We start from the raw sequence: 144,179 nt of genomic DNA, 5'->3' as shown, positions 1-144,179 counted from the left end.
ATTTCAGTATCAAAGGGCAGTTGTTAAGGATAAATAAGCCATTTTCTATTTACAATGTCTTTCCCTAAATTAACAAAACCATTATCAGAATGGTCAAAATGTATAATAATTACTCTCAGATAGGTCTTACTCATTACAGATAATGAGACTGTAAATGAAAAAACCTCAAATGCTTATCTTATTAAGCATTGTTAGAGAGGAGGTGCCACAGGGAATTGTCTGTTATCCACACAAGAGAACAAAAGTTTATTTCAGCTCATTTTCCAGTAAATATTTTTAGAGCTGGCAGATCTCTTTGAAGTTATTTTTAATTGTGTTACTCTGGTGGGGTAATGAGTCAAAGTCATAATTATGAAATGATCTGGGCTCAAAGTTTAGCGGTATAAAACTTTTGGAGTTTTTTTCAGTAAAAAAATATTAAAATAATTATTTTTACACCCCTTTATTGAGAGGACTTATTTTTTCCCAAAACGCCTGACAAAACTGAGCCCCATTTCAAACTGAAGCTGTTTCTAAACCCTTTGGAGTACAAAGAAATGGTTGTTTGTGAAGCTGACACTCAGGAAAATCAGGTTTCAAATCCCGCCTAGTTTTTTGGAGGTAAAGTAAAGCTTCTCTCTTGCTAAATGGTTTGGGCATTTGTTGGGAAGAAAAAAATCTGTGAATTTTAGGCTTATTTTTTATTTGTGGGTTTCGAGTCAATTCTGAATGGTTGATTTGAATGAAAATAAGTGAGCTATATCTTCCTTTTTATGTGTTAAATGTCCAGGAGCCTGTTAGTTCCCTTTTATCAGATGGTGGACAAAAAACTATGAATGAATTAAATGTCTGAGGGCCCCTGCATAAAGATAATCAAGATGTTATTTGGAAAAGGTTATCAATTTTAACGCATTTGCAAATTACATGTGAGGCCATGGAGAGTACACAAAAAGGAAGGATGTGTAGACAAATTACAGTGGTTGTTGTTTGGCTAGAAATCAATACACTTTCAGAAAATACAATGAATAATGTTTGAATGTATGGCCAACAAATGCAGGGAAAAATATGGGTTGGACTAAGCATTAACCAAATTGGAGTGTCTACATTGGCCTGGTTCAGACAGTGCAGTGTGATAATGAAATGCCAGTCAGTGTCATGGCTGCACGGCAAAGTTGTGCAAACTCCTGCCACAATCAAGACGGATCTTTAGTATGACCACAGATCTCATTTCCTTCTCGACCTCTGAAGCGAGATACCCATTCAACATCAAACACTCCTCCTGGGCCTGGCCACAAGTCGATAAAGAGCAGCAAAACAACAGCACGCGGGAGAAAACAGCTGTGTTCCACTAGAAAGACCACTTCTCATTAACCATGGCAAATTATATAGCCTGTGGCGTGGACTGAAATCGACTGCTAAATAGTCTTCTGCAAAAATACTTTACACATTTACATTCACAGTTTGTGTCTATAAACAAGGCACAGGTGCAGAGTAACCTTTTCTAGCTTCATATGTTGTTGGAGGGCAGGAGATTATCAAATCCTATGGGAGAGATGTGTTTTTTTGAAAGAAATATTTGATCCACAAACATCAAACCTCACTATCTTTAAATATTGGCTTTTCTTCTCAGCTGATAACAATCTCCTCTTTGGCATTACATAAGAGCACCACTTTTTAAAGCTTCCGTGAAAAAGATATGGTAGATTCTGTTGATCTACACTGACAGACAATTGAACTTTATGCCTGTTTTTGTTTCATGTGGCTAGGCCCAGTAATGACAGAGATATGAACAATAAACCAGGTCAACAAATGTTATGCAGCACTTTTTTCTATAATTTTTTGTTTCCATCTAAGTGAGTTCCCTCTTGACCGGATGTGGCATTACACCGGAACCAAATTTGTGGTTTTGTGGTCCTACGTTGAGAAGTATATGTTCCCATTCTTCATCTGTTGAAGTAAAATTACCTTCTTTTTCCCATTCTATTTGTTTTTGCATCAGAAGTTCAGACATTCCGAATCAATCTAGCCATTATACCTGGTTTCAAATCATTAATAAACATAAGTTACCATTGGTTTACTTTATTACAGATAAACTTTTCTTGAAATAGGTGTGTGCGCACGTGTGTGTTTTACGAGCGGGAAAAGCGGGCAAGTGGGCGTAGATCAAGTAAAAGGTCCAATCAACTGTATGGAGATGGAGGGCACAATCAGCCTGATAGATAATAATGGTTCTGTGTTGATTGGAGAGGTTAAGTGTGAACTACAAGAACACATACAACTGATGAGATACTGCTCATATTAAAGCCATTAGTCTGTTCAAGGCCACAACACATCACAACAACATGTTTTCATTCTTTCTTTTTGACAAACTAGATCTTTCATATATATATTTGGGTCAGAAGGGGATTTTAAAATGGTCATCAAGCATCATCCTGAAATCAGATTTGTTTGGTATCTCCAACTAGTGGTAAAATATTAGTAGCGGTTGTGTAAAGCAATATAAGAACACCAAACTGTTCCAAGGCTCAAAAGTATGGTTGGCCTATTCCAGGTTGCTGAATCTCAGTGTGTTCAAGAGTTTCTTTGAATTCTGCTCCTTATGTAGAATAAGATTGACAGGAGGATCAATGCTGCTTATTTGTATTAATGCCAGTTGGTGAATCGGTATGTTGGGTGGGTAATTTACAGACCTCTGCTCCAGTCAATGTTTCTCTTCCACAACAAAATAATCAAAGACTGTTTCTCAAGAGGCCAAGAATCATTTCTATTGTCTGTGAGTCGTACTATTAAATTCCATTGGGTTAATTTAATAGCATCTGTTTCATTGTAAGCTAAAAAAAACATCATACATCGTAGGCATTAGGGATGTCAAGATTTTTGGGTTCATTGATAATCGTGATTATTCAGGTAACAGTATGATCTATGAACTAAAACTTAATAATCATAATGACAATTGTAGTTAAATTAAGTGTATTTACTCCAATCTATTGTCCAAAAATACATGTCAATGGAAATAACTTTTTGTCACAATATTTTTTCATTCAGAAAGTTCAATTTAATAAAGCTGGTAACAAACTTGAGCAAAAATAATGTGTTAGACAAAAATACGACATGTATTCTAAAAGCATTCACTAGTACGTTCATGTTTGCCTGATGCATTCAAGGACAAATTTAATGTAAAATAAAACAAAAAAAAATTGAGCTTTCATCCATGCTCTAACATTGTTCCTTCATAATAAACCCTACCTGGAGATGCATATAGCTTCTTTTATGGTAGATGAATCCTGGTCAGAAAATCTTCTCCCCTTCTGACGGTCAAAAACTCTCGTTCTGAATCTCCCTTGCCGTTTTTAAGTTCATATATCATAACCACACTCATTTTGTGAATTTCTCTCGTCTTATCATAATCCGTTAAACTTCATGCGTCCTTGCATTTCCATTATGTTACCTGTCATTTTTATGAGCCTGTTGTAATTCCCTCTGCAGCCAGCATGTGGTGCCAAAACTCAGTTAGTCACATTGGAAACAGCAGAGCTCAAAATGTAATTTTGTTTTTTAAAATGGAAATAAAAAATGTTTTTAAAACATGATATGCCACACTAAATGCACTCAAGAGCATGTTTAAAGGTTAATGACAACACAAGTGATGCATAATATTTGTCCTTTAAACACATTAATCCCAGGTATGTGTTTTGTTATCCCTCTGTGATGTTTAAGCTAAAACCTCTCCAATATGAGAGCTGTTTAAGCATTAGTCAGCTCTTGCATGCCTTTTCTTTTATCTAAAGGGCAATTTAATGGGAGAGGAAAGGAAACCACTTTTATCCAATCCCCATGTCTGTGCCTGTGTCTGCAGCGTTAAAACACGAAGGGCCTTTGTTCTCTTAGTACTTTGCACACACAGGAAAGTTCCATGAAGTTACTTTGACAGACCCTCCTGATGTGACATTAAATTAATAAAACAAATGTGCTGCAGAGAGATAGAGCGCTTTAAAGGACTGAAGTGAAATCCGCTTCCTTTACCCCCATTTCTTGGCGGGTGCTCTTTCTTCTCCCCTTCTTTTGAGGCTGTTTAATGCTGCTGCAGTGTGAGTGCGTGCACACTCCTTCACACATTTTAATTCCAGTAAATCCCCTGTCCCTGAGTTGGACGGTGGCCTGCCTGGATACTGCTGCCTCTGCTTTGGTTCTGGAATGATTGAGCCGAGCCGCCGTCACATGCTGCTGCAGTTTGTGGAGCTCTTCCAAAGCCTGGACACGTGTGGAGATGGCTGGCTATTGTTTGTTTTGCAACACAGTCAGGACGGTTGTGCTTTTCTAGAATAATTGAAAGATTTTAATATTTACAACTAATATAGAAGAGAGCGGTAAAGTGTATAACGTAATTGGATAGATACATACACAGCACATGCATAAGTACTGTATATGTAAGTAAGTAAGTAAGTTTGTTGTTGTGAACAATAAAGATAAGATTTGATTTGAACTGTTTTGTTGATACACTACATAAAATACAAATAAAAAATGTCTTGTTGTCTCAGGCATCTTACTGTCTGGACTTTTTACTTACATGTATTGATTTTATTTTGCAAATGTAAAATCGAATTGTCACTTTAATGTGGTTCTGCTTTGTTCCAGGGTAAAACAATCTATAACTCCACCAACAGTTTTTTGCTCTAGCCTGTGGACTATTTAGGAGTCTCGGCTGTGCATTTGCACCCACAATTAAGTGACGAAACACATATAGTAAACTACAATGACCTTTTCCTCCTCATTAAAACACTCTATCATCCCGTACACTTCGACCTCCCGCTGATCAGGGTGGCAGGACCTTCAGCCTAACCTCTCCTTAGGGGGTAGACACTGAAGCAATCAACCCCCCGCCCGCAATACATCAATCATACCTGACCAGCATGAGGAAAGCAACACACACATCAAGCAGCAGCGCACAGCATGGCGCAAGCTGGGTCGCCATCTTCCTCCACTCATGTCCATCTACGTCTAGTATGTGTCAGAAGCAGTTTCAGATTAGGTCACATAGCAGGGCAGCAGTTTGACCGGGGAATAAAGGATAGTTGGTCCAAAGGCAGATGGAAGTTACCATCTTGAACCTTGTGTAGAGCAGTTGAATCATCCCACATGCCAACAACGCTATAAGATACATTTATTTTTCCAGAATCCATGAAAAATATGTCAATAAAATACATGAAATACTCATTGAACTTCCTTTTGTCTATCCATAAATCATATTTTTGTTTATGGCAATTGACCATGGTGATATAACCATGGTGATAAAAAATGTAAATATATGTTGACTTTATGTAAATATATCATGTAATATCTTATCAAACAATGTGCATATTTTTACTTTGCATGAAACATTGACGTTGAAAAAGAGGACTTATAAAACATTAATTTGAATTTAAGTTATTTGAGGGAAATAAATAATCCAAAAGTCTACTTCAGTCATTGTACTGCCACGTGCCTTGGTGTCCTTTTTGACAACGGTTTTAAAGTTGACAAACGGGGCGCGTGTAGTGAGAAGCGTTTTTTTTTATTTTTATCAATGACTTCTTTTATCAAAAGTAAAGCCTTTTTTAAATTGCACCAACCGTGAAAGGACTATTTATTCTTTTGTCAGCTCAAGAATAGACTATTGCAAAGTACTTTATGTAGGAGTCTCCTCCAACTAGTACTAGATGCTGCTGCTCATGTTTTAACCAACACACCCAAATGTCAGCACATCCCCCAGCCTTTTTCACACTCCATTGACTTACAGTTTCTTTTAGAATAGATTTACATTTTTAACTTTTTGTTTTTAATGGCCTTACCCCTAATGTGCCTTAATGGTCTTACCCCTTCTTATCTGACCAAGCTCCTCTCTGCTCGAAACCCAAGCCAAGTCTTAAAGTCAACAAATCAGCTTCAAGTATTGTATTGTAAAGGGCTCTATACAAAAAAAGGTGGACTGATTGATGTTGGTTACCATTATGCTATGTTTAAGTGTATACAAATACATAAAAAAAAACAAGATGTGTTTAATATTTCTAAACAGTTTTCTGCTTCCATCCGGTGTTCTTGGCAGTGTGTTGTATGTGACCCCCGCTCATCTACCTCTCCTGTAAGTCATATTGTGGCCCTTAGAGCCAAGGGTCGTACTGTACATCTTCAGATATCCTTTGGAGAATTGTACTATTATGCATTATTGAACATTATGTAAAGGAGATGTCCAGATTTCCACCATGCTAAATTAGCATATAAAGAATGTGTTGTTTTGTCCATCTTACAGCCTGTCACAGTCCATCTCCATTGACCTTGGAGGCTATCGTCCATAGTTTTTGTGTGTTTTTGTTCTGAAAGTTTTATTCTGTCTGTCTCCACTTCACATTGATTAGTTAGCCATGCCACTTAGGTGTAAGCCCAAATCAATGGCATTGTGGAGCAACAAACAAGGCACAATAGATACATTATTAATTATGAAAAAGTTACAAACCTGGCTTCACCAAGCAGAGAGTTTTGAAAGACAAATTACTGGACTCTATCAGTATCAATATTTCTAGACAGTTTCATCAATACGGGTGCACGGTGGCAAAGGCGGTTAGCGCTCTTGCCTCCCAAGAAGGAGATCATGGGTTCGATTCCCGGACCAGACCAACATCACATGATCTCTCTGGGTGGAGTCTGCATGTTCTCCCCGTGTTACCGTGGGTTCTCTCCGGGTTCTCCGGCTTCCTCCCACCGTCCAAAGACATGCATGTGTTAGGTAAGATTGGTGACTCTAAATTGGCCCTAGTGAATGAATGTGAGCGTGAACTGTCTGTAATGTCTATGTCTCTGTGTTGGCCCTGTGACGAGTTGGCCACTGTCCAGGATGTACCCCGCCTAAGGCCCGAAGTCACTGGGATAGGCTCCAGTCACCCGCGACCCCGAAAGGGAACAAGCGGTAGAAAATGGATGGATGGATGGAGTTTCATCAATACACAGATATATTTTACGTAAGGGAGAATATTGTTATGACTTCTATTATTCCGGCTGAAATTGAATCGAGAAAGCAGAGTGCAGAACTTTTATCAACACTTGCAAAATCAATTCAAAAAGTGGTTCACTCTGAATGAAGAAAGACTATTGCAGGATTTTTTTCCTGCCAGAAAGAAAATTAAGAATTGTCATTGCTGTCATAAACTATGACAGCAATGATAAAATAGCTTAATTGCTTTCAACAATGCTACATTTTGTAGGGACTGGGGAAATATAAAAGCTTATTTGGATCCAGATATGTGCAAAATTCTATTGAATATGTTTAGTTTCATTGAAGGATAGTATCAACATCATTAATGTGATGCCTTTAAAGTATTTGTATTTAAACCTACTCCAGGTTTATATGTAAACAATTAGAATATGTTTATGACTTGATGCTGACAATAGTGAGGGTTTGAAATCCAGTAAAGTACAATATAGATTTATTTATTTAGAAACCCCCTTAGTTATAACTGCAGCAATTACTATTCTTCTTGGGGTAGATCATTCCTGAGGCCTCGCTCTCGATACTATATTCAGGTGAATATATTTCAGAGCCATTGTGCGTAGATCAAAACATTTTTACTCTGGCTTGTCTTATTATGTTTGATGTGACAATACATGACACATGTAAATACAGTTTATAATACAGCCCTTTGATAGTCTCACTCTAAACTCCAAAACTAAAAGTCTCACAGTTTGGACTCTTGTTAGTATAATGCTGACCCTCTTGCACAGCCATAATCATAATACAGTGGTGGAGAACGAAGGCAATCTTGACTGCAGTAATTACATGCTACACATCACTAGCCACCAATTATGGTGCAATATTTTGATTAGTTTGTCACAGGAAATGGATGCACAGGCAGCTTATAAAAGCCTTAACAAGGGCTGAAAATTAATGATAAATGAGCTTAATAAATACATCTAAACCTATAATTTGAATGAAATTCTGGGTTCTGAAGACTAGATAACATTAGTTGTCTAGAAAGGCCAAACAGTTGTGATAAATATTTCACCTCATATATTCAAATCAACAACAATGGATTTTTGAAAAATATAACACTGAATGTGACACTTGGGTTTTGACATTTTTCAGGTCAGACATTGTTTCACATAAACATATAACAGACCACACATATTGCAGAAATGTATTCACTGCGAGATTTTATCACCAGCTGTGATGAATACGAGCCTAATTTCCCCGTGGGGAAATTTGACTCTGTATTTGACCCATCCTTCAATGGTGCTGGGGCATCTCCTCAGGAGGGGGGGACCCATCTCCAGATCTTTGAACTAGGCTTGGTTAGGACTACCATAGCTGGAGGATTTTACCCATTGTGCTCGAGATTGTGTTGCTGGGCGAAATGGGAGCACCCAGAGGAAACCCACCCACTGGGAGAAACATGCAAACTCCACACAGAAAGCAAACTTACAGCCAATCTGCCACCGCGCTGCCGCTAATTTGAGTCCTTTTTATAAAAACACCCCAAAACAGGTACCAATATCTAACATATAATAAAATATAATATTCTGATTCAGTGTCCAACCGAATCCGGATTTCAGACTTCCACTGACTTGATTAATACTATAGTATCGGGAATAGAGATTCTGAGAAAGCAATTGCGCACGTAGTATCTTCTCTCCAAGGCCTGGAAGACATCTCACCCCCCTCTCTACATTATGGAGCTTGTTGTTGTTTACATAGGTTAAGTTAGGTTAGGTTAAACTTTATTGTCCTCAAAAGGAAGGTCCTGAAGGTCACATTCCACATGTCAACAAGACACATACACATTTTCAACACAGAAACATACTGTCATGTTTTGTTGTTTGTGTTGCACAGAATCACCAGGACACGTTCCTATGTCTGTGAATTTTGTTTATCGACAAATGGCAATAAACCCTATTCTGATTCTGATTCTGATGCCATAACATTTCTGCATGACCCCAATAAAGTGCTTGAACAGGTAAAGTGACAACATTGCACCTGCCCGTAAGAACAAATACAAGAATCAAAAATACCTCATTAAAAATATCACATTAGACACTCCCTTTTGTCTGACTGGAGATAAGCATAGTATGTATAGATATTTTACCAGAGGGAGATATGACTAAAGATACTTTAAGGTAGCAGCGAGGAAGCACACTGTATGTATTGTTTTCCAATAAAAGAAAACCTACCCACAAAAAGTGCATTATTACATTTACATTGTAGAGTAACGTAACAACTGTGTCCTTCTTGACCATTTTATGCTTTTTTTTATGTTTTACTTTAAGCTAAGAAGCAGCACATGTGTGGCCCCTACAGGCTACATTGTATAAGTTAGTTTCCTCTGACTTTGGGGCAACCAGAATTGACATCAAGTGGGCTATTAAAAAAAAAAAAAAAAAAAAAAAACATTTCAAATTTCTGCTGCATTAAAATGATCAAAATTCTTCCCTATTTCATGGTAGGAACCCAGCAGCATGGCGTTTGGAACATCCCATGGGGCCAGGTCCAGCAGCGAAACACTCCAATTAACAAAGCTCATTCCAGTGCATTGGTTTCCGAAACCTGCTGATTATGGTTCTGAGATTACATTATAGAATACATATATTTCTTTAATCGATTTGATTTTGTGATTATGCAGATTAATATTAGACAATCTCCGGAGTATGCCTGGAATTGATGTCAGATGGGAGAACGATCTATATTAGATTTTCCATACCTAACAGACTTGTGCAAGATTAAATGCTGGATTGTTGCCATGGGAGTTATTAGGAACATATACCAGCAATTGCGTTTCTCTCAGTCTATTAAAATGTGGTGATACATAGAGCCGGCCTAAATAGATAGCTAACAAGCTTGGTGCATAAGGCTGGCAGGTATGGTAGGGAATGAAGGAAGGGAAAGTGTGGGAGACAGAGTTTATGGTGCAAGGCTGAAACATTAGCCAGAGTTAGCTGGGGAGACACATCGCAACACCTTCATAAAGTTTTATAGGGATGTAAAATCTGCTGATTGTTTACCATGCAAGTCAAAGGCAGAGTGCAATTGGCCAACAAAGTCAGTGATGAGAATTATTAATTGTTTACCCCTGGAGTGTAGTGATTAAGAGGGTTGTTTTCATCAACTCGACACACTCCCAAGGAGGGTTGGAAAGTTATTTCACGTTTGTTTTCGATTTACTGTGAAATTCCATGAGTTTGATTAATTTCTATTTAAATGTTACTGATTTGCTGGGGAAGTTTCACAGTATAGCATTAAAAGTTCATCATGCACCTATTTAACTGCAGGTCTTTTTTTTTGCCTGGGGATGTCATCTGCTAGTCTCCATAACTATATTGAAGAAAATGTTTCAAATGTAGTGATCAGAACAATGTTTTAAAACTCAGAACATCTTGACTTCCATCTGAAAGTAATTTTCAATCTAAGGAACCGGTCTGAGAAACTCAACTTTATACTGCACTAAGCTGAATAAGCCCCGCCCTCAGGGAGGAGTTTCATCTGAAACTGACCTAGCTTTGTCTACCTGTTATGGACCATTAGAGTCCTATTGTGATCTGACTGAAACTCCCTCCCCAAAGTTTCACCTGATAAACATTTGATTGACTTGTATTCTCACTTGACCAAGATGAGAGCAAACGGCTGGTAAAACATTGTTATGTACATTAAACTACTATTCTGTTCTCTTTTTTTTCCAACTTTTTTCACCTTCTTTGCATCTCTTTGAAACAATGTCCTCTCTGCTGTAATTCTGACCCTCACTGTCTTTAAACAAGCGGTTTGTGGTTTTGACGTCGGGTTGCACGATCCATAATTTGAATGCTTTCTGTGTTGACAGTTTTTTGTGCACTGGCTATTTAGTCTCACCTTAACGCTCATTGCGACCCTCTTCACTACAGTGGATTGAATACACAATATTACTATAGAAAGATTCAGGCACTATGGAGAAAAAACAATTGTGTAGCCCTGAAATGGAAGCTGTGGCTTAGTGGTAGAGCATGCACCCATCAATCCTGTTTGCTAACTGCTTTTATTGTGTAAAGTAGTATTTATTTGTGTGTGTAGCTGAAAGAAGACACATCCCCATCTAATTCTGACATTGATGCGTTTGGCTTTCCTCTAAGTTGTTGATTTAATTTCATGAGTTTTGGACAGCCTTTAAATGAATGTGTTTCAAAAGCCTGGTTTGGACCCTTTTATATGGAGGTTATTGATTGATTGTATGGTTATGTCTGGTGAAAATACTGAGAAGAAATACAACAATTGAATGTTTTTTTTTTTTGAATTTTTGTAAAATTCTTCAATCTGAAATTTCAGACTGCTGACTTGTTTGGATGTGTGAAATAATCAAATATTCTGATTAAAATTTTTCACCAAACGCTGACTTGATCTTGTGTTAAGCCGCTGTTTTATCCAGTAATGGTTACTTTTATGTTAAAAGACTTTGTAAAATAAAGCTAGTGCATGTTTCTGCTTATCGCACAGCACTTGTATCTCGTTTTTTTTTTTTAAATTACTGTTTGTATTTATGGCTATGCAAGAATATTCATGGGGTTTTTGGAACTTACGGTTGGAGCTCATCTCACTAATAACTGATGTAATATTTAAAAGAGCTACAATAATGTGCCAATAAGCTTAAACTTGATCTATTTGTAGCCATTATATTTAATTTTCACAATAATCTGCATTATTAAATGGTTGGCATGTTAATTGTTATATTTAACACAGTTTCCTTTCACAGGAATATTTGCAAGTTGAAAGATTAAGAAATATAATCGTGACTCAAACATTTTATATTGTAACATTCCAACTCGCATCAAGACCAAAAATAATATAGTCCCTATCCATCTGACATTATGCATTACAAAAAGAGATTTGTTAAATTAAAAAAAAGCTGACAATAAACCAGTTGCAGTGTCTTAGCTCGTAGCTTTAGCCACGTCTCAGTGCGCCACAAACTTGGAATCACTAAACTTCTACCTCCACAGACAAGCAGGTGTGATGTACAAGCAAAATGTAAAACTAAGTAAGGCGTGTTTGAGTCAAGCTGTTCCACGTTGAAACACTCCAAGAGGATATTTTTTCTGAGGATCTGCATCGGAGTGAGGGGTGAACTGGTGCACAAACACCGAGCGAGTGTACAGCAGTTGCAGTGAAGGTGTCCAGTGGGAGCCGGTGTACTATTAGCAGATCATTTCCCTCTGTTCCAGCCTGCCGTCTTTTATCATACTTGTACTGTCAGCAATGCCCCAGAGGAATACAGAAGGAAAACCTGTAACAGCGTGCGTGTGTGTGTGTGTGTGTGTGTGTGTGTGTGTGTTTGTGTGTGTGCAGGTGTGTGCAGGTGGGGTGAAGGGAGATGGAGGAACACACTATAGAAGGAAATTGAAACATGTATAGCCCCTGTGTGCCCCCAAAACTGTGATTATTACCCAGTAGGCAGTTTTTTCCATCCCTTAGAAGGCATAGTCCTCGAGGGAGCACACACCTTGTAGATGTGAAAATAGGGGCTTCAGGGGTATTACTGGTGTTGTCATAATGTAGCCGTTTACTTCTACACTTTTGGCCTTTATGTTGGACTTTGTGATTTAAAATTGCCTACAACACAGGAGAAGTTGGTTGGTGACTGTATTAGGACATAAATATCACAGATTTTTGGATTTCATTTGTATTTTGGGATGTTTTTTCAACTGTAAAATGAATAGTGGGCCTGACTCAACAACTAATGCAAATAAATAAATACATTTTGGATTCTCAACACTAATTATGAAGCATGGTGATAAAAGTAATGTACTTGTTTCAGAAAACTAAACATGCAATTGTTTATATTATTTTTCTGGATTTGGACCAATTCTGTTTGTCAATCTGCATAATTGCAGTGACGTGCAGTGAGGTTCAGGGCTAGTGAGGCACAAACTCTGCCTGATATAAAATGATAAACAATTATTCTTAAAAAAAAAAAAAAAAAAACATTGTAAAGACTGGGATTATTAGAAACGAGATGAGATTTTTGCAGATCATTTTAAGTTCCATTGAACCTTTAAAAGTATTATCATGTTAATTCATCCTCCCAGGCTCCAGTGAAATTGCACCACAGCACAGCTATCAGACTTTGAAATGTCAGAGAAAAAATACTTTTAATGCATGTCATTTTATTAAATTACCTCCTTCACAGTTTCAGCACGAAATATCATTGTGTATCTTTCTTTGTGAGGTCATTTTGGCCCAACTTTTTTGTCCCATATAATCAGTGGTGGAAAGAGTACTTAAAATGTGTGTTTTCGTAAATTGGTTGGCCAATATAAACTTGTTATAAGTTTAATTAAATAGCTAATCATGTATTCGATTCTAAGTACAAGTAGGGCTATTGCTGCCAACATTTTACTTAAAAGCACAATATGTAACTTTCTAGAGGTGGAAAGACACCTTTATCATTTCTTTGTAATAAAGTTAAAACCAAACTTCAGATCATTCTCTATGCAGATAGACATGCCATTCTGAGGAATATTATAGCTAAAGAAAGAAAATGTCCATGGAAACAAGCAAGAAGAGGCCCCTCCTGGCTGAGTACAAGTCGGGTTTGTGTTTTCTCTTCTTATGCTGCCGTTAGGTAACATTATCAGAAAGCATGGCATTAACTTCCACTGCTATGCAGATGACACTCTGTATTTATCAATGAAACCGACAGACTTAGTGCTTATGTGAAGGAGATAAAAACCTGGATGACACTTAACTACCTGCTTCTTAACCCTGAAAAAACCGAGGTCATTGTGCTGGGCCCTAAACACCTACGAGACACTTTATGTGAGCAGATAGTCACACTGGACAATGTCAGTGTAGCCTTCAGGTCTACTGTAAGAAACCTTGGAGTATTATTTGACCTGGAGTTCTCATTCAAAGCGCATATAAATCAAGCCTGTAAAACAGCATACTTTTATCTGTGTAATCTGGCTAAAATCTGAAAAATCCTGCCTTAAAGCGATGCTGAAAAACTTCTCCATGCATTTGTAACGTCTAGGTTAGACTACTGTAACTCCCTGCTCACGGCGTGTCCTAAAAGCTCCATAAAAAGCTTTCAACTGGTTCAAAATGCAGCAGCAAGATTACTAATAGGAACTAGAAGAAGAGAGCACATTACGCCGGTGCTCGAGTCTCTTCACTGACTCCCTGTCGAGTTTAGAATCAAATTTAAAATCCTCCTCCTGACCTACAAAGCCATACATTACATAGCCCCAATCTACCTTAGAGATGCTATAGTATCATAGTATCCAAACAGAGCTCTTCGCGCTCAAAATGCTGGCCTTCTGGTGGTTCCAAGAGACGTTCCTCTTTGAAATCATTTATGGTCAGGCCAGTTAGGAACAGAAAGATGAACCTACAATTTCCTGCTGCCCTACGAGCAACTCTGGGGAAGTATGGCTGCTTGAGCACTCTTTCCTTTGCATCTGACTACCGTATTTTCCAGACTATAAGTCCCACCTTTTTTCATAGTTTTTTGCGACTTATATGTGTTATTATTAGTCGTTATTTTCACATTGGCAACCACCAGAGGGCGCTCTAGGCTCTAAGCGACACAGAAGAAGAATCAGCACTTCCTCTACCTCCGGAGTTTGCAGAGTTGTTTAAAGTGACACCGAGGAAGAAGAATTCAATGGATTTAGAGATTTGGGGTACTACTGATGCTTTGGTAAACTTGTTAGCATGTTCTTAATGCTATAGTTATCTGAATAATTGTTATTATGTTACGTTAACACACGTTAACATACGTCATGTAGCTGAAGGCAACGTTAGCATACATTCTCATATTCACCATATTCTTTAATCTGTTATTATTTTAAATTGCATTTCAAGATGAAATGTCTGTTCTTGGTCTTGGATTTTGTCAAATAAATGTCCTCAAAAAATGCGACTTATACTCCAGTGCGACTTATATATGTCTTTTTCTTCTCTATTATGCATTTCTTTTGGTTGCTGCGACTTATACTCTGGTGCAACTTATACGGTACTTCTCATATCAACAATATTGAATATTTTAGTTCAGCAATGTCTGTTCATTGTTCACATGTTTTTCTGCCACGGCCTCTGGGAGTGTTACTGTTTCTGACCCAACCCAAGATCGATGCTGACCTGTAGATCCGGAAGATAGAATGCTCTTTATTCTAGATGAATGGCTCTTCATTTACCTGGATGAACTTTCTTGCTAGATGAACCACCCTCTCTCCTCCTGAGTGATTCTGGCTGGAAGCGCTTCAGTCTGTCCGGTCTTGGGAGTAGGCTCTCTCCTTCACTGTGGTTTTGAAGTTTTTCCTTATTGAGAAGAAGGGTCTAGGGACATCTAAGAATGTTTGGACATTTGCTAATTTCCTATGAACATTGTTTAATCTGTTTTTAACTGTCGTCCTTCGAGGCAACTGCTGGCGATAGAAAAATAAATTGAATGAAGATGCAAGCCTCCTCACCATAAGGACATTTTCTTTTAAATAAGTTTTTGCTGCAATAAAACAGCAAAAATAAAACTGTGTAAATCTATAACTTTAGATTTAAATTACAGTATATGAGTAATGGGTTGGAACAGGTTGTGGTCATGTTCTAAAAAATGATAAGTTCATAACCATAACCTCTGATGGGGGAAGAGACAATTTTCCTTATTGATTGCATTGGACTTTGCCATAAAATTTCTCAAAGTTAAGTTCACAAATGCTGACCTTGATGATTTTTCTTAGTGACAAGAACTCATTGTATTAGAACGAATTAGAACAAATCTGCATTTGAAATATATTAATTTTAGCTGCACATACAGTCCATCTGTGTTAAAAATGATTAGAATGTTGTGATGTTGGACGAATGCAACCTATTAGAACTAGAATTACAATTACAAGAACAAGCATGTTTAAAAATCACCCAAAGAATCTACTCACGTTATAGTAACATGACCATTAAGTTTCTTTCCACCCCTGCATATAATGAATTTAACTGCAAAGTGTTCTCAACCACTGGATGCATAGAATATACAAGTGAAGCAAAACTACAGCCTGAGGTGAGCTGAAAAAAAAAATGCTCGACAATCACAAAGGGTAGGTGGCTGACTTGCATCTTTTGTATTGCCCTTGAGCAAGACAACCCATGTTGCCTTCCAGTCAAATGTTGGTGCAAAAAATAAATCTTTTGTATTATCGCTTTCTACGAACTGATTTTAGTTTGTGAGGCTAAAGAAATGCAGGAAGAATAACTCAAATCTTTCACAAGTGGTCATATTGTTATGCATGATGGGTGTATGTACAATAGGCAGCTTTTGACAACCTGAAACATGGGCCTGCAGTTGCGAATGCTGCGACTGGTCAAGCATGGTAATGGTAAACAATATAAATGGATAGAGACATAGCCAAGCAGTGTGCGCAGTGCTTGTGCAGTTTCTGGGGTCAGACAGTGTCATCTGTGCTGCTCTCTGACCCGTTATTCTCTTGAGGGCTTCACTGGCCGGGGGCAAAGAGCTGGCCCTGGCTGGCAACAAGCCTGTCATCAGAGATAAGGACACCCCTCCACAGCTACAGTGCAGAGACAGAGGGAGGAGAGGCTGCAGCCAAGGAAGGTCAAACAGGATAGGAAGAAGAATCCACATAGGGTCAGCGGGGTAACAGCAGGGTAATGAACCTGCAGGGAAGACAGAAAGCATAGTTCAAGTGAAATGCGGGTTTCAGGAATGTACATGTGGATATAGAGGTATCCCACAGGGGGTGGGGGTGGGGGGTGGGGGGGTGTTAGAAGCAGCCAGAGCTAAAAATAAAAAATAACATTCCAGTAAACCCAGGGCATGATTTGTGAGTATACTGAAAAAAGACAGAATTATTATTATCTTGATATTGTTATTATAAGTCCATTATGTTTGATTCACTTAACAGTCAACAAGAACGGCCAAAAATAAGTTGTTTGGGACAAAGCACGTTTTTATTCACGGGATGCTATTCTGGTCCTTCTCATTTGGTGGATTTTCCCCCCAGCTCTTGCTGGTGCCTTAGGCTTAGCTCGAAGCCAGCTGTAACTATGGAAAGACTATTTCGAATGTATGATAGAGGCAGAGGGAACTGCAGTAACAGCGTGTTCATATATTCTCCTTTTGATTTACAAGTGACAAGAAATCAAAGCTCAAAACCTTTTCAGATTTAGTTCAATACTTAACATACTTTGTGACTTCTGTGTGTGAACGGTGCTAATTGACTTACTTACTTATAGCAAGCTTTACATCTCAAGCAAACAAAAAACTTAAAAAATGCTAAATTGGAAAGCAAAGTGTTTTGGACAAGTCCCAATCATGAGCTCAACACGTTTCCCTGTTCATGTGGGTTCCACACAGCCTTGTCAAAGAACCCTTGACACCCAGATTGTCCAGCTATTGAGGTGCTGCAGAAATAAAAACTTTGCCTTGGATCACTGAAGCATCTGACACAGCAGCGCTCTAGCTCCTTGGTCTCTGAGGCACCAGCTGCTGTTCTGTCATTCACTTTGTGCACAAGACTACTCCCTGCATTCAGAAAGCATGCCTATAATGCCACCCCCGCTCAGAAAGTGCCGTAATAATTCACTTAGACAAGACAGAAGCAATGGTAAATGGAGGATATTAGGTGTTGCAGAAATAGATCATGGCTAGATGCTGTAGTAAAAAGCATTAAAGAAAGACAGCTTTGAGAAATAGGATTAACATGACAGAAACAAAGAATGTGATTATAGTCAGCAGTTCTTCCAGTGTACTATGACTCCCAGCCCCCCTTGTTGGCATGTTCCATCTTCCGCTCGCTACATAAAAGCCTCTTCCTCCTCCTTTAATCTTTTCTCCCACTTCTTCACATCCTACTTTACTTTAAGACAGGAATTTCCCCACTATTCTTCCAGGGGCCTGCACTTTACATATGCAAGAGAGTCATTCATCTTCTACCTCGGTTGTCTGCCTTGTTGTTCAATTGTGAAAATATTCTGAACTAGAAATAAAGTAAGAAAATATATAGTTAGGTTGAGGAAATTCATTAATTCAGGGGGAAATTCTCTCTCTCTCTCTCTCTCTCTCTCTCTCTCTCTCTCTCTCTCTCTCTCTCTCTCTCTCTCTCTCTCTCTCTCTCTCTCTCTCTCTCTCTCTCTCTCTCTCTCTCTCTCTCTCTCTCTCTCTCTCTCTCTCTCTCTCTCTCTCTCTCTCTCTCTCTCTCTCTCTCTCTCTCTCTCTCTCTCTCTCTCTCTCTCTCTCTCTCTCTCTCTCTCTCTCTCTCTCTCTCTCTCTCTCTCTCTCTCTCTCTCTCTCTCTCTCTCTCTCTCTCTCTCTCTCTCTCTCTCTCTCTCTCTCTCTCACTCTTGCAAATTCTTGCAAATTCTGTAAAAAGTACAAGTTTTTCAAATGTCAAAAGTAATAGCACACGTACTACTGTGAAAGCGATCATAATGAGGTATAACATGTGGGTTAATCATGGAAAATATAATAATAAAAAATACGTGAAATACAAGAACATATCACGCAGACACTCAAAAAGATATCATTTCAATGTTCTTCCAATCTAAGCTACTATGTCATACTATATGTTATATATAGTGTATAAAACGCATGTTCAGTGTGTAGAACTTAGGCCTGGTTTCCCATAATAAAGATAAATAGGTAAATACAATTTCGGTCAGAGAGGTTCATCTGAAACATGCTCTGCATGTTTGGAAGTCTGCTCATTAACAAGGAACTGACATGGGCCTCAAACATGTGAACTTTTGCATTAGGCGTGTCTTCACTAGCAAGGACCACGCCACAACAATGAAATACAAAAGAATGTTTATTGATAAGTCATGATGGGTCGAAGAGAGATCGATGAGAGAGATCAATGAGAGAGATCGATGAGAGGGCTCGATGAGAGGGCTCGATGAGAGAGATCGATGAGAGAGATCGATGAGGGAGCTCGATGAGGGAGCTCGATGAGGGAGCTCGATGAGAGAGCTCGATGAGAGAGCTCGATGAGATGAGAGAGATCGATGAGATGAGAGAGATCGATGAGATGAGAGAGATCGATGAGATGGTTGGGAAGAGACTCAGGATGGGGGCTCTGTCTCGGGTAATCAGCCCAGCCGATTCAGAACCCCCCCTCCATGGATGGTTATGTGTTAAGGTGACGACGATAGAGACATGGGGTGGGAGGGTGGGGTCGAGAGAGCAGAGACAACAAGAGATGCTGGGATTGGCCTCTGCATATATAGGCCTTCTGGGTAATAAGAGGCGTGGTTAAAGAGTGGAGGTGTGGTTGCTGGGGAAGTAAGAGGTTGAGGCGTGGTCCTGCTCCCGAATCTAAGTTAGCGATTACATCTCCAACTACACTTCACTAGCAAGGACCACGCCACAACAATGAAATACAAAAGAATGTTTATTGATAAGTCATGATGGGTCGATTAGAGATCGATGAGAGATTGATGAGAGATCGATGAGAGAGATCGATGAGAGCGATCGATGAGAGAGATCGATTAGAGGGCTCGATGAGAGGGCTCGATGAGAGAGATCGATGAGAGAGACCGATGAGAGAGATCGATGAGAGAGCTCAATGAGATGAGAGAGATCGATGAGATGAGAGAGATCGATGAGATGGCTGGGAAGATGGCTGGGAAATCGAAAGCAGTCCGTCTGGTGACTTGAGTATGAGCAATGCAGGAGACGGATTGATAGAGGGGAATAGACTGAGTATTATGAGTTGCGCATAGTAAGATATCCCTTATTGATCTACTAGAGAGGTGTTGAATAAGCCTTCCGACTGATCAAACCCCCAAAATGTCCAGAACGATAGTGGCGTATAATTCTGGGATTATGTGAATGCCTGGTAGAGGAGACTAAGCGCCTGAGGACCGTCCAGTGCGCACGGCAGCTGGAATGGGTTGGAAGGGGCCGGAGCGCTCCGAGCGGTCTCCAATGCACCAACCGATGCGGTGGATGAGGTGCACGTTGAGAGATGTTTCTTCTGAAAAGGGGGAGGGAATGTGAGATGGATGAGCATCTCGGTGCCCGGTGACTGTTCTGGAGAGAGACTGCATCCCGGTGCCCGATGAGACCCTGGTGAGGACGCAGAAAAGCTTGAGTGGGATGTGGGATGAATGGGGAAGGGATCGAATGGTTTGGATGAATGGGGAAGGGGGGGGGGATAGAGCGGGATTAAGGGAGGGATGAATGAAGAGTCGACAGATCGAGTGGAGAACGGACTCTGTGCGAGAAGAGGGTCGAAGGAGAGACCTTTGAGAACCAGAGGGGCGTATCCCGGTGGCTCTGTGGTAGACGTCCCTGTGCCCGGTGGCTCAGAGAGAGGCTCTGGGAAATGAATACGTGGATTGGGGCGAGCATGAGGACGCTGACGTGGATTGGGGCGAGCATGAGGACGCTGACGTGGGTCGGGGCGAGCGCGTGGGCGCGGCTGCTGGTGAGATTTGTGCTTGGAGTGAACATGTTGCCGGCGGGGCTCTTAGCGAGCGTGTGGCTGCGGGCGGGGCTCTGAGCGAGCGTGTGGCTGCGGGCGGGGCTCTGAGTGAGCGTGTGGCTGCGGGCGGGGCTCTGAGGATGCGGAAAGCTTGAGTGGGATGTGGGATGAATGGGGAAGGGGTCGAATGGTTTGGATGAATGGGGAAGGGGAGGGGGGGGAATAGAGCGGGATGAGTGATGAAGGAAGGGATGAATGGGCTGCTCTGGGGCAAGCGTGGCTGCTCTGGGGCGAGCGTGGCTGCGCTGCTCTGGGGCGAGCATGGATGCTCTGGGGCGAGTGTGGATGCTCTGGGGCGAGCGTGGATGCTCTGGATGCTCTGGGGCGAGCGTGGATGCTCTGGATGCTCTGGGGCGAGCGTGGATGCTCTGGGGCGAGCGTGGATGCTCTGGATGCTCTGGGGCGAGCGTGGATGCTCTGGATGCTCTGGGGCGAGCGTGGATGCTCTGGATGCTCTGGGGCGAGCGTGGATGCTCTGGATGCTCCGGGGCGAGCTTGAATGCTCTGGTTGCTCTGGGGCGAGCGTGGATGCTCTGGTTGCTTTGGGGCGAGGGTGAATGCTCTGGATGCTCTGGGGCGAGCGTGGATGCTCTGGGGCGAGCGTGGATGCTCGTGCTGCCGGCGGGTTCTGAGTGAGCTGTAGTTGTAGTTGTAGCTGTGAGCTGTAAGTTGTGACATGTGGGTTGGCTGAGGGCTGTAGCTGAGTAGTAGCTCGGAGGTGTAACTGTGAGCTGTGAGCTGTAGCTGTAAGTTGAGCTATTGAGTTGTGAGTTGAGCTATTGAGCTGTGAACTATTGAGCAGTGGGCTGTAGCTGTGAGTTGAGCTATTGAGCTGTGAGTTGAGCTATTGAGCTGTAGCTGTGAGTTGAGCTATTGAGCTGTAGCTATGAGTTGAGCTATGCAGCTGAGTTGAACTATCCAGCTGAGTTGAGCTATGCAGCTGTGAGTTGAGCTATGCAGCTGTGAGTTGAGCTATGCAGCTGTGAGTTGAGCTTTGCAGCTGTGAGTTGAGCAATTGAGCTGTGAGTTGAGCTATTGAGCTGTGAGTTGAGCTATTGAGCTGTAGCTGTGAGTTGAGCTATTGAGCTGTGCGTTAAGCTGAGAGATGCGAGTTGCGTTGAGCTGTGCGTTGAGCTGCGTGTTGAGCTGCGCGTTGAGCTGCGCGTTGAGCTGCGCATTGAACTGCGCGTTGAGCTGCAAGGCAAACATGGTAAGATGAGGTAGCATGAAAGGCAAGAGCTGGGAAAAAAATTTGACTTAAGGTGATATGCGAATGAGAAGATGAGAACCTGCCGGAATGCTAGAAACAGAATCTTTGAAGATACCTATGGCTAACATGTGGCGGCGAAGCCAGACAGCCGAATGTGACGTGAAAGTAATTTAGTGGAAGCATGAATTGTGAGCCTACGAGGTGTGAAGGTTGCATGAGAAAAGAAAAGGAAGCTTGAGAGTTCACGCGCGAAGAGTAGGAACGATGAACAGCATGAACAGAGGGCGAAAGAAAGATTAGCTTAAGCCAGAATGATAGTGGATGGTAAAGAGCCAGCGCGTAGAAGATGGTACGTTGATGGTACATGCAGTAAAATGTAGGTACAGAGGAGGGATAGAGGAAAGCATGTTGAGGGAGTTGAGTGCAGCTGCAGCAAAGGTGATGAGAATTGATGAGAAAGTTTGAGAAAAGAGGGAGCGTTTGAACTCGACATTGTTAAGACAAGCTGGGGCATTGCCGAGTCCCTATGAATGTTGTTTAATCTTGCTTTAAATTGAGTTGTACAACCTGGCTCCTGCCACCAGGGGGAGCTGAGAGGTCGAGCTGCGGCCCGTGGAGCAATGGTGACATCATCGACTGCGCGCCTCCGGACGGACGTGGAACCAGGAAGTGAGGCTGACGAAAACATGGATATTTATTGACGTAGCGTCTGAAAGAAATGTCCACCGGCTTCGGCCCGGTGCGCCCGGTGCGGTACGGTCTCTGGTCTCCACCTGAGTGGAGACGCGCGCCTGGGCGCAGCACACGGAGCGACGCATGGGAGCCGTGCCCCGCTCCGGAAGCTCGGATAACGCCCGGGTAAAATGAGGGGCAGAGAGCGAGAAGGAGAGCGCGTGGGCGCGCTGTGGAGTGGAGGTCGGTGTTCTGTGTGGACGCCCGGAGGTGACATGGAGTGTCCCGGAGGTGGAATCCGTGAGAGACTCAGGTGCGGAGGAGCTGATGGTGTTTGGAGCTGTGGAATCATGCTGGGTGAGTCCTCGGGGAACTGACCGACTGAATGTTTCAGACTGAATTGTTCGGATTGGGAACGGATCAGAATCTGAGGAAATGGTTCATGGTTGGTTTGAAGAACGCGCTGTACTGAGTGTCTCTCTGTCGAGAGAGCAGAGACGACCGTCGAGAGAGCAGAGACAACAAGAGATGCTGGGATTGGCCTCTGCATATTTAGGCCTTCTGGGTAATAAGAGGCGTGGTTAAAGAGTGGAGGTGTGGTTGCTGGGGAAGTAAGAGGTTGAGGCGTGGTCCTGCTCCCGAATCTAAGTTAGCGATTACATCTCCAACTACACTAAATTGCCTCGTATTGTAATAAAACACACATCCTTTTACAGCGTAACATACAGAGAACGTGACTATGGAGGTGAAGGATTGACTTAGGTGCTATGGTTATTTTTAATAGACGTGAAGCAGGTGGAACAAATAGAAAACCATGGTCAGAGAATGCTTAAAACATGCATGAGGCCAAGTGACAGCTGCGTTTGCACCAAAGTTAGCTCTGTTTGTGGTAGCTTATGGTAGGCTACTATGCTTTTAAAATAATATCAACCAAATGTTGTGGTGGTATTTCATTTCAAGATAGTCCTGGTTTAGTCCTTCTTTAGTGCTTTTTGACCTGGTTTCGATTAGTTCTGTGTGGTTTAAGCCTGAATATGAGCATGCCAGACGGATTTGACCAACATTTATCACAGAAATAAATTTGTCACGTGACCCGAGGCGAGGAGAACGTAGTGAGCCGAGTGTCCAATTCCAATTGAGTGGACAGTATAGTCTGCTAAATAGTGAAGGACTATGTCGTGAACGAGGGGTCAGAGGACGAGTGTGGACATTGTCCTACGTCTGCTTTGCACTAGTCAAGTCAAACACTGGGTTTGCATTGCCTGGATTTTAGCGCACTTGTCCTGTTTTTAGTAATTTAACATTGTAATGATATTTTTACCTCTCTGAAGTAAATTAAATTGATTTCTGTTGTTGAATTGAGCCACTGCGGATTGTTTGTGGATCTTTAAGAGATACAACTTTAATGAAAATGGTGGTGCGATTTTATAGTTCGCCCCCGGACTTTAGCCTTAGCACACTGTCTGATTGTCTAATTGTCAAGAGCCTGTCAAGTCCTATTTCATAAAACCTTCCCTTCATGTATAGTCAAGGCTTTAGTTTTTTTGTCTCTCCTTCTTTTAAAATACATTGTTAATTTAATTTTCAAAGTGATTTCCAAGGAAACAGCCATTAGAAGGTGTTCAATAGTAATACGCTACTGCAAATTGTAAAGAATGAATACATGATGGATATTTTTCAACGATCTGAACAGGTAAAGAATAGCATATGACTCATACAGAAATCATTGATGACCAACTAATTAAGTGGATGTTTTCTGTTTAAATAAATTGAAGAAACTTTAGATGAAGGATTGTGGTGAGTTTCCGATGTAAAGAAAAAGTGAATTCCAGAGGGCTATGGCAGCAAGGTTTGGTTCCCCACAGTTGGAGTTTGGTGATTGGAGGTGGTGGGACGGGTGCTGGAGCGGAAGCAGGTCAGTGAGTGATGGACGGGCCTGGTTATGGAGGGTCTTGTTGGTGATAGAGATAGTTGATGCTTTGTGGAAAATGCAATGTGGACTATATATTTTGAGTGGTGAGAAGAAGAGATTTAGGAGTTTTAATGCATTTAAGTTAAGATTTTATTGTAGAGCATACGTTGGTAATTGTGACAGCAGGTCTGATGGATCTGATACACGCTAATTATAAGTGGTAAATAGCTAAACTTAGAGGAATATCATTTGAAACCCCACTCATCCAAAGCTTTTGTACATTATATTGAATGATTGCATAGGGAAGATCTGATAGACACTAGAAATGGTTGGGTTTTGACAATTCCTTCTTCAATTCCTAAGCATATTTAACTAGAAATTAGATTTAGAAGGACTTACATACTTTTACACATAAATAAACGGGTTAAAGGTATTTTTATGTTTTAAATGCAGAAGCTTGATAGTTCCCTTTTATTGGATAGTGGACAAAAAAATATATATGAAGACAAAGTCAGAGCATCTTTGTTGGGGTACATCCTCTCAGATTGGGGTACATCCTGGGGTTCAAATCAATTGGCAGTTATAATGTATTTGGAAAGCAATTTGGAAATGTGTCGGCTTGTGGGTGCTCATGCAACTTTGGGCTTGAGGCTTTACATCCTGGAAAATATTCATAACTGAATTTTGTTAACTTTTAACACTCTCTTTTAATACATTTTTTTAATGGTATGACTTTTTCTGCAGTGATACTTTGCATATCCAAGTTGGATTTGGATTTGGCAAAAAGAAGGGGGCCGAGCGTTGAGGGGTTCTATGGGTGACAAGGATGGTGTTGGATGGTGGAGATATATTGGGATTTAGTGGAATGACCTTGAGTAAACCAGGAGAGAGCGGAGGAGGTGGTATGCCGATGGTGGGCTACAGATGGAGGACGATGGACTGATCAGCCTCGCCTCAAACCAGCCACCAAGCCAAATACATGACTGCATTTTCTTCCAGTCAATCATAGTATTATAGGGCAAATTGTCTAAAGTCTGAAATCTGGCTAGAACACAATTATCCCCAAACTGTTTCTCTCTGAGATTATTACCAGGATTGTTTCATGAAAGGGGGAGCAGGGGAATGATAACTGTCAGCCACACATCGATAAGCCGCGATCACTGAATCTAGAAATCTACAGTTATTGATGAATTATGAGTCTCTCCATGCACTGCCTCACCGGGAGCCCTTTGTATAAGACAGCAACTGAATTTCCTTCCATATGCACCAAAGTAATTGTTTTACATGCTGATATAATAAAGAATATACAAATTAGAGTTACAACACTGATATGTAAAGTTATCAAATGTATGAAGAGAACCAATGCTACACTAACATAAGTCAAACTGATTTCTCAATGGAAAATATGGCAATAAAAAGTAAGTTATGAAATGTGGCCACAAATTGTATTTTTTTCCCTTAATTTCTTTATGACAAGAATCATTTCACACTTTGTTCATTATTGTTGTTCTTCAGATCTCAACGGCAAACCGTAAGGCTTAGATTCACAGTTATTATTATGGTGGGAAGGTGCAACAATAATTACCCTGGATTGGAAGGTCCCTCCCAACCTATAACACTTGACCTCTCTCACCCACAGCACTCTGCACCATCACATGTTGCAGTGGATTAGAATGTGTGGGATGCAGATGTGTAGTTACACTGGCGTTACAACTAACAAGCAAAGGCACTTAGTTCACTCCCAGCCGCAATATAAGGTCACTACAGATTGAGTCAATATTTGTTTAAAAAGACTAAAGAACATACTTTGCCTTCAGATTTCACATAAAAAAAGAAATTCTGTGATTCGATTTTGTTGCATTGCTTTGTGTCGACCAATACAACAACAATCTCAATTAATGTTTTAGCAATAAAAAAGATGTCTAATCGATGCAAAGTAGAAGAGGTTAATGCCATACTGTGGAACACAAACGGCATGTGCAGTATTAAAACACAGAAATCATATAGAACTTTCCTCCAGTGGAACTCCAATTTGTCATTCCTCTCAACATTCTCAACGCTTCCATGAACTCTTGCTCTCAGTATTTGGGGAAATGGCAGCAATGCAACCTTTCTAATGCACTAGATTGGTGTCTAAATGAATCCCTGACCTTCAGCCTGCTCTGCATCACATTCACTTTTAGCTCGGAGCATTGTGATTTCCTCAAGGTTCTTTTTCTTGCACTTCATTTCTGTCCATCATTATATTTAATCAGTATTTAAGTCAGTTAGGCTCTCACTGCCCATGCATTTCAGATCAGTCCTCATTAAAAGCCAGCTCCACATTTTTAACTGGAAAAGAATAAATGCAAGAGGATTTTTTTGTATTCCAAAAGGACACTTTCAAAAGGAATATAAAAACATGAACAAATCAAAAGCTGCAGTACTGACCAAGAGAGGTGGTTTATCCAGACATTGTTTTTATTACATTTTGAATTATCTTGGACAATCACGTCAGACACAGTGGGGAATTACAATTATAAACAATGTGTATGATTAACGCCAAGCTCCTATTTGCCAAACTCTAAGCAAAACTGTTTTTGGTTGAACTATTCATACAAGACACAGTAAACAACAGGAGTATATTGTCAGTTCGTCTAATCTCCTGCCTTCATTTATCAAAATGGCTGCACATAATGGCCTCTCTGATAGACTGTCATCTTCGCTTCAGAGAAATGAAAACAGTGGGCATAATGGAAAGGCCAAAACTGATCAAAAGCCTTGGCCATCTTATCCAACTCACCCTCAATGCCGGTCGCCAAATAAGTGGGATTTCATCTTGAGTCTCATTTTCACTTTGTTGTCATACATTGTGTTGTGTTTTAATGGGATTTAATTAAGGTCTTAAAGAACATTTATCATTGCCACTGTGATAAATGATGTTTTTCAACTCGTGGAAAAAAGAAAATCCTGCTTAGCTATGACCAAGTCCCTTCTCTCGCTCCGTGCAAACTAGGAGTGATTTTGGTATGCAAATAATAGAAGTGAACAAAGACTGGAGCAAGAAAACTGCCTATTATTACAAATGTTCAGAATCACTTATCACCAAGTTACACACAGGTGCAGACCAGCAATTATACACAGTTGCAGAGAGGATTGGGATAATAAGGATTGCTCCATAGACCCTCTTTACTTTCGGGGGACGAAGCAAACACCTGCAAATGCAATTACAGATGATGAGCAACAATGCACAAGATTCAAGAGTGCTCACAGCGCCATTTCTAATTAAACTGAGGGGCACGGGGACTGGGGAGTGAGGCGTGTTGCATTGTGCTGTTGGACAAACAAAACTGGAACAAATTTGGGAGACTGTAGTATAATGTACATAAATATGTCCTATGACTGCCTTTTTCATTCATATTTACACTACTTATTTTTTTTTTACCTGAGCAACAAGTTGTTAGATTATCCATAGACTTTAACCCATTATCAGACGGGCCTATTTTTCCTAAAAAGTCTGACTAAAACGATCCCCAGTTAAAACTGAAACTGTTTTCAAACCCTTTGGTGTACAAACACAAGGTTGGACTCTTTGTGAAGCTGACACTCTGTACTTTCGGCCTCAAATCCAAAATTTATTTAATTAATTATTTTCATCAAATTTCTACAAACAATACCCAAAAATTAAAACGTGAAAGAAGGTTATTTGAATTCTGTGTGCTCAGGGTGGTTGTCTTGTTGGTAGATGAACCTTCACGCCAGTCTGAGGTCCTGTCTGAGGTCCAGTCTGAGGTCCAGTCTGAGGTCCAGTCTGAGGTCCTGTCTGAGGTCCAGTCTGAGGTCCAGTCTGAGGTCCAGTCTGAGGTCCAGTCTGAGGTCCTGTCTCAGGTCCAGTCTGAGGTCCTGTCTGAGATCCGGTCTGAGATCCAGTCTGAGGTCCTGTCTGAGGTCCTGTCTGAGGTCCAGTCTGAGGTCCTGTTTGAGGTCCTGTCTGAGGTCCTGTCTGAGGTCCAGTCTGAGGTCCTGTCTGAGGTCCTGTCTGAGGTCCAGTCTGAGGTCCAGTCTGAGGTCCTGTCTGAGGTCCAGTCTGAGGTCCAGTCTGAGGTCCAGTCTGAGGTCCAGTCTGAGGTCCAGTCTGAGGTCCTGTCTGAGGTCATGTCTGAGATCCAGTCTGAGATCCAGTCTGAGGTCCTGTCTGAGGTCCTGTCTGAGGTCCAGTCTGAGGTCCTGTTTGAGGTCCAGTCTGAGGTCCTGTCTGAGGTCCAGTCTGAGGTCCAGTCTGAGGTCCTGTCTGAGGTCCTGTCTGAGGTCCAGTCTGAGGTCCTGTCTGAGGTCCTGTCTGAGGTCCAGTCTGAGGTCCTGTCTGAGGTCCAGTCTGAGGTCCTGTCTCAGGTCCAGTCTGAGGTCCTGTCTGAGGTCCAGTCTGAGGTCCTGTCTCAGGTCCAGTCTGAGGTCATGTCTGAGGTCCTGTCTGAGGTCCAGTCTGAGGTCCTGTCTGAGGTCCAGTCTGAGGTCCTGTCTCAGGTCCTGTTTGAGGTCCAGTCTGAGGTCCAGTCTCAGGTCCAGTCTCAGGTCCTGTTTGAGGTCCAGTCTGAGGTCCAGTCTGAGGTCATGTCTGAGGTCCAGTCTGAGGTCCTGTCTCAGGTCCTGTTTGAGGTCCAGTCTGAGGTCCAGTCTCAGGTCCTGTCTGAGGTCCAGTCTGAGGTCCAGTCTGAGGTCCTGTCTGAGGTCCAGTCTGAGGTCCTGTCTGAGGTCCAGTCTGAGGTCCAGTCTGAGGTCCTGTCTGAGGTCCTGTCTCAGGTCCTGTCTGAGGTCATGTCCGAGATCCAGTCTGAGATCCAGTCTGAGGTCCTGTCTGAGGTCCTGTCTGAGGTCCAGTCTGAGGTCCTGTTTGAGGTCCAGTCTGAGGTCCAGTCTGAGGTCCTGTCTGAGGTCCAGTCTGAGGTCCAGTCTGAGGTCCTGTCTGAGGTCCTGTCTGAGGTCCAGTCTGAGGTCCTGTCTGAGGTCCTGTCTGAGGTCCAGTCTGAGGTCCTGTCTCAGGTCCAGTCTGAGGTCCTGTCTGAGGTCCAGTCTGAGGTCCTGTCTCAGGTCCAGTCTGAGGTCATGTCTGAGGTCCTGTCTGAGGTCCAGTCTGAGGTCCTGTCTGAGGTCCAGTCTGAGGTCCTGTCTCAGGTCCTGTTTGAGGTCCAGTCTGAGGTCCAGTCTCAGGTCCAGTCTCAGGTCCTGTTTGAGGTCCAGTCTGAGGTCCAGTCTGAGGTCCAGTCTGAGGTCATGTTTGAGGTCCAGTCTGAGGTCCAGTCTGAGGTCCAGTCTGAGGTCATGTCTGAGGTCCTGTCTCAGGTCCTGTTTGAGGTCCAGTCTCAGGTCCTGTCTGAGGTCCAGTCTGAGGTCCTGTTTGAGGTCCAGTCTGAGGTCCTGTCTGAGGTCCAGTCTGAGGTCCTGTCTGAGGTCCTGTCTGAGGTCCTGTCTCAGGTCCTGTCTGAGGTCCTGTCTCAGGTCCTGTCTGAGGTCCAGTCTGAGGTCCTGTCTGAGGTCCTGTCTGAGGTCCAGTTTCAGGTCCTGTCTGAGGTCCTGTCTGAGGTCCTGTCTGAGGTCCAGTCTGAGGTCCTGTCTGAGGTCCAGTCTGAGGTCCAGTCTGAGGTCCTGTCTGAGGTCCTGTCTCAGGTCCTGTCTGAGGTCATGTCCGAGATCCAGTCTGAGGTCCTGTCTGAGGTCCTGTTTGAGGTCCAGTCTGAGGTCCAGTCTGAGGTCCAGTCTGAGGTCCTGTCTGAGGTCCAGTCTGAGGTCCAGTCTGAGGTCCTGTCTGAGGTCCTGTCTGAGGTCCAGTCTGAGGTCCTGTCTGAGGTCCTGTCTGAGGTCCAGTCTGAGGTCCTGTCTCAGGTCCAGTCTGAGGTCCTGTCTGAGGTCCAGTCTGAGGTCCTGTCTGAGGTCCAGTCTGAGGTCCTGTCTGAGGTCCTGTCTGAGGTCCAGTCTCAGGTCCAGTCTCAGGTCCTGTTTGAGGTCCAGTCTGAGGTCCAGTCTGAGGTCATGTCTGAGGTCCAGTCTGAGGTCCTGTCTCAGGTCCTGTTTGAGGTCCAGTCTGAGGTCCAGTCTCAGGTCCTGTCTGAGGTCCAGTCTGAGGTCCTGTCTGAGGTCCAGTCTGAGGTCCAGTCTGAGGTCCTGTCTGAGGTCCAGTCTGAGGTCCTGTCTGAGGTCCTGTCTCAGGTCCTGTCTGAGGTCCTGTCTCAGGTCCTGTCTGAGGTCCAGTCTGAGGTCCTGTCTGAGGTCCTGTCTGAGGTCCAGTTTCAGGTCCTGTCTGAGGTCCTGTCTGAGGTCCAGTCTGAGGTCCTGTCTGAGGTCCAGTCTGAGGTCCAGTCTGAGGTCCAGTCTGAGGTCCTGTCTGAGGTCCTGTTTGAGGTCCAGTCTGAGGTCCTGTCTGAGGTCCAGTCTGAGGTCCAGTCTGAGGTCCAGTCTGAGGTCCTGTCTGAGGTCCAGTCTCAGGTCCAGTCTCAGGTCCTGTTTGAGGTCCTGTCTGAGGTCCTGTCTGTGGTCCTGCCTGAGGTCCTGTCTGAGGTCCAGTCTGAGGTCCTGTCTGAGGTCCAGTCTGAGGTCCTGTCTGAGGTCCTGTCTGAGGTCCTGTCTGAGGTCCAGTCTGAGGTCCTGTCTGAGGTCCTGTCTGAGGTCCAGTCTGAGGTCCTGTCTGAGGTCCTGTCTGAGGTCCAGTCTGAGGTCCTGTCTGAGGTCCTGTTTGAGGTCCAGTCTGAGGTCCTGTCTGAGGTCCAGTCTGAGGTCCTGTCTGAGGTCCTGTCTGAGGTCCAGTCTGAGGTCCTGTCTGAGGTCCTGTTTGAGGTCCAGTCTGAGGTCCTGTCTGAGGTCCTGTCTGAGGTCCTGTCTGAGGTCCAGTCTGAGGTCCTGTCTGAGGTCCTGTTTGAGGTCCAGTCTGAGGTCCTGTCTGAGTGCTCTGGAGCAGGTTTTCATCAAAGATCTGTACACTGCTGCATTCATCTTTCTGTTGGTCCTGAATAGTCTCCCAGTTCCCGAAAAACATTCACACAGCCTGATGCTGCCACCACCATATTTCACTGTAGGGACGGTCCTGGCCGGGCCCAGCTCTAGAAAGAGTCTTGGTGTTTCCAAACTTTTTCCATTTCCGGATGATGAAGGCCACTTTGCTCATAGGAACCTTCAATGCAGTAGAAATGTCTCCGTTCCCTTCCCTAGAACTGTGCTACAATCCTGTCTCGGAGGTCTACAGACAGTTACTTTGACTTCATGTCTTGGTTTGTGCTCTGACATCACTGTTAACTGTAGGACCTCATTAAGACAGTTGAGTGCTTTTCCAAATCTTCAATCAACTCGATTTCAATCGAGTTGTAGAAGCATCTCAAGGATGAATGAAAAAACTGTATGAATACTACTGGTTTTTTTTTGATACATTTGCAAATAACCCAAACAACATTATTTAATGGAGAGTTTTAAGGCAAATAATTAATTTAATTAATTTTGAAATAAGGCTGTAACATATAAAAATGTGAGAACAAATGCACTGTATATATATCAATTGGCAGTTATGATGTATTTGGAAAACCATTTGCAATGTGTCGGGTTGTGGGAGCTCGTGGGTTGCCACAGCAACTTTGGGCTCGATATCCTGGGCACTATTAGTTCATCACAGGGCCAGTTCACTTGCAATGCAGCTGAATGTTGTACACTTTTAACTCATCGTTTTTTCTATGCAAACACTTTGCATATCCAATTTGTGTTTGAGACTAGGCCAGCATCACTCTGTTTAACTACGTTCGTCTCTACTCCATTGTGTGCAACAGCCAGACACTCCAAAAGCAGAACAAGCAGGACATTGGGGGACTGGAATTTATCCATCTGGTGACGAGGTGAAAAGAGAACATAATTTATTTGATTGGAGCGATAAGATACAGTTTAAAAGCCCAAAATCTCTAAACCATCAAAGTCAAGTATATTATATGTAAATTCACAAACTCTTACCTGCCTCCCTCCTTCCCAATACCTATAAAATATCAGAGTATAACACACTTCATCTCGCCGGTGCTTGGGTGCGGACGCCGGGGAAACAGATGTGTTATGCAGCTCTCCAGCCAGTGCAGGCATTCATCAGGCCGCCGCCTCTCCACGTCTATTTGTCATCCAAGCTGTTTGCGGGAGTGGAGTAAGTCAGGCTGTACTTTAACATGATAGGGTGTAATGATCCCAGCTTTCTGCTTTACAGCACAGATACACCGCGCTCATATTTAACATAAGGAAATGTGGGTTGGTTAGCTCTGTGGCAATAAATATTACAGTGGGTTACATCCATTCAAACTATCTGTGGCAGAGTGAGTCAAAAGCTGTCTAAGGAAGGCAGTGTACAGATACTGAGGAGTTGTGTTGATATGTAGTTTTATAACAGCAGAGGGACTAACTTCTCAATAATGAAGTTGAATGATGATTACTTGGAAAACACAATAAGTACTGACAGCACATCTTAGGCTCCTAAAGGAGACGTATTGTGCTTTTTTTAGAACAACATAAGTAAACCGCCATTTTACATGTTGTTTTTCTATAAAATGTCAAGTTGATCTAACTTGACTTGGTGATAGAAGTTTGTTAGACCGCAAACATGGAGATCTGAGATGCCTAAGAAGCCTCTCTATAGTGGTATTTCACCGTAACAAGCAACAAATCATTGTATATGTTATTATTTTTTAACAAATGCTACAAAACTGTATGTATAACTTTGAGTCTCATTTGTTCAAATAATCAAAGCTAAGTGCAGGGATTTGTATAGGGATAGGGGGAAGGTGAAAACAGGAATTTTCTGAGCGCTCAAGCCTCAAATGCAAGATAATACTCGATTACTCAAACAGTTGTGACTCAATCAATAAACAATACAACTCGGAGAAAGATCATGATGTAGTAAAACATAAACATAAAAGTTGATTTTCTATAATACGTCCCCTTAATGCGAGTGCGTGCACCATCTGATGACACGCCCCTTCACTGAGGCAGTACTGTACCAATCCCAGCAGCCTTTGTACTATCACCAAGCAACTAAAACAGCCAAAACAGCCTATCAGAACGTCTGAATTTCAGTTTTCTTATCAGACTTGATTTTGTGCCTTCAAAGGCCGGGGGCACGCCTCACAAACTGTCCGGATTAGAATGGTACATGTTGGCTAAATGCAGGCTGGCAGATCAGCAGCCTGCTGGAACATGCACTGCCAACAAAGCTTACTGCAGCAATACAACACGCTTGGTATCTAATTACATGTCGATGACTGCGCATTAGCTGGGGAGTTGTGCTCCCTAATTGAGGGAGCAATTACCAAGTAACAGTGTGGGCCAAAGTGATAGTAAAGACTCATTTTAATCGCGGAAGAATATGGGGCACGAATAGCTGGATAGATTATTGAAATTTTACAGGCAGTTTATTTAGTGAGAGATAAATGCATTTCATTGCATCTGACCCAGAGAGTTTCAGAGCCGTTTCCTTCAGACTCAGGGAAAGCAATTACTGTACATACTGGTTGACCTTTGTTGAGGTTTGTGGTTTAATCGAATGAACGATTATATGCATTATGTTTTTGATTGGTTGACTTCTCTTAACACATAGACATCGGCCACATCTGTTTTTGGAGATCAGGAACTTCAACTAAGAGAATTTAAATACTTTGGTGTGTTGTTAGATTCCATACTCTCTTTCAAAAAACATGCAAAAATTTTATTTCCTTTTTATTATATTGTGTAACATTTAATTTTACTATCAACCTGTCCAGGGACAACAGATGGAAGCTAGCTTGTGGCTAAAATCTGGCATATTTGCACATGAATCATACAGTAATAACATACACTGTTCCCTTTCTAGTGTTCCAGTGTAGAAAAAAGATGGTGTGGCCCAGCTTCAATTCTGATACTGACCCAGGTTATATCTGACAGCCAAAAAAAATCTTTAACTCCAAATGAGTATCTATTCTGGAAGCCATTCAAAGACAGGCAGAGGAGCGATTGTTCCACTCTCAGGATAAAGCACCAGGTGTTTGCAGGTGCTGACGCCGGCTGAAGCCCATCACAGCTGCATGGCCTTGACATCATTTCATCTCATATACTGTCTCTTCTCTCCCTCCCTCATGCAACCCAGACGTCTGCCAGGATCAAAGTGGCACACGAGCAAACAGACAGGGAGCTCCTCTGACGTTCCTGATCACAGAGGGCCGCGATCACGAGAGAAGAAGTGTCAATAAACTTTGTCTGTCCTGCGATCTCCAGCTTTGACTGCCAATGTGTCAGTCAAAAACCCCATCCGACGCCATAAATCCTTAAAGCCACAACATGTCCATCTTGTTTTTTTCTCTGTGACAGCAAAACACATGCTCCTCCAGGCTATCCTCAACACCAAAGTCATGTGGCGCTAAGTTCAAGGAGAAAAGTCTTAATAAAAGACGGAAAGTATTGTGGTTGAAACGTTTGTTACGCTATTTACAATTTTTACTACTATTAAGTGTAAATTCTTTAACTTTCTGGAAAAGCAAATATGTCAAAGCGGATTGCAAAGTGACATTTAATCAAGAGGTGAGATATCAACATGAAGCAGAAGAATGTACAGTGTGTTGTATGCTATGTTTATGTTGAAATAGTACGGATTCTGTTCCAAATGTAACAAAAGCAGCTGAAGGCCGTTGAGTGAAAGGAAGAGGACTGTGAAATCCGAGGTAGACAAAGGCTCCTGGTCTCAATCGGGCTGGTAAACAGTGCAGTGTAACCCCTCTCTTCAAATGAGTCACTAATAGGAGCACAATGATAGGAAAGGCACTTCACGGCAGGAGAGCACGCTGTTCCCTAATGGAAGTTGGATTGCCTTTTTCACCAGCTGAGCACAGTCCTTTACTATTCTCCCCTAAATTAGCAATTCACATTTCCACAGCATTTCTATGGGTTAGCTTGGATTTTTTTTTTCATATATGTTTTATATCATGCAAAGTGATACTGGCAAGAATAGATGTGAAAATATTGAAATTGAGAAAGAGATAAATCAAAAAAATCATGTATATTAATAATGTATGCGACTGATACATTTGCTTTGGAGAGAAATATATGGGAACTGCAAGAAGGGTAAATGTTTGAGTAGAACACTAACAATTCAAATGTAAGTAATAATTCAGTGACAAAATAAACAATAATACATGAATGAATGAATGAATGAAAGCACAAATAGATAAATACACCATCAAATAACTCTCCGTTAGCCAGCAGAGGGCACCACCCTGTACAATAAAAACGTCTTATAATTGCGTACGTCCTCTGTGTCTACACTTCCTTTGCCTTACTTTCTTTACATATTTATACATTTATTTAGATTGCTGTTAATAAGAGGATTTATCCGAAATGTCGCGATGAGTCAAGGCGCCCCCATGTCACATCGCACCACCAACATGGCCCCCCATCGCACGTTGTCTCGGCCTCTTGCAGTCCTGGGCTCCCACATTATAACCAGTGATTAGGCTGGTCGTGTCCCCCACTGGAGTCCCAGCTGGTCGTAGCTGGTACAGGACGAGCCGAGCACAGAGTAATGGCTGCTCTCCGCTGCACTGGGCCTTTTGCTTTTACTTGTCACTGTGTCTCGTCTTCTGTGTTTGGACGGTGTGAACTGTAAATTAATGCTAACTGTGAGCTAAACTCCGGACCGAAATGAAAGCCTTGTCAACTCTTAACTGAACTACAAATGGAAACTGTGAAAGCAAAATGTGAAGTACAAACACACATTCAAACTTACATCTTAATGTTGCGCTTACAAATTTTAGTTTAGCTAATTTCTTTATTCTATTTTGATCACAGAACCATCTCTTTGGGTAGCTTTGTTAGTTTGATTTAATTTGACCTTACCACCTGATTACACATACATTTAAATAACAAACCAGAGTCAAGGTCAAGCTGCATGAGGCGTTTGTGTCGCCTTTTGATACGAATTATCCAGTTGCAGCTCAATTGCCCCGAACTGGGAAACGATTGTCCCTCCATCTTGTTAGTATTGTGGAGTCTGATTGCTGGGCTCTGATGAGATCCACTCCCTCAGTTAATGAGTTAACAGTGGAGCGTAGTGAGATGTTGGCAGACATGTTTAACCACTGCCGTGTTTTTGCAATTTTCCACTGCTGTGGTAGTTATAGGATCAGCCAAGGATCTTTTGAGTGTTGGCATCACAAACCACATTTTAATTTTAGTCACAAATATAGAGATTGGGATCAAACTGTATTACTCAAACTTTGCTGGCACAATCAGACATCTTGTTTGAAAAAGATTTACCAAAACTATCTCAAACTTGAAAATAAAACAGGGTCAATTGACCTGCTGTTCAAAACTGATGAATTGAGATTCTGCGGCAGATCCTGCCTCACCCGAGTGAGAAAATAGCTCTACACAATTTTCTAAATGAACCCTATATGTATGACCTGGAGTCCAACATTTTGAAAGACCCACAAGTAAGTACAGAGTCTGGGTGGAGACAGTGATGGGAAGAATATTTGAAAATGTATAGTTACAGAATGCTAAATACTTGCATTGAAATGTATTTTTAACATATTCCGTTACATGATTCAAAGTACATTATTCTGATATGATGTGATATTAAATATGTACACACTGACATGCATATAGTGTTAAAATGTGACAGTAAAATTAACAACTTTTTATTACATTTCTTTTAACAATAGGAAAGTTTGTATTCTGAATACTACCACCAGATGAAAGAGAATGTCACAGTTACACACATTAGCCATTTTGAACATAGTCCTGAACCCGGCTGTTTCCATTTGCTTCAGTCTCTGGTCTTATCAGGCTAAAGCAAATGCAGCACCATATTCATCATAGGCTCCTATTCACTTGCATGTGTTCTTCCACTCAGCCCTTCATCCCACCCTCATCTCCCGCCCGCTCCCTCCCACATATATCTCTATCCATTTAATTAGCCTGACAAGTAATACATTCCACGTTTCGTGTGTTACACAAAGGGTTATTTATTTTATTTATAAGCTCTTTAAATCAGCACACAAACTATAAGAGCCCGACTCCATTACAAGGCAAAGACTACTGTGTGACTTTTAACATTCAACTCACTGGTTCAGTAATGTAGCAGGAGGACTTTGTGACTGCTTTTGGAGCCTCCCTCTGGTACATGCAGTATTGGATTACTCGGTGTAACTGTGGTCTGTGGTAGTACATTTATATGCAAGTATAAGAAGTCAAATATGGATTTAGAGAGAACCAAAGCATGACTATGACTAACTTTCCAGATCAAGAATAAATGCTCATTGCTCTCATGGCCTTCAACTGGAGAATTATGCTCGTTCATTTGACATACATTTCCTGACAAACCACGGGTGGCACAAGGGAAGCCCCTTAGCCCCCCTCCGATGAGTCTACCGCTTTTTCATTGTACATCTAAACTCATCTAAAAATGCTCAAATGGCACCTGCATTTTTTCAAAATGAGGCTGTAATGAAATTACAAGATTTTTCAATTCAAGCATTATCACTACAGGTTGTTAATTACAATTAAACTGGTTTAGAAGAGCCAGCGAGCAAAAGGTGAAGGAGCTTGGATTGAGAATCCCTTAGCTCTAGAAAATAAATGTCTTGAGCCGCTCCTGTGACAAGCGTTTAGATATATCCATAAACACAAGACCTGGAAACCATAGAACACATTAGTATCAATGTAAAAGGGTTTTATTTTACTTCACAGTCAGTGCTATTAAAGTTGAAGTTATAGCTAAAGGAAAAGATATACTGTAACGACTTTGTTAGTGGCATCCCAGGCACAGCGATGACATGTACATGCAAGTGCGTGGGGAATCTTCCATCAGAAAATGTACACGGTGCACCTTTAAGCAGAAATTAACATAAAATCATGCATATGTGCATGCATATGTGTTTGATGAACAGCTGCCATACACCCAGGTTAATGCCAGCTTATTTTGTAACGCTGCAGAGCGGTCCGCCTTGTCGTTACATAATCTAAGACTCAATGGGCTGTCAGTGATCTAATCACCAGAGGACATGTGTGTGTGATCGGGGTCAGAGCAGAGCAGAACCTGGTGAACACTGATCCTCTCCCCTCTGCATAGTCAGCACCTCTCCTGCTAATGCAGTGTGCTAATATGCCCAGCTCATGGCTTTCTATCAGGGGCCATGCTTAATCATTCGTTAATTGAATCACTTTCTGTCAGGGAATTAGACATACACCCAATGCTATTCCTTAACACATAGAGAACACAATTCAACTTAGAATATGAAACGACACAGAAACATCAGACATTTGTATGGCATGCATGGGAGAAAACGCGGGCACTGATCACGCAAGCTGTGGTACGCAGCCTGCGTGATCCTCCTGCGTCTCACCCTGTTTTTTCCCATGCTGGTTGGTTTTATTAGATATTCTGGAATAGGCGGGTCACATTTCTCATTGGTCAGCCTCACATCAAGGCACTTGGTATTTTTCCGTAGAGATCAAGCCTTGGGTAAACATTACCCAGACTCCTCTGGGTTATCACCCCCCCTAGGGTAAACATCCTTTGGCCCATCTTTACGATACCTTCACAAATGCAGTTTGTCAAACACCCGTTCTTCTCTTAGACTAATGATGCAGATAAAATATCACTATTATGCAGATAAAATACATCACAGAAATATAATCATATATTCACATTTTATCACACTTTCTACTGGGCTCTGGGTGTTGACGCTGGTAAAAAAGGTGAGCATTTATGTATACATCAAACCATTTACGTTTATTTAAAAAAGTGTTTAATTACAGTGTTGGATTAACTTTTGCTGAACTGCTTAATATGAATCAAATGACATGATATGTATACATAAATCAGCTGGAGCCGAGTGTACCAGCTGGGTGTAGGTTAAGTTGGTCCTAACTCTTATGTCGGGCACAGCTACATCCGACGTAGTGTCTGGAGTGAGGGCCGAGTGCACCAGCTCAACTTAAGACCGGGTGTAACCTGCGTGTTCACGAGAAAACGGGATTCTGAGCTTGTTGCCTGTGATAAAATGTGAATATATGATTATATTTCTGTGATGTATTTTATCTGCATAATAGTGATATTTTATCTGCATCATTAGTCTATGAGAAGAACGGGTGTGTGACAGCATTTGTTTGTGAAGGGGTCGTAAAGATGGGCCAAAGGATGTTTACCCTAGGGGGGGTGATAACCCAGAGGAGTCTGGGTAATGTTTACCCAAGGCTTGATCTCTACGGAAAAATACCAAGTGCCTTGATGTGAGGCTGACCAATGAGAAATGTGACCCGCCTATTCCAGAATATCTAATAAAACCAACCAGCATGGGAAAAAACGGGGTGAGACGCGGGGGTGAGACGCAGGAGGGTCAGCCAGGCTCCTTACAACGGCCTGGCTGACACAGTCCCCGCGTTTTCTCCCATGCATGCCACACAAATGTCTGATGTTTCTGTGTCGTTTAATATTCTAAGTTGAATTGTGTTCTCAATGTGTTAAGGAATAGCATCGGGTGTATGTCTAATTCCATGACATTTTCTGGTCCTATCGAGCCGGACGACAAGCAGCCCCTTCGCGGAGATTGACGGGTGAATCGGTGAAGTCTGTGCACAGCTGAAAGAAGTCCACTTTTCCCGTGGCCGCCCATCACACCTCAGTCTCCGCGAGGAGAGCGCGTCGTTTCGAAGCAGCAGGAGAACACAGGCGACAAAGAAGGTCAGACAAAAAAATTTGTGTGTGAAAAAGAGTTAGCCATAAAACGTTTTTATGCATTAGTTTGATATTTATTGTAGGCTTATGGACGAGATAAGTTTCTCACATAAGCAAGGCAGTTTAGGTATTACTGAGGAAATACCCAGTTTCATATTACTGAGGAAATACGCAGTTTAGGTATTACTGAGGAAATACGCAGTTTAGGTATTACTGAGGAAATACCCAGTTTAATATTACTGAGGAAATATGTGTGAATGTAAGCGCTGTGCACGAGCGAAGTAAGTAAGAGAGAAGTGTGAATGTGTGAATGAGGATTAATAAGTGATTAACTAACACTAAGTGAGAATCACAATTAATCATACAAGGGTCACAAGGCGTTATTCTGAGAGATCTAAAATTTGCAGTCACGGGTGAATCTTTAAACACCTAGCATTATCTCCGGTGGAAAATCAATAAGAAATTCTACTAGAAGCTTGAGATATGACGTGACTGTAAAGCAAGTAGCATTTCTCTCAGACGACCGAGACCACATAATGCCATAATTATCACCCCAAACTGTAAAAAGACAAAGGAAAAGTCATAAGAGGATTTTGGAGGGAGACTTCCAGTGTGCTCAGATGACGTGGCAGAGAGGGGGAGATAAGGGGGGTCAACAAGGCAGGAGAATGGGAGAAGAAAGCAGTTCAGAGGACGCTCTGAACTGATGAAGTAAGCAAAACTAAACCCAGCTGGTTTTAAATATTAGTATTTGAGAGCTCTGTAGAACAAATTTAGGGTTTTGTTTGATTGACAACAGTCAATTATAAAGATTTTATTAAACTTGATAAGAGATGAAGATGAATTCAGATTTTTATAGATGGCCAATATTTTGGGGAATGTGATCACAGACAGGACACTTCCTGTCCCCGACATAGAAGACAAAAGTTGTGTTTTTACGGTATCGTGTTTTTTGAGTGCACAGAACAAACCCACGTTTTGTTTTGTTTTATTTTTGGACTTGACAAAATTATCTTTTTGGACTTAATATGTAACCATAATGCATGACTAGATGAAAGTACAGGACGAAAAGATGGAAGTGTTTTTGAATTTAGAATCAAATACAGGCACAGGCCTGGAAGTGATAATGTGGGCAAATTAGTGACTACTGATGTTTTTGGACATAGGAGTAGAATGAGTAGTAAGTAAAGTGATAGTAAAAGTTATATCAGTAACTTATTTATTTGTATTATCATGAGGAAACCTCGTATTGCATGTAGACGTAAGTGAGGGAATAAGTTAAATAGTGACGTCCGATGCCCTCCCAGGAAAGACATGAATGGGTCATTAACTAGGGCAATTGACACAGAAGTGGGGGGACATGGGACATACATGTGTTTATTAACTAAAGACAACAGGACACCAAGTCATAAAGATAGTCAGAGATAAGGGGCTATTGACTGGCAAATAATCTGGAGAGGACTCAGGATGGAGCAGATGTCGTTATCTTTACGTATCACAGTGACAATTAAGAGCAACACCACCTCAGGGGGAGGGTTGACGTGATGAGTAATAGGAAAAGTTAAAATTAACAGGGAAAGAATTTGACATTCTAAAGTAAATACCTGAAGGATTGTGGAGATTCAATCAAGAATTGAATAGATTTAAATAAGACAATATCATCTAAATTTAGACGTTATAGAAGTTATGAAAACCAGTGATAACAGGACTTAAACATTATAGGACTCAGGTCGGAGCCAAGAGGGGTTAGACTACAGGAAGGGCCTGGGGGGAGTAGAATAAATTTTACGAGACCCGCAGATTACCTGAAGATAGTGAAAACTATAACCAGGGGAAGGTTTAGAATCATTTTGATTTTTATACACATATAGACTTGTTAGAACAAACTAATACACAATGTTTGTAAAGCACCACATGAGCAGGTGTGAGAGATTGAGTTTGAAACTCACCTGAAGCACATATAGAAGATTAGCACATATTACATTAGATGTGTGACTTTATGCAGGCCACACCCACAGAGGAGATGTGAAATTATTAATTATGTGAAGAATTCTAAGTTGTGAACTGACCCTTATGGCCAGCTCAACGGGGGAATTATTGAGACAATTATTATTGTTTGATGTATTTGTATTGCACACACACACACACACATACGCGCGCACACGTGGAGACCAAACATTTAGAGTTTGAGACATTTAGAGTTTGAAACTTTTAGAGTTTGAAACATTTAGAGTTTGAAACATTTGGAGTTTGAAACAAATGGTGGTAAAACAGATAGGTTAGGGCAGTGTCGGATAACAGACACATAGACGGATTACAGACACACAGGGGGGGCCCAGCGCCGTGGAAGGGGGGCTCAGCCAGGGATGTGACCGCTGAACTGTGAAAGGTCAAGAGGTGACATTGCGGAGTGGAGTGACAGACGCAATTCCATCTCTTCCTTGATTACATCGTTGTAAACTATCTGGATTATTGAATTTTGTTTAAATGTAGTAGTTTGAGAAATGGGAATTCCATATCTCAAAAAGGAGGGATGTACGTGTAAACAAATATTCCGAATCAATAATTACTAAAAAAAAAATTGTAAACAAGAAAACTGTTTGAAATACACTGAATTGTCGAAAATACTTTGTTTATCACCACAGCAGAACGTGTTGGAGATGTGGTGTTTACAGAGACGGAGCCAAGTGGACAGCCAGTGGACGGAGCCACATCGTGTCGTCCTCACACCGACCATTGGAGGGACGAGAACATGGGTGCTCTCATGGGAAAGTGAGAGAAATGTCTGGACAACACAGCGGCAGATCCATAACATCGCAGACGCAGGACTTCGTTTGTATGAGTTTTGTCCAGAGTCTACGGTAGAGTACGATACTCTGCTACAATGGACGAGAGCCAGAGGCTACGGTGCGCAGAGTACCATACTCTGTGGAAAAAGAATCAACAGTTATCATCATCACAAGTGATGACAATAATATGGGTGCTGAACACCTGTATTATGCACCGGACAATCGGGACAATCGGGACAATCGGGACAATCGGGACAATCGATCAACATACACAACGGTGTATACCGGTTAATGGAATATAGAGGGAAGAAAATAAGTGATCAACTTGAAGGAAGGTTATGAAATGTATAATGTATAATGTACAATTGACATGACAGAGGCTGAAGAAACACAATGGCATATTATACAGCCACAGTTGTTTACACTAACTATCTTTTTATCTGCTACAACAAAACTACATGTAATGTTAATGAAATTATGAATTGAGATGGGAAATGTACCAGTTCATATGTGTCATAGGTGTGAACGAAGCAAGCAGCGGGAGGAGGTCTCTTAAGGAACCAAGAGAGGACTTATGGTGATGTGGGGGACACTTGTGGGACGTTGTGCCTATGTATCCCTTTTGTGGCCAGCCATGGTCATAACAAAGACCAGCATCACCCAGAACCATACCGCAGGGTCAAGGTCGAGAGGTTAGTGGACAATCTGGTCCCAGTAGCACCTGATACGACGTATTTGATTCTATTGGGGTGTCCAGAGAGGTCCCTGACGAGTCAAACTGACTGACCACAGAGCAGCGGGTTTAAGGGCTTTCCGCTTGTACTTCTATATTTCCCATCACACCGCACAAATTATAGACAAGATAAATGGTCTGTTTGTCAAATTACAGAGATTAACCAATCTGACTCAAAATTTAGGACAGTAATGCTGTAGAAATGTTGTGGGCCGAGAGAAAAGGAGTGTGTTCAATGTTGAAAAATGTGCATAACTTTTTGAGTGTAAAAGTGTCATTTTAACAACAATATGAAAGACATGTTGAAAACTGAAATGAGTAATGTGTTTGGCGTATGAGACAGAAGACTAATGCTTTGATAAACAGGAGGGAAATGTGATAAAATGTGAATATATGATTATATTTCTGTGATGTATTTTATCTGCATAATAGTGATATTTTATCTGCATCATTAGTCTATGAGAAGAACGGGTGTGTGACAGCATTTGTTTGTGAAGGGGTCGTAAAGATGGGCCAAAGGATGTTTACCCTAGGGGGGTGATAACCCAGAGGAGTCTGGGTAATGTTTACCCAAGGCTTGATCTCTACGGAAAAATACCAAGTGCCTTGATGTGAGGCTGACCAATGAGAAATGTGACCCGCCTATTCCAGAATATCTAATAAAACCAACCAGCATGGGAAAAAACGGGGTGAGACGCGGGGGTGAGACGCAGGAGGGTCAGCCAGGCTCCTTACAACGGCCTGGCTGACACAGTCCCCGCGTTTTCTCCCATGCATGCCACACAAATGTCTGATGTTTCTGTGTCGTTTAATATTCTAAGTTGAATTGTGTTCTCAATGTGTTAAGGAATAGCATCGGGTGTATGTCTAATTCCATGACATTGCCCGAAAACATCATAGATTCTCTAGTTTAATAGTGCAAATGAGCCAAAAGAGTTAGAGAACTTTTGGAACTTTTAGAAGGAATTGCACATGTCATTGCAAACTTTGTAAGCGAACAGAAAATATGAGAGACTCTGTCTCTATTTGTTATTTGCTCAGCGTTTAATGAACTGTCACTGTCAGACCATGTCACAATCAAGCTGCTTCTGTAGCGGAAAGACACAGAGGCCTTTATTTTGTAAGTGCCCCAGAAAGTGTTTAGTTGCTGTTAGCGGAAGTTGCTCAGTCTCTATAAAACAAAGGGAGATAAGAGCGTGAACGTGGCTACAGCTGCCAGCGGGAGAGCGAGGAGAGCAGTCACCACATCGGCCGCTGCGCGCACTTCCCTCATGTTGTCCCTTCATTACGCCTGCTCCACACTGGCTGTAAAAGTTACACCTGGGGCTTAAAGTCCAGCTGGTGCACTGGCCGTAACTATAAGTTGGTCTTAACTTTCAGATTTAAGTCAGACGTAGCTTAAGACCAGTCTTACGACAGCTGGTGCACTTGGCCCCTGAGAAGAGTGAATTTTCCTTCTTTGATTAGTATAATATAAACAGCATTATCATTATCCATAACTTTAAGAATGATGAAAAATTAGCACTGTTTCCGTGGTAATTAGCAATTCCAAACAACATATCGTTTGAACTGTGAAAATTGTTCAAAATGTATAGTGCTGGAAGCTGAAACCCATGAATAGAATTTTATCATTAAATAAGTGAATGGCTCTCTTCCTATTATGCTATTGTTATTCCTAAACTATTATTGGACCATATTACATTGTGCTGAACATACACAGCCCCAATGGATTCTCTTATTAGAAATACCTTTTAATCCCACAGTCGGTTAATCATTTTCATACAAAATCCACAATCATTACTGCAGGCCTTATCAGAGATGTGGTTATCTGGGAATAATTAGCTTATTCTTCACCAGCATATCTGCAGACGAGCGGCGGTGGCGTGCTGCAGTTGATCTACATGGCTGATTGCGCTCACTCCGGTGATGGCCCAGGTCTTGATGGAGGGCTATTAGATTGTCATTAGTTGGGCTTGAGTGCACTGGAGCTCACAGTCCCTGAAGGGCAGTGACTCAGGCTCAGTCTACACTTAAATCTGCCTCCTCTATCCCCAGATCTGTATGCGTCACCCCTGACCCCGGGCAAATGTCATTTACTGCACCATGTTCTCCAAGGACTCCCTCAGTAAAGCCATAGTTACAGTGGTTCAGCATCCTCATGTGCGCAACTCCATTCAGTGAACTTTACCTTTTAAATAGGTATGTTTTTTTCCTGCTGATAAAGGGCTTGAAAGTGGCTGCATATTAGCCAAGAAGAAAAAGCAATTTGACAAGAACACTCAAGCAAGTCTCCATTTGTCAAAATCAAATATGGCATGGTCGATGTGCTTTTGTGCCTGTTGTTAATGGTTTCAAAATACACAAAAGCCTGGGAAGCAGCAGCAGGATTGTGTACGTTATGCAACAAATATAATCTCAAATCTATAAATCAACAGGTTTTATTTAGATCCAAGAGATGAATGTATGGGACTATTAAAAAAAGCAATATTGGGCTATAGTTCATTTTCTGTGGCCCGTCCCAGACTTTGGAACTTTTTGCCACTGGATTTACGATCACATCACCACGTTGCCTCTGTTCAAAGCCAAGCTAAAGATGCTAAATTGCTTTTAATACATAATTGTATTTTTTGTTTTTCTTCTATTGCTTTGTATAACATTTTAACTTGTTTCCTAAATCGTTTAATGCACTTACAGAAAGTATTTGCGCTATACAAAGGCCCAAAGACCCTGGGGTAGGCTCCAGTCACACACCACCCTTAACAGGAACAAACGGTAGAAAATGAATGAATTAAATAAAGTTGGATGGATTGGATCGGCAGGCCAAGCGAGCCGCGGCTCATGCTGTCGCAGAGGCAAAAACCCGGGCCTGGGAGTTCGGCGAGGCCATGGAGGAGGACTATCGGTCGGCACCAAAGAAATTCTGGCAAACCGTTCGGCGCCTCAGGAGGGGGAAGCAGTGTCTCACCAACACCGTTTACGGTGCGGGTGGAGGCCTGCTGACCACGACTGGGGATGTCGTCAGACGGTGGAAGGAATACTTTGAGGATCTCCTTAATCCCTCAGTCACGTCTTCTGAAGAGGAAGTAGAGACCGGGGACTCGGAGGCTGGCTCATCCATCACCCAAGCTGAAGTCACTGAGGTTGTTCGCAAACTCCTCGGTGGCAGGGCTCCGGGGGTGGATGAGATCCGCCCTGAGTACCTAAAGTATCTGGATGTTGTAGGACTGTCTTGGTTGACACGTCTCTGCAACATCGCGTGGCGTTCGGGGACCGTGCCTCTGGACTGGCAGACCGGGGTGGTGGTCCCTCGGTTTAAGAAGGGGGACTGGAGGGTGTGTTCCAACTACAGAGGGATCACACTCCTCAGCCTCCCGGGTAAGGTCTATTCCAAGGTACTGGAGAGGAGAATCCGACCGATAGTCGAACCTCGGATTCAGGAGGAGCAGAGTGGTTTTCGTCCCGGTCGTGGAACACTGGACCAGCTCTATACTCCATCGGGTGCTCGAGGGTTCATGGGAGTTTGCCCAACCAGTCCACATGTGCTTTGTGGATCTGGAGAAGGCTTTCAACCGTGTCCCTCGGGGTGTCCTTTGGGGGGTGCTCCGGGAGTACGGGGTCCGGGGCCCTTTGCTCAGGGCTGTCCGGTCCCTGTATGACCGGAGCAGGAGCTGTGTTCGCATTGCCGGCAGTAAGTCAGACCTGTTCCCTGTGCATGTTGGACTCCGCCAGGGCTGCCCTTTGTCACCGGTTCTGTTCATAATTTTTATGGACAGAATTTCTAGGCGCAGTCAGGGGTCGGAGGGTGTCCGGTTTGGGGACCACAGGATTCCATCTCTGCCGTTTGCAGACGATGTTGTCCTGATGGCTCCATCAAACCCGGACCTGCAACATGCACTGGGACGGTTTGCAGCCGAGTGTGAAGCGGCTGGGATGAGAATCAGCACCTCCAAATCTGAGGCCATGGTTCTCGACTGGAAAAGGTGGCTTGCCCTCTTCAGGTGGGTGGGGTGTCCTTGCCCCAAGTGGAGGAGTTCAAGTATCTCGGGGTCTTGTTCACGAGTGAGGGAAGGATGGAGCGTGAGATCGACAGGCGGATCGGTGCAGCGGCTGCAGTGATGCAGTCGCTGCATCGGACCGTTGTGGTAAAGAGGGAGCTGAGCCGAAAGGCAAAGCTCTCTATTTACCGGTCGGTCTACGTTCCTACCCTCACCTATGGTCATGAGCTTTGGGTAGTGACCGAAAGAACAAGATCGCGGATACAAGCGGTCGAAATGAGTTTCCTCCGCCGTGTGGCTGGGCGCTCCCTTAGAGATAAGGTGAGGAGCTCGGCCACACGGGGGGAGCTCGGAGTAGAGCCGCTGCTCCTCCACGTCGAGAGGAGCCAGCTGAGGTGGCTCGGGCATCTGTTCCGGATGCCTCCTGGGCGCCTCCCTCGGGAGGTGTTTCAGGCATGTCCCACCGGGAAGAGGCCCCGGGGAAGACCCAGGACACGCTGGAGAGACTATGTCTCTCGGCTGGCCTGGGAACGCCTCGGGATCCCCCCGGAGGAGTTAGAGGAAGTGTCTGGGGAGAAGGAAGTCTGGGAGTCCCTGCTCAGACTGCTGCCCCCGCGACCCAGCCCCGGATAAGCGGCAGAAAATGGATGGATGGATGGATGGATGGATTGTAGTTATATCCTTGTACATTTGTTGTTGTACATTTCATGTCATTGAACAGAGCTACAGTGATTCATTTGTCATATTTTTCAGCTTGATAAAAGAATGATGTGAATTTCTATTTGCCTTTTCAGTGTAGACCAACCAGTTACGTGCATTCCCACCCTGAGGGTTTACTATGCCAGCAAGTAAATTGGCTAAATCTAATATTATCCTTTGACTGTTTTCCACACTCTACCACAGATCATCCCTTATACAAAGGCGCAAGGTAATTAAAATCTTTCACAACAGTCGGAAAAAATAATCACTCCATTCTCTGTATAAACGTGCTTATTTTAATAGTCCCATAAAGCTACATGCACACAATAAAACAGGCCAAGCAGCTGGGGGAGTGAAGCAATTCCTTTCTCTCAACTTGTGTGCACTATTCTCATTCAAATCTTGTGCCAAGACAAGACTTTGAGAAAACAAGATCTATGCTTTTTATCACCTGAAATACATTTACGTACCTCAGCTGCTGCTGGAGGAGCCGGTTTATCTTAATGAAATCTATCCCTGCCGCTGATCGCACAGACATTACACCACACCTCTTAAACAAGACCAATAGAGAGCACAAAGGCTGGGGACGATGTTTACTGTTCGTATGTCTATGTGCATGTCGTGGAAATGTCTTTAATCTACTACAAGCTCTTTATTTACAGGTTGTATCAGGTTTGCCTGTTTTCCAAGTGTAGTCAAGTCCCCAGCTTAAGTCTAAATCATTACTGGTCCATTTTGGTCCAAGTCATGTTTTGTCATCATCTTGGAGTTGGAGTCTGTTAAAGACACCTGTATGTTAAAGTATGCATTATTTAACTTGGCCATACCTTATCTATGCCCAATCACGTCAGATCTCAGAAGCAGAGCATGGTTCAGCCTGGTTAAAACTTAGATGGGGGACCATAGGAAAACCAGGTGCTGCAGTGGGGATGCCGAGGTTCTCGTGCAAGCTGTTGTTATGTCCTTAGGCAAGACACCACATTACCTTGCACTGCAGCCGCTCTCATTACACACAGTGCGTAAGGCATCAGGTGCTCAGAGAGGCACCAACCTGACCAGGCATAATACGCTATTTGTGCAGAAACTGTACTGCTACTTTTGCAATTAAACAGCGAGCATTCAGTAGGCATAGTCTGTCTTTAGTCCGTTATCAATTCAAACTAGGACTCAAGTGTCACCTCTCGAAATTGCCCTCATATTCAATTAAAAACTGTGGAAAAGAGAAAATGGAACAAGATGTGCGATGCATTGCGCTGGTGCGGGAAACGCAGAGATTACACCACGGCGTACGCAAAGTTCAACTTCGCACTAATGTCGAAATATTTTTTTATACATGCAACAGGAAGCTTCAATAGTTAGCTGCCTGTAGTGTTTATGGAGCCTCGATCTGTTCTGCTGAAGAGCGGGAGAACGGCTTCAGGTGACACTGCACCAAAATACTGAAAATGTCTTTGTTGTTGTTGAAAACCCCACAGGATTGTGATTTATGCAATACTGCCAAAATAGAATATATACAAAACATAACTCGCCTTATGGTTGTGATACAAACATAACCCCTAGGTATTTTTTACATATTCAAAGTGGGGGTTTTGGGGCAAAGGGTCACAACTGAGCATTTTTGCTTAGGGCACCTAAATTTCTAGCAGCAGCCCTGTTACTTGGTATAAATCTGGTGTGAAAGATGGTGGTGAGCGGAGGGCCGATGGGGCAGAGTGGCAGCCTTGCTTCTGTCGGTCCACCTCACCGCAGCTTTGGTTTCAGAAGAAGCTTACCACTACGAGTGTGGAGTGAATGAATAATGCACTATAAAAGGCCTTTAAGTGTCATTAAAGTCACTATATACATCCAATAATTAATTCATTCATTAAATTACAGGTGTATTTATTGCTCAAAACACCTTGAAAATCACACCTGGTCACATGCTTGTCTCCACTGAAAAGTTTAATGCCATACTGTGGAAAATTCCAAGCAAAGCAATACCCTCCCCTAGAAAATGACATTGTGCATCATCAGTTACAGTTAGTATTAATAATATTCAGCTATTATTTCTGAATGTTTTAATAAAGCAAACTTACCAATTCAAATATTTATTAATTTCACGTCTGGTTAGTACTTGGATGGGAGAACAGAGGAATGCCAGGGCAGGTGCCACAGTGAGGCAGTAGTGCTTACTGTTAGACCCTGGGTAAGACACTTCACCCAAATGGCCTCTAGTGTCTATGTCAGAATCAGAAAAGGTTTATTGCCATTACTAATGAACAGAATTCACAAATGAATGAATGTCAGTATTGTGAAAGTGAATGTGGGACAACAGAAATGATCCCATGGCTCAAATCAAGCGTGATTACCACACATATATCATGTAGGTTCATCAACATGCACTGTACGGACCAAAAAAAAAAAACTTGTTCATCAAATCAAATCAATTTATTTTTGTAAGGCCCAAAATCACAACAACAGTTGCCTCTGAGGGCCACAGGGAGAAATGAATCAACAATGTCTGTGGTGGCGATGAAGTCAGACAATGTCTGTGGTGGCGAGGGACGATGTCCCAGGGTCCTCTGTCCATAGACTCTCCTTCTCGGCCAGGAAAAACTACAAAAAAAACCTCTTTGGGAAAAAAGCGTAGAAACCTGGAGGAGTTCCAGTGAAGGAGAGATCCGAGTCTCACAGACGGACAGACGGACACGAGGGAGACTGGAGCTGGACCCACTCTTCAGGCAGATGAGGGACCGACTGAGGCGAACTGGACCCACTCTTCAGGCAGAAGGGGGACCGTCGGAGTCGAGCTGGACCCACTCTTCAGGCAGATGAGGGACCGTCGGAGGCGAGCTGGACCCACTCTTCAGGCACATGAGGGACCGACTGAGGCGAACTGGACCCACTCCTCAGGCAGATGAGGGACCGTCCACACAGGGCAGGGACCACTTCACCAGGGGAGGGGCATCTGGGTCCACAGGTCCTCAGGAGTGAGAGAAAGAAAAAGAAGGCGGTGAACAGTTTGCATGTGGAATTAAAAAATAAATATTGTTTGATAGCATAAGTAGTCAGAAGAAGAAGAGGATAGTGCTCAAGCTGTCATACTTCCCCCAGCATAGTTACTCCTAGGGCAGCGTAGCTGAAGCTGTGGGTTTATCTTTCTGTTCCTAACTACTCTGACCATAAGCGATTTCGAAGAGGAACGTTTTAAGCCTGGACTTAAATGAAGAGACTGTGTCAGCATATTTAACATGGGTCGGGAGCTGATTCCATAACACAGGAGCTTGGTAAACGCTCTACCTCCTACAGTACTTTTAGAGACTCTTGGGACCACCAGAAGGCCGGCATTCTGAGAGCGAAGAGCTCTGTTTGGATGATATGGTTCTATAGCATCTTTGAGGTAGGATGGGGCCATGTCATTTATGGCTTTGTAGGTCAAGAGTAGAATTTTGAATTTGATTCTAGACTCGACGGGGAGCCAGTGAAGAGACTTCAGCACCGGCGTAATGTGCTCTCTTCTTTTTGTTCCTGTTAGTAATCTTGCTGCTGCATTTTGAACCAGTTGAAAGCTTTTTATGGAGCTTTTAGGACACGCTGCAAGCAGGGAGTTACAGTAGTCTAATCTAGTCGTTACAAATGCATGGATAAGTTTTTCGGCATCACTTTTAGGCAGGATTCTTCTGATTTTGGCTATGTTGCGCAAATGGAAATAGGCTGTTTTACAAGCTTGATTTATATGAGCTTTAAATGAGAGCTCCTGGTCAAATAAGACTCCAAGGTTTCTTACAGTAGAACTGGAGGCTTCACTAACATTGTCCAGTGTGACTAGACTCGTAGATGCTTAGGGCCAAGCACAATGACCTCGGTTTTTTCAGGGTTAAGAAGCAGGTAGTTTAGTGTCATCCAGGTTTTTATCTCCTTCACACAAGTACTAAGTCTGTCTACTTGATCGCTCTGATCAGGTTTCATTGATAAATACAGCTGAGTGTCGTCTGCATAGCAGTGGAAGTTAATGTCATGCTTTCTGATAATGTTGCCTAATGGCAGCATATAAAGAGGGGGTTATCAGGAAAACTCTGGAGCTGACAAAGTGCATGGCCCAAGATCATTGTAGCATCCTTAATAAACATAACCGGACCTGACAAAAATATTTAACTTTTGACGAACAGATGGCTATGCTAACACATGCAGCATACCAAGTGGCCCACCGTCTCGTCTGCTGGAAAAATAACAGGTGAAACTTTGGAAATCCTTCTCCCTAACTCAGACATCACAGCCGTAATCAAATGTAAATTACCTCAACAAATAAATCTTTGATCGTCTTTCATCCCATGCTGTGTTGGATTGCCGTTGTCGGGAGCGTAGCATCGCAATGAACAGGCCTCTGAATGCGAACAAGTTTTGTTGAATTGTGCATCCGCTTTGCTAAATATTGACCAGGCTGAACGAAAGCTATGACAACATAAATTGACATTCCTGAGAGGAAAGAAAGCTCCGAATAATACAAATAATATTCTGAGAGGTTGGTAGGTAAGTCATCTCCTCCTATTGGCGTTGCTAATTAAAGTGTCCACTGCTGGGACAAAGGGGGAAATACAGGTATAGCTATGGGCCTGAACAGATGTGGCGCTTTGATGAGACTGAGGTTAGCTAGCACATGCTGTCTCCGCTAATCAAAAGAGGAGCAGCGGGTCAGTACTAATTACCAACTCATTATCTTCAAGCGTTTATGTGCAGTACAGTATGGCTCACTGTACTGCAACTACTGTACAGAGGTCAGGGGATGAGGGCAAAGTAATGCATGTGGAAAGTAAGTTAGACTAAGGCAGTTTTACTCAAGTACTTCTCATTTTCTAGAAGTAAAACAAATATTGAAGCGTAAGACATAGAAGTGGGATATATATTGCAATGTTTCTTTTTGAAGATATGCAAAATACAAATAGGATTACTTTTTCCCACAGGATTTTTTGTAGTTTTTCCTCATCAAGAAGGCGGGGCTAAGGAGAGGGGATGCTGGGGCATTTTCCATTTGCTAAATTCCTGTAATGTGGTTTTGGATGTTACAAAGGCAAGGCCAAATATTTATAGAGCACAATTCATACACAAGGCAATTCAAAGTGCCTCACACAAAAGGAAAATCAAAAATACAAAAATCTTGAATGGAAATAGAAATTTGCATTGGACTGGTACACTAGGGCTTGTCATGATAACAAATATTGCGACAAACGACCTGAAACAAGTTTTTGAAGATTTTGAAATCCTGATTGGGTCAAAAGTTGCCATGATAGAAAAGTGCAGTGCTTTATTCCACATCAAAGATTCAATGACAATATCCACCAATGTTTTTTTCCCCTTAGGCTACCCCAAATAAATTGTCTGTTTGCTGTAACCCGAGTCAACATTTTTCAAGTGGGTCGGACGGTAGGCAAATTCTTATTTTTTTTTACTTTGAAGGCAAAAAAAAAGATCCAAATTTTGTCATTTTTTGAGTCGGAGTGACCACCAGGGGTCAGGCTTCAACAGTCCAAGGATCAGGCTTCAACAGTCAATGACGGAAAACGTCTCTATCAACCCGATCGGGAGACTAAATCTCACGATTTTAAGACATTTCAATCAACCTTTTGTACGCCGCTATCCTTTATTTTGGTAGCGAAGGCGAGCGGGGGGAACATGCGGGGGACACGGGCGCCGCCATGTTTGTTGTGATGACGCTGCTGGGGGTGTTTCAATCCCAGAATGCATTTGCGTAAGTCAAATTTCACACCCTGACAGAGAGTGACATTACTATGGACATGTGAGTGGCGCCAACAAGGGCAAACCAACTTGCAAAAATCAATACGACGACTCCTACGCGCATCCTGTTTGATTATAGAAACATGTGGAGGACTGAAAATGATGACGCGCATGCTGTGTGCAGTGCGTTATCAGTTCTTTGAGATGAAAGACAGGTTTACAAGCGTGATAAAAGTATTCTACATGGCGGTTCAGTAAAGACCGGTCGGTGAGTCGGCGAAATAATTGAAAAATAAAACATTTTGACGTTTTTTCAACAAAATGCTGATTTTTTTTTTTTCAGTCGGCTAGTTTCGTTGAGGGTCGGTCGGGTTACGGCAAACAGACATATCCATTCCTTATCTCTTCTTGATCCTTATGAACAAACCCACTGCTCAAAACGCCCACATCTAAGGTATAAATAGGACGCATTGCTCATTAGACAAAGTTCAATACTCTGAATATAACAATTAATTTAGTTTTCTGGCTTTTACTTTATTATTACAAATATGAATCTTTTATTCGTGCTCTATAATAATCAGCAACAGATCTTAGCTGTACATGTCGGAGTTGCCTTTTACACACTGCTTGGAGCCTGTTGATCTTTCGCTGTAACACGCTCACACATTCACATACTTACACACAGAACCATGAAAGAGTCCAATTACCTCGGCAGCAATGATCCACAGCAGCACCTCCTACTGTCAGGGCACTAATTCCACTATAGCACTAATTAAATATTCATTTTAACAATGAGTTCCTCGGGGGAGCTGCTTGTTTGGAGACACATTGATTGCAGTTGCGGCACGTGCCTGTTTTCTCTGTGCATGTCTGTACCGTGTCACACATGACCTTTCCATATGGTATATTTCTTTCAATTCTTATATTTTTCTATAATCACCTCCAACCTTTTTCTTTCTACTATTTTTTCTGGAGGCTGTGCAATTAGTGTCAGCGTTCCCTGGATGCAATGCGCAGGAGAGGAAACGAGGAATCGGAAGGACCACCCTCTTGAGTGGAGTGATCAAGCCACAGGACAATCCTGCAGATTTCATTAAAGCGCCCATTTAAGGTTCCATCTGCCCCGGGGAGACAGGGAATGGAGGCTGGAATGTGTGTCACTGTGGAGGAGACGGAGACAGCAGTCATTCGGATCTCCTGATTTCCCCTGTTGAAGACAGGGAGGGGCTGTGAAGAGGTTGTCTTGACGACCACAAGTATAATGCCAATGCTAAATCGCTGGCGCAGCCTTTCTCACAGATTTGGTTTGCAGTGGAGTTTGATTAAGTTTGATTAAGTTGAATAAAAGTACATATTCTTAACAAACTTACTAAAGAGTACAGCAAATGTCTTCAGCTATTATACTGCTCGTGTAGGTGTTCCTGATTACAATAATACACAAGCACACAATAGAAAAGATGTATTAAGATGTAATAGATCTGCAATAACTCAGATAGATAGGTACAAGAAAACCCCAAGAACACTCAGTGTGCGAGTGTGAGGCTGGGGATGGATTTCACCCTCATAATTGTATATACTTATTAACAGGTACAAACATGAAACATGCATTTGTGTGTATATGCCCTAGTATAGACAACTGACATACAAACACATAATATCACACATACCCTTCATGGTTCTGCATCACTCTATTAATATGATGAAAATGTACAGATTCCTTGTGTAAGCATTGTCAATTTCAAGGTGATTAACACATCCCCGGAGGGCTTAAAAGTGGCACACACACATGATGTGTACACGACACAGGATGGATTTCACACACAAACACATGCCATAGATAGGCACATGCTCAATGTGCTGTCTTTGTGCCTGCAAAAAATACACACAATATATGGTTTATTAACAACTTGTAAAATAGGGTATTGATGGAATATAACTTCTCCGTTCACTTTGGCTCATCATTTTTCCATTGTATAGTTTCATATAGAAAATCACCACGCTCAAATGTAGACCATAAATAGGCACACAAAGAGGTTGCGCAAGAACCTAAATGGATAGTCACAGACAATAAGAAATCATGACACATTGACAATGAGTGAATGTACAGTGTAAGGAATGGCTATATTAGATCTGTGATATGTAATATGATGAGATTAGTTCAATCCTTGTGTGAACTTAGAGAACTCTTGAGATGTTGACTTTATGACCACTTATGTAATAGAGTGTCAATCACCACTGCTCACTTTCCCTGGTTGTCCTAAAAGCAGCTGAAGGGTCCGCAGAGGAAGATTAGCTGTTCCAATGTGAGCTGTTGAATGTAGAGCAACCTGAGTGAAAGAAGCCCTGTCTATTATTCACAGGCTTAATGCTGAGTACATGCGATGCAACACAACAGCAATGTGTTTGCACTACAAGAGCACCTGATCGTGCTGCGTTTGTGCTATGTCATGTCCTAATCCTCACATTCATGTAAGTGGCTGACTGCCTTTGAACGCCACAGATATTTCCATGTACTTTACATGCTGGTGAGATGCAATAAATTATGGTGCATTTGCCATTAGGTTTTCATTTGAATAGCTTTTGCACTAGTCTGCATTAAATCAAGCACAACACTTTCACAAACAGAAATTGTAAAGCAGTCATAGTCTTCATGGGTCAAGGCTCTGGGACTCTGCTAATGGGATGCTAAATGATCCAAATTAAATATGCAGTGCTTTCATTTTTTAACATGCAATGCTTAAATTAGTGCATGTTTGTGGTATTTAGTGAAAGTCATTAACACACACAATGCACATTTAACAAGTCAGGAGGAAATCTTGCATTTAGATGTGAATAGATGCATTTCCTATGCAAAACAGCAGCCTGTGGCTAGTTAGCCAGCGGCTGCTTATTGCATAATGCAGAGCAACCCTGTACACCGCGGAGGCAGTCCTGTGTCCAAATGTGAACTGACTCTATACTGAGAAGAGCTTTGTGCAGCCTTCATCCTACAGCACACAGCGCTCACAGTGAGCTGGAGTTGGAGCCATGCTTAGGAGATGGGAGCTTGTGTAAATGAACATGAATAATGCAGGGTCCTGCTCTGGGCGTTGCCACTTGCCTTTGAGAGGCCTGTTTTAAAGTGGGCTTCTCAGCTTGATGCTTGCGTAAACCTTCCCATGCTGTGCCATGTGAGGTGAAAACAGCGGAGCAGGACATGTGATGTGTAGAAGTACACAGTATAGTCATGCAGCATGACAGAGCACAGCATTGGTCCTGTGCATTTAAAGAACATGAACGCAGCTATAACTGTGGAGGGTCACCACACCCGCACTCAAACACTGAATGTGCAGTGACGGCTGGGAGAGTTGTTTTTCTATAGCTGAAAAATGAAACTGCATTTGTACAAAAAGCATGACTTCATCGAACAAAATTGATATACGTGTCCTAACACCAATCCATATGTTAAAATGTGCAACTACTTAACAGCCTGATTAAAACTGTAATGCGTGAAACAATATTTGGAAGAAGCGGGTGTTCCAATCACACAGTGTCAAGCAAATACTGAACTTGTCTGTCATTTCCCCATGTTTGTAGATTCACTTTATTTTTTGAACATTGAACATATTTAAGAACATTTTTTGGCCCTGAAAGGTAAGCGTGAAATCGGGGATGAGAGAGAAGGGAGGACATACAATAAATTGTCAAAGTCAGGATTTGAACTCACGACACTGCGGCCGGCTGCACGGCACATGTGCCTGTGACCTAACCACTCGACCACCGGGCAGCGTGCAGATTAACTTTTCAAAGCTAAATCCCATTACAATATGCTATACATTTTGGTGCACACATCACATTTTATTTGACAGTTGATGCTCTCAGTTATAATATATCAGGAATATAGACTATCAATGAAAGAAGGGTGGTCACTGCTGTCATTCATATTCAAATGGGATAAAGTGCCATTGAGATAAATGGTTCACTGATTGCACAGTCCATTATTTCAATCAATAGAAGATGTGTATCAGTGCATTTAAATTCAGCTAACAAAGCTAATGCCACAAATCAATCCACAGTGCTTCTGGTGCAATGTGCCCATCAATCTGACATGTCATTTTTACCCTAAATGCTTGATGTACAGAGACTTATATGTACTAATAATGGACATTTTATATTTTTGTGCAAATACATGTACACAACAGGCAAACAACCACTCTGAGGCTGGAGTCAAAGTGAGTTGAATTCAAGGTTATGAGCGACAAATTTCACAGGTGGCGAGACATGTTTCAGGAACTCTCGCATATTATAAACTAAGCAGATTTATTTGCATTGGATATAGTATGCAAACCACCACTCATATTTAACGTTATGTGTCACTAAGCCCTTCTGTCTATTTGGTTGACAGCCATTAAACATTTCTTAAATCTCAGACAGACAGTGCAGCAGTATTCCCTACAAAGTTATACCTCATTGTAAATGATATATACATGAGTCATTGTACTGGTCATGCCCCATCACTAATCTCATCTGCCTGTGGAAACTAAGGCTTTATGTCTGTGGTGGATACATCTGCCACCATTCCACATCACATTATAGCTCATTTACATTCCATTATGTTCACATCCAACATAGTTTAATTCCTTTATTTAGACACATATCTTCTAATTTGTGCGCACACTTATTAGTTAATATTTGTTCATACTTTTCTTCAACAATTATAATCGTTTGGAGTTTAGATTTGTCAAGCCTGTAGAGTAATCCTCTATGCCATTGGGTTCTGAATCCACAGCAAGCACTAGGCCAATTATTTTTTAACACCAATTAAATAAATCTTAAGCTTCAGTCATAATGATCGGTGCGACCAGTGTTTTTTTTTTTTTTTTGGCTCATTTCCTATGTTGCCTTAAAAAAACACAGTGGTCACAAATCTAGCTCGGGCGGGGCTTCTGGTATTGGGGATACGCAGGTAGAACATTCTCATGTAAACACATGAGGCCCTGCAGGCACGCTTGTTCTGCCATTAAAACTCTGCGGGGCCATAAAAGATGCTTAATAATTGTCTTTACGAAAATAGCAACGTATAAAGGTCTTTATAAACATGACTTGACTGCGCCTCAAGTTGTGCATAGTGACGACTTACAGTGCCCAGGTGAGTAGGCCTGATATAAAGATGCTTTAAGAAAGCCTAACAGAGGACAGTGTACAGACCAGACCAATCCAGGGGCTAAACTGCATGTACACACTAAGAATAGCAATTTGTGGGCGTGTTGCTACAAAACTGATTTATAAATGACATTATACAGCGGGTGCAAAATAAATTAGACAGCATCCACTAAAGAACATGATCTGCATTTTCACCCCCTTCTTTGTGCATTTTTACACATTTTACTTATTCATTTAGTCCCAGTCCCAGCAGGCCTTTTTATAACTAATAAACTTTACATGCATACCTGGCTCTGACAACTTTCTGAGTGTACTCCTTGCTCTTTACCCACATTTCACGCTGCCGCTGTCAAATAAAGCCAACGGCCCAAAGGAATTGCTCAAAAACACAATATACGTCTACAGCTCTCTTTGCCTAGTCTCTGTAATTGTGCACGACTAATCGAGAGGCGAGACAGATTGTTAAAAATATCAAAACACATACAACCTTTGTAAAAACATAAAAGAAAAGACCGAACAAAGATTCTGTCATCTTGTGTAGCTGTAAAGGACAAGTCTTTGAAACTCCTCCTTTGACTTGATTTAGATGGAAAGTTGTGTTTTCCCCGTGTTCCTGTTGAGCACTAATGGCACCCGACAGAACCTGTTAGTTGTGCTGTCTGCCCTTCCACATCTTCTTAATTTTTCTCACCTTGTTTTGCCAGTTAGGTTCCCACAAAAAAACAACCTCTTTTACTTGCCTTTCAATTAACTTTTCCACTCCCAACACACACACTAGGAATCCTCACCTTACGCTTAATAATACTCCATCGCGGGTGGCAGAGTGTGTACTTGTATGCCGCCTGCTTTGATCCGCTTCCTGATAGGTTGGGGGTCGTGCCAGAAATTATGTATGATTGGTTGTTTACTTCTGCCAGGGGAGAGGGCTGTGGTCCCCCTGTGTAGAGAGTGTGGGGACCTCATTAGGGGCCACTATCAGAGTTGGAGGAGCAGGAGATGAAGGGCCAGACCAAGCAGAGGAGATGCGGAGAAATAGTGTTGTATGCCGGTGGAAATGTGTGCAGCATTGAGTGGCTGTGGAGTAGTGCATGATGAAAAGCCAGAGGAACGGAATGAGAATTAAGGTGGAGAAAACACAAAAAAAACAGGGGGAATGAGAAGAGCGGGCTGAAACTACAAATCAGGAACCAACATCCAAAATAGTAGTGTGTTCTATCAATCCCCAGTCATTCTACTGTTATCTGGAGACCAAGGTGTTCTGGGGTATTGAAATTTTGAGCAATTATGTTGACTTTATTTCATACATCATTCAAAAGACTACAATTAAGTCCCTTTGTGAAGAGAACTTACTGTACCCCTGAGCGAAGAGCTTGACTTGAGTTTTGACAAGAAAAAACGTGTTGGTTCTTTCAAAGTTTAAAGTGCAAATGATAGGTTCTTGTGTTATTGTAATTATTAGTTTGGTGGGATCGTCCAAGTGGTAAATATGTATCATCATTTTACTTTGGTCGCGTTGCAGTTCGTGAGGAGTAATTCAAAAATACATTTACATAAAGTAGAGCTGCATTTTAAAACAGGATCCCTCTGTCAATAGGCTCAAACAAATCAGATTTGTTTGCAGTGGCGATTCACATTGCAGATAAAATGTGACTCAAATCAGTTTTTATGTGTGAACGTCACAGCCCTGAACTATAATGAGGAAGCACCATTTGTCAATACAAGCAGAGGGTCAATTCTGGTCTTTTCTGATTCTGATTTTAAAAAGTGTGGCTCTGTAGCATTCAGCAACCAGCTCAGATGAATGTGGCCTGCCTGCTCGCACTACAGTTACTTTGCAAAAGATCAGATTTGACTCAGATTTAATGAAAGAGGCCCGGGTTGTATCAGTTTTAGGTCATGACAAAATCAGATCTAGGTCACATTTCAGCAACAATATTGGATTCGTATTGATTCACACTACATCTGAACCATTATGTCATTATATGGAGGTTGGCCCGTGTTTACAATATGGTTGCTATAGGTAACAGTTAATGGAATTACCTCTGTCACATTTACTGATCATGTCCAACCAGGATGTAATATAATAAACTTCAGCAAAACTGTCAAACTGGGGAGAAATAGGCCATATTTTTTGTAAAATCTTAATCATAATCATTTGTGACTTCTGTTGTCTAACTTTTTGCACTTTAAGCTTCATGACTTGATTTTCAAACCACAAAAGGAGAAAGTAGGTATTCTAAATCAATGCTTGTCACATTAGTATCCACATTCATCAGATGTTGGTGCAGGGGTCCAAAAAGAACTGCTTTAGAACAGCGTTTTCTTGAAGCAAAGTGAAGGCGGACAACCAACGCTCACTTAATCCTAGCGAGGCTTGCAGCTCTTTCTATTGTTCCATAGAGCTGCTTTCACAAAACACTCTTTGGGCTTCAAGCTTCACATTTGCACTAGCAGAAATCAGTCTTGTATCGGCTGTGTCAATAGAAAAATAAAAAAAATACATAACTACAAATTATGACAAGACAGGAAGTGACTAAAAGGACACGAATTATCAATCATAACTACAAATACAAGAAACCTTAACTTTAATTGAATTGGTATAGAGTCAGAAAGGGCAAGTCTGTGGGTGTGTTTCTTTTCAATATTGCTTCTAACAGCTGCTTTATTCTCTCACAGTTAAAGTTCTTCCCAAAGAGATTCGAAGGCATAAAAAGGCTTGACATTCTGACTAAATCATTTAGATGTAGTTCTGACGCAGAAGCGGTGGAGAGAAGGAGGAGCCGAGTTTGAAGCGGAGAAGGCATTTCTTTTGGGAATCCAGAGGGTGCACATAACCTCGCGGAGTGTAGAAGTCTCCACAGGCTCATAACCTACAGTATACAGACAATAAAAACCCAATATAACGCTGCTTATTTAAGGCGGACTCTGGAGCGCTCGGAAAGATTTGAGTTTCTAATTAAGCGCAGGAATAGCTACTACTACAAGGACAAAGATGATAAAGTTTTCATACTATTGTCTCCAGGGGTCGAAAGATCTTTGCTCTGCTCTTGTGCAGTCTAATATGAATGGGAGGATTTCTTAGTCTACTTAGTTTACATCTGGAACACGTATTGTACAGTGAATATTATAGACATTCAAAAAAAAAGTCTTCCATATTGTTTTTGTCAATAATGCTACTGTCCTCAAAGTACATCATTATATAAATACACGCATGAAGCTTAGAGATAACTGACGAACAAAGTTTAAAAAAAACCCTCAGATTATGGATCATAATTGGTTTGCATGGTAATCCGCTCAAGTGATTTTTGCAGGATTATGATGCACTAAAGGGATGAGACTAAAATGTGGTGTACGTCTATCATGTTACTATACAATTATAGTAACACAACACCAAAAGGACTCGGTCGACTCAAACTATAGAATAGAATAACTATAAAGCAAACAAAGCAACTCTTTCTGTTATTTCTTGATTTTTCTTTTTTCTTTCCATTATCTATTTATTGCCCGCTTTCTTTCCGTCTGTTATTTTCTTCGTATTATGTATCTTATTATTTCCCCTCTTTCGCTTTCTTCCTTTCAGTTTACTTCTATTTCACGATGCCACCTTTAGATCCCCTCCATGTGATCAATATCAATATTTTTGTTGTTGTTAATTGTTAATTTTGTTGTCAGTAGATGTTCTATGTCAATATAAAAGGTGTCTGTAAATCTTAAAAAGTGATGTATGTTAATGTCAAAATGAGTATACTACTTTCAAAAAAGTGATGTTGCCTTTTGTTATGTGTGTGCTGTCTTATAATGCCTTTCATTTAATACAATTAAGAGGGGAAAAACTATTACTTGTAATGTAATTAATGTTTGATGATTAATTTAGAAACAAATTAAATTTCAAAGCAATGTAGCATGATGGCTACAGATGTTTAGTAGCCAATACCTATATAATTTGCATGAAAAAACAATTTCCCCAGAACATGTATGACGCCGAATAATGTGACAGAGCCTCATAGTAACAGAACATAATCTAATCACGTCGAGATGATGGATAACCAAATTGTAGATGCTTTGAATCATCTGTTTATGAAAATTGAAATTACATTTGCAGGAAAAATATGCAAAAAGATAACGCACAGTTCTAATATAATACAGATAATGATTGTAAACATGTGGTCGTCAGGTGCTATCCAGACCTCCTCAGCGCTGTCAGACACAGCATGCTGTTTTTTAAATGACTGAATCTAGGTCCCCCTTTGTGCTCAATATGATCTTATTAACTGGTTTCATAAAGAGTGTGCGTCGCGGTTGGCTTGAAGAAAACATTACTCGAAGACACATGAGTGGGCGTAATGGAGAAATGGGAAATGCTCGAGATAATGGAGGAATTATCCATCTTCAGACAGAGACAGTGGGAGGTGGGGTCCTCACTGGCCAAGGGCACAGGCCCAAGCCAGCATCAAAGGAGCTTTTGTTCCCATGTTACACTGGTGAGGCAGAACCATTTCAGTCAGGTTAAAAATGCAACTAGGCTAGATTTTAAATAGGAATGGATACACACATTATAATGTGGTTAGGGTTAAATTAAACCCCTTGGTACTTTTAATAAAATGTGCAAAATATGATAGTCATGTTTTTCCCTAAATTTAAAGAAATATTGGATTCAGACTGTACACATTTTGATTCAGTTTTATAAAAGAAATCAAAAGTCTCCGGGCAAATGGAGTTAAGCCCTGATCACTTCAAGTTTGCCCTTGAGATATGAGGCGTCTCAAAATAACAAGGCAGCAGCCTGTTCTCAGTTTGGCTATTGCTGAGTGGAGTAGAAAGTAGCAGGCAGCTAATCCCAACAGAAAAAAACACTGATTAGACTTATCCTTTCCTCAGAGAATAAAGGCGGGGATATAGAGTCCGACAGAAACCAAAATCAATTTACTGCCGGGGATCACACTTGGCCTCTAACAGCCAAGTTGCATGAATGAGCAACTTTTTCAGGACAATGTTTTAAATATCCGCCCTCTGAAGACTTCTTGACAGAGCTGAGTACAAAACAAAAGGCATCCCTTGTTAAGTAGTGACTGTAATTAGGTTTCGCAATCAGTAGTAAATATTATACAGATTCAGTTGAATGTAGTAATAAGTAAGGTTTATCTATTAAAATATTCTTAATGGAAGCTGTAAAAGTATTCAACATATCATTTAGGATGCTTGACAGTCGACAATATACAAAATGTAAAATCAAAGATGAGCTTCCCTTTTTTCTGGCGCATAAAATTGCCCGTATTGAGAAATATGTTTTTTGTCATTTTTCTCAGTGTAATTAAGACTACCGGTACATGGTTTTACAATGCAAAGACGTATAGACTGGAACTGTATCCTGTCTCCACCATTTCCAATGTGTGTGATTGACAAGCAGATTAACAGACAAATGTGAAATGGTCCGTTTGTGTCAAAAAGGAAACAGCAAGGATTTCTAAGTAAAAGAAGTTATATATTTTGTTCTGAATTATAGAGTATTCTAGTGCAGATATCTTACACATTTGAGCGATATAATGAATAAGCGGCTGTGACTGGATAATCCCAAAGTTATACTTTTTTTTTTCTTTGGTTCCAGCCCATCCTGAATGATCAAACATTATAAGCCAACATTTACCAATAGATTTAATCATTTGCAGCTCCACAATAAATCGATTTTATTACACTATATTCTAAAATTATCTAAAGAAAAAAATGCCCACTTGAATTAAAACAGCATGTTTAATACTGGAGTTCTTTTACCTATTCTCTGTGCCCCCGTGCCGCTATTGAACAGACATTTTGCCCAAACCTATCCACTTAGACTGCTAGCATGAAAGTGTATGTGTGCATGTTTGTTTGATTCCTTTCATAACAAATCAGCACAGAAAATGGCATTTCCCCCCCAGTGCGTTACTGCGTTCCCAGTTTAGCCATGGTCTTAACCAGAGGCGGGCAAGTGGAATGCTCAAGTCCAATGGCTAATCACGTCCAAGACCATGTAACACACTCAAATCCCAGCAAATTTGCACATGCAGTTTCCACCCTGCATTCGGCATAAACATGGGGTGAAATGAAGAAGAATGTTCAGCCATATTGGATGTCTTAAGAAATTAAAATAAAAAGCATGAAACTTGTGAAAATAAATTGAAGGGTGGAGAAATGAACATCATGCTCGTGGGTAATGGAAGATTTGTGGTGGTAATAAAAACACTTCCAGATACACAAGTACAGATAGTGAGAGAGTAGCAACAGTCCCACAGGTCTTTAGAGCTGAGAAAAACATCAAATATGTGCAATTTGTAATATATATATATACATATATATACACTGTATTTTCCGGAGTATAAGTCGCACCAGCCAAAAAAATTATAATAGAGAAGAAAAAATATATATATTATATAATATATAAGTCGCACTGCAGGGGAAAATTTATTTGATACATTTCCTGTTCTCTAACAGATTACATGGTGAATAGGTGTACGTACGCTAACGTAACACCTTCAGCTACATGACTCATGGACAACAAACTGTGGTAAGTGTCTGGTATGTTAACATAACATATTAACTGTTATTCAGATAAATATAGCATAAAGAACAAACAACTCTGCAAACTCCGGAGGTGAGGAAGTGCAGATTCTTCTCCTGCGTCGCTTAGAGCCTAGAGCGCCCTCTTGTATGTATGTGTATATATATATATATATATGTATGTATGTATGTATGTATGTATGTATGTATGTATGTATGTATATATGTATATATATATATATGTATATGTATATATATATATATATATATATATATATGTATATATATATATATATATATATGTATATATATATATATATATCACCATATAGGTGAAAGTGGGAAACACTATCAAAGGTGGTAGAGAATGGAGAATAGTGGTGGATAAACAGCAGAGGAAAGCTGTTGTGGTTGGCGTGGCAATACCAAGTGATGGCAACATCAGGGAAAGGGAACATGAGAAACTGGAGAAATACCAAGGGCTACAGCAGGTCCCTGGAAAATCATCAGACATCTCAGTCCAGAAATGTGCAGTGCTAGGAACAGCAAAGATACTGTGCAGAACCCTTAAGCGCCCAGGCCTCTGGTAGAGGACCGGAGCTTAGAAAAAGGGACGAGACCCACAGTCCAAAACAGAACAAGACCAGACAAAGACCAAAAAATAAAATGTCCATATGTTGGTCTATGAATCTGCCATCCGTCCCAGTGTCAGATGAACATGTTCATTTTTTTATTTCAAAGTAAAAGTCAATTGTCCCTGTCATTCATTTCCTCTATGCAGTCAAAAGTACATTCTGCAGGTATTGTAACGGGAAAATGTCATGTAATTTTATCTATGTTTTTATTGTTTAGAGATAATATGATCAATAATAATCAATAATAATAATCAATCATTTCCATTGTTGAGAGTTTTACATCAATATACCTGTACATTGTATTTAAAAGTCAAATGGTAAACACATTTCACCCTGGAGAGACAAAGAGACCATGGACTGTTTAGCAAGCTTTATTCGTGAGTTATTTGGCGCTCAGACCCCGGCGGAAGACGTTGCGATCATGGGCACTCCATGATCTATTTGTATTAGATGTCTCCCCCCGGAGCCTGGAGACTGCTGGTGGTAGATGTGAAGAGAAGGTAGAGGATGAGGGGAATGCAGAGGTGGTGGGTCGCAGTACGGTTTGAGCGGCCGAGCCATCTGCCTGAGGGCTTAAATGCGACCGCCTGGTGCTGATTGGAGCGGGGAGGAGTCACTTGAGAGTGTTGATTGGGGATGAGGAGCAGGTGCGAGGGCCATGGTGCAGACGCCCCCTGACCTTTCACCCTACTTCTTTGGCCAGGAAAAACTGCATAACCTCTTTGGGATAAGCGCAGAAACCTGGGAGAGTCCATGGTGAAGTGAGGGATCTGACTCTCGCAGACGGACAGGCGGGCGCCCGCTTGAGTGCGATGATGGCGCTGGGGAGAGGGGTCCTTCCATGGTGGCCTTGATGTAGATGGATGGAGTTAGGTCTTCCAGGCTGAATTTACGCAGGCTTCATTTCTGATAAAAAATAATGAGCCATTTTACAAGCTGGTCTACCTAACCTCTAATGAAAATCAATAAAAACAATCTTGTAAGATCTGAATATGTTATTATAATTCAGTATAAATATGCGCTCAAATAATTATATATGCAGCTTTTGATTCCCTATGATTTTTTAGGCTTCAAGAGTTTAACCACCCCACCCTTGTGACTTTTTTGATAAACTTTGCTTTGCTAAATCTAAAATCATGTGCACTCATGAATGTGACTACTGGCTTGGTTCATACTGTGTCCCTGAGTTTACCAGAATAATTATTTGCAGAGGCTGAAAAGCAGGAAATAACACTGACTAATCATGAGTCTAAAGCCAAATGCATCACAGAGCGCCCACCGTTTTGGCTGTGCCAATTTATTCCACAAAGCCCTGGCACCAGAGTTTTGTTCAACCGAGTCACCGCAGAGAGCAGGCAAACAATGAACTATCACGAAATATCGCAGGACAAGGACGCCAATTTGCACCAGTCTGTTCCACTATATTTGAAAAAAAATCTGTGTCTTTGAATACATATACAGACAAATTAAAAATACAGTATACGCTAAATAACTGGCTGCTTGAATTGCTTTAAAACATAAATGATTACTTTACCCAAGTGAACATACTGCGACCAGCATTTTATTTATTTTATCTGGATCCACACTCAACTGACAGGAATATTGGCCCCGTCTCATTTCTCTTCCTCGCCTCCTCCTGCCCTCGATTTTCACACTCTCCGCAGGAAAAGGGTGAGGAAGTCCAAGCCACAGAGGAAATACACCGAGGAGAGACGAGCCAAGGAGAGAGGAGCCGAGGAGAGAGGAGCAAAGGAGAGAGGCGCCGAGGAGACCAAGGAGAGAGGCAGGACGAGACAGGAGCTGATGGTCAGTGAGACAGACTGTCCTCAAGAGCTGCTTTGACCTTGTAGTGAGGGCTAAACTTAGGTTTATTTTATCTTATTATGGTGCCTTTACATTAGAGTCAAACTGATGTATTTATTTTCAGATAAAGGTGTTCATATGTTAAATAGTTTTAATGTCACATTTAACAAGAACGTGTCAACTTACTTTTGCCCTTGCAACAAAGAAAACTCCTCAATGTATTATTTTATTATCTTGGGATGCCTCCTATTCTCCCATTATCCCCCAGTAGTTTCCTTCCTTTGTCTCCTCTGAGCTTTGGGACACTTCTTAATATGGCACAGTTGATTGACAGCTGAAGAATCGAGGAACTGAGGAGACGAGGTGAGAAAAAGTAGGCGAAGACAGAGAATTGAGACCTGGCTATGGAAGAGTGGAAAGAATCTCAAATGTTTGCCCCTCCCACCACCGTCATGTTTCTTTTATTACACTTTCCAACTTCCAAGAAATAACCACTATGCAATGACTCAAATGCAGTTACAAATACCGTATAATACAAAATATGTCATGCAAAAAGTTGAAAAATGTTTCCTTTAATACTGCCATATTACACCAGTAAATCAATCCCAAATGTTACGATAAATGAACATAGGCAACTGGAGCTTGATCATCCTCCAGTCTTTTGCTACAATTAGTTTCAATATGGCAGAGCAAATGTTTCTGTAACCCAGGTGAACAAGACTCCAAATAGGACTCCATTTGCAATGCTGACCTTTCCCCGAACTGTGAATAATGCCAACTTATAAACAGTTTAAGAGAAGTCCGCCTTATACCAAGAGCACAGGAACACTGCTCCACCTCCACTCTCCGATTTGACGTAAGCTTTACGATGATTAGTCACAGCTATGTACTGGCATTATGGAGATGTATAAGAGCTTGGAAAGTGATGTGTGCGCATTCATAGCTCCACCGGCTATTTACCACCAATTAGTACATGTAGTGAGCGTAATTTTACCAGCATACAGTCCTAAATTAAAGTTTCATCTTGTACGTGGCTTGAAAATTACAAGTTGCAATCCACAGTTAGGTCTTCTTACCATTGTGAAAGCACAGTACGATAAAACAGTTTCCTTCAGGACTATTACATTGCCATTTCAGTAGTAACTTCCTTTTTGTAAATGCCAGATTGTTGAGATGGGATTTGATTGAAATGTTACATGTGAAGTTTGCGGCTGTGCACATTCCGAGACCGATAAGTGATCGGATAAATCTATGAATAATGAGGGTCGTCCATCATTTGTACAAAAAATAGAAGTAGTAGTGTCTTATTTAGTGTTGACTGTGTGTTCTGCTGTTGACTTATTTACCTGTGTGGTAAATTATCCATTATCCAAACACAAAGAACACTACTGGGATTGAAATGATAAAGTCAAGCCTGGCGCTTTGTGTGGATCTGCTTTAATTCCCTGTTTAAACTGGTAATGCATCTCCTAGTGTGCTCTTCAGAACTAAATGCAGTTAAAAGAATCGAAATGCAATACCCCCAGACTAAAGGGGAGAATTTATTTTATTATACTTAATTAGAGGGAATATGATCTAAGCTGTGTTTACTTTGGGCTTTTGTACCAGCATTATATAAAAGAAACACAACTGCGGGAAGAGTAATTGTGCTGTATATTTAATGCCTGATAATTTATGTATAGAAAGTGACACAAATTGTAAATGGGTGGCTCATTATGTAACATGTCCCGAGGAGTAAAACCATTACATTTGGATAAGAGGAAAAAGTTATATTCTATTGTGGATGAACAGACGGTAGAATAAGAACGCTGAGAGGAAGCGTGAGTCCTTGTATGGGTTGTATACAAAAGGAGAGAAAAAACAAATGTAAAGACATCTAAAAGGCACACCAGTCATGAATCACATAGGACTTTGGTAAAACTACCACTATAATAGTTATTGAAAAGCCGAGCCTCATGAGGATACAAGCGCTGATGATGAAACACCTAACGAACAGTGCTTTAAGTGGATGAAAACAAGTACTCTAATTTTCCATTGTTGACTATGATAACATTTGTAAAAATGACATACATGTTTTGCAAATTTTAACATATTAATGCCATTTAAGGTTTATAACGGCTGAAAAATCTGTCATCTACTGCATTTAAACCTGTGACAGTTTGGGGGCCGCTGCCCTAAACCTCTGCACAGAAATATTTCAATGCCACGACATTTACTGATCAGCACACGGCAGATATGTCTCTGTTAAGATCAACAACACCTCAGGACAAACAGAAACACATTTACTGTCCAAACTACACTTCTGCAGTGGGTGAAGAGAGGGTTTAATACAGCAGGAGGAGGAGGAGGAAAGCCTGAGCAGAAGTTACGGATTTAGTCAGATATCTAAATAATACTGGCCATGACAAAAGGCACTGCTGTGTAATTATATAGCTACATAAAAGCTCCTTCAATGAGCAACAATAATACAATTCAGTCACCTTTAGGAGGCATATTACTCAGACTTTAGCTCTTGTTTTGCTTTGGCTCAGCTTTAAAAGGATGAATGCATTTCACATTGGTAGCCTGGCAGAAAGTTTTTATTAAGAATTTGCTCATTTGATGTTCACATATTTCACCTGTCCTCCTACTGTTGTCATTTAGCCTCGTGTTAGCAAAGACTTACTCCTGTTCTGCTGCACATGTCTTCTACATCTCCTCAGAACCAGTCTGTAAGGTTCTGTCTGGAGTCCATTTATCTCTGTGTCTAGCACTTAATATAAAGTGATGGCTTTTATTTTCATCATATCCATAAGCCGATTCAAGCTGCATGAGCTGAATCCAGAGCTGACAGAGATTAGTCCCACCTACTTTCTTTATGCATCCAATCAAGCACAAGCACAAGAAAATGTAACCAATGACAGCACTAGAGAAGCCAACCGTGAGAAACTGAATACGATCTCAAAAAATATTTGACAGTCAGAGCAGCCAATCCGTGTAAAAGCACAGGCAATTTCAAAAAATGCAGTATCAATATTTGATGCTTGATGTACAAACAAAGCCACACTGGAGGTCATCACATGTGCACTATCGGCTTGTTTTGAAAATGCACAAGATTGTTCTTTTTTTCCTTAAAACATGAGATTCCAAACTAAAGCATGTTGAAAGGCCAATAACAAAACAATTAATACATATCATTTCAACTTTAAATATGCACTATGTACTGTTTTTGATGGAGGAGCTACCACCAGCTTGTAATATTGTTGAGATGTCCTTGCTTTGGCTGCAATGTTCCACAGAATTACATTAAACTTACCTTCTTCAAGCTAAAAAACCCATCTCTGTTCACTTGCTTTTGGTTTATTAGCTTTTACTTGTGCCCCCTAGAAGCATAAGCCTGTTGGTTCAAAGTCCAGCTACTACGGACCGAGTTGAAGGCAAAGTGCAGTTACTCCCAGGGCTAATGCCTAACACTAACATAAACGACTCGCTTTGTGCAACTTTTGATTTGCCAAGTGACCGGAAAGAACCCCCAGTAATGTGAGGAAGCCATGCACAGTCCACATAGACAGATTATTGTCAGAGCGGCTTGCGACTTGGCTTGAACCTATAAACTAGTTATTATGAGACGCTTCCACCAGACTAATTAAATAAATGCATAGTAATAGCGGTTATGGTTGTAATTATCCATAAAAATGATTAGCAAAATGTGTTTTCATGTATTTGCCACAATGAACCCCAGGCCCTTTATGACTTCATATGCGTTGACAGGCGCACAAACAAACAGACAGAAAATCCCAATGAGTTACATAATGTTTCCCTCGTCAAAAGATCTGGTAAACAAATGTGTCAGAGCATTGAATGATGTGGCGAGGCAGCCCAGACAGACACACTTTACACTCTAAGCTGTGGAATACACTCCTCCATTATTTAGCACCTCAGACTCTAAAGACACCCCAGTGATATATCAATGTGAAATGGCTATGAATATTAAAATGCGCTTTTGTTTTCGTCAGATAGCAAAGTTGTCGCTGCGTTATGTTGAGCGAGCTGCCAGTTTCTGCAAAAATGGAAAACGGCGCTAACGTCAGTGACAGTTGTTTAAAAAGAACACACCTTTTTGACACTTGTGTGCCGGAGAGCAATAAACCAAGGCACAGGCCCGATCTCACAATGGTAAAGACAATTGTGTGCCGGGAATAATGTGCTAAGTTTGTGGAGATGTAATTGGATTAATTGGAAGAGCTGATCTATGTTTAGTAGATGTAAAACTTCATTCGTCTTTTGCAAATACAACTGTTTAAGACTAAACTCAAGGCTACAGTAAAATGTACACAACATTTATTGATTCCGACATACCTCCACACAAGGTACATCAGGGACAACACAACTGACATAAGCAAAGTCACTAATGAAAAAATGTCTTTCTGTGTTTTCTCTATAAAATTGAAAAACGTTCATCTCTTATAAAGTGTACAGTTTATTACTCTCTTTGCCCTCACACTTTTCGTGGAGGCTGGATTCTTTGTTATCCAGATAAATATATTTCCTTTTTCCACTTTGGTCCTGGTAAATCCAGTTTTTCCCACAAACGTGAAATCCGTGAAATGATAAATAAACGTGGGTGATTAAGTCCATAAACACGCAGATTTGCTCAGTCTTTACAAGATAAATTCATGGATCTATCAACTCTATCATAAGAACTGGAAGACACTCTCCCTCTGTCCACACGTGAGATTAGAGTAGTGCAGCATCTGGACCCAGACAAAAATCTCCCATGGAGCATCACTGCACTCTTTGAGGAAACAAACTGCTCCACTCTACTACAGCTGCAGCACATCTACAGCTTTCACAAAGGTCAGAGTTTGAAGGGATTCCTCTCTATTTTCAGAACATTCCCTTTTTTTATGCTCAAAACATAAGATAAGTTCAGCCTAACTTCACTTCCAGCCCGTGCTTTCTCCACTTTAGCACTCTGTTGGCGGTGGTCCACATTCAGGAAGTAATGTGGAAGAACAAAAATTAATTGGCTTCATGTGCCAATGATCACCGGCCATAGAGACCAGTGCACCACCATCTTAGATTCATCTTCCAGATCTTATTGTAGTTCTATGAATAAATCCTGAATAAAGGTTCAGCAAACTTTTTTTGACGTCACAATGAGGGTATGTGAGCGCCATCTGGTTTGTGTAATTGTGTAATTAGAAGTAGAAAACAAGGCAAAATGAAATGTGCCACTTAACCAGTCAAAATGTCTTCACTCGGTTGAGAACTTAGTGACGGTTAAGAAATGAATCGTGAACATCCCTAAACCCTGGTCAAAGTGATAGAACGTAGACCACATGGATCCAGGTTGGTAGACTCCTTTCTTGGCCCACTGCTGACCCTCTCCAAATGATTTCCACATCTGTAAATAAATACATAAAGAAAATCCAGATTTCTTGTCTTTTTGATCTTCAAGCTTCAGCGCACATTATAGAGGAATGGTAAGCTGCCGTCTTTCCCTGCGTTTAAGCTCGCAAGAAAAACAGGAGGTTGTTTACAGTTTTTAAAAAAGCCTGGCTTTACCCCTCCTTCAACTCTTACCTTACGACTTAGGTAATCCAATTATTGGAGAGATTTTTTCATTTTAAAGTGTCCAGTATTTTAGGCCTTCAGCATATTTACAATACTATGTATATTTAAGTATTGCTTTTATATTTATTTTCTATAGTTTTTTTCGGTTTACATAATATAAATTATATCCTTCTAACATAAATGTTTCAGTTAATTCATCAGTTAACCAAGTTTCTGTCATGGCAATGTCTTGAAAAATACATATTGTTGATTTTGGACTTTTCATTTCTTCAAAATGTCTACTATTAAAATCCTTTGAATAGTATAAGGAATATATGTCATATAAATGAATTACATGTACTTCAGGATCAATGTCAATATCAAAATCAGAGTTCTTGTTAATTACTTGACTCTAGCTCCTTGTAGCTTACTTCAGCATTCATTCTATTTTATCGTCTTCATCAGGTCAAGTTCAACCTTTTATTATTTACTAGCCATCTTCTAAAATAGATTGTACAAACACAGATAATAACATTTTCCTTGTCTTTTATTGTATGTGAAAAAATGTTTCAATATACCATGGGGCATATTTTGTCCCCGGTCTTAGCATTAACTTGAGCGCTGTGGAGCTCATTTCCTGACATATTGCTTCAGCGCAATTGCTGAAAGCGCAGGGCGTGGAATTCTAGACAAGACGGGTGATTGTGCCAAAATATGAGGTGGAGTAAAGCAACTTGAGGGTGAGGTCTGGTGCATTCTGTGAATTACCAGAATTGTAACTAATAAACTTCAAAACTAGTGCACTGGAGTCATGTTACTATCCCCACATGGAGGAAATACTAAAAATAAAACCACCTACATGGGCATAAATATCACCAAGTATAAGTTATAGAATAGTGAATACAATCAGATGTTCACGTGGTTATTTTTGTAGCGCAGCGCCGTTATGCACAAAAGCTCTTGAATCTCTTTGTTGGACACCTCCGCCGCTGGACATGCTACTGCACGGTTTGGACCAGACTGGACCGTGGTTAGAGAGGAAAGTATTTTTGGGAAACCAAATAAATCCCCACCGTCACATCACATTCACCCAAACCGTTGTCCCAGTCTGTGTAAAACTGGTACAGACTGACTGCCTGAGATCCGCACGTACAATCAGACGGAGCTGACCAGTGTGCTTCGTTCTCGCGCTCGCCGGACCATGCAGCACCCCACCAGCACTCAGTTGTCCAGCTGTGTGTACTCGTGCTCTGCTCTACTGTGCTGCACATGACTCATGAGGTCCTTGTTGTTCTGGACCTGGTCTTGGTTTAGTACGGTTAAATTAAAAAAGGGAAAAACAAACAATGTTTTTGCCTGTATATGAGGCCATGACAAACATTTCCCACACAATATCTGTCATTGGTTCAAACACTATCACCATATGGACTGACACCATCCCACTCCAGCCTCAAGCTGCCAAGTACAGCCTCTTTACTCCACTGTTAAGGTCAAGAAGGTAGCACCCTTCCCTGGAACCACAGGGTACCGCTAGGAAAAGGCTCCCATTAACCCTACCCCAGGGGGAAAAATACGGGCCCATTTGTAGTCCTGGCGCTTCATCAGTCATTTGTATTTCTCCAGGTCTTTTAAGTTTTTAATCATTATGTGTTTTCCTTGACCTTGTCCATTTAGGTTAATATAGACTCTCTTTCCACAATACATTTATTCTGCTTTCTCAGGAGACGCCCATATTTTTGCAATTTCCCCATTTTTCTTTGTTCGGCGTTTGTTCAGATAGATTCTTGTTCCCCTCAGATTTCATGATTGTTTAAGTAGCTCAGTGTTGTTTTGGAGGTTACTGAATGGTTTCTCAATGACTGGTTTGTTTTTGAGATGCTTTTTAGGTGCAGCAGGTAGACACAGGCTGATGTTTTTGCTGTTGAAGAAATCCAGTAGTTGTACTAATGTTCGTAGTTCTTCAGCAGGAGAGTCTTCGGTTTCATTTAGCCCAGCTGTTGCCCAAGCTTTTTTTAATCTCTTAAAATTCCTTAGACATTTTTGTTAACTGCTGGGATCTGATCTGAAAATGTTTGTAGCCACAAAGAGTCAGCATAAGTCTCTCAAAATACCTTATCCAGTGATCAAAACCTCTCCAGAAAATGAAAAATATAATTACTGTGCAAACAGTAATGTAACATTTTAGTTGGATGATATTAGATTTGGTTGATGTTTGTTGGATTGCTGTGAGACACTGAGCAGGAACATGCTGGAGCAGCCATCTTGATTCAGACCTATTGTGTTGAGCTGATGAGTTTCACTTTCAAGACCTCATTAACGATATTGTTTTTTTTACAGAAACGAGACGACTACGCCTGAACAGTGATAATTTTGAATATACAGGTAAATTTTTTGTTAAATCAAATTTCTAAATACAAAAATTACTTCAAACAATGTTTAAAGCTAAATTAAATACTCTCACAAAAATACTTTAAACTTTAAAAAACAATGTATATTTTGAGAAATAAATGTAATTTTTTTTGGCCAAAAGTCAAAAAATCATTTGAAAAAAGGAGCAGTTATGGAATAGTGTTAGGAAAGAGATGAAAAACTGTAATTCTTTATTAGTACTTAAAAGGAAATAGCTACCTAAATTAATCACGTTAAGATTACGTTAAGATTGAATATGTAATACTTATTGGTTTAAATTCTTAGTTAAAAAGGTAACTTGTATATTGTAAATAGATGCATATTGGGCACACAAGCGTGTGATGTCACTGAAACTGAATAAACTGAACTTATTATTCGTTGGACACAAAACATTCTACCGTCTAGAAGTCTTTTTTAATCTTGGGTTATTTGTGTTTTTCTATGACTAGATTAGATGGAGATTAGATGGACTAATCTTGCTTCGATTTGTCTTTATTTATTGTCTATGTGTATGTGAGTTTGTGTTTCTTCAGCCCTTGACAACCTGTAATTGCACTTAAGCAGTAAATTGTTGCAGCTTCTCCAAGCTACTAACCACCATGTTTGTATTTTGTTCAGGATTTCATTTTGCTCTATACAATTCAAAATGTATACCTGATATGACACCTTTTGCCTCATTGGACCTGTTTGTAGAGGTTATAAAGAAACATACAGGGAAATGTTTCCTTGTAGGTGCAGACATTTTGCAGTGCCTTATCGTGAAATTCTCTTGATCAATACGGCGCCGTAACTGTGGAGGACCTTGGATGATGCCGCCTCGAGACACCATGAGGCAAAGGCATTAGCAAACCCGCCGTGGATGTCCTTGACAATAGTGCGTCTTGAATGAGGGATCAGCAAATTGTGCAATATGTTTCTCCAAGGTACACTTCTGCCTTTACCGCTTTAAGATTTAGAGGAGCAGTTCACTTGTCTGCGACCCTGCTGTTATCCTGGATGGTTTGGAATCAGAATGTGTTTATCGAATGATTGCATGGATCTTTCTTTCTTTTTTCACCTCTGAAGATGCAGTTTAACATGTTCCAACATAAATCTGCCTTCACCATGTTTTGGTTTATTCAGAAGACTTTTGATTGGGATCCTGATTGTGGACTTCAGCTCTGCATTCAACACCTTCCTCCCCGCTCTGCTCCGCTCTCCCAGCTCAACGTGCATGACTCCACCTACAGGTAAATCACGGACTTCCTGACGGATCGGAGGCAGTGCGTGCGGCTGGGGAACAATGTCTGCACAGGACTCCACAGGGGTGTGTACTTTCTCTTCTGCTCTTCTTCATGTACACAAACTGCTGCACCTCCAGCCACGTCTCTGTACAACTGATCAAGTTTGCGGACGACACCGCCCTCATCTGTCACATCTCGGACGGGGATGAGTCTGTCTACAGGAGGGCGGTGGACCGGCTGGTGTCCTGGTGTCCTCCAGCAGTAACAACCTGGAGTTCAATGCCAAAGACAGTGGAGATGATCGTGGACTTCAAGAAAGCCCTTTGTATCCAGGTCCACAGGGCTCCGATAGAAGTCTTCTAACTCGTCTTCCGATTGGCTGAGCGCTGAGTTATCACTCGTCTCAGGTCCGAGGGAGGTTACGGCGGGGACCTCCGCTTTACTTTTCTGGTTCCATTTCATGTCTTGGATCATTTTCAGCACCTTACTCAGCTGTTCTTTACTGAGGTTCGAAGCGTCGAGACTCGGTTTAGAGGAAGACTTACCTGCGGAGTCTCCTTGGGTTTCTTCCTTCGTTGAGCCGTTAGGCCGGGAGTCCCTTTTGAACGGTCTGGTATCCCTTCGGTTGTTATACCTACCTGAGGCGTTCTCCCTGTCCCTAAACGGTCTTGGCGATCCTCGGATGTCTCCCGAGCGATGGTTTTCCAAGGTGCCCTCTAGCTCGAGAGGTCTTTCGACGCTCAGGACGGAAGAGTGGCCTTGGGTTCTGATTGTTGTTCCTGCCTGTTTGGTGTAGCTCCTTACCGCTAAATCTCGCAGCTGGCAGCTGCTTTGAGTTATTGGGCAGGCTGCCACCCCCAGGTGGTAGCTGGTTGCGGGGTGGAGGTTCTGTAGGAACAAAGATTTGAAATGTTTGTCCTCCTCCATCCCTGCTTCATTTTGTGATCCAAAATACGCTTTCCTCAATCGGTCGTAGTAGGCTTGAGGAGCCTCGTGTCTGTCTTGCTTGCACATCAGGGCAGCAGGCAACCCTATTGAGGTGCCTGTATCTGAGTACTCTTCGAGGAGAGCATGACACAAGAGCTCATAGTCCTTCAGGACGTAAGGAGGTTGGCGTTCCATGAAGCAGCTAACGTCTCGGCTGGACGTTAGTTTGATCAAGAAGATCTTGTCTTTGATTGACGGATCCGACAGGCATCCAGCATAGAAGTCGATGTCTCTCAGGTACGCGCTGGTGTCGTTAGCGACGCCTGGCTTGGGCTCAAACCGAGAGATATGCCTGGCTATTTTGTCGAAGTCATGGTCGGTCGGGCCTCGATGGCGTCTATCGGGGTCTCTGCCCTCGCGATAGTCTTCACGAGTGTCCCTGAAGTCGTCGGGGTACCTACGAGTGTCCCTGAAGTCGTCGGGGTACTTGCGAGTGTCCCTGAAGTCGTCGGGGTACCTGCGAGTGTCCCTGAAGTCGTCGGGGTACCTACGAGTGTCCCCACGGTCATCTCGTCGCGCGTCCCTGTGTGTGTGTTGAGTCCCCCTCCTGTGGTCCTCCCGGTTGTCTGTACTCGGTCGGTCGTAGGACGGTTTCGCACGGCTTCGCCTGTCAGTCAGGTCTCTTATCTGGAGTCTAAGGTCATGCAGCTCAGTCTCTGCCTTTTCAGTCGCCTGAATGGATCGGTGGAGCGCGTGCTTAGCATCTTCCAGATCAGCTTCCAGGGCCTTTGGCACCTGTCGGAGGTCAATCCACAGCGCGAGGTCCTCGTGAAGGACCCTGTTGGACAGGAGCCTGTTCCTTCCCAGGACGCCAGGGGCTACTTCACTGGTATAGTCTACAATGGACTCGTGTAGGTTGTCTACAGGCCAGTGAATAACATCACTATCAGAGTCCGCCATGTTTACTTTGGGCAGGGTCGGGACGAGAAGGTCCCAAGTCGCCAGGTCTGTGAGTTGCCTAGATCAATTCAGTCAAGTGGGACAGATATGTCGGGACGCCGATAGTTTCTGAATTAAAATCGCTCGCTTAGGAGAATTTAAAAGAAACGTTTTAGAGTGTTCATGTTAAGTTGTTGTGGCTAGGCTAACCTTTGTGCGTGTAGCTTGCTAGTTCATGCGTGAGCGGGGCATGCAGTCGTGCGGGTGTTGATGTTTGGATGAAACAACAGTTAACAAGGCATGTTAAATGGCGTTGCAATTAGACATCAACCATGGACGCATGCAGTGTCCACGGCAATTCACTAGGTTACACGGCAAGGCTTAGCGGGGTCAGGGCCATGCAGTTACGTAACAAGAGGTCTGATCGGGGCGACACTCGCTGTTCTTGACCGGCGTTCAGTAGGCAAACAGGTAAACAACAAGCTGTTATTCTGATAGCGTGCAGCATTCACGGTGAAGTGTTACTTAGCGCCGGGGTACACCTGCGGAGATTAGTTGAAAATCATGCAGTGTATAGAAAGGAAAAATTTTGTTTAATCAAAGCGTTAAACAGCAGCGTCAACTCTGCAGAACGAGCGTTAAACAAGGTGTTGTTCTGGGGCGTGTGCACACTTGCAGCAGAACAGGTACAAAGCGGTTAGTTAAAACAGGCCATGCACTTCTAACAGAAAAAATATTGATTAAAGCGTTAAAACAGCAGTGGGGAAACTGTGCAAACAGGCATTTAAACAATTGGTGTGAGCTTAGGAGCATGCAAGCACTTGCAGAACAGATACACAGCGGTTAATTAAAACAGGCCATGCATTTCAAAAGAAAAAAATATTGATTAACGCGTTAAAACAGCGTCAGCTGTGCAGAACGAGCGTTAAACAAGGTGTTGTTCTGAGGCGTGTACACACTTGCAGCAGAACAGGTACAAAGCGGTTAGTTAAAACAGGCCATGCACTTCTAAAAGAAAAATATTGATTAAAGCGTTAAAACAACAGTGGGGAAACTGTGCAAAAGCATTTAAACAATCTGTGTTAGCAGCAAGGAGCATGCAGTGCGAAAGTGAACACTAATCTTGTTAGTGTCTAGGTGAAACTTAATTGTCACCCCCGGTGTGTGTTGACAGGGGAACAGGGTCAGCCTAAGGGTAAAGTGTAGTACAATTTACCCACCACCAGATGGAGACAAAGCTCCGCTAAGCGTGTGATTCAATTTAATGACCACTAGATGGAGACAAAGCTCTGCTAAGAGTGTGATTCAATTTAATGACCACTAGGTGTAGACAAAGCTTCGCTAAGAGTGTGATTCAATTTAATGACCACTAGGTGGAGACAAGGCTCCGCTAAGAGTGTGATTCAATTTAATGACCACTAGATGGAGACAGAGCTCCGCAAAGAGTGTAATTCAATTTAATGACCACTAGGTGGAGACAAGGCTCCGCTAAGAGTGTGATTCAATTTAATGACCACTAGATGGAGACAGAGCTCCGCAAAGAGTGTGATTCAATTTAATGACCACTAGGTGGAGACAAGGCTCCGCTAAGGGTGTGATTCAATTTAATGACCACTAGGTGGAGACAGAGCTCCGCTAAGAGTGTGATTCAAATTAATGACCACTAGATGGAGACAGAGCTCCGCAAAGGGTGTGATTCAATTTAATGACCACTAGGTGGAGACAAAGCTCCTGGGCTGGACAGTTTTCCTCCGGAGGAATTCCAGCTGGGCGCAGGGTGCTTGGGACCGCCTCTAGGGGGGGTCAGAGTTAGCGTCGAGTCGTCACTCAGCACGCTCTACACGGCTTTGTTAGCATTTAGCTCATGTGTTAGCATTAGCATCCACGCTCGGCCGCGTGGTTTGTGAAGACAAAATGGCGGTTAGCACAACAACATGGCATTTAGCATACTAGCTCGGCTCGTGTTTGTGCTAGCTCAGGGCCGTAGCCTATGTACTAGCTTCTGCTCGTGTCATTTGGTAGCGAGCCAAAAATATTCACGAGCGTGGCAGTTGTTCGGGGACGGGAAATTCGCCGTACTGCCCCTGCCGTCTTGGGGTGGATGTGCTTATGCGGCGTTACAGCCCTAATAAGCTGCCCCAGGTTCGATAATTATCTTGTGCACGTGTTCGTGAAGTAACTAGGCGGTTTGCGTACGGTAACAGCAGCGTACGGTTTATCCAAGCATCGTTACAGCGCAGGCAAGTTCACAAAGCAGTCTCATATTCCAGCATCGACACAGCAGCATACAGTTTGAGTTCAAACGTCCACAAAAGTTTATATGAGTACTAATCTGATTCATAGACTATGAGAAGTTTTAATCGGCTCACGCGGGGGCATCAAATATGTAGGGTCTCAAACTAAATGTATTCAGTTTATGATTAAGGGAGATTTCTTAGCAGAAACGAGACAAGACGGGGCACCAGGGTTAAACCCAAAGAGCTAAGATACGGTCCTTAATCGCGCTCGTTAAAAAGGTCTGAAGGGTGTTTCACGATTCAGGGACTTACACATAGTCTATTCAAACAAACAATAGTCAATGACTCTTTCGTGTCGGTTATTTATCAAAAGGGTAATCAAAAACACCGGAGCAGAAATGCGCACAGGTAAATCACAGGTGATGTTATATCAGATTTAACAGCAGATTTCATGCAGATAATGTTAAACCAAGGTTTTGCCTTTGATAACCAAACGTGTCTATGCTAATCTATATCAAAAAGAGGGAAAGTGAGAAGTTAAAGGGAGGAGGAACAGCTGAGCTCTACCCAAATCACGCCACAAAAGGAACTGCACTCTGAACTCGGCTTACGGTTCTGTAGAGACTCGGTCCGACTGGTCCTTGTCCGCGGACGAGGTCCGTAGCGAGGTCCGTAGCGAGGCGTCGCGTGGAGCGGTGTGCTGGCCGGAGCGAGGAAGGCAGCGGCGGCTGTGAGGTCCTTGGCAACGGAGGCGATGTCCGGTTGTTCCTTAGCGGTAGAACGCTTTAGCGGCGTGTTAGATCCTCACGCGGCCTTTACTCAGATGAGAACGTAGCGCTGATCCACGTAAACGGCGTAGATTACTTCAAAAAAAGAAAAGAAACGAAGTAGCAAAGAAAGTCTCTGTCCGGTTTAGCGCTTAAGCTTAGTTCCAGGTGGTTTCAGGTGGTTTCAGAGTCCAGGGCTGGCATGGCCTTGTCGACCACGTGACGGACGGATTTTGTTGAGACAAAGGAAAAATGAAAGGCTCGTCCGTGGAGACGGCTCCCAAGAGAGAAGAGAAGAGGAAGAGCAAGAGGAGCAAGAGTGTGTTTCTAGCTTGGAGCGTCCTCTTGATACCTGGCCCGCAGGGCATGCTGGGAGCGAAAGGGGCGGGCGCTACAGCGAAAACTTCCTGGCCGAGAAAATAAAACTGGAGTAACGTAAATAATAATGGCAAAAACATTGAACCCTGTTTTAACATTTACACGTTAAACACTTTTGGCAGTTTGTGCACATTATTTCTTGAGGTAGACACATTTTACATCTTCTTTCACCTGTGATGGGCACTCGAGTTAAAGCATTGGGAATATAAAACCTTAACAGTGGAAAAATACGTAACACAAGGTGAAACATGCGGTGTAGGGAGTTGATTCGGACAAACATTCATGGCATAATCACAAAAAACATAGTTTTCATCGGGGCGTCCTCCTGTAAGACTATGGGGAGAAGATCTGTTATCACAAAAGTCACAGCGGCTCCCTGCGGTGAGGGAGAGAGGGAGAACGAAAAACCCCCAATGTTCAAAGAGAGATTTTCTGTTATCTGGCCGTGGAATGTCCATCTCCATTCCCCTACAACACTGTAGTATGAAATAAAAGCCCTTTCTTGTAGGATGGACTGCGAGTACATTGTCTGGTTATAATATGGCAAGTTCTTCCTCAGTGTAACTTATCACTGGCCACCTGTTGATTACCTTATTCCACCCACTGATGCACTCAATACGATTTATAAATTTTTCATTTTTAAAAGTAAAACGAATCTACTGTAAAATGTAAGACCAAATAAATAAGTCAGTTTAATTCTTACAATTTGTTTTAGTCAGATTTTGCTGATTGGCGTATCCTCACATGTATGTATTTATGTGTGGAGAATCTCTCGTTGCCAAGGTTAATGCACACAACGCTAAAGGAGCTGATGTTCCGAGGACTCATCCAGTCAGGGGATCGCATCTACACGACATTACGCAGCTTATCAGTGTAATGAAACAAGCTCCAAAACAATGTCTATGCAGAGAGGAAGTCACACCATGCACTCTCTCAAAGTCCTTCTGTACAACACTTAACATGTTTATGAGCTTTTAGTCCACGTCCTCTGGCACCTAAACTACGCAAAAGCACTATCCCAGCACTACCTTGCACCTTTAATCTGCCAATTAAATACTAGCACATATGACTAACTTTACACCTGTAATTTACTTTAAGGAACATCAAACTAGCACAATTATGACACTTGATGTGATTGGCCAATTATTGTTAGGTCTGAATATTCTCTAAGGTTGTTCATCTGATATAAGATGTTTTAAAGTGAAAAACCATAAGAAGTCCAACGTCTAAGATGTATTCCACTTTAAGAATTAGACAGTGTCAAGTGGCACTGACGATTAGATAGAGATTATAAGAGAAACTTAAATGGAAAATATGATGCATTATTTCTAGTGTTGGCCTTGAGTACCTAACTAAAACAGAAAATATTTATAACAAACAAAATTACACTGGAATCTCTGCCTATTTCTAACACTGCAAACGGTGTACATTTTCCTTTGCAGCCAGTAAATGGCACCACTATTCAACAGTTTAGGATACAGATTTCATAGAACACGCCTTTGGTTTGCTTCCAGGTCTCAGCTCGTAGTTGTACTGATCATCATGAAGACGATAGAAAAGCCTGGAGCGAGTCTGGTTCTCGGAGCCACGTCAGACCTCCGTCAGTTATCAAGGAAACATCAGTAATCGGGGAGCTGCAGGGAGTCAATTTGGCATAATATGTGCCCTTTAAGGGTGCTAGACACGTTCAAAAGATCGGGTTAATTTATATCTATGTTTAGAAAAACTACACTATGTCTCTTAGAACTGGTGGATGAATGTGTGTGAAAAGGTTAGTGGTTATTTCATGTAAAGCATTACGAGTGCTTTGAAGGTATAAAAGTGCTATATAAATGTGGCCATTAACTACTACCTCCACAGAAGAGAACGTTGTAGTTGCAAAACATGTTCTTATTCAGCAGTATGGCAGTGATTATTTGCACCATAGGAAAAAATTGTATCTGATAAATGTCAGATTTAGTTACCATGATTAGGTTTAGAGTTGTTTTCAATTCAATCGTAATCTGTTAGGAAAGTTGAATTATATACTGCTTTGAGACGTAGAGATAAACTTAAAATAAAAGGTGGTTTATGGTACAGCCAGGTGTTTACACAAGTCTCCTCAGACCAAAACTAAAATCATTAAAAGTTTACAGTAATTGCCCTGAAGTAATTCAACCCACTTACCAGAGAATTCAGAAGCCTTTTGGATGAGAGGCAAAACATTTGACTAAAACGATGTCTTGCTCTTTACAGTAGCAGCACTCTTCTTATTTATATCCCCTATTTGCATAATATTATCAATGGAGTGCTGCATGTCACTTGTCTATATACTTTATACACACCGCCTTTAATATGTGTTTTAGGCTTGGAACAAACACACTTTAGCACCGGCCGAAGTGAGAGGCAAGGCTTGACACGGCCCTAATGGAATTCTTCCCTGAGCTCTTAAAAGCCTTTCATACTGTATGTCCTAATGACAAACTGTCTCCCTGCTGCCTAATGTGTGAATTTATCATGTGTGTGCATTTTAAATCCCAGATAGTGTTTCATGTGTGAAGCTAATGCTGCGTTAGCCCATAAGCTGCTTAGCCATAACGGAGCTATAAGCCTTTTTCTCTCTGTCTCAGGTTCTCATGATTGTGGAAACCGGTCAGAATGTTGAATACATAATAATTATACTGGAATGGAGGAGATCACTCATTTAATCTGATATGGAGTTATTCTAAAATGAATGAAATGGACATATGTTTTAATGCAATTATCTAGTATTGTTACAAAATATAAAAAAGTGTACTTGAATGTATGTGTTAAATGTTTTATGTAACTTTTCTGGTGGAAGGTTCACCACCTGTTTGTCTCATGGAGATGTCCTGGCTGGGAACAAGCAGGTGACACCAGTAGGTCAAGTAACAAGTCAGATCTGTGAAGAAGCGAGCACACTCAAAGGAAGAAAGAATATTTTTCATTTAATTTTATTTTTTTGTCTTTTCTTTTGTATATACAAATATTCAGAACACAAAACAGAACAAGACAGAGCGATTAGAGAGTATATTGAAAAAAATAAAATAGGTAGATGAGTTTAATCCCATTCATAAGATCTCCATCGAGAACACATGCCTTTTTCAGCATTCAGAAACAGACAGTTGTGGTTCACATGATTCATGGTTAACATGACTTTCAAAGAATTTAATTTGGAGAAACCGTTAAATGATCCACAACAAGGAGGGTTGGTAATACAAAATGTCACTGTGTCCTTGTACAAGAGTCCCTTCCTGTCTTGTTCTCAATAGTTCGATAGTCCATGTTCTATCCTCTAGTAAATATTTACATAAATTGAAGCAAAGCTAACATATAAATTCTTAGTATAAAAAGACAAAGAGATTTTCCTTTTTTTTATACTAGGCAAATGGAAACACTTAACCTTTTTGATCACTACAACGTTAGTTACCAGCGTTACGGAACCCTATCACCGCCTTTATTGTGATTTGTGCCCTTCCATTTAAAAAAACCACCAGGGCTAATTCAGCGTGCTCAGACCCCACACATTCCCCCTTTATTATCATTCTGGGGCCAGCGCACTGTATCGATCCGGCCCATGTTAATTGAGGGAAGGGGTCTTTTTCTACCAATTCCTCCATTGATCTGAAATGCCATCAGTCAGAGGCTTAATTAAGCAGCTAATAGAGGGAAATGCTATTGATTCCGCAGTGCCATAGCGGTACGTTTTAAACCACAACACTGTTAACTTACCGAGCCGTTCGAGTCCCTGAGTCAAGTTCAGAAAACCTGTTCTCGGTCTTAACAAACGCGCTTCATTAGAGGGCTGTTGGGGGACTACACAAGGCACTTACACATGGTCATAGTATTACAAGCAACTTACTCCTTCCTATAAACTATCAGAGCTGGTCTTGCTAGCCTGAGGTGAGTTCTTTGTGTATTCTGCAGAGTACTCTTTACCCATGAGGATTTCCGAACTGACTAATCCTGAAGGCCTACATATATCCACATCGACGCTGACTCACAGTTTGAAAAATCATTTGGAGGGAGGAGTCCGTAGGCTTTATGTGATAGAACAGTTGGTAAAGAGGGACAAGAAACCCGGGGAATCGTTTAACACAGGAAGGTTGTTACAGAGGCCAGCATGTATCCTGTGTCACTGTGCTGCAAACTCCACAAACTCTCAGTGCGGGGTACAGGTATTTATACAAAAGACAAATATACGATCTGCCATCTTTGTGTACACAGATTTATGCAAATTAACCCTGTGTTGTTTTAGTGCTGAGCTCTCTATCTCTGCGCAAACATCTGAACATGATTTGTAACAATAAACCATAGATTTATGTTGAGCTTTATCAACTCAAAAATCAGTCCTGCCATCAAAGATGAGACTTAATGAATGTGTTTTGCAAATCCCAATTCCATTTGTAGAGGTTTTGATTCCAGAAGAACACGTCTTCTGACTTATTCATCAAACATTTTAAAATGCTATAGCGACTCCCTTGGTGATACAAGATAATTGATTTTTCTCTAGGCTTTGGTGATTTTTCATATGTGCATGCATTACCTTTTCATCCTCACCAGGAACACCCCGTAATAGATCATAGCATATCAAATGCATTAAAGAAAGAAAAAAATGAACTATGAATACCACACAACACTGGAAATAACAATTATAAAGAGCACAAGGCACAGGCTCAGTTAAGTCTTATTTTTCATACTGGATTGTTCCATCAGCGATTTGTGATCCGTTCTCCCTCAAAGCTTAAATTATTCCAATTCAGACTAGACAACACAGCCTGACTAAGACTTTCAATGAACAATATCCCTCATAAAGCATGCCTACCTGGTCTCGCCAGTGATACTCTCCAGGGGGTCAGATTTTTCTGAGGATTTTGGTCCTAGAGCCGGACTAAATAACCGTATGATGACTTTATGTTATGTTTATATAAGATCCAGTAACAACTCTCAGTGATGCAATTCAAACAGAAATCTATTTTTTATTTTTGGCAAAATAAGAAAATATCAATGGTGCTCTGTTACACTGAAAGCAAGACTAAGCCAAGGCATGTCTACCAGAAACTAGATCATAAAAGATCTAGGACAAGACCAGGTTCAAACCAAGACTAAAAAAACAGAACTTTAAGAACACAACCAAGTAGCTGTCTAATAGGACTAAAGTCTAAAGCAGGTCTAAATTAGGATGTATAGCCTAGACGAGGTATAAACATACACTAAGGCAGGATTAGACAGTGACTAACCAGGTCTTTAAAAAAAAAAAAGGAACAACATCTGCTTCGACTGATGTTAAAAGTGTAGTACAGGAGGCCACAATAATAGAGCAAACTTTGTTATTTAGTGCACTAAGAACAAACACAGCTTTGTCAAGATAGAGCAGTGTGTTCCTTCCTTGCAATTGCAGGTTAAACCCATTCAAACAATGAAACCCTGCTGTCCAGGACTTAAGTCAATACCCTAATATTCCTAGTTAATGAGCAGATTTCAAAACACTATAAGCAAATGGCTCTTGTGCTTCACATCAAATGATCAATTAAGCTTTTATTTATTTTTCATGGTCTGTTTTTACACAGTTTGTGCTTTGACAGAGTAGTGTTTTCATGTGACCCGGGGCTCTTACCGAGAACAGAGGCAGAAATGCCACAAAATAGCGCAAAGAAAACGGACCAGGGGCCGGACCAGGGGCCGGACCATATTGCACGGAAGGCCAGAGTTGGCCTTTTGGAGACCCAGGCAGTACAGTGGATGAAAGGCAGAGGGATTTGTATTCATATGAAACAAAAATGTACCTGGCAAAAGATTGCTATAACTAACATCCAGTCTGTTTGATTGATCTGGAATGGCACACGTCACACGTCAGTGGAGACAAAACCTCTCTCCTGAGCCCTGTTCGCTCTCTTGTTGTCGCTAGATCTCTACAGGAAGTTATCAAAGGGAGGGGGTAGTTAGGAGCGTGTTTGTAAGTGTCTGTCAAAAGGTGTTCACTGGGCTGCTGTCACCTTGGCAATACCACTGTTAATTTGTATAACGCTGACTTCAGTTCAACTCTGCTGCGCTCTAGTCGGTTGGATGGCTACATTGGAAACGAATGGGGGCCGCTCATTCAAGATGCTCACATCGCTGCTGGTGTCAGTGCACCGTTAGAGCCATTCACAGCAACCCAATTGGCATGCTTTGACAACATAACAATATTCATTCTTCATTTTCTTATGCTTGTTCCCGTTAGGGGTCACGGGTGACTGGAGCCTATCCCAGTGACTTTGGGGCTTGGCGGGGCACACTCTGGACTGGGGTCAGCTCGTTGCAGGGTTGACACAGAGACATAGATACACAGACAAACATTCACTCTCACATTCATTCATTAGGGCCAATTTAGCCTAACACATGCATCTCTCTGGACGGTGGGAGGAAGCCGGAGAAACCAGAGAGAACCCACGGTAACATGGGGAGGACATGCAGACTCCACCCAGAGAGATCGTGTGATAATGTGACAACATATTTTGGCTAATTGAATGTGTATCATCAACAGCAACTATTTTTTTACCGTTGCTACCTTTTCACCTCAAAGTTCACACCAATCCACTTGTTTACAAAAAAAATGAATTAGCATTATTTGCACTATTGGTTTGAAAAGGAAAAAATTGCCATTTTCATCTTTATCATCAACATCATTAACATCAAAGGGTATAATATGTGTGCCCTGGTTTAAGTCAGGTGTCCAGTACAAGTGTTATGGTCCAGGGATACGTCCGTTTATGCTCAAGTGCATGACAAATCAATGCATTTTGCAGGTTTGAGGATGTCATATATAACACTGAAGTACTGATGGGGTTTGTGGTTGTGGTTGTTGTTGTTGTTTTGTGAGACATTGACCCTGAAATGTTTCATGTTCACTTAATTACTGATACAACAAATACATTTTTATGTACATTTTATTATATATTTTAATAGCTGTAAATGTTGTATGTATTTTAAGTTCAAAACAAATGACAGCCCATAAACAATGTGCATCGCATCCAGGACCTCAGGGAATGACTTGTAGACTAAGAAAAGTTGAGTGTAGTTATTGGCGAAATGCCTCTTTATAGCATCAATCATTTATCATTTGTCATATCATTTATAATTTTCATGCTTTCTTTTTTTAAGGATGTTTGGCTTTACTGGACTGGACAGTGTAAAAAGACTGAGGAACGACATTAATCAAACTCACAACACTGCGGCCTGTCCATATCGCAGTCGTGTGTACAATCCACTCAGCAGAGTTCACTTTATTTTCATAAATTCATTGATTCACAACACAAACTACAATTAAACAGTTTGATTTTCCGTATTTTAATTTGATCTCCACTTTGAAAGAACAATTTGTTGCTGGGCTCACAGTACCCCTTGTCAGCGCGGGGCGGAGGGCGGTTTCGGGAGAGAGTCAGCCCAACAAGTGAGGAGCCACTTGTGACAGAAACACTCTTTAACTGTAGTCAGCGCTTGTTTGCTGAGCACCCGCGCGGCCCGTCATGCCCGTGCGCACTGTCCAACACACACTCATTCATTCCCCGCTCCCCGCTTTCCCCTCTGTTTCATTCATTCGCACCAGACGCTCCACACACATCTTTCCCCGCACTCCTCCGTCACTAATCCGCAGAGGGTGCACACTTGCGCGCGTTAAGTTAATCCTAATCATACCCGCCAGTTTTTACCTGTTTTGTCTTGAAGCCTCGCTCCCATGGATGTATTATATTATCGCTCCGCCGATGCGTCCAGTACTTCCTGGTAGTTTAAATGGGTGCTGTTCGCGCCGTGGTGCTGACCATGTGACACCGGGTATTTTATGTGTTTCTATTGCTTTATTTTGAACATTTTGTACATGTATATGTAATTAATAATGTCTTACGTTGTAGGAAGATGCCACAACAGTTTATTGTCAATTTATTGGGGGATTGAATTATCTAAATATTTTTCTCAGTGGGAGGGGCTTGTGGGGAATAAAGGAGAGCCGCTCTTGGCTGGGGGGAGGAGTCTGTCACCGACAACAGAGGAGGTTAAGAGAGAGAGTCTGAGAGAGTTAAAGGAGACGTGACACGAGTTAAGGTTGAACTCCACGTCTGAACTTTGTAAATAATGTATTTTGGATTTTTGGACATTTTCCCCTTACTGTAAATATTTTTGCACTGTTTTCACTATTTTTCGGTTTTTGGCACAATAAATCCACCTGAGCACTTGAAATCCAACTTCGCCATTTTTTTTAGAGAGCCCTGCTACATTACATACGTGACCAAAAGGCTCTGTGTATGTGTGGCCAATAGTCTATATTTCATGTCAATCCAAGGCAGTCCCTGTGTGAATTGAGTTTTGAGGTGGTAGACAGGGGAAGCAGAGAGCTCTGGTGACCAAACATCTGCCACATTTCCTTTCCTCGTAGGAAATAGAGTAGTTCTGTGGGCACACGACACGGTCTGCTTCACCACGAGTCAGGAGCCTGTCTATTACGCGCATCAATGCTAACCTTTTGCAAAGTCAGAAAATGATTCCAGTAACTTCCCTGCATTAACACCGTCAGATATGAGAATGCAGCTTTGGAGACGATCATTTACAATCACTGAGACTACGTAAGTGTGGGCCAGTACATGCAATACAACGGCCCTTGGAGAGTTGCTCCTCCAGTGTGGCTCCTCCCTCATGTGCCGCTAAATAATATGTTGGCTGCGTGTTGTATCAATTAAGCAGTCGCCTATTATTCCCAGCTGGAGTGGAGCTGGGCCACTACAGTGTGCAGCCTGAGCGACGGGCCGGGTCACACAGAGCTGCCAGTGCGCGGATTCAAAGTTCTCCTCAAAGACGCTCTGTGAATGAACTGATGGCTGCTCTGCTGACTAGCACTGCACAGTTCTTGTGTAAGTTTGTTTTGACGGAAAATCTGAAAAAAACAAAAAAAACAATCATCAAATAATTTGTTTTGCATGACCCGGAAATTGTTACTGTGCAGAGCGCTATAACAGCAGCAAGGACTGGGTCTGGGACTAAAGTTTGTGGATGATCTGTTCCCTTTGCTGCAGTCTTGTTTCCCTTTAGATACAGAGAAACACTTGTTTGACCATTGCCCGCAGTTTAACAGAGATCAAGCTCACAGGTCCCACTGACACAGACGGGCACAGTGCCACTCTACATTCAGCTGGACACCTGGATTGTGAATGATGCGGATACTGCATTGTTCGAGGCCAGCAGGACTAGGGCCGGACGGACTTGTATAGAAAAGGTCATTGGTTTAGGACTACTTTGCGCTGGTGCTAGGGCACAACACCACAGTCTGGAAAACTGGCCCACCCACTTATATTGGCACTAGTAGTTGCTAATCTGACCACAGTAGAAATCAACTCGACCCTCTCTTACAGGCCCAGCCCCAATCACGCGGTGTCCGGAACACAACACCAACTGAATCAAAAAAAACATGTTTAATTGAAAATGAATTGAACCGTGTGGTGCATTGTGGATTCGATTCCAGCCCTCGACTATTTGCCGAATGTTTACTCTGTCTCCCCAATTTCACACAACAAATGTCCTATGAAATAAGCAAATTGAACAAAATTGAACGAGTAACACACTGAAACTATTTGACAAGTACATTTCTGACAGTAATAGAGTAGTTCTGTGGGCTCATAAATGCAAGCGCATGTTATTGCTATGCAAAGTATCGTCACTCATGTCAAGTTTTGTATGGTTTTAATACCTCATTCAACATGAAATGTGAGACAGTATGTTCTATTTTAAAGAAACAGCCAAATATATTGAATACATGCACGTATGGAGCTTTGCCTACGTGACATGTCGCTATAGCTTCAGGTGTAAATTTGTTCAACAATCTCTGGAGGCTGAACATATGGACAGAGCTAAATACTGTTTACATTTGTTATGCATGCTGTCACAGTGGGAATGCAACAATCCGAGAGTGCTGCGAGAGAATAATAGCATCGATTTGATTTGGAGAGATTAATTAAGCAGCGTTTTCAGAAAGCCGCTCTGCCCGACAGCCTCAGCACTGGCGGTTCAAGCACTTAATTGTTGTTTGCGGATGGGCCAGGGTTGAATGACATGGTTCCTCCACTGATCATTGATGATTCTGACAAGTTGACAAGCATTTCTGCTTGTATGCCTCGGCCGTTTTAATCCACCATTAAATATGCACATTAACCAGAGCCAGAAATGTGTGAATGCAACTTGATGAGCAGAGCTTGTCAGGTCGCATCAATTTGAATAGATTCAGCCGTATTCATAAGCTTAGCCATTTTGAAAAGACTTTGGGACGTGTCCATTTATTTTTCATCCGAGAAAGGTCATGTTCAGTAAGCTGACGATAGACTTATTTTTGATCCTCGTTACTCTGTATTTTTAAATTATGATTTTGTTGCCAATTATAGGGAAATTTGTTTAAAATTTGATCAATTGTAGTAGTTTAGTGCCTGAGGACCCTCTGAGCATCTTCAATATTTTAATGCCTAGTGTTGTTATGACCCGTCAGTTGTATTCTCACTCCCAGTGGGCAGTTTCATCCCATAATCAGGCCCTGTAAGAAGATATTTTCTGTCTACATAATTCCGTAAAAACAATTTTAGTTTAGGGTTTAGGTGGGTAATCATGGATGAATAAATACAACACACATTTTGGTGTTTATTTATGCATTTATGTATTTTTTCAGTTGAGATTGTAGTTTTAAATACAAAAAAAATGTTCTTGTACCTCTTGTGTTACTTATGTCCCACTCTAAAGTCCCACTATATATGACTTCAAATGAAATTAATACAATGAAATTAATATTTTTCCAGTAAAGTTCATGAGGACCCAAGCTGAATATTTTTGGTCCAAATTTCAGAAATGAAGATTGTGTGGAAATATGGGTCACTAATAAAGTACTTGGGGCAGTATTCTGCTCCCGGAGATAGCGTTAACGTGGGCACAGCAGAGCTCATTTCGTCACACCTGGCAGTCAGTGCAATTGATGACACCGCGGGGCATGAAATTCTGGAAAAGAGGCGTGGTTGTGCCAATACATGAGGTGGAGTAAAGAAAACTGAGGGCGTGGTCTGGTGCAGTCTGTGAATGGCCAAAAGCGTAACTAATACACTTCAAAACTAGTGCACTGTCATGTTACTATGCCCATATGGACGAGATAATCATAATAAAACAACCTTCATGTGCATAAATGACATACATTATAAATTGAAAAATGAATACAATAAAATTTGATGGGGGTATTTTTTTCCTTGTCACGTAAACAGTGCAGAGTTACACACTCAGCTCTTAAAGCTCTCACGTTGGACACCTGTTGGACGCCAGACTCTCATGTGCTCAGCTTAGAGAGGAATGTCTATTCAGGAAACCGAAGAAATCCATTCACCCAAAATCCCTGTCCCAGTCTGTGTAAAACGGATCTTATTTTTCTACCAGGTCAGATGTGCAGGAAACAGCGGGGAGAGGAGGGACTTAGCCGACATGTTCTCTGTATTTTAAGTAAGAAAACGCTTCATGTTTTATTCAAATCAGCCACATATTCACAGAGAAATGAGCCAAACGCAAATTAGTTAGCCGCGCAAAATGCAATGATGCAGGCAGAGCGCGGACATGACTCAAGTCGAGTTTATGAGCAAAAATGTGTGCGCGTTTAGTCCGGTCAACTTGGGGATGAAGGCGAGCTCTCTGCGTTGTGCAAAAACAGATAAAGGTGAATTAACTAAAGAAATAGCGCCCTGAGGCTGTAGTTCAATAATTCATTTTTAAATTTTGATTATATTATTTTTATTTTGGGAACACACTGAAAAACGGGAAATGAAACAATGTTATTGCGCACTTCTTTCATTGCTTATGAGGCCATGACTGCAAACATCTCCCACACAGGTTGTACTTTTGAATGCCACAGTTATCAGTCATTGGTTCGAACGCTATCACCATATATGGACTGGCACCATCCCACTCCAGCGGCCAAGTCCAGCCTCTTTACGCCAGCGTTAAGGTGGGGAAGGTGGCAAAATGGCGCCCTGGCCCCACCCTGTAGAAAAGGCTCCCGTTGACGCTACCTCTCGGGGCAAAATACGGCTGCAAATGTTAAAACTGGACTGTGTAATTTTTTTTTTTTTTTTTTTTGACAAACAGCGGGACTTTAATTTCATTCCATTTATCTTCTTTACAGTGTATTAATGTGTGAGTCAGATACAGGTGAAAGGCAGATAAATCAAGCCAAAGCAGCCCGCATGTACTGTTGGCACATGCACCCTCCTCTCTCGCCCCTTCGCGCCTCGTCTTTATTGCGTAACTTAATGAGGCGTCTTGAATATGCCGCGCGCATATATACGGACCTATTTGCACTCGCACAGAAGGAGATTTGGATAGATGGCAATAGTAATTTCATATGAAAGTCATTTTTGCAGGTCCAAACCCTCGTGCTGAGAGTATACGTGCTTCCCTATCTGCTATTCGTCATGCTATTGTTGGACGACTGGGGCGAAACACAAAAGGTCATGATGCGAGCAGACATAACTCAGCATGACTAGAAACAATATATTGAAAAAATACACTGGAACAGGCTTTGTAGTAGGCATGGAGCATTAAAGCATGGAGCATTAAAGGGAGAGTTGGAATAGTTTCATATGTCTGAGACCATAAGATTAAACAAGAAGTATAGCACATTATATGGTGTACAAGCAGTAGAGACAAAAAGACGTATTTACTAATTATATTCAAAGATGTCATATACTTATGCTCAAGTTATCTATAGACACATATAGATATATCAATAGCCAATTTTTGCCTAACACATGCATGTTTTTAGACAGTGGGAGGAGCAGGAGAACCCGGAGAGAACCCACGGTAACACGGGGAGGACATGCAGACTCTACCCAGAGAGATCATGTGATGTTGGTCTGGTCCGGGAATCGAACCCATGATATCCTTCTTGGGAGGCGCTAACCGCCTTTGCCACCGTGTATATATAGATAAACATCATTTCGCATTGTGAAATATGAGGGTTTTGACACACATTTAACACATTTGTTCATAGCTGTCGTGGAATGAATTTGAGCAACCCAAATGTGTGAGAAGAAACAGAAAACTGGATGCCTAATGCAAGAGAGGTTTGTTTACCTGGAGACTTAAAGGCACGCTGGTCCTCTCCACTCAAGCCTGGCTGTGCTTTCATTGTAGGGAGGATTATAACTTCTGATGACGCAGGCCAGATAACAAGGACTGACACGGTGAAGTCCTTTGTACAGTACTAGAATTTCTTTAACAATAGGGAGTAGACAAGAAATGTATTGTCATGTACACAGTTTCCCAAAAGAAGTGCAAACTTTCCAAAGAAATTCTTACTTGCCTGCTCACCTTGACATTGAATGTGGGTAGTTACTTACAGTATAGGACCTACTAAAAAAACATACAGATCATAATGCCAATTGCACTAGTCACAGTTACTGATTATTTCCATAGTTCTCTGTTGCGTTATGTTTCGATAGGCAGGCTAATGCTAATACATATTAAAACATTGTGACTCCACCGTACAAAACCCTCTTGTTGACTCTCTTACATGGTGTTAGAAGAAAAAGCTTTTCAGCTGGGCCTGCCGTGGGAAGCTGTGCTTGAGGGAGCAGGCTCATTACAGGCTTCAATGTCTCCACTCTCACACACCACTGTTTGTCGGATACTTTTCACCAGAGGAATCCATGTTAGTCCATAAGTTAAGTATGGGTCTATCCACAGATGAAGAACTGCCACCACTTGTGATAAACATGAATAAGGCCCAAGATCAAAATGAAATGTAATACTATACATTAATTTACATCTTTTTTATTTTTTTGTGAATTGCTGCTATTTCAACACACTCTAGAAAATAAAGCGAAACGTTTTTCTAAGAGGGGGGATGCCATTTGCTTGTTTTTGTGATGTTATAGCTAAGTAAACATATTTATCTTCCATTTATTTAATTTAAGGTGCTTTCATCGCACAAAAATGGCTTGAAAAACATGCATTCTAAATGTGAGTAGGCTCGCCTTTCCACAGTGTTGACCTGTAATGTGGCCTGACGGAAATACCTGCTTGTGTCCATGGTGAAGTTTAATACCATCCTATGGAACATTCCAGGCTAGCAGCGGTTTAGTTGTGTAAATATAGTGAAATAATTGGCCATGTTATTCAACCAGAAATATCGCATCACATACACACAGAATCTTAAAACAATAGTAATGGCCAAATGTTGTATAGACTGTGGAGCACATTTACTTCTGGCGTGGGATGTTTCTTCCATAAGTCCTCCCTCCGACTGCAGTGTAGTCTGTGCGCTTGCAGGCAAACAGAGAAAAGGAGGATGAGAGCCCTTCCATCTGCTCATCTTTACTGTAAGCCTGGGTATCGTAAAACAGCATTTTCTCTCTGAGTGTTGCATGTATGGGCATCCATGGACAAGCTTAATAGTGGTTCTAATTATCAAGGTGCATATAATGGCTACCGCAGTTTTGTGAGTGTGTTGGTTCCATACCACATTTTATAACCTTACAAGTGTCAAAGTTTAATCTATACAGACTGCGAGAGGCGAAGATCGTTCTCAAAGTCTTTATTTGATGAAAACAGGGAAAACAGGCAAAACAGCAGCATGTTGTTTGTCTTGCAGCTGAGATTCGACTCTTCACACGATTTAGCTGTGTTTTATATCGCTGTTGCTTGGGTCTGATAAAAATGGCCTGACCTTCGCTATGACGTCCGCTTTAAGATTGTTTAGACTAGTCCACAGATAATCAGAAAATACACAGAATAGTTAAAATACACAGAATAGTTCATTGTGACCCATATGCAGCAAGATCGTCTTGACTCATGATAAATAGGACACAGACATGAGAATAATTTGATCAATATCCACACAAGCTCATCAATGAAATCAAAGTTATTTTCCGATTTGAGCTCTTTTGTAATTAATACAGAATTTTTCCGAACTATAATTTGCACCTTTTTTCATAGTTTGGCCAGGGTACGACTTATGCTCCAGAGCAACTTAAATGTGATATTATTTGTTATTTTCACACTGAGAACCGCTCTGAGCAACGCAGAAGAAGAATCAGCACTTCCTCTAGCTCTACCTACCCGATTCTTTGGTAAACTTGTTAGCATGTTCTTTATGCTATAGTTATCTGAATAACTGTTCATATGTAATGTGAACATACCAGACACTTACCACAGTGCGTTGTCTGTGCGTCATGTAGCTGAAGGGGTTACGTTAGCATACGTACACCTATTCACCATGTTCTCTCTTTATTATTATCTTAAATTGCATTTCAAGATGAAAGGTCTGTTCTTGTTTTTTTTTTTTTTTTTTATATTATGCATTTTTTGTCGGGTGCAACTTATACTCCAAAAATACGGTATACAGCCACTTCCTTCTCGTCAAATTATACAATTATTTTTCCACAGAATCACAATGCACATGATTTAAAAAGACAGAATAAAAAAAAAACTATGTTCTAACATCTTTTCCACATCAAAAACCCAACCAGAGTTGTATTTAGCTTAATTCATCATAGTTTGATGAATCTTGTTTAGGAAGTCCTCTCCCTCTGTGCATCAGAACACTCTTTTGTCATAGATCGAGCGCCAAGATCTTCTAGAATCATTGTCAGAATAGTTCTGGGCATTTCTGCTGTCAAATCACAATCATTAAAACTGCATGCTTACATTAGCATGTTGGAAGAAAGCTTGCATTTGTTTATCTCACCTATGTAATTTCCCTAACATGAGATGCCAGGGGTACTCAAGAGGACGTTTAAAGGCCGATCTGTATTTTTGGTCACTTTGGTAATTTCCCTGAGTTTAGATGGGCGTGATTGACGGGTGGACAGATGTTCCGTCTGAATCAAAGCAAACATGAATGGTTATGAGGAAAAAAGAGAGGCAAAACCATGGATCTGTTCAAATATCTGGATAGGTTACTGCTTGCTTAAACATGTTGCTAGTGACTCCAGTAGCCAGTCTATTGGAACTGCAGCACACAAAATAATAATCTGTGACCCAGAAAGTATTTTTTCCATAGAGCGCAATGTAACAAAAAAACTGCTTGTGATCACCACAAGCTTTCAGAAATGTTGGATATAGCAGCAAATTTGACCTAATTGCGGGTAATTAACTTTTTCTCAGTTTAAATTTCTTCAGTTCTCTTTAAAGAGCATTTTAAGATTTTGCTACACTCTAGCTAGCGGTAACCATCTAGACCAATCAGAGTTCGTTCACTTCATAACAGAACAAATCATGGAGCTGAGGGCCATAGATCTACGACTCACAAGCACCTTGAAAGCAGAGACCGATCTGTGTTCCTGCCTGAAAAACTAAAGAAGCAGAGAAAAGCTAAGGAAGGAAAGCGAGCAAATGGAATATATTATAAGATTATAAAAAGCTTAAAACCAAAAGGAGCAGGCTATCAAGATGTTAAAAGTATTTTGATAAACTTGTGTTGATGTTATGACTGATCTCCCATGAAAAATAGAGTGGTAATATCAGAAAGTTTTATTGTCATTGAACATAGTTCCCAAACATAGGAACTTGTTTCGGCATCATATCAAATAGTCTTCTTTTGTTCTGATCAGATTATCACACAATGTACTCTTTCCTCTACACAAAACGATGCAGCAGTGTGATTAGTGATTTACTGATATATGCAACATCCTTTATGTTCCTCTTGTTGCTCTAAAGAGCAGAAAAGATAAGGGTTGCAAAGTGAACTCTCTCATCAGTCAGCGCTGGGCTCCTTTTTCATTTAGTCAGAATTAAACCGACATCAGACTTATATCCCACTGTTCAAGCTTTCTCACACGAGCTGTGATCTGACGCACGGTGACGTGATGCGCAGCAGCCCGCCGGGATCAGGGCCCCTGCGTATTTGGAGCGAGCGAGAGAGGAGAGAGAGGGTCTTAAAAGCTGCTCATTATTAACACACAGGGAGGCTGCCCTGCTCGTTCTCTGTGAATGTGGGGCTTATGCTGTTCACTCCATAGTTTTGTGTCAGAGGTTTGGGTCCGGACGGGACTGCGCTTGGGTTCTGATCCAGACCAGGGTCCGGCTCACCATGGATCTACTAAGATAACGCAGTTTGTCAGACTATTAACTTTTTTCAGGTTCAAAATGCTTCAGTTTTCTTAAAAACAGCTTTTAATAAATTTAGCTTTAACTCACTGGGCTCTGCCCAAAAATATTGGGCACCGCAGTGAACTCTGCTCAGCTCAAGTAACTCGCTCTGATTGTTCAGAGTGATCACACGGTACACGAGCCGTAAATTATGGGCCACTATGTATCTAGCTGCTAAAGGCTAACTGGCAACATGCTAGCGCATGTTGTGCAGCAGCCATTGACTTGAATGGACCACCATCTTGGGCCCTGGGGGCTTGGGAAAAACGTGGACTGAAATACATTGCAGATTTCTGTAAAATCAATTAGCAAACCATAAAACTCGGGCGGGGTGACCAGATTCACTCGTAAAGGATTGAAGAAGGGTGTATTCTGGATGTCATTGACCATAACAATTTTTCACCATTTCTTCCTATAGCTAGAATAATTTGCCTTAAACATCTTCTAAAACTATATAAAAAAGTGTAACAGAGTGATATAATAGCATTCTCCATTCTCCAGCCCCAGCACTACATTATAACTGGTGACATGTAGCAGCCATGGATCACTTGGCTTCAGCAGTGCAGCACCGGCTGCTCATCCTGATATGCACTGGCCAACATATGTGCCCTGTTGACCCTTGAACCTGCATCCTGCTCCCTCCTCCAGCATCTCCGTGTTTCACTATGCTCTGCAGACAGCTAGTCACCCCTCACAAAGGCCACCGGGGAGCAGCACAGAGTGGTGCCGGGGCCTAATGCATGAGCGCTCCGTCCTGACCTCTCCTGTTTTACTGCTGACCCCACACAGCTCCATGATGCAAATACCACACACTCGCAGAGAGAAGCTGCAGTGGCTGCTGTGTGAAGAGGAATAAATAGGGCATGAGGCTGTAGGTGGCCCTACGGTATTATCATGGCAATATCAGAATCAGCAATTGTCAGTGAACAAAATTCACAAACCAGGAACTTGCTTTGGCGGTAAGGTGCAACACACAACAATGAATAATAATAGCTAAATATATCAAAAAGGCATGCATAAAATTAAGAATTTACTAATAAAATAAAAATAGACTTAGACTAGACTGAGCATATACACATGTACAGTTGGTCAGAAATAGTGCAAAAAGTGAACAGTGAATAGTTGTTGATTAAAATAATGTGTTTGAAGTATTAGTTTGTTTTTATATGTTTTGGAAATTACAATGCAAGTTTTAAAATAATTATAATATAAAATTATAGATTTATATATTATATAAATCTATAATTTTATATCATAATTATAATAACTTCCTGTCGAAAGAGAGTCCAGCTCTACCTTCTGCAAATTTTATTTTTCTGCTTGTCTAACTGACAAACTGCAACTTGACTGAGGTAAAACTTTGATAAATATTTACCCCAGGGAAAATAAGTCGTAAGCCATGCACATTCAATTTAAAAGATAAGTCTATATCCCACAATATATTCAAAGGAATGTTTAGAAAGGGTTATGCTTAAATGTTATGTGCAGTTCGTTAAACATTAAAGGTTGAATGGACGATTTTTTTGGCCCAAATCTGAGTCTTATTTCCTCGTGGCGTGGACTGCCAATTAGTCTTGCCACGTATTAATCATAAAATGCACCTACCGCTCACATGCAGCCGCGTGCGGCTCGTCCCCACGTTTCCGCGTGTCTAACCGCATTGATCTATCATAATACAGTTCCCTCAGTGTACGGGGCAAAATGAAGACGGAGAAAGACTGTTCGAGCTGACTCAGAAGAAGACGGAAATCTAAAGGAGACGAGAGATGCGATGCGCTCCGTTGTGCTAATAAACAAACGCACATGTGTGTTGTATCAGTCCGCACGAGGGAGTGGCATGCGCACTTCCACCTGAGTTCTCAAATCGCTGAGTACAACTTTGTTTTCCAAAATGCTCAGAAAAATGAATTCCTTGAATGTTATTTGCGTTCTTAAGATTTCAAATATTATCATACATATATAAGCTGTGGTGGTGGACATTGCAGTACCACGGGATGATAACATTCAGAAAAAGGAACATGAGAAACTAGAGAAATACCAAGGAGCAGGAGAAGGCCTGGAGCGTGAAGGCATCGGTGGTGACTCCCAAACTGGAGGAGTGGCTTATATATATATATATATATATATATATATATATATATATATATGCATATGCATATATATCAAGCCACTCCTCCAGTTTGGGAGTCACCACCGTTCACAATATATCATGTTCATGATATATTGTGTAGACCTCATTTATAATTATGTAAATTATTTCGTAGGATTTCTTAATTTTCAAACAATCTACAACACATGTTCACTTTCCTGGTTAAGTATATAGGCATATCTACTATTCAAGTAAGCTTCATAGCTGAGACTTGTTTTAAAAAATAAGTCAAATTAATTTGTTAAATGTACCAATAACATTTGTAAAGATAGATAAACGTGATTGTAAAAAGAACGCATGTCGGAGCGTCAACATTCAAGACTGAAAGCTGCTAACTAATGCAAGAATCACATGCATTTCTAAAAAGAACTAAACTACATATGTTTTTTTTTTTACATAATAAGACATAATGTGTTTTTTGCAAAGAAAATGACATAATTGCAGTCTAGCAATGTGTTATTTGCTAATAGCGACTTTTCAAAAAGCGATTTCAACTTGATTGCTATATATCTTACAGCCCTAATCTTTACATCCTCCTTTCTACAGATCGCCACCTTTCTCCTGCTGTTGTCCTGCATTTGTTTATGACCTGCGCTGCTACGTCGTGACTTGACCTGACCTTTTATGAGTCCCAGAAGGGCTTTTGCACCAAACCAACATGTTTTTTATGGGACCTCTCCACCTTTACTGCCCTGTGAGGGGCTCAACAGGGATTTTATCAAAGAGGATTGACAAGTACGCACACACAGGTCCAATGACACAAGCGGAAGCCCTCATTAAACACATGGATCGACATTCTGGAAGCTGTTACATCAGCAAAGACATGCCTGGACACAGAGCAAGGCTTGCTGGTGCCTGAGGTAGGAACGCATCTTCTTTTATATTCCGAGATACAAAATGGCTCCATATTAAACTCACTATTGTCTTCTTGGATGCTTTTAATCGGCATTTGAATCAATATTATCATATACTATGCTGAAGTGCCCAAGGACACAACAACAGTTTGCACTGCTCGTGGCTGGGATCGAACCCCATTCTTCTGAGATAAACGGGTGAATACCTAAAGCACTGGGCCACAGTGAACATAGTTGTTTGAATTTAATTGTCTAAATGTAAGTGTGGTACTCTGAGGGTTCTTAAATGGCAGTAGTGGCTAAACCAATTAAACATAATCAAAGCATTAAGAAAAAGAAAACCCACAATACCAACTGAGAGTTTGACCATGGGGGTCAGCTGAATGTAGTCCATCTTCACGCATCGGCAGCAGGAACAGGAACATGGATTATGAAATGTTGATAGCAAAGACCTGTTAGCTGTTGCTGCACAAACTCAATATGGTTGTATAGTTAAACCTAAGTTAGTGACTCAGTGAATCAAATGAGCGCTCACAGCAGCGTCACTCTCTGACCTGTGTCTATATTGTAGCTCCTGATCTGTCCAGGTTTGCACTCGTTTGGATGTTTTTCTCACAGAACATCATCACAGAAGTTTGTTTTCTTGTTGTTAGCTCACCATTAGCGCCACTTTTAGCACTGCTCTAATATCTACAAAACCGTCTCCTTTCTTTCTTCCACGTGTTTCCCAAAAGCCACACATCTCTTTCCCCGCTCAGACCTCTGCTCAAGTTTGTAAAGTGCACCACTTCTCAGCCCTCTGCACACACGGCAGCGCTGAGCAGCGCGGGGGAGGGGCAATGTTCTAGCGATACAAACGCTATATATCTATCGGAAATGAATAAATATAAATTAGAAATGTTGGGGGGTCAGATGTTTGACACTCCTTTAATTTGACAAACCGTTCATGAAGACGTTCCATCTAAAGTTTGTTCCAATGTACAAGAACAGTTCAACATCTCAGGTAAACAAGACAGGTAAGGCAGGGCAGCAACACTTATGGACAGATAGAATAGAGTAAACACTTGTAAACACTTCATACTTTTGTGTATACTTCTTTTGTTCTTGAGAATCATATTAACAGCACTATTCTAATCATCAGAAGTGCAAAGACACACTGGGAGGCATTGGTATTTGGTCATAAGAAAGTAGAGGTCAGAACCCTGCCTCCTCTGTATTCTCAGCCCTACTTTCTCCTTATGAAACCCTCTGAAATTACAGCACATAAAACTCACCATCTTTTATTCTTACTGCAAAGGGGCCTGGTGCAATCTATTCTCTCTGTCTGGCCTTTCTCTTGCTGATTACAGATGGTGATGCATGGCATTATCCACAGGAAACGCTGATCAATACAGAGCGGTTGCCAGAACTCATACACGGTTTCATAGAGTTACCCAGCAGCTGCTATTCTCATAAGCATGCAAGCACTATTTCTCTGCCTTATCTCCTCTCCTCTCAGCTGTGTTCTTCATTTTAACCTGCATAGACTCGCTCATACACACATTGATACAGTCAGGAGGTCTATCTTTATCTTATGGTTTTGGTCCTTGAATGTCAAACAGTAGATATCCTCTTTTAGGCTTCTTCAGGTGCATTCAGAAAGTATCTTTTTTGTATATATATATATATATGTATATATATATATATATATATATATATATATATATATGTATATATCCGCTGAGAAACACAGGAAATAATTCCTGCCTCAACATGTCGCCCTCAAACTGTGCTGTACAATCCTTTTACAGTCAATGTGCAATAGTGAGTTCACTTGTAAAATTGTACATGATCATGTAAATATGTAAATAGGTTGGGAGAGTTTTTTTTTTTAAAGAATATATAGAATATATATTACTGTATTTAGTTTAATCAAGTCTATTCATATATATATAATTTTGTTTTTCTTGTCGTTTGAATGTCTGTAATCAGACTAATTTGTCTTTAAGGATGAATCAAAGTAATTATGATTCTATAATTCTGAATAACCTGTGGCGAGAAGTACTAATAGACTGTGAGTAGATTATCCTTGACTCCACATGGAAGTTAAACAAATGATAAGATTGCAGTAAACAAGATAACACATGGCATGAGTTATCTTGTTCGATTTTCAGACAAACCGTGACCGTTTGTAGAATAAATGACACAATGGAGGCGATTGGGAGCAGAAGTATTTCTTCTCTAAAGGCTGGGGTTGGAAAAGAAAATCCTTAAGAGTCTTGTCACAGCTTTAGAATCCTACTATTTATACTTTGTACCATTTATCATTCATTCCTCGAGGTGGTCCTCCATCTATCAGAGTGCAGAAACACACAGTCCATTCTGATGTATACATTTGCACTGCTAGATCAAATATCGACCGTATCCTCACGTGCTCGCTCCGCTCTCTGCATCATCCCTCATCTCTCTCCTTTACAACCTCTCCATCTCCATCATGTCCTCCTCCTTCTCATACTATTTCTCTTTTCAAATCTCCTCTGCCTCGTTTTCAATTCAACGCAGCATCAATCCACGCCCTGCCGGCACGGTTATCATAAACATCTTTTCTAATTATTTGCTAAATTGTCACATGGCCTTAAAGAAGTGCTCTTAAAGGACATCTACTTGGATGCAAGTGGGAAAAAAATAAGCAAATTAGAAAACACATTTGTCTGTTTTATGTGGTCACCGATGGCAGAGGTTAAAGTGGTGATGGAGAGTGGAATCATGATTATTATTATCATTATTGTCACCGCAGAGCCAGATGAGTAAAACAAGTAAACAAGACAGACTCAGGACAGACCCCTAGTAAAAAGAAGTCACGGCCTTTTCATAATAAATTATCTTCTCAAATGGACACTCATATTTGCCGCAGCTCAATGTCCTTTCCATTGGCATTGTAAGAAAGTGCCGCCAGAAAACCTCGAGATTTAATGCTCCTTGAAAAGTTATGGAAATCATCTTTCCATATGATGATAGAAGTCAGAGAGCAAAGCTGTTGAATCGGATTTATGCGCTGAATTAGCATATGTAAATAAAGTCGGCATAAATAATTCTAGGCTGTCATCAAAATTCTGCAGTGAAAGAATTGAAAATCTACATAACCCCAAAGGTTTAGGTATGGGCAAAGGAAAGATTTATTGCGCCTTATTATCTATATCTGAAGCTTTGTATACCAGTGTCGGCTTGTTTGATGATTTGATTGTGCAGATTTTCCCTTTTTTAAAGTTTTGAATTTCAAAAACGGTTGAGCTGTATAGTATGTTTTTGTTGTGCTGTTTAAAATGATAGGGTTACCAATGCAATTCTGAACAACTCTTGTACTTTTTCCTCTTCTCTTTTCAGGTTTTACCATACACAAATCCAAAATGTATAAGCTAAATTATGTGTTAATCAAGTTATCCAAACTAGAAAATTGTTTTGAATTATGATTAAAAGTAAACTTCCAAAATTGCCTTGATGCCAATGTGTCATGCACATGTAACCCACTAAATAGTACCTTGCGTCACTCCCCACAGCTGTCCCATTCTTCTAGATGCTAATGCAGACACAGCAAAGCAATGTACACCAGCTCACTCAACACACCTGGGACTGGAAGAAGAGGGGGGAGGGGAGATTGTGGAGCTTTGTTTCATTTCTCCTCCTGATCCAGGTGACAGGTGCCTGCACAGAGAACAGCCCCCACAGGGTCTCACCTGCAGGGGGAGTCAGTGGGGAACAGGTGGGGGACTGGGTGGGTGTGTACATTAGCCAGCCCGCATCAGCTGCATTTGGGTTTGTGTTTGTGCTCGGCGCGTTATGACAGTAATGCTCCTTGACAGAATGATCACACCCTTCTCCCCAAAGCACCTCGTCTCCCAGCTCCACTCTGATCCCCGCGCAGCTCCCCCTCCACCCCGCCGCGCTAAAGGAGCTGTGTGCTTTCACATATGTCAAAGTCAGTTTCCCTGTGGGCAGCCTAACTTCTCTGCATCGCCCGCACTCTCTGCCTCTCTGCCTCTCTGCCTGCATCCTCTCAGGACTCCATGCAGCAGCTAAACTAATAGAATACATGCAACAAGCGCCTTGACAACAAGACATGACAACGTTAGAACCACAAAAGCTATTATGTAAGATTGGGTCACCGTACTGCTGGCTGAAGGTTTTGTACTCAGGAACAGGGTACTACTACCACTACTAGCACTACAACTACTGCATTTAACTTAATAGATTAAAAAGGGGCAAGACATCCTTCTAAATTCTACCATGAACACGAAATATAACACTAAGGGCCATATTTTGCCCCCGGAGGTAGCATTAATGTTTTTTTGTTTAGCTGTGCATATTACTGAAATTATTTTATTTGCACTCTTCTCTTTTATGTCTTAAATGCCTTTTTTCCTGTTGTGTGAAGCACTTTGATTTGCCTATTGTACGGATTGTGCTCTACAAATAAACTTGCCTTGCCTTCAAAACTAGCGTTAATAATAGATTGGGGATGTTTATGAGTTTTAGATATTTTCCTCAAGCATAAATGACCGACATTAAGCTCTGTGGGTTTTATATTCGAGGAGAGAGCGGTGCACATGAGGGGAAACTTCCCTCCGTCTCGCCAGAGATTACACACACACGGCGCAGCGCTGACACTAGTGATGATGGTTGTGTTTTGATGCACAGGTCGGGTTGGGCCAGGACAAGAAATTCTCATTTCATTGCGGGGCAGGTTGGGATGGGTTATAAAATGCTGACCGCGTCTCGTACGTCCACGCTCCACCTGTATCATTGCGTTTTGCTGCATCTAAGTTCACTTTTAAGTTCACGTTTGGCTCGGTTCTCTGTGAATATGCACTCCTCTCTCCACAATTTCTCAACTGAGCTTTCAGCGACAGCGTGGAAACAGTTGTTGGGAAGAAGTATGAATTGGCCTTTAAAGCTCTTTGCACTGCGTTGTACCTGTTACTGCGCGATCTGGGCCAGACTGGACCTGTAGACTTGTGCTTAGAGAGGAACGTCTATTTGGAAAGTTCCGAATAAATCGCCACTGTCACATCCGATTCACCCCAAATCTTTGTCCAAGTCTACAAAACTGGCACAGACTGACCGCCAAACGCAAGATCTGCACATAAGATCAGCCTGAGCTCCGTTCTCGCGCCCTCCGGACCAGCAACATCCCATCAAGCACTCAAGTCCGGTTGAATTGGCACAAGCCCATCTTGAGGACTTATTCCCCGTTGTACAAAACAAATAAAGGTGAGTTAAATTAAGAAACAACTAACAGGCTAAATTTCAATTCATTTTTAATTAATTTAATTTTGGGAACTCTTTGAAAAATGGGAAATCAACCCGTTTTATTGCTCACTTCTTTCTTTGCCTGTTTATGAGGCCATGACTGCAAACATCTCCCACACAAGTGGTGCTTTTGAATGCCACAGTTATCAGTCATTGGTTCAAACACTATCACCATATATGGACTGGCACCATCCCACTCCAGCCTCAAGGGGCCAAGTTCAGCCTCTTTACGCCAGCGTTAAGTGGCAAGGTAGCGAAAGAGCCCCCTGGCCCCGCCCCCTGGGAAAGGCTCATGTTAATGCTATCTCAAAATACAGCTCTAAATGTTATTTAGGTTCACAATACAGTGAACCCTCGCTATAACACGGTTCACTTTTCACGGTCTCGCTGTTTCACGGATTTTCATCATGCATTGTGTTCTGCATTCTGATTGGCTAAACAGTCTCTCCGCGTCTTCTCTACCTGTGTGTCAATAACGTTATGGATTAATATGTACACGTACGTAAAACCGCTTGCCAAATTGAAGTTTGCGAGGCCGGTGAGAGCGCGCGTGTGAGCTCCGGGACACGCCGGTGAGAGCGGCGCGCGTGAGCTTCAATGTTTTATGGAGTATTTCATTGCATAATAACTGTAAAAAAATAAAGGTTTCTACTTCACGGATTTCGCCTATCGTAACCCCCGCGATAAACGAGGGTTCACTGTAATAACAAAGAAAGATAATTACCATTAGTGAGTGTACAACCCTAGTACAATTATGCTTTGATTTACCATCAAAAATAGTGCTGCAGTGGTGAGGCTCCACACTAGAGCTGGGATGAGGGAGGCATGCTACCAGTGACGGAGAAATAAGATTAAAAACACAGACGATCAATTTCCATAACAGAAGAAACCCAATTACAAGTGCCACCACCACGGATAACTATAAGTAAAGTTACCCTCTAAAGTGAGTCTCCACCCCTACCAGCTGCCTAAGGTCCAACTTCAGGAATATTATGAAAGTGAACAAACTAAATTATAATGAACAAAAGGGAGTCCAACCCTGCTGCTAAAAACTTCATATATATTTATATAAACTGCCAGCAGACGGTGCTAGGTCTGCATCTGCAGGAGGTAGATTTGCATCTGCAGCTGAGCTGAAAACCCAGCACTATGCAAGAACTTATAAACAATGAAGTCAGGACAGTTTGGATATTATAGGTGACTTTTAGGGCAATCGTATGGATGTTAATAAAGATTGAAAAATTTGAAAATGATTGTACCATTCATGATATTTGTTAGTGTTTTATTTTACACACAAATACCAGCATACATCTGCATTAGGATAACATCCTTGGATGATCACTGCAGTCTTCAAATGACTGCACTCAAGCTTGAAATTGTCATTCATACAGGTGTTTTCTCTGGTCATTTAAAATTGATCATGCTAGTGACTTGGAATAATGTAATTTAAGGAAAGAGATTAAATTGAGTATCACAAAACCAATGAATGAGTTGTTAAGACTTTTTCATTCCAGGCAAATGTCTAAATCCAGTCAGTCCAACCCTCCTTTCCATCAAGTAAAACTAGTGCTCATTTAGCCATCCCATGGACCATAAAGCATCTCACCTGCACCATTTCCACTCAATTACTCGTCCTAAATCACAAAGCGGGGAAAGACTCCAGCAGAGGAGAGCCGTCTGCAGGTGTGCGGTCCGACAGGTGCCACAGCATAAATCTTCAAAGGACAACACTGTGCTTTTCAAAAGAAACCAAAGTGTCCTTGACAGCTTGTGCATCAGGCATAACCATCACAATAAGCAATAAAAAACGTAGCTAAAATTAAAATAAGTCAATTTTAGTACTGGCCTGTTGATTCCAAATGATTTGTGTGCTTCACTGTATTATTTTAATGGAGTAAGTCACTTTTGAACAACAACCTGCAAAAAACTCCCCCCAGCTCAAATAATTAAACTTGGGACCCTCTTACTGTGAGGAAGGGATACTCACATTTCTGCCACCACTAAGCTTCAGATTATGGAATTAAAAATAAATCAAATGTATTTAAACATGTGCAAAACAGTGTGTGCATGACTTAGTGTAATATCTGTAACCTAACTTACTTATATTATTTCTATTTATCTTTTGACTTCACATAGTCGTATGCATAATTTTTGTGTGTGCATGACTGAGTGTAGTTGCATGTTTTATATTTTAATTCAAGCATAAAAGATAATAGACCCATTAAAATATTAAAATGTGCAGTGCTTAAAAACTAAATAATTGTTAATAATAATTACAGATGCACAATCTTTTTTACACACACTCAACACTGGTTTCACTCTTACACTTGCACATGCAAAGATCTCCAGCTACGCACAAAGACTGTTGACACGATCAACACGCAGATCTCATAGTGTATTCATGGTCCTCGAAAAGCTGGGAGATTGTCATTTTCTACCGGGCAAACTGACATTCCAATGAAACGAATAAATCTAAATAAGATCAAAATCAAGAGAGGGCATAGAGTATATAACATTATACAGGAAACAAAGCCAAACATGTTTACGTTTCCTTCATGCGTCGCAGAAGGACGGAGGAGTAGACACCAACCAGTCTATCGAAGAAAGTGAGGTGAAGATTCTAAGCAGGAGAAAAGATGGTTCGAAAGAGGAATTAAAGAGGCAATCTTTGTTAAAAACAAAAACCGTCCCCAATTGAAACAGTGGTTTAAGATTCAACCAGCCGGTCGTTTGTAATGGAATTTTGAATCCCAGGGCATTCGGATGGTAATCAGGTGCTCAGGGAGCAGGGAGAGAAAGCCAGGCTACACCGGGAGGCTGATAGCCCGTTAAAGGCCTGATATTAAACAAAGAGGCTAATTTGTGTTTTTGGAACTGGGAAAAACCCATGTATAACTTTTCTGGTCTCCATGTAGATAATTGGTTTTCCTGGAATGTTCCACAGTCTGGCATTAAAAAATATCTTTCTTACATTTATTAAAGTACGTTTTTTCTTTTACTGAAAAACATAAAACTTTATGTGAAATTATGAAGTGTAAGTATGGACAAAACACAAACTTTTTATAGATCATATACTTAATGTGGAGACTTACATATGTAACATTTTTGTACCTCTGCACGCTTTATGAATGAGACCCTGACCTGTAGTTTGGCCTAGTGACATCACGTACTCCATGGATTTTAATGGAGCTTAATACCATTCCCGGAAAAGCAATAGCATATCAACGGAGACAAGTAGGTGACGACCCCTTCACTGGAAATGTTACATAGAGCTTCTTCAAACACCCATAAATAATGTTTTGTCATACCCCACACCTCAATCCCTCGTCTTAAATCACAAGAACAGATAAATAGTACGCACAGATTGAGATTGTCCTGGTTCCACAACATAAATTGTCCCCTTAAACGCCCAACAGCCCCATCACTTTATAAAATATTTCATTGTTCTTGTCCTTGAGCGCTGGTTTGTCAGCTCTGAGGGCCTTAGTATAGGTTTTACTGGGCGTGATGCATGAGGAATTGCATGTGTGAGCGGGATGACAAAGAGGCGCGCGGGAGAAACAAGAGAGACGGGGTCAGGCCAGGGTCCGCCGCTGCTGCGCCTCTAATGTAATTGCCTGGACCACTTCATCATAAAAGCAACACTTTTGTGCAACGTTGGCTTATCTCCTAGAACCAGCACTCCACCCACCAGCCACCCCTCCCATCCCAGACAGACAGGGGGGCACCAGGGGACGGGCACGGGACCCATAAATAAACAGGAGAACAGATCAAACTGTCAGCAGCACGGGGACTAGCCACACGCCACTGGCTTTATGTTAACAAAGAGCAATCTGATGGTGATGGATGGTATGATGATAATGCTTGGCACACTGGTTTATAACAGAGGACACAGAAGCTCTCCAGGGATGTACTTTTAGTGAGTGGTCATTTTGTTTAATAAAGTGACAGTATGACTTTTAAACATGGTAATAATAGTAATATGCACTGGGCAAATAGGAAGCAAAATGATACTTGAAATCTTTGTTACTTTTACCAGTAGGTGACAAGATTATCCCAAACCTGGTTAAATGAGCAAGACTTCGGCAGGAAGGGAATGTGGCATGAAAGGTGAAAGAAGAGGAAATGTCTATTATTCTTTCCTGGGACAACATGCACAACTTGTACAGAGCCATAGCAAAATTTGTCAAAACTAAATGTGACTAGTTTGAGTGTTACGCATACAGATAAACCAAAGCAAATGTTGAGTATTGGCTTGATAACAGGTCATTATACTCGTATTCGTGTGGTGCCAAGACCAAGAACTGATGCCACTTAACCTGCTGCGTCTTATTTGACACTCAGGGCTTGTGCCTCAGCTGCAGCAGTGAGCTTTGAGCGTAAATTCTGAGTTGGCCATAAAGAGGCATTTTAACTGCCAAGTGCACATTAGGCTCAGCTTTCAGACAAACTAAATCACCTATCAGATTGTGACAGTCCCAGGCAGGAACTAAAAAGACATTTAGGACTCCTGAATGTTTTCATAGTTCACACAGGATATTAGCAGTTTACATACAGGCAGTTAATATTGTGAAGTGATGATCTCAGTTGGATGGATTACGACTCATTGAAATTAGGGATGTCAAGATTATTGGGCTAATCGATAATCGTGATTATTCAGGTCACAACATAATTGTAAGAACCAAAATAATAAGAATCGTGACAATTTTAGAAGCAAAGTGAAGTCGTTTTTAGTTCAATCTATATTTTAAAATAGACCTGAATGTAAAGAACTATTTTTATTAGACAGATTTAGTCTTTCAGAAAGTTCAAATTTCGTGAACTTGAGGAATAGTAACATGTTAGTAACACAAGAAAATTAAAGATTTCCCTGTTCGTAACGCTAAAAAATTGAACACTTGACATCCCTAATTGTGATTGAAAACAAATTTGTTGTTGAGGTATACAAATGAGATCTCTAAATCTAAATCTAAAGGATATAAATGCATTAATGTTCTGGACACTCAATCTACTAAATACATTCAACTTAAATGGGGAAAAGTGATTTTTTTTCTGACGGACGAGGAGTGAGAAAATGTACGTACTTCACAATGGAGGACCACAAAATCTCTTTGGAAGGAATTCTGTTGAAAGAATGTGACTCTTTTTTTTCTATAACACCATGTCAAAGTGCTCATTATTCACAGGGAGTTGCTGAATGTTGGAGAAAATGTGGTTGCCAGGAAGCACATCATTATCATGTTTTCTGGGACTGTCCTGTTGCACAAAAATACTGGGCGGAAATTAAACAAATCATTGCAGAATGTTTTTGACACCACCATCTCACTCAATTTCAGAACTATGTATTTGGGTCTCAAAACCCCTGCCATGGACAACATAAATGGATACCTTTGAAACATACTTCTGGCGGCTGGGAAAAAGGCTAACACAAAAACATGATGACATAAACTGCACCAACGACCAAAGACTGCCAATTTTTCTTTACTTGCCTTATTTTTCTTCAAATGTAGTTAATGATCGTAAATCATTGGCTGAGGTTCAGAAGGTGGACCACGCCTCCACATTGTACTCCTACTGAAACTACTCCACTCTTTAAGCACGCCTCCAATTACCCAGAAGCTCTATTTATACAGGCCTTTCCCAGCAATTTTGGTTGTCACTGCTCTCGACCCCGCCCTCCCACCTTCCATTTCTTTATCATCGTCACCTAAACACAGGGGTGTCAAACTCATTTTGGGCCGGGGGCCAAACATAACATAAAAATAAAACAATACAAAATTTAAGAAATAAATAGCTTTATATAGCCTAGAAATAGTTATTTGTGGACACTGTTGCATAAATCTGCAGCAGCAGAGTTCATATTCATGCATCAGCAGCAGGAACAGGATCTTGTGATAGGATTTCTGATGTGAAATGTTGATATCACAGACCTGTTGGTTCTTGCTGCTCAAACGCAATATGAGCTCACTATTTTTATATTCTTAGCTTATCTTAGTGACAAATTATTCATGTAGTGACTCAAATAAATGCATTGTATTTCAGATTCAGAATCAGAAATCCGAATCAGACAAATATATATTGTCGTTGTCAGTGAACAAAATTCACAAACCTAGGAATTTGTTTTGACATTAAGGTGCAACATACAACATACTATAACGAATAATAATTCTAATAGCCAAGTATAGAAAATCAAAAAAAAAACAAGCATAATTAAGAATTTACAAACTTGGTCTCAGTATGTACACATGTTGTGTATGGTGTATGTTTGTATTCACGGTCACATAAATGTGGACACAGTCCACAGCTTCACTCTGTTATGTTTATACTTTATTACACTATTACACAGTTTTTACCTTTAGCTCCTGATATTTCCAGGTTTGCACTGGTTTGGATGTTTTCCTCACAGAGCATCATCACAGAAGTTTGTTTTCTTGTTGTTAGCTCCATATTAGCACCACTTTTAGCGAAGGGCTATATATATGTAAGTAATTAATAAATGTTGAATAGAAATGTTTGCGGGCCCGATTAAAACATCTGGGGGGCCGGATGTGGCCGTTTGACACCTGGGCTGATCACCTGAGACGGAGCCCCCCGTCCAGAGTCTCTACCCAGCTAATAACCCAACTAATCTGTCATCGACGTCATCGTCATCATCACTGTTGTCAATAAATATGATCTCATATTCCATTGTTGTGGCATTGTTGTTTGCTAGTGAAACATACTTTCAAATGTTTCAATTTAATTTAATCTTTTTTACTGTGAGAAAAAATATATATATTCTAGTGACTGAACAATGTCAGCGCTAAGCTTCTAGATACGCGAAATATATGTTCATATTGGTGTGGTCGTGGTAAAAGTAAACATAAGAACACTTCCCTAGTATTTGAGTGCTTGAAAGTGGGAATTGAGCATAAAAACAATGACAGTGAGTGCTAACGACCTTTGTAGATGCAGCAATTCAACAGTTAAACAAATTTGGCCAGAAAACATTGCTAATTAGCTTCTTTGAGCAAACTGAAACAACAGATTCACTCAGAAAAGTGTTTTAAAAACCATCTAGGCAGTGTATCCGTCTGTAAAATGAAAATGACTCGTTAATTTGTACAGGAATTATTTACAGAATGCCCCTGTCGAGTCTGTTGTGTGTGTTGACAATATTCATGGAGGTAGCCTGGGGTAAGTTTGTGTCTTGCTGTTGTGCATCTGTGACCTGATAAGAAGCCCCTGGTTGTGTAGCTAAGAAGCAGTGCACTAGCCAAAAGCCTTCTATGTCTAAAAGGATTTCTCATATCTTGCACACCCTCATGCTGACTCTATATACAACATTGAAAACACATACATGGAATAGTGTTGTTGCTATCATCTAACTTTCACCACATAAAGCATTTTAAACTGCGACCATCCAAACTTTTGCCTGAATTTCAGCGCAATTCAAGCTTCTTAATTATTCCCCCTGATAAATTTATTAGAGCGTTTCACAACGTATTGATTGAGGTATAATTGCTTTATTTACTAATAGTTGCAGACATTGCCCAACAGATTTCTGCCCCTAAAAGCTGGTTTAAATTATATCTGTAGTGGGGGAAAACAAACCGGTTATAGCCACTTTCACTTACCGTACTTTTTGGACTTTAAGCTGTTACTTTTTTCCCTTTACCCTGCGGCGCGTCTAATTTATAGATTTGTACTGGCAAACGGCCATCGGGGGGCACTCTAGCAGGAGGCTCAGTCGTTTGACACACTGTAGAAGAAGACGTCAGAGGACACATTGTGTTTCTTATATTTTAAGCTTCTAGGAATGGGACAAGATCTCATGCATGGATCTATTATAATATCTGGATAGGGTATGGCTCGCCGCAGCATGTCGCAGACTACCCCAGTGGCCACTCCATTGGTACTGCATCGTGCTTCCAGAAAGCTTTTTTTCCCTAGAGCTCAATGTAACGAAAAACTGCTCGTGTTCGGCTGACAGGGCACGTAGAGCTTTCAAAAAAGTCGGATATGGCGGCAATTCTTACTTATTTATGGGTCATTGACTTTTTCCAATTTTAAGATTCTTCAGTTGTCTTTAAAACGCATTTTAAGCTGTTAGCTTCAGCTACGCTCTAGCGCGCCGCTCTAGCCCAGCTCGTGACCGTCTAGACCAATCAGAGTGCGTGTGGGTGAAGTGAACGGGCCGAGATGCCGTGGAAGAGCCCAAATTGCCACGACTGAGCTACAGGCGTAAAACTATGAATCTATGAGTTTAATAACTGAACAAATCATGGAACTAATGACCACCACGGATCTGAGGGCCGTGGACCTGCGACTCAGAAGTGATGTCTTGAAATGTTTCTGCCTGAAAAACTAAATCACGTAATAAATGCTATGGAAATGGAATGTTTTGCTAGGTATAAACTAATCGATGTTTCGTTTCGTGTCCATCAGTGTTGTTATCTGTATTACACATACAAGAAAGCAGCAGGGGGGATGATGACGCGTGCCTGTGGGTATGATGCGGTCTTGCAGCCACCGCCCGTCAGTTTGGAGATTCGCGGAAAGGAGATAGTCTGTAATATAGCTAAAAACTGCGGGAATCAATCAAAAAAACACTCTGGGTACATAAATGAAGCACAAATAGCAATGTAAGAAGGTTAAAAGCTCTGAAAAGTTGATTTTGCATGTTATGGGACCTTTAATAAGGACCAGAATTATTTCTATTGACAGTGAAAAAGTTTACTAACTAGACATTTTTTATGGTTTTACATTTTATTTGCAATAAACCACAAAACACTGAATAATAACACTGGCCGTAGTTCCAAAAAGCAGTGCTACAATGACAGCCAAAACTATTAAATTAAAGCTGTATTGTGAGCTGAATCGTGTGTCTTGTCTTGTTCTACCAATTGGCTTCAAAGGTAAGGTTGTTATACGGTCAGTGTTTTTGAAATGGAGACATTTTGGTTGCAATCCTAAAGCCATTGTCAATTTTGCTTGTTACAAAACTATGGACAAAGGAAAAAGGGATTTGAAATACCACCTTTGAGCCACAAGTTCTGAACCAGACAATGTATTTTAAGCCGTTACATATTTACCATTGAAATCCTGTCCATTTAGAGTGCTTATGTTTTTTATTCTTATTCTACACATTGCTGACACATCCTAGGCAAATCTATGTTTACTATGAATGCAACGGCTGAGTCAGACTGCAGACTGCAATCCCTCTCCTGCCTATGTTGTATGTCACATCTGCTTGATGTAAGTGACAACAAATATTTCTTCTGATCATCTCCATTGATCAATCTGTGACAGCTGAAACACGCTGAGTGTAGACTGATTTATGGCGGGGTCGTTCAATCCCGATACCCCCCTGCAGCTTTCATGTGGTACGACCCGAGTGAAAGTTGATCCGTATCTGCTCAAAAAAACGACAGCGCAGTCCTCCTGCTCCTGTGATCTGCTTGTCCTTATTGATCCGTCTATGCCTTTGCAAAGAGCAGGACCGGGAGACTCTGAAGGCTGCATAATTGTGCACATCCACGCCTTTGTGCTGACACAGAGATCGGAGGTTACAGATGGAAAAAGTCTCTGAAATGATAAAGTACACTATAAGGCTGATAGAGACATGGATCTGAGAGCCGTCTACAAACAAGAGAGATTCTCACCCAGCATAAGCACTTAGATAGTAGGTCTGTCACCCTTTTTAAGATCTCTTTTAAGATCTTTTCTCATTGGAGATCTCATGAGATTGGTGTGGTGACTTCTAAGGAAATGATCACTTTAAAGTCATGGTCTTCTCCACGCTGCAGTGTACAGAGATTGCCACTGAAACTCAATTTGGCATTAAAAACTCCAAGTAACGTGATTATTTTTAGTGAGGTGAACAACGTAACAAAGATCAGTATTAGCGTTTTTTTTTAAATGTTTGCATTTCAATCTAATTTACTCTTTCCCAGTATAATTGACTTTATTTGTTTCACCTACAAAGTAATTCCCATGTTCAAATCAACAATAGATTTTATTTCACCAATTCGTCTGAAAATATCATGACGCTCACCTTTGTCTTAATTGGTATGGTTTTGCCGTAGCGATGACCAAAACCTCCCATGTTATTCCAATGGGGAAATCGCCAGAACGTGTTTACACTTTAGACTTTCGCAAACTCCTCCCAGGGCGTTAGCCCTATTAACCTGAAATTTGGTGAGACTCATCTTCTGGGGTGAACCGTCAAAAGTTATTCACATTTTTATTCAAAGAGTCACGGTGTCTGCCAAGAATTCAAAATAAAATTGCTTTTTGATGGTAAAACAAAGGGGAGAAGATGTGACAGCGTCACAGATTCAGCAGTAGGCGTAATAAAAGGACAATTGGGGTGCGTTAGCGCCCCCTCCTCTTGCAGCGTGGCGGCGGTGTGGCGGCGGCGTGGCGAGGGCCGATCATTGCCGCTTGCGGCTATATTTATATCTTTACTTTTGATTGGATAATTCTTATTCCCCTGCTGTTCTGATACTCTTTGTTGCAACATTGTAATTCCCCCATTGCAATAATTAATTGATTCATAATTGGATTTTTACAGAACCTTTCATGACACTCAAAGTGCTTTACAGTACATTATTCATTGACTCCACACACAGTGGTGGTGAGCCACAGCTGCCCTGAAGACAATCTGTGCCACGGGCAAATCACGCACACACAGCAGATTCATACAAGGCACAACAACAGTTTGCTCTGGCTGTCCCACTGTGGCATCTGCTTTTCCCTGCGCACTCCCATCCGAGTATACTAACCAGGCCCCTCCTTGCTTAGCTTCCAAGGTCTGACGAGATTGGACATTGACAAGCAGGTATTGCCAGATTGTGGGAGAAATAATTGTTCTCTTATCTTATCTCAGTACATGGCAGTTAATGGCTTCCCAGGTTCTGTAGTGAATTAATTGCCATTTACATGGTACGATTATTACCTTAATGGTGCAGTCACTTTTCTGGTGGACTATCTGCGCCTGCTTGTGTCAATGGAGACGTTATTATTTTAGCTGGAATGTTCCACAGCTTTAAACTTACTGTACATATATCCCCATAGAGACAAGCAGGCAATGCCACTAGGCCAAGGTCAGATTTTCTCACATGAAGAGGGATTACACTCCCATAAAGAATGCATATTTTACCAGCATTTTAATGTAAGATGCATTACTGTGTAAAATTCTTGACAAAACGGAAAAAAAAAGAAACTTTACTTTATGCACCTTTTCCTCTGTACTACTGTAATTATGTATTATTATCTGCATTTTGTGCATTGTGCAGATTTGAAAACATTCACGTTTACAGTACTAATGTATACAGTATGCTTTCTCACATAAACCTTCGATTCAAGGCCTGTTCTGAGGAGCCGTGAGTTGCTTGTTTGTTATTTGAGAATGTAACTACATCTGCTTAATTTATCTGCATTTAATCCATCACTTTAAGCACGCTTTAGCACAGCACCCTTCCGTGTGTCTCTCTGCACCTCATCTTTAGGCGGAGTGCAGCTCTGAACTGTCCAGATGTTTCCTGAACCAGACACTATTTGGCAGCAGCTGTCGACCCAGTGCAAAACCACAGACTTTAACAACTTTCCACTTACTTTGTCCTTCACATTGATGTCTTAAATACAGAACTGAGTCTTCCCACAGACACTAGGACGCTTCAGTTTCCAGTGGATCTTAGGTAAATACATGTATCTTCTTTCTTCCCACTCAAATCCAAAACACCAATAGAAAGCAACATTCACTGTCCTCCAGTACTTTAATGTTTCGTTTTCAATAACATACAATCATAATTTGGAATAACAGTAAACAGTAAATATCTAACAGTTATAAGGTAAATATATTTAATAATTATATATTTTTTAAGGTTTTTTTGGGTCAGAAAGTTTTATTAGACAGCAAATTTGTCGAATGAGGACGAGAGAAGGACGTGCAGCAAACTGTTTGAGCTGGACCCAAATTCATGATCCCGTGGGCTGCTCACGTGAAGCCTGCAGTATGTGTGCTATCCACTCAGCCACCAAGCAGCTCTAAAAGGAGAAGTCTACAATATAGTGCAGACTGCTCCAGCTCAATAGTTTAGAATGTTGTGATGTCACATGAATCCCACTTTATATTTCTCCAACACATATTGACATGGGTACATACTGTATACAACTTTTTTCTTGAATTCATGATGCTGTACTTCGAGAGTCAAACATCCATCCTCATACATTGTGCACCTCCAAGTCTAAATCATGCAAAAGAGCAGTGTTGTCAGGAAGGAAGGCAGGGAAGGAAATGGCATAAACCAGCATGTGGTGTAATGAAGCCTGCGTAAATTCAGCCTGGAAGACCTAACTCCATCCATCTACATCAAGGCCACCATGGAAGGACCCCTCTCCCCAGCGCCATCATCGCACTCAAGCGGGCGCCCGCCTGTCCGTCTGCGAGAGTCAGATCCCTCACTTCACCATGGACTCTCCCAGGTTTCTGCGCTTATCCCAAAGAGGTTATGCAGTTTTTCCTGGCCAAAGAAGTAGGGTGAAAGGTCAGGGGGCGTCTGCACCATGGCCCTCGCACCTGCTCCTCATCCCCAATCAACGCTCTCAAGTGACTCCTCCCCGCTCCAATCAGCACCAGGCGGTCACATTTAAGCCCTCAGGCAGATGGCTCGGCCGCTCAAACCGTACTGCGACTGATATTATGTCAGAGTGCAAATCAGATGACCGTCCGCGTTCCTCTCACGGGGCCCCGGGTCCTCCCGCGGTCCTCCGGCTTCGGAAGAGCGCATCCACCTGACCCGATGGAAGAGCTGAGCGTCTCGCCGCGTTCTCTCATTACAGAACTCCTCACTTTCGCTCGAAACGCTTCCATCCACCAGCCGCGCGCCCCGCGGCACGAACCAGGAAATCATCAGCCGCTCCGCGCACGCTGCGGTGCCGCGGCGCCTCTCCTCCGCATCGAGCGTCGGGACGTCTCCTTCACGTGGCTCCTCCCGCGCCACAGCGTCTCTCCACCGGATCACACTGACACCGGGTCCAGCTTCATCGCTCAGCGGCTCCAGAACACGCTCCTCTCCACGTCAGGCTCCAACACGCGGCAGCGCTCTGTCCTCGACTCCAGGGGGCCTGTCCCAGGCCCGCCGCTGGCCATACGGGGCCCCCAGGCCGAACGCCCAGCGATGTCCCCAGTCGAAATTAAGTATTTTTTAAATTGTCTTCATCTCGTGAATATTGCTTGAATCACAATCTTAAGCAAGATTTCAAGGTCCTCAACTACGGTGTCTCCAACAATCTAACTTTTCGTCTTTTCATTCCTGACATCCTCTCACCTCACGCATGCTGCTCCCTGTGGAGCAGATCAAGGCAGCTCCATGCATTGTACATATCGCGCCATTCATTCCTTTTAGGGCTTTTATTCAGCTCGGTCCAATCTCATTCATCGGAAAAGGTATCCGCTCCTCAGCTTTCCCAAACACTCTGTGGGTTTATTAATAAATAAATATATAATCAAACAATAAAATAAAATAAAATGCGCTGCATGTCTCAGACTCATATTCACGAGAAATGGGTCCATGTGCCCAGTCCGCAGGCACACTACAATCCCCCGGTCCAAAGACAACCGTTACGTCGCATCATGTACTATATATTCACGTTTAAAATATCCCACGTTACACCGTGGGCGCATGATGGCCCGGCCAGCCATGTACAAACTTCCCAAATTTCAGGGCAGCTGCCATTCTGGAGCGCCTTTCTATAGCCCGCAAGTACGGTAATTCTAGTCCTGCTACACTCACCGTCGCAAAGCGATCAGCGCAAGCGCTGCACAAAAAGGCCCGCGATTCAATTCAAACTGCCTGTCAAACCGGCTTACTCGCGCATGCGCATATCAGGAGTCGCAGCACCGGTCCAGTCTGTCCAGCCCCACAGACTGTTCCTCTACTGTCCCTCTCCCCGGAATCTGCCCGCTCCGGGCCCCTCTGGTTGTTTTAATGGGCCAAATCGGTTCCTCCAAGGCCATCTTACTTCAGAGTTCATTCCACACTGCGCGACCTGGCTAGCTTCGCCCCTCCCCTCTCTACTAATCTGTTTGGCGACTGCGTCGGCCCCACCTCACTTCCGGTCCCGCCTCCTCCACGAGCGAACGGTTTTTAATTTTTCCATGACAAATCATTCCGTCTCCGACTCCCGGCGCTTTTACACGGTCGCTCCGCCTCCTCCGGTTTGGGGGTATTAAAACTCTATTATAATCTATGGCCTGCCGGCACCTGCCGTCTACCGGCACTCTCGGCCCATGTTCTGCCGTCTACCGGCACTCTCAGCCCACGTTCTGCCGTCTACCGGCACTCTCAGCCCACGTTCTGCCGTCTACCGGCACTCTCAGCCCACGTTCTGCCGTCTACCGGCGCTTCCAGCCCACGTTCTGCCGTCTACCGGCGCTTCCAGGTCTACGCTCTGCCGCCCGACGGCGCTTCCAGGTCTACGCTCTGCCGCCCGACGGCGCTTCCAGGTCTAAGCTCTGCCGCCCGACGGCGCTTCCAGGTCTACGCTCTGCCGCCTGCCGGCGCTTCCAGGCCTACGCTCTGCCGCCTGCCGGCGCTTTCAGGTCTACGCTCTGCCGCCTGCCGGCGCTTTCAGGTCTACGCTCTGCCGCCTGCCGGCGCTTTCAGGTCTACGCTCTGCCGCCTGCCGGCGCTTTCAGGTCTACGCTCTGCCGCCTGCCGGCGCTTCCAGGTCTACGCTCGCTTCCAGGTCTACGCTCTGCCGCCTGCCGGCGCTTCCAGGTCTACACTGCGTGCGGGCTTCGCCGTCTGCTCCGGCGCACTGCGTGCGGGCTTCGCCGTCTGCCCGGCGCACTGCGCGCGCGTAACTATGTGCACGCTCCGCCGTCTGCCCGGCGCTCTGCGTGCACGCTCCGCCGTCTGCCCCGGCACTCCACTCTCTGTCATCTGCCGCCTCCTTTGTTTTTGGGGGGAATCAGAATTCTATTATAATTTAACTTTGAAGGTAAAGCCCCTGCATCATCACAGCACACGTGGCTCTCAGGGCATCGGTTAAATTCCCAATCGGGTCAAACCACGGCGCACTTCATTCCCCGCTGTTCCTAACTCCAGAGGCAGCCCATGACAGCAGCCCCCTGGTTTCGGAAATACCCGAAGGTAACATCGATCCTATGCAATCCGCCCCCTCGTCGTCTCACCGGGCACCGGGTTAGAATAGGAGCCGCTACATCTGCGGCCACTCAGGGCATATCCTCCACAGCCCGTACGTTCGTCCCTACCTGCCTCCAATCTTGGTGGCTCAACGCTCCTCGCATCTCTAGTAAGTGTCGTCTCGCAACAAATACTGGTGGTGGTTCATATTTCCTCATTACCTGTTCCTTAGTCGCATCCTCTAGCTCTCCCCGTGTCCACGTCATTTATTATCTACTCCCAGGTGCTTCATATTCCTGTCCTCGGTCCTTCACCACATCTCCGTGAATAGAGGCCTCCATTTCAGACGCTTATAGTTTTCAGGGCTTTGCCCCCTACTCTCCCCGTCATTACGCATCCGCCCCTCTCGGGCCACCACGTGATCAATGGCGGCCTCGTGGCCTGACCAGTCTACTCTATATTAAGTATCTGCTGTCATGTTCTTTCTGAGTATCAGTAATAACCTTGGCACACCGCTGCTCAGACCCCGGGTTTTTTGGGGGGGAGACATCTAATACAAATAGATCATCGAGTGCCCATGATTGCAACATCTTCCGCCGGGGTCTGAGCGCCAAATAACTCGCGAATAAAGCTTGCTAAACAGTCCATTCTCGTGGTCTCTTTGTCTCTCCAGGGTGAAATGCATTTGGAGCACTTAGCCCACCCCAAAATGCCCAGCAACTAAATATGGACAAAGAAAAGTCAGGCAGGTGGGGGCCTTCCTAGAGCATTAAGAATAAAATATAAAACCACATTTAAATCCCCAAAATAAGACTTTATTGCATGATTTTCTGTCTCTTTGGCTTTGTGTCCAGCTGGCTCATTGAACTTCACAGCCAACTGGGGACTCGGGCCTATCCAAGTGTCTCAGGGTACAGAGGTTTGAACCAGATGACAAACAGGAACGGTAATGTGACTTGACAGATGCAGTGAGCTTCCTCCTTCTTAGCCAAATAGTAATGGGGCCGACCTGCAGAGTAAGCCAGGGGTGCAGTCTCCTGACGACAATAAAAATAACTTACAGGTTCTAATTCAACTTCTGCATACTCACAGCTCTGGTCATAGTCAAAGTATTACAAGTAAAGTTAAAACAGTGGTAGTGTGTAGTAAAAACAGCTGAAGTGTGAGTTTAGTGGCTGCTGTTGCAATGATTGAGGAGATGGAAGATTTATAGTTACAATTTACAATTCAATAAACCGCACAGTTTTGATCAAGCATTTCAACTACTGCATGTCGACTACTTTTCATTGAACAGTAATTTACAAGATGTATTAGCTACTGTATTGATTTCCATGATGTTTCTGGTATTGAGAACGCCCCAGATGACTCCAGAAACATCAATGCAACTCCGTATTGAATAACAGAAGACATGCTGTTCGGATGGGACTGAAAAATGCCTGTGTTTAACCATAAAACTGACAACAAACTTCCACTGAGAACAATAGATGTTTTATGATGGTACTATGTGGTGTGTTGCATGATTGTGAACAGAGTATGGAACCTGTGTGCGTAAACGCTGTTATACATTTCTCATCCTTATGCTTCATGATTCAGAAGAATAAACATGAGCATGACATTCAGCTCAACACCTTTTGAACAAGTTGTTCAAAATGTACAGATTGCAAAGGTGTTACTGGACATTTTAAGTTCTAATGTTCTTTTTATGGGTATATTTTGTGAAGAGAATGCAAGCGAGGCTCTGAAACAGAGAGAAATGTTCTTGCTGTGCAACAGTATTCACATTTTACAACCATTTTGTTGCACACAGCGACAGAGAAAGAGATAATTTCGGATTTATTCCAGTTGAAATATTGATGGATGTGCATTCTGAGATTTTCTTTATCCCTTTGAATAAAAAAAAGTGCTCTGAGAGTATCCTGCTGGAAATATGAGCTTCCTGCTGAGATGGAAAAAAACCCTAAACTAAAGCCTTGAAAACTGGTGGCACATTGTAGAAAAATGATCTGTGTTTTCAGTAAGTTTATTTTCACTCATTTATTTATGTTTTGGAAGTTCATTGTTTGTAAAAAAAAAAGAGTGCTTGGGCATTTCAGAAAACACTGGCAGCCATATGTCCGTACCCTCTAGCTAAATGTCTGCTTATCAGGCTGGCTGAGGCGCAGCACTGGTGACATTCGGTTGCAAATGCCAGAGCCTTCTCGGTAAGTAAGAGTGATCTTAGTGGAGAGACAGGACATCCTTACTTCATCCTTACTCTGCTGTGGAAGAGCCAGGCTAAAGGTGTCAGATAGACTTGTTTTTGCAATAAATAAGCACGTTCACGCAACTGGCCTTATGAGCAAAATCTCTGCCAGTTGTATTTTATCTATAAAGTCACATTTCAAGGATTTCAGCTCCTATTATATATGCAACATTTAAGGACTTTTTCCACATTCAACACAAATGCATAGATGGGGAAACGCTCCATCATTTTCAAGTTAATTCCAATGAATCCAATCCTCATATTAAAGAATATGACATGTTTTTGTGATATTTTTGTATTTTAACTGGTCTCTTCACCAGTGACATTTTAAAGTGGTGGGGTCTTAAAGCAATCTCAATTTAAAATCAGTTTGCCTTTAGCTCAGATGCTAATTATTATCTAAAATGAAGGACCAAAAGGTTTACACACTCTTTTCCCAAGGCCATTTTTATTTTTAGGCCCAAAATTGAATGGAAGACCAGACGGCACTGATTCATTATGTGCAGTTTTCACTTTCAAAATAGCTTTGTATTCAAAAGGGTGAAGTTTAAAATCACCAAACTGCCATTATAATGTATAATGTGTAAGTCAATGTTTAACTGAATAATATTTAATTGAATATGCTTTGGCAATGGTCCTAATTTTTCATAATTATTTCCCCCCCATAATTTATTCTAAAAGCCATGGATATTAATAGTTAACATTTTATTTCTGACCATGAAATCAACAAATATTTTCTACCCTTTTCCTACCCTGTAGGTCACCTTTGCCTCTTAACCAATCAGACACATTTTGTAATGTATGTACAATGAACGAGCAATGCTTTACATAAGCAGAAATATGATGAGATATGATATTATTGTTTTACAGCCAAAACCTCCAGGTCAACGGTCACAAACGTGTAAATGGACTGTGCCTTTTTAAGTCTGGTAATTTGAGGCCAAAGCCATTTACTCCTAAAACTTGTTTACCTTGGGTGAACTTTAATGAAGCGTTTGATGGATCTACTCCCCTAAAACAACGCTTTGGGTTCCTCCAACAGACGCTCTAGATTATTGATGACAAAAAATATCGGCTGGAACAAACTAAAAGAAAAATAGTTTGCATTTAGTCCATTCCTCCATTTTCTAAGTTAGAACGACAGCAATAAAAAGTTGCTTTCATTTTTGTTTTGCCATTTGTCCATAAATATATATTTCTCATTGTGTGGATCAGGTGCTTTACAGTATAAGACTCAATCAACACAGGGACAAGTCAAACTGTAGATATCTTATAGAGGACAAAGTATTGGTGCACTTTTCTTTCCCTATTTAGTTCTCTGATGTTTTTACAAATATCGACAATTTGTAATACATAAGTGTTGTATAGATTTTTGTGTGTGTGCAGTGCTGCATTAACTATGGTTTGCTTAGTTTTATTTTTTTATATTGCAGCTTTCTAAATGAAATGGCATGTGTTAAAGGATTTCGTTTTCAGTCAATTAGAATGGTAAAATTATCATAAGATAAATAGATGAAAGATTGTCTTATCTTATTCGTTTTAGATCGTTATACTTCCAGACTGACTCCATAATTAAATTGTTCGTAAGCGCTTACTATGCACACTCTTTCGAACATAATCCCCTATAGGAGCACACTGTAGCCTACCTCTTTATCCTGATAAAAAAAACATTTTGGTGCAGCCCAATTATCTCTTCTGTGCACTGGATTTCCCGTAAAGGTGTCAGAACAAGGCCTGTGGGTATTGATATTTCCAAGATGTATCGGCTGACATTTTATCCAATCGAACTATGAGATTTAACTCAAGCCAGCTAATTGCAATGGTGGCTTTAGTCCAATGCATATAGTAAATACTGGATGTAACAAGGCCCAACTGTGCAATTGTAGATACGTTTGGTATGTTGTTCTGTATTGATGGCCTCCACGGGTCCAGCATGTGCTCTCGTTAAGTGTATGAACATTGATTATTTATTGTGGTAACTTGTCGTGAGCATTATTGATGAAGCGTTTCCAAAAGCCTCACAAATGAATTAAGCATGACAATAACATGATAAGAGTGTAACATCAAGGGTTATTTTTGCATTATAGTTCATGCTAAAACTTTAGAGCAAAGGCCTATATGGTTTTACTTTTAATTTTGATCTATCTAACAGAGAAAATTCAATGCAGAGTAGACAATTCTTGATATATATATGTTTGAAAGGGCACCTGGGGCCGCCACAAGGGAAACTGTACAGACTGGACATGGAGAGCGCAGGCGCAGAGCAGGTGCAGCGGGAGGAACTCATGGTCCCAAAGCAGAGGCAGTGAGTTCATATCGTGAGGCTGCAGCTGAGGTGGTGAGGTCAGTCGACAGAGGTGGAACTTAACAAGGGGAAAACCAGAATAACAATGAAGCGACCAGTGGGGTGTCCTACACGTGCTCATATCTAAGGAGTCTATAGGATAAGGTTATTCTTACGAGGGGAGTGTCGGGGTCTAATATTCATGAACCAAGGGGGGGGGGGATATAATGGCGTGTAACTGTCGGAGGAGCGGCTTTTTCCTGCAGAAACTGTCCAGGTCTTGTTGATGTTCTTTCATCTTGTGTTGCTCATCAATAAAAGACTCTTGCTCATCAATAAAAGACTCTTGCTCATCAATAAAAGACGTTTGCATTGAAACTTCTCAAGTCTAGAGTTTGGTTATTCTTCACAAGAGTCTGATTCAACATTATGATACATGGGGTTTTACAGTGTGACTGACGACCAATAGGGGAACAATAAGGTCAATAAACCAATACACAGGGACGAATGATAGCAAAAAGAAAACAAGACTATTAAAAGATAAGTAAAAATAGGGATAAAATAGCCTTAATTTCATTGGATGTCTTTTGTCTGTTGGTAGTTTTTTTTGTCTTTATGGTCAGTCTGTGTTTTCTGTTTATCAGTTATGATATATCCAGGTTTGGAGTCGATGGTTGTTATAGAGAAAGAAGTTAAAAAAGAAGATGTTGTGTCATAAAATTCCAAGGCTGAAAAAGTTTTACTACAGAATACTCCTAAATGTCATGAATTATAATTTTACAACACATTCCCACTCATCCATTCATAGTACTTTTATAAGCTTGCTGATAAAGAGCAGAAACACATAAAACTGTATTCAAATGAAAGCAACTTGGCTCTTTCTATACATCTGAACTCTGCTGTATTTAACAACCAGCGGGACTAAAATGATCTCTCCATAAAAATGTTCTAATTGCCGTTTGCAGCCTCCGCACGCTGTCTTATACTTTCTTTAACGAAGTTGCAGTACAGGTTGCCTCTTGTACTTGGAGCATGTGATGTGCAGCCTGTTCTCCGCACGTGTTTAAAATAGACCCACATACACAAACATGAAAACTGCACCATAGCGACGGATAAGAAAAGTAGTAAATTGCTCCCCTGGTAGAAGCTTCTGCAAGACTGGTTGGATCTTTTCATCACAGGGTTATTATGAAGTCTTTAGAATTTCAAGGAGAGGTTAAGCGCGCATCAGCAGCTAAATTTGGGACAGTGCCCCCAAGATGGTAGCTGTTGGTGATTAGGATTCCAGGCAGAGTAAGAAAAGAAACAATACAGAGAAGAGTGGATTTGATTATGTGCAGACTAGTATGTTTGTCGGCTGAAGGACATGGAATAGCTTTGAGACTTTACTAAAATCGTTTAAGCGGTTCATGTTGATTTATGTCTCGTATTAAAAGGTTGCCAGAAACAAAAGTACTAATTTTGTCCAATTTATATTTAAAACAGTACAAACTATTAACAAAAACAATGCAAAAGTAGGTCGTCACACATTTTTTACAATGACAAACAGACCACAAAGTCAATGCTGCTATCATGCAAAAGGAAGGCAGGATAAGGTGTTCTACTGTGAGATAGAGCTTGATTTTTTTTTATTTGTACAACACTAGACTGGAACTTTTTCAATTTGAATCAAACCCCTGTTGATAAAATAAAAGTATCCAATTTATTTTTATTTTAGCCCATATAACAAAATTCCAATTCTTTCTCATTTGCAAGTTCATGTTTTTGTCTGTCGTTGATTTCCTTTTGAGACGACGATCCACATGAATGTCAGAATCACACCTTGAACTGCAGCAGAATCTTGCAGAGAAATTCAGGCGCATAACTCAAATGAGAACTAAAATAAATGTAGAGAGCACAAACATATAATATATCTCAGTGGTTAGGACATAGTGTGTGAAGTATGAGCAGCAGCATGTTGCTATTGTACGTAGACCAACATATATAGATACAATAAAATATACAAGTCATCTGAAGAGAAATACAGTAAGTCTTTGTATGATTTGTAAGTACCATATTTTCCGGACTATAAGCCAAAAAATGCATAAAAGAGAAAAAAAGAAACATATATAAGTTGCACTGGAGTATGAAATGCGGTTGCAAGTGTGAAAATCACAAATAATATCCCATATAAGTCGGTCCAGAGTATAAGTACAAGTATATAAGTATAAATATAAGTATAAGTTGCACCCTGGCCAAAACTATGAAAAAATGTGCGACTTATCCATCCATCCATCTTCTGCCGCTTTATCCGGGGCCGGGTCGCGGGGGCAGCAGTCTGAGCAGGGACTCCCAGACTTCCTTCTCCCCAGCCACTTCCTCTAACTCCTCCGGGGGGATCCCGAGGCATTCCCAGGCCAGCCGAGAGACATAGTCTCTCCAGCGTGTCCTGGGTCTTCCCCTGGGCCTCTTCCCGGTGGGACATGCCTGAAACACCTCCCGAGGGAGGCGCCCAGGAGGCATCCGGAACAGATGCCCGAGCCACCTCAGCTGGCTCCTCTCGACGTGGAGGAGCAGCGGCTCTACTCCGAGCTCCCCCCGTGTGGCCGAGCTCCTCACCTTATCTCTAAGGGAGCGCCCAGCCACACGGCGGAGGAAACTCATTTCGACCGCTTGTATCCGCGATCTTGTTCTTTCGGTCACTACCCAAAGCTCATGACCATAGGTGAGGGTAGGAACGTAGACCGACCGGTAAATAGAGAGCTTTGCCTTTCGGCTCAGCTCCCTCTTTACCACAACGGTCCGATGCAGCGACTGCATCACTGCAGCCGCTGCACCGATCCGCCTGTCGATCTCACGCTCCATCCTTCCCTCACTCGTGAACAAGACCCCGAGATACTTGAACTCCTCCACTTGGGGCAAGGACACCCCACCCACCTGGAGAGGGCAAGCCACCTTTTTCCGGTCGAGAACCATGGCCTCGGATTTGGAGGTGCTGATTCTCATCCCAGCCGCTTCACACTCGGCTGCAAACCGTCCCAGTGCATGTTGCAGGTCCGGGTTTGATGGAGCCATCAGGACAACATCGTCTGCAAACAGCAGAGATGAGATCCTGTGGTCCCCAAACCGGACACCCTCCGACCCCTGACTGCGCCTAGAAATTCTGTCCATAAAAATTATGAACAGAACCGGTGACAAAGGGCAGCCCTGGCGGAGTCCAACATGCACAGGGAACAGGTCTGACTTACTGCCGGCAATGCGAACACAGCTCCTGCTCCGGTCATACAGGGACCGGACAGCCCTGAGCAAAGGGCCCCGGGCCCCGGACCCCGTACTCCCGGAGCACCCCCCAAAGGACACCCCGAGGGACACGGTTGAAAGCCTTCTCCAGATCCACAAAGCACATGTGGACTGGTTGGGCAAACTCCCATGAACCCTCGAGCACCCGATGGAGAGTATAGAGCTGGTCCAGTGTTCCACGACCGGGACGAAAACCACTCTGCTCCTCCTGAATCCGAGGTTCGACTATCGACTATCGACTGTCGGATTCTCCTCTCCAGTACCTTGGAATAGACCTTACCTGGGAGGCTGAGGAGTGTGATCCCTCTGTAGTTGGAACACACCCTCCGGTCCCCCTTCTTGAACAGAGGGACCACCACCCCGGTCTGCCAGTCCAGAGGCACGGTCCCCGAACGCCACGCAATGTTGCAGAGATGTGTCAACCAAGACAGTCCTACAACATCCAGATACTTTAGGTACTCAGGGCGGATCTCATCCACCCCCGGAGCCCTGCCACCGAGGAGTTTGCCAACAACCTCAGTGACTTCAGCTTGGGTGATGGATGAGCCAGCCTCCGAGTCCCCGGTCTCTACTTCCTCTTCGGAAGACGTGACTGAGGGATTAAGGAGATCCTCAAAGTATTCCTTCCACCGTGCGACAACATCCCCAGTCGTGGTCAGCAGGCCTCCACCCGCACCGTAAACGGTGTTGGTGAGACACTGCTTCCCCCTCCTGAGGCGCCGGACGGTTTGCCAGAATTTCTTTGGTGCCGACCGATAGTCCTCCTCCATGTCCTCCCCGAACTCCTCCCAGGCCCGGGTTTTTGCCTCTGCGACAGCACGAGCCGCGGCTCGCTTGGCCTGCCGATACCCGTCGATGACCTCCGGAGACCTACAAGCCAGAGTGGCCTGAGAGGCCTCCTTCTTCAGTCTGACGGCATCTCTTACTTCCGGTGTCCACCACCGGGTTCGGGGGTTGCTGCCACGACAGGCACCGGAGACCTTGCGACCACAACTCCGAGCAGCCGCATCAACAATGGAGGCGGAGAACATGGTCCACTCGGACTCAATGTCCCCAACCTCCCCCGGGACATGGGAGAAGCTCTCCCGGAGGTGCGAGTTTAATACCCTACTGACAGAGGGCTCCACTAGACGTTCCCAACTTATAGTCCGGAAAATACGGTGAGTAAGTTGGACATCATCATCATCATCATCATCATCATCATCATCATCATCATCATCATCATATAATACTAGTACTACTCAAAATAATCATCTAAAGTTGGACAACAGAAAGCCTCCTTGCCCGAGCATGTTGTAAGTGTGTGTTGGTGCATGTGTAGCTGTGTGAGGCCGATGTCATGGCGATGGACCGAGGTGTGACTGATGCGCTTGTCCACCTGTGAAATGAGAACAGGAGAGAGAGGCTTGATCACATCAGGACTGTGAAGACACCAGCTGACACCTCTGACAGACATGTGTAGACCTGGCCCGCCGCCAAACACAGCTCCTCGCTCTGAAGCCGCTTCTGCAGCTCTGGAACATTTTGACTTATATTTGAAGGATTTCACTCAACTTTTAGTCAGAGCCAGACAGAGCTATTCTCTTAAAAGAGTGCAAAGTGTCTGGCATGTGTTCAGCTTGAGGGAACCCAAAGGATGTCTTCGGATACTTCAACAAAGTCGTAAACAATGTCATCGTTTGTGAGTATTGAAGGTTACTCGTTTTAGTGTGGCATGGAAAGGTACAAAGGTTTGGAGTGAGCTGGACAGAAACAAAAGACTTGATTCATTTTCAAAAGGAAACTGTCCAAAAATAGAGCTTCTAGAAAGAAAAAAAAAAGGAATTAACCAACTGATGGTTTCTAAATGATGTAAACTCTTTACTTAAGCTTGGTAAGTTCTATTTGTAAATCGCGTTAATATTACAATGTGTACATTTATTTACACTCATAGTATTGTATGTAAAAATGCATTTATTTTATTTTATTTTCCTTGGCCTCTTGTAGTAAGTAGTAGACAATATAATTCAAACTTTAAATATTATTGTGAATTTTGTTTTGAAGTTATGCAAAATTTGAATATTGAGCATTTGATTTATGGTAAGAAATGCACAAAAAGAGCAGTTTAAAAATAAAGACGTTATGTTGCTGTTTACTAAGTGTATTTTTTTGCACAAAGACCAACAGATTATGATTGCTGAACAGTCATAATCAGGAGCATGTCCGGTATCTCTAATTGCAATTTTTTTTATCATATTTAATAACACTAAAATGACAATAATGTAGGGGACCCATATGTCCCAAAAAGACCTTTGAAAGACAGCACCTTTTCACAGCTCAACACACTGTTGCAGAAATCAAAGCATAGTGTTGGGTGTAAAGGAACGACCCCCCACGGAGAGGACACTGTCCTGACCGGAGCCCTTCCCCCTGAATCTGATAAGAGACATTCCTTCCCTTAAGTTTCTTAATGACTATATTTCACATCTAAACTGACTTAATGCTGACTGTGTGATCTAAACTTGTGACTAAATCATGTTATAGTTTAGTTTGCCACAAGAACTGGTTTGAAGTGTGTTCATGTCGTATTTAATGTACTTTCTCATTACCTGCCATTGATGTGTGTTTGTTGACAATGTTGTGTATTTTATTATTGTCACATGTCGTTTTTGCTGGTTTGAGTTAAATTTGCCCAAACTGAGAATAAGTTTGACCAAGAGTTAAAGCCACTCCCGCTAGGCCACTCCTCCCAGGTCAATAAAAGAGCAGACTCAGTTCTGCTCTCTCTCTCTCTTCTTCCTTCGTGACCTGCCAGGACGACACACCGGGTCAGGGACCCCCGCAGGGGCCCCTCCCCCACCAGGGAGGCTGCATTGTCTTCCAAACTCGGCTTTCACCAAACAACCCGAACATTTTCATCGAAAAATGCACGATTCAACGGACCCTTCAAACTCTTCGAACGCTAAACCTGCTCAAGCATCAGCGCCCGGACAGCTCCAAGGACGCAAAGAACTCTGAGGATGCAAAGACGTGGGAGGCCTCGCTCCACATCCTCCTTGGACACGTGAGACCTGAGAGTGGCTGACATTTACAGAGTGGCATTTAAAGACAGGTTCCCTTGAATTATTCCCCAAAATCAATCAAAACCTAATTCTTAATACCAGCATTTCGTTAACTAAGTTGAGCCCAGGCACAGCCTGTGTAACCGAATGTGTCATTGATTGATTTTATATCTTTGTTTATTAAACCACACAAAATCATCCTGGTTTATAGAGCCTTTGTATTGATCTTTATAGAATTATGATTGTCGGTCAATGAATCGTGTACTCCCCTTCAGAGAATGAGACTGAGTAGATGTTAAAGTTTTGCTAAACAAGCTTCAGATGGTGCCCCTTTTAAATATAAATATGAACATTAACTACCTAAAACGCTACACGTGTTGTCCACAATGTAATGGCCAGTCCCAGAGAATATACATTACATCTTGGTATAAATATGTGAGCAGAAAACGAGTATAATTACCCTACAATAACAATATTTGAAGGACAATCTCAGAAGGGTCAGAATCTTGTAAAAATATATTTTGCATCATTGGCACTGTATATGTTGAAGAAGGCACCTAACATATTTTGATTGATTGCAACAAAATAATTAATGTAAATATGCTCAAAGGTGCCATTCTGAGCACTTTTGACAAACAACTATTTAGTTTTGAATTGCTACCTATGACAGCAATGCAAATTTGTAATCACTTAATCACAATTTTTAATCACCATGTATTGTTTTTGTATTGCATTGTTTGACACATTGATATTTAAACCATTTCTCCTCATCCAATGCAGGCTTCAACCTCCCCCACATGAGAAAAGTCCAGGAAGAAGGGGCAAAATAGGTTTTACCAAGTCTATCTGTTCCCTGTCAGGTGGTCCATCGAGTGTGTTTTGGATCTCTTACAGATGTCCAAAAGTCACTTAAGGGGGATAATTTCCCTCTGATTACTTTAATACGCTACAGTTCACCCGTCTTCCCTGTGATTTTCTCGATTGCTTGGCAGGACTGCACATGCACGCTCCACATGCCCACTGACAGTCAGTAACCCAGCCCTTATCCGAGTGGAAATTAGAAGCTACGAAGAGAGAGAAGGGAGAGAAAATTGCCCTTATACATTGTCATTTCTGCATATTTTATTAAATTCTCCCCCAACGCCGTTTGACATTCTTTGCAAATCGTCATTGTGTTTTCCGAGCCGCTAAACCAGAGCTGATAAACAAGGATGGCAAATTGCACAGACAAAGTTTGGAGACAACCGGAGCTTGGAACGAATGAGGCATAATTAATAAATCATATTTGTTCATACATAAGTGAGTGAAAGGGTGGGAGGGCTGAACGAAACGGCGCGCACAGATTCTCAACATCAATATTTAACTTGTTTAAACAGATAACAACAACAGACGGTTATAGAATTTGCGAGGTCTATGGACAACTGAATGGATTAAATCGTTGTGTCGCAATTACAGTGAGTTTCAATAAAGTCTGTTTTTCCCCTTGTTGGCACCAGATATGGGAAATCACATTTACCTACACTTGGGTAGTTGTGAATGCAAATTCTGTCAAAGTAAAGTCTCTGTTAAAGCAAAAAATATGTGTGAAAAATGTTATTCAATGTATAAAGTCTGCTGATCGTGTGGAAAAATATATTAAAGGACAAATATTATGCATTGTTTGTGTTGGTATTGGCCATGCTCTTGAGAACCTTTACGTTGGCCTTTTATGTTTTAGAATTCCAAAAGATGTTTTAACAAACAAACAAGAAATAATAATTGATTCATGTATTAACCTTTCTTTCACTAGGAAATTAAAACTTGTTTGTTTGATTTACCCCGGCCAAAAGATAAGACGCAATACATGTAAGATTTTTTTCCACAAAAACAAGCAAACAAATAAACACATAACCAACGAAAACACACATGGAAACAGAGAAAAGAAACAAAATGGATATATTTGAAAACACATTTTAAGAAAAAATAAGGCATCCTAAGAAAACTAAAGGTCCCATTTAGTCCATCGCCCGTACGTCTGTTATCGTGTCAGTCCTGTCTGGAGTCGCCGGTGCAGTTTGTGTCATTCATTTTTTTGTGATGGCCTTTATCCCAGCCGTCAAAAGTATGTTTACAGGACAGTTAGGATAGAAAGTAGATTAGTTTCTGATGAAACTGTAAACAGGAGTTCTCCAAATCCGTGGATTGAGAATGACTCTTGGAACACTATCCCATGCTCGTGGTCTCCTTTTAAAAGTAGAGTTGCATCAATGGTGGATAATAATACAACATTAAAAATAGACATAAAACAAAATCACATAAGGTTTTGTGTCTCTAATTTATGACACACTTCTGTTGTTATTGATGTTTTTGTTGTTGTTGACTGCTGGCTGCAAACTGGATTGTTCCTATGAGGACAATAAAGACACCTTGAACCATGAAAGATGAAATGCATATGAGTAAAATATAAAAATGAATAAAAAGATTTAGTATTGTATTATTCAGATACAGCACAAGAATTGGGAAACAGGGCCTCATTTATAAAGCATTTTCTCAAGAGCAAAACACCTAACCACATGCTAAAAAGGACAAAGTTGAGGTTGCGCTCATTCAAGTGAATGAAACGCAGAGGTAATAGAAAGATAATAGTAAATTTAAAAATGTAAAAACCTCTCTTTACCTGGAACACGTTGGCCCTGCCTCCCGCAGGTATTCGACTGAACCGCAATGTTCCACAGCCGTGATCCATCAAAGGGGCTTTCACACCTCTGTCCACCTGTTCCAAACTTAATATTATTCTTTTTATACTCAGTTTAGCACCTGGATTTATAAATAAGCCCCATTCAGTTATAGCTATTTCAACTACAAAAAAAAGTTTTCATCAGGCCCTTTAGGAAATTATGGAGTTCAGCATCTAATTATTTCAAGTTTCACCACATTTAAACCCGACATTAGCATACCAGGGGATGCATATTCAGTGCTTGTCACCTGCTGTGCGGATTTGGCAGCCAACATGAATCTTGTCTTCATTAGCTAAAAGACAATTAATCAGCCACTAATATTGCATGAGCATATTATTATTTGGTGAGTTTTTTGGCACCAAGAGGATGTGAGTTCAGGGCGATCTGTCACACTGCCAGCCCCAATGACTAAGCAGCTTGTGGGCTTAAGTCGTCAAAAAGTATGTTTTTACAGCCTTAATCCCTGTACAAACTAGGAATTAATGTTTCAAGGTTAAACTAGTGCAGTGTGCCAATGAGCTTTTTTGCATATTTGAAAAAGAAGATTAAGAATGTTGTGTATTTTCAATCAGGTGTTCCCAAACTTTTCAGGCCAGGACCCCCAAAAGGACAATGCAACCAACTCGCAATCCCCACGGCAGATTTCAAATTAATGTGGTAATAATCTCAAGTGTCAAAAGTTTAATCAGGCTTAATCCTGTTTATTTCAGTCATTTGTTGTGGTTTTGGGCCTAATTTCACAAAAAAAAAAATGCAGTTTCATTATTTAAAATGAAATACAGTGTCATAATGTTAAATTTAAATGATCTCTGTATCTACCTCTGTATCTACCTGCGTTGCACCAATGAAATTTCCCCATGTGGGACAATAAAGGAATATCTTATCTTATCTTATCTTATCTCACAACCCCCAGGTCAGTGCGCCGTGACTCCCACTTTTGGAACCATCGTTTTAGAGAACTGACAACATTGTATATTTTACTTTGTTTTGATAAATGAAATGGAGTTACATTTCCTTGCATTCCATATTTTTTTAATACATTTTACGAACAGAAGAGCATGAATATACAATAGTTTGATTGTTGTAAGATTTCAGTTTTAAACACCCAGAAAAAGCTATGCTCAAACGTTAACATATTGTTCCCCCCATGAATAAACAATTGAGGTCTTGTGAATCAAATGATTAGCCATACAATGAATAAGATATCAGTTTGATCTACACAAGCAATTAATAATTTATTTTATTCCTTGAAATGTCAGCTGGTGTCAATATTAATGACCACTGGAATCTGCAGATTATACCTTAAATCACCCAAGGATCTCAAAGACGCACTTTTCACTTACCACTGACCATGGAATGCACCATAACCATAGGCAGAAATCACTGGGGTTTAATATTTGAAACTGACTTAATTATATGGTCAAGTCAGTGGGAGGATTTACATTAACTCTCTTCCATATAATCCATTTTTGAAAAATGTAGATGTTTTCGGTTTCAAAATAATAACCCCCCTTCTTTGGTTCAGTCCGTGTGCGCAGTGCAGTCAATGCTCCAGCTGCAGCGCCGCTGCTTCTACTGAACTGTCCACTGTAGACTTATTCTCGCGTCTCTGCTTTTAAAACTGCTTTAACACCTGACGAGATTAAACGGGTGGTTTAGCTGTTATAACCAGCAAAATAAGAGAGAGAGCGTGAGTAAAAAGAAGAGAGGGAACGAGTTTGAGCAAGTTGGCAGTTTTCCCCAAACTGACAGTGTTCTCTAGTGATGGTCAGGTTTTATTTCAACTCACGGGTCGCATAATTTTGGCGTTCTCGCCCCACACCACATTATCAACTTTTTCAATTTGATCCGATCTGCCCCACGTCCATTAAAAAGGTTGCGTTGAAATGCAGTGCAATTTGGACTATGGTTTTGATTCAGTCTGAAAATGTACCTAAAGGATCTGCTCATGTAGGATCTGCACCTGAGCAATGATGCATTTCAAAGGCAGCGCGACAAATAATCCTTTCAAAAGGAATTGGGAGTTTGAGTCTTTATAATGGCATGTTATTATCATTATTACTGGTAGTAATAATTCATAAATCACTGCCCCTGAAATGTTTTGAATGTTTAGTGGCATTCACCGTCCCGCCTATATCATACTCAAAGTTTTGCTCCTGATCTTAACTAACCTTCATAGAAGATTCTAGGAGTGGCTTGTTCAGAATAGCTCCACAGTCTGGTATCAATATACTACACTTTATGCCGTTCATTTTAATAAGACAATATTTGCTCTGACAAATGGTTAATTTGTGCTTAATAAATACAAATAAAATGTCACCATCGTACTGTTGTAACCTGCAATATGTTTGGTGCAATTATGTCCAGCATAACATTAGATTTAGAAAATGTTTACTATATACATCAATAAAATTGTTCTATATGTTCGTCAGTTGCCAAAAACAGCCGTATTTTCATAGATAACCACCAATGAAAATGCATTGGAGCAAAGATTTGAAATGGTCAAGCATTTAGAATATGGGCATTTGCTTTACAACACTCAAGGGGTTTATAGAAAATACCCGACTCCGACAATTTACTGCATGTCCTCCCTTCTCTCTCATCCCCCATTTCACACTGTCCTTCCTGTCTAATAAAGCCTTCGGGGCAAAAAAATCTTAAAATAGAAAATACTCTTGTGTTCATATTGTGGTTATAGGCTGTTATAGCTTGAAACATGTGGATGACAGTTTAATTACAAGTTTAGTCACAAAATATAGAGGAGAAAGTGTGACCACTATAATGGATATCAAAGAGCAGAATACATACAGTTTAGGTTTTTGAGTTGGTATTGGCAAAGCCTTAGAATAATCCCTGCTACTTAGAGTAACATCCAGACACTAAATACACCAATCCTGCTCTTCTCAGCGAGCAGGGCAAAACTAATGAATGAGTCGCCTTTGCATATTAACTATTATAATTGAAGTTAGACAGAGAACATTTATTTTTATGAAGGCCCATAAAGCACTGCTGCAATGGCTTAGTCCATTGTGGCTGAGCTAATAAACATCTAGAGAAAACAACACCAGAACGATGGGAATACATTTATTACTTTGAAATAATTAAGGACAGTACGTGTTAGTTTGAAGGATGGAAAGTTTAGTAAATGTAAACCAACACCAAGGTATATGAAGGTAAAGGTTTGCTGCCTGTAGTGAGAGGAATTGTACCCATCATTCAGTGCAGCCTGACCAGCCTTCTGTGAATCCTGTCCTGGCATAGTCCAGGTGCATCCCGGGACGCTGCTTGTCCCGGGCCTGTGTCCCGGGCTGACTGGACCATGAGTGTCGCCCCCTGCAGGACGACACCACCCTCACCGGGCTCATCTCGGACGGGGATGAGTCTGTCTACAGGAGGGAGGTGGACATGTGTCCTGGTGCAGCGGTAACAACCTGGAGTTCAACACCCAGAAGACCGTAGAGATGATCGTGGACTTCAGGAGAGTCACCGCCCCCCCATATATTGATATTTTTTAAATTTAAAATAGAATATATAAAGCAGAGAACAGAAATTGAATTTTACTTAATATATGTATTAATGTAGTTTTAATAAACAACTGAAATGTTTGGTGTGGTCTGTTACCTTTAAAAATAGCTGCTTGAGTTCATCCCTACCCATGAGAATATTAATTTTAAATGTTTTATACGAAAAAAAAGTTCTGATAGTAATTAGTCTCAGTATAACTAAAGCACAGTAAACACATTATAAATAAATGAGTAGTTATTTTCTATTTGTAGTGCTTAGGAGGTTATGAAGAACCCACCATGGTGACCTTTCCTTCAGAGTGTGAAGCAGAGATTCTCAGAGTGTCTGAGAATGAAGTCCCTGCCCCAGAATTGGCTAAATGGCAGTATTGATACTCTTCTCATGGTTCTATCAATATTGCTATGTGTAATTGGTGTAACCTTACAGTGAGTGAGCCATATTAACACATTGAAATTGATTCTTTAGTCATGTGCACGTATTACGACTGGTGATAAGGGCACAATGAACAAACTTGACATTTAAAATTGAGTTTTGATTCACGGTATTGAATAGTGTAAAAATTGCTCCCCAGCTCACAAGCAAATTTAATGGAACACCAAATTATTTAATCTATTTATTTAGCAACACCCCTGACCGCAAAACTGATTTATGCCCATAGATCAAAGCAATTCTATTAACTACTAACAAGAGTTAATAGATTGAGAAGTTATGTGTTGCTGTGTAAAATACCATCACAATTTCACAGTTTTGTTTACTGTATTTAATAGAAGTAAATAATAAAATAATAAAAAAAATAGAATTAAAGGACACTGCATTTATAGAGATCAATTATTAGTTATTGTATTAGTTACTTTGTTTGTTGTTTCAAGTTAATTTTAGACATGTCAATATATATTTTCCCAGACACACATCACCTTCATTAGAAAGGCAAACAAGCATAAGTTTATGTGTTATTGTGAACCTTGTAATGTGGAGGCTGAGTGACCAGATAAATGTAACACTTTATGACTCACAATCCACACAGGCTGACGTCGGTAACCGGGGCAGCGAAATCGACCAGAACAGTGCGGACAGCGGGGTGACTGACAGTGGAGCTTAGCGACCATCCTGATACACAATAGGAACAAGATTCTCATTAGCACATTACTCTGGCGTCAGGGAGATACTGCTAATGTAGTTGTCCACACGTTTACGCGGCAGAACTGTGGTCAAACTGGACCAGACAGGACTCTATAGCATCCACACTAAAGAAGCTAAAGTTTAGCACGAATAGTATAATCTAGGAAAAGCATGAGCCGGATGTGTGCAGGGTCAAAGGATGGGATGGGCTTTATGCTTTACCTCTGGGCCGCCAGCAGGAAGTGGAATGCATGAGGCGCACTGCAACAGGGCAAATCAGAACAGCATCATAACAGGGGCACAATCTCAGTGGAACCTTTATTAAACCTTGTAGGTAGTGATGGGTCACGTGAAGCTGAGGCATCAAGGCTTATACCGAGTAAAAGGGGGCGTGCCAGATGAAGCCCTGCTTTGAGGCTTTGTTAAAAGATCATGTGACCGGTGAATGGTTAGGCTTTGTGCAGATGATGTCTTCATTTCATTTACAGTGTTGCTATTTTCTCACTTTAAGAAACACGGCAAAAACATTTTTTTATGACTGATATGATTATATTATTTTAATTTAGTTTTATTTGGGGAGTATTGCGCATTACAACCTCACTGTGCAACACTGGTGATCAAGTTGCTTTGATAAATGACAGAGTTTCTCCGGGCAAGAGCGCGTGCCGCTTGAGTCGTTTCCAGGGAGTGACGTCAGTGTTTTTGAAGTGCTTCCGAAAGAGATTCAGCTCGACTGAGCTGTGTTAGAGCGACAAAGTTCAGTCATTAAGGATATTGGTTAATAAAAAATCAAGTTAAATCTTGAATGCGTCATGAAAGCATTTGTGCAGCAAATGTGCAGCGTGTACGTCCGGAGTGTGACATGATGAATGATTGACGCCCGCAAGGATCGCAACATGGATGTTATAGTGTCAAAGCTGCGTAATGTTACAGATTGTGCGTGCTAAAACATTCTTATCTGGAATTAAGTAGGCCTAATCATTGTATTTGTGTATTTACCTATGTAAGATATTTTTTGATTTGATTTATGACACTACCACTTTACATGCGCTTTTTTTTTCCCCATAAAATGGCGCAGTGGAACAAAACCTTGCGAGGCATCGACTCGTGTATTGATACAATTCTTTTGGCCATCAAGGCAAGGCAAGTTTATTTGTAGAGCACAGTTCATACACAAGGCAATTCAAAATGCTTCACACAACAGGAAAAATACATTAAAATCACAAAGAAATTACAGAACACACATAGCATTCCAGACACTCTTTCTCATATTGATTTGACATTGCCAGCATGACAGGTGTCTCCGGGATGGACATATCACTTTTAGATTGATTCTTTCCCATATCAGCGCACTATCTGCCTCTGCACAGGTCTGTGCTGAGCGTGTGCATCTTTTACGACGACTCGCTTGTCGACTCCTCCACCTTATGTGTGGCGCTTTTGTATCTTTAACGATGGACCCCTGCCTAGATTTAGCTTTCACTAAACGAATTGTCCCAGACAAAACTCGACTTGAAACTGGCTCTTGATCATTGGATGGGAGCGCCAATGTGCCAAAATGGCCTTGGTGCCGACCGACAATCTAACCAGCGTGTGTTCTGACCCTCTCCCCAGCCACCTGCTCTGCGGCTGCACTTTGACACCGGCACAATGGGCTATTGTGTCCAGAAGAAGTATTTACATGTTCAATTGTAATCGTGTTTAAATAGTAATATATTTAAAAGGTGCTATTTTTAGAATAACATTTCAAGGTGCAGGTTACTACCTCAAAATAGTCCAAGACCCGTCTTTTAGTGTTTAAAATGTTAAAAATAGGTCACAAAATAGTCTGTATGCAAGTTAACAATTGAATCACAAAACAGTTTAAGAAATAAAAGAGAAGAGTGTAAAGAAAAAAAAGAAAAATCCTTCAAATCCTTTCTTTTCATCACTACTTATAGTACCTGTAAGTTGCCTAGCACCTACTTGTTTGCTGTATTCTGATTATATCCACATGTAAACAAAGTGTCCTTAAGAGTTATCTACCTGACCAACAATCATATAATCTACCTCTGTGCATGTTGTTGCTTAAACCTCAAATAGAAACATTCGTGGAACCAGATTGGCTAGATAATACACTTGTCAGGCAAAATCAAACAAACCGCCCACAGTTGCACCACCCATAGAAAAGATACACATTCTTACAGTGTATCACACAGACTCACACATATGGAGTTGTTCTTTTGTAATGGCTTTGTGTCAGCATATAACGGATGTCGGGCGCACACTACCATTCATCCCCATCTCCAGCTCGCCTGTGCCTGTCCAAACAACAGCACGAAACAAAGAATGGAAAACAACACAGGGGAGACAAATACATCAATCTGGCAACAAAAGACACACGTTTATTCACACACAGATAGATCGCATCGTACATGAGATGGAGATATATCGGAGATTTGAACTTTAACTGAGCAGAGAAGCATTTTGGAAAGCGGTCCATGGATATTTTACAGTCAAAAATCTGCAAAAACAACACAGAAGATATGGGATGAGGAGGGAGTTGAATCAGTTGTCTGGTGTCTAAGGTGGGGCTTCCTGCTGGCAGAGTGAGACTGATGCGCACAGAGGATCTTTGATTGGAGACGGTTTAATCTGGTTAAACAAAACAGAAAAACAAGAGACAGGGTGTTTTTTATCCATTCCCTAAATTTTAAAATGTGAGTTTAAAAAAGATAGATGGCAATGTCAAAACAGTCAAATCTATTACTTACTATTGGCAAAGACAGATTTGTATTGATGTAGGTTTATTTCATGCTAGTGGGAAAAAAAACCAGAATTCCACCCGAGTCAGAAATAATGGATGATCACGAGTCCACACAAGGCTAAAATAAAGAAATCAGAATTTTTTTAGCAGGAGTATCTGATTTTATTTAATACATTAGGATTTATATTTAATTTATTTGTAGTGTAAAATAATTATATCGCTGTCTGCTTCTACAAAACCTATTTGTCAATTGCAAACA

The sequence above is a fragment of the Eucyclogobius newberryi genome, unplaced genomic scaffold (genome assembly GCF_026437365.1).
Source record: "Eucyclogobius newberryi isolate DKJ021-1_F unplaced genomic scaffold, fEucNew1.0.hap1 SCAF_16, whole genome shotgun sequence".
Taxonomy (NCBI): domain Eukaryota; kingdom Metazoa; phylum Chordata; class Actinopteri; order Gobiiformes; family Gobiidae; genus Eucyclogobius; species Eucyclogobius newberryi.
This window is presented reverse-complemented; position numbering follows the sequence as displayed.